A 144,179-nucleotide genomic window follows, 5' to 3' on the forward strand; every position below is an offset into this window, starting at 1 on the left:
TCTTTCATATTAAAATTGATCATCTAACTTTATATTTCATGAATAGGTTAGGCCTTCTGATTTTTATTTAATTTTGTATACTTTTAGTGTTGAGTCATTAATTACTGTATGCATATGCTATTGCTCGAAATAATTTATCCACTCATTGATGCTCCATAATGTGCTTGAGTTACCTGAATGTTTTCGTTTGAATTTTTTGTAATTGTTTTAATGGCCCTTAAGAAATAAAATCATCTTGTATTCTGATTTATGCATGATAAACTAATGCACATTTGGGTTGAATTGTTTTCAATTGACAGAGATCTTGATGAAAGGATGAGGGATGCATTTCACAGCTACATAGAAGAGCGGGGTGTGGGTGATAGTCTCTTTCCATTTCTTCGAGCATGGCTATATGTAAAAGATCATCGTAATCTTATGCGTTGGTTCAAATCTGTGGGAACATTCATAGAGCGGTTTAGAAAAAAAAAAAATGTATTAGCAGTTTCAGTGCTAGTTTGCCCTTAACACTAATTTGTCCTAAATAGCTCAAGTTTTTTGCTTCTACTGTCTGGTAAGGCAATGCAGGCACATGCTAATATATATGTTCTTCTGTTTGAGTTATAGGTATTATGCATATTTTGAAATTTTAAAACCATCTCATATTCAACTTCCCTCCATGATTATAATGGTGTGGTTTGCATTGTATACGTGGTTTCCATGCATATTTCAGTTGGGTGACAGGACCGTCCCCGGATTTCGCCCTGAAACCCGGAGAGGCCCTGTGGGAATCCAAAATCAAGGAAAATCCTACCGAAAATTCGGCAGAACCTCCCCTGAAAATGGACTAACCCAAAATTTTCAGAACCTGTTAAAAGCACTTCTAAAATCTTCAGCCACCTCTACCGCAACCAAAAAGGGTCTCAGACCCAAACATACCACAATAACATAAGGTTCCAGTATGGTTTTCAGAGCCACTACTTTTACTACGACAAATTTTACAGTTAAAGTAAAAAGGAACTTCCAAAATGAAAACGATGCCTACAAGATCTGGGTAAAGAAAATGGACGTTATTCCTCGACGTGATTGGCTCGACCTCCACCAAAGCTACGGCCTGGGGCAAACAATATAAGACAAAACAAGAAAATTGTGAGATAACTCAGTGAGTAGACAAGTTATGAAAACGAAACATAAAGTTAGATTATCTTCTAGAAGTCATACAATAAAAATCTTTAAGACCTTACACTCGCTCTTTGAAATCCCCCAGCTTTAAAACTATTTCGCAATCCATTTTCGAAAATCATCTCAAATAAACCTCAATATACGAAAAAAAAAACAATAAAACTTTCCAAGCTGAGAAATAGCAAATCTGAACTGAAATTATCCTTATAAACTGATATCTCAAAACACTTACACTTGTACCCGTACTGTAAACATTGTCCTGGCCACAATCCCGCGCACGGGCAGGCTCAAATCCTGGCCACAATCTCGCACGGAGGAGTCACTCCGCACGAGCAGGCTCGTATCCTGGCCCCAATCTCGTGCGGATGACCCTTCCGCACGAGCAGGCTCACATCCTGGCCACAATCTCGTACGGATGACCCTTCCGCACGAGCAGGCTCACATCTTGGCCACAATCTCGTACGGATGACCCTTCCGCACGAGCAAGCTCACATCCTGGCCACAATCTCGTACGGATGACCCTTCCGCACGAGCAGGCTCACATCCTGGCCACAATCTTGTACGGAGGGGTCACTCCGTACGAGCAGGCTCGTATCCTGGCCACAATCTCGTACGGAGGGTCGCTCCGCACGAGCAGGCTCACATCCTGGCCACAATCCCGTACGGAGGGGTCACTCCGCACGAGCAGGCTCGTACGATCAGTACTTGCATTTTCAATTCACAACATTTCCACTTCCAAAAATAAATTGTCATTGTACTTTCCCAAAAGAACTTTAAATCCATATGTCAACATTTATTCACCAAATCCCAAATCAGATTCAAGATATTAAGATTAATAAAATTAATAAATTTCTATACTCTTACTAGAAAACCCGAAAGTCCACTCTGATTTACTAATTCTCAATTAAAACTCGAGATAATCAAATAAGTAAATTCATAAGGTTTATAAAATGCTTTCACAAATAAACGTCCACTCACAGTGAAAAGTTAGCGTCGATCCCTCGCTGGATCACCTTGAGCCTCGAGGTGCTGCCTGGAATTGAGGGAATTGGTGTCAGAAATTGGCCGGAAATGAGGAGAGAGGTCGGCGGCCTGTGGTGGTTTTCTGAGTAGAAATTGCACTGGTGGAAGGACGGGCTGGCGCGGGAAGGTAGCTGGGAGGTTGATCGGCGCCGGGGGAGCACACCAGTGGGTCTGGGTCGGTGGAAGGTGGCCGACGGCGTGGTTTCCAGTGGTAGCTGTGTGTGTGCGCAGGGGAGGTGCGAGAGAGAGAGAGAGAGCTCGGGGGAGGGAGGGTGGTCAGCGTCTGGGGTTGCTCGCCGGAATCCAAGTCGGCGGGAGTGGCCGGCGATGGTGTCTCGGAGGGGGTGTGTGTGCACGGGGAGGAAGGCTCCAGAGAGCCCGAGAGAAGTCGGGGGGAGGGGGGAAAGAAATCTGAGGAGAGAGAGACTCCTTTTTGGGTTTTTAAAATTCATTTCTATAAATTTACAAAATTGCCCCTCGTTTCAATTGCCCGTATCTTTCAAACCGTAATTCGAAATGACGCGTGCTACGTGTCTATGAAATCGTGGAATCAAAGCCTATCTAACGGACCCGAAGTCAAAATCGAAATCCCATTTATTTTAAAAGTCAACTTTGGGTCATGCCCAAACATAAATAAAAATGAAAATTTTAAATCCAAACCCTTTTTATTTTCCAAATAAATCCTAAAATCTTTAAAATACAATTCAACATCTTTTAAAAACCTCTCAAAACCATAGTCAAGTAAAAATTTAAATTTCCAGTGAAAATTTGGGTCGGGTCGTTACATTGGGTGAGCTCTGTTTTCATTAAAGTATTTTCTTTTATGTGTCTGCTTGTCAATATACTGTAAAACTTGCCTCCCCATGTAATATTTTGCACTGTTCTATATCTTAAGGGTACATGATTCAACTTGTCCTCATGCCCTGCCCAATAATTATGAGTGAACTTATACCCTTTCTTTTCCATATGTCCAACGCACACTCTGCTGCTTATCCGATTGTTTTTACACCCATCGTATAAGTTTATTTTTAAGTTACTTTATATATCATCATATAAGAACCTTTTAATCTATACCTAATATGATAGAGTGTTTTATGAAGAGACGTGAGTTTGTTAATTGAATAATCTGGCAAGGCCATGAGCTTCTAGCATCTACTAAAAGCATCTCAACTTTAAAAAAAAAACAAAACAAAACAAAAAACATGTCAACTTTCTGATCAATAATCCGGCAAGGCCAAAATGCTCTGCTTAAATGCACTTCCTACGTGTAATTTGATTTCTATGGATGACCGAAATTTATCTGTTCAATTAATGAAATATTATTCATAATACGATACACAAAAGGAAAAGAATTAATTACAAACATAAGGGGAGATGAGGTATCAGTGTATCACAAGGGAAAAAAAGCAGCAGAGCGGCATACTGTGTTGTAAAATTTAATTGGAAAAAAACACTGAAAATCAAAATATGAAATAAAACATACGCCATGAGGCGTGGGTTCTCACCAATCTCTAATAAGTATGCAAGGGATGTGGGCTATTTTGGGCCAGTATCGTCCTTTACCAGCTTCACATTTCTTTTGTAGCAGCGGACACCTCCGGATTACAAGTTCCGTAAGTGAAGGAGGCAGGCCCTCCTCTGGAATGGATGCTAGCTTTGGACAGTTGTCGACCCAAAGATATTGAAGAGAGGTGAGGAATTGAAATCCCTTGATGGATAGACACTGAAGATTTGGGAATCCATAGATGCGCAGTTGAATGAGAGATTTGGGGAGCAGCATCTCCTTATTCTCGGGTGGCAACGACACCACATCTGGATCTTCACCTTCGATGTACAAAGATCTAAGAGAGGTGAGTCTGTGCAACCCCCACTCCAACAGCTGCTCACAACTTTTGACCCTCTGAATCTTCAGTGATGTTAGGTTGGGGGGAAAGGAAGTGAAACCTCCTTCACGGTAATCAATCTCCAATTCCTGAAGAGAGTTGAGATTATGCATGTCGGGTAACTCCTCCAATTTGTCACAATCGGTGATCTGGATCTCTTTCAGATTGGAGGCTCTTCTTGGCAACCCCTCTCTCGGGAAGGAAACAAGACTTCCACAGTCATCAATAAATAACCTTTGAAGACTGGTGAGGTGGCATAGGCCCTCCGGTAAGGATTTAAGATTGTAACAGCTGCATATTGAAATACGTTCAATACAAGTGTTTTCGTGGGAGAACCTATCGGTTATTAACTCCAGCTGCTTACAAGAACATATCTGAAGGTGCTTAAGAGCCCTGGGTAATTGGCCTCTGAATGATAAGGATGTCAGAGATGGACAACCGTATATCTCCAAGTGCTCAAGACAATGAGAAGAAGAAGACCAAGAACCATCTACCTCTGATTCCTCTTCTACTAATGATTTCAAATTGTCACACCTTTGAATCTCCATTCTTCTTAGACTTGGAGGAATCTGGTGTCTTGCAAAATACATCAGAGACTTGCAGCTCTCAATCTTTATGACTCTAAGAGAAGGTGGCAGACCAACATCTACAAAAGAAACTAAACTTGAGCATTCATATATTTCAAGCTCTTGAAGAGACATCAGCTGATGCAACCCTTCTGGTACCTTCAAAAGACTTTCACAATACTTCAAATTCAGATATTCAAGATTGGAAGCCATTCCAAATTGCACCAACTCCTCTGCTTCTCTTCCTAGCTTTTCAACAAGGGAAGAGTTGCCTTCAATATGCAAACTATGAAGAGAAGTAAGGTGCTGCAATAATCTATCCTCATTCTTCCACAAAGATGTCAAGTCCTCACAACCAGTAATCTTCAAATCTTTAACCTTTGTCAATCCTTGCAGGAAGTCATCATTTTCAAGTCTCAGCTCTGAAATATTTGAAAGACGGATGGACTCTAGTAACTCAAAGCCAACTGCTCCTGTTAGGACCACCCCTTTGCAACTGTCGATGTCCAACTTACGAAGTTGTTTATAGTTGGCAAGTGAAACTACCAACTCTGAGATTCTTGAAAGACGGATGGACTCTAGTAACTCAAAGTCAACTGCTCCTGTTTGGACCACCCCTTTGCAACTGTCGATGTCCAACTTACGAAGTTGTTTATAGTTGGCAAGTGAAACCACCAACTCCTGACAACTAACAATCATAATCTTTTCTATTAAGGAAACAGGGTTCTCGGGTAGCCCACCTTCCAATTTGGGACAATATCTTAAGGAAAGCATTTTCAGACAAGGGAAAACTGCAATTCCCTCATCTTGCGAGCAAGGAAACCACTTCTTCCATTGTTGCATATCCTTAAACTCAAGAGTCTCTAATTGTGCAAAAGGCGAGCTTCCCTCTCCATAAAATTCAGGACCAACACTTTCCACTGCAGCCATTCCTTCAATGTGGAGTTCTTTGAGAGAAGGCAATTGTCCAAGTGGTGGTAACAAACGACAACTATTACAATTCTCTAACTTGACAAGTACCATATTAGAGAATAAAGTATTTCCAATCCATGTTGAAAATGTCAGACCACAATAACCACTAATGGTGAGCTCTTTGAGGTTTCTATGAGGTTTTAAATTGTCAAGGACAATTGATGCCATTTCATTTGTCCCACTGGAATCAGACCATTTTAGTAGCAGGACATCAAGTTTCTCCTTGCAAATTAAGTTGGCCTTCATAGCTTCATCGCCATTACTCACATTCTCCAATCTTGAGAGGCACAATATCCCCTGGAGATTCAATAAGGGCCCTATCTCTCTTAGCCCTGATTTACTAGCTTTACCCACCACATAATTAGGCAACGATTGCAGATTGGTCAATCGACCTAGTTGCGCAGGCATTGCTTCCAATGAAGGGACATTTGAATTGTTGAGATGACGCAGATTAATTAGATTCCTCATGTTTGTCGGTAGTGCCTTCAATTTACAACCTTCCAATAGCAATGTTTGTAAGTTGTAAAGTTCACTGATTGATTCAGGCAAGCTTGTTATTTTTGTGTGAGAAAGATCAAGATATCGTAGATACTTCAACTTACCAATTGAATTTGGCAGCTCAGTTATTTGATAGTCATTCAAAGAAAGCACCCATAAGTACTGCAACTTTGGCAATAAATCAAAAGTAATGTTATGAGCCAGATAATTCCCACGGGACTGTGAAAGTGGCAGAAAGGTTCGCAGCCGTTTAACTTCAGAAAAAGCCTGAAATATTTTGACCCCATCAGACTCGGAAGCAGTGTAAGACGAATGGCGAGCCTTTGGAAAACATCTAAGTTGCGAGTCATCATTCCCCTTGTCTTCCAATCTAAAACATATTTCTCCTGCAGCCCATTGTGCCAACTCACCAACAAGGTCATGCATTACATATTTTGAACTGCATTTGCTGGATTTTTGAAATAATGACCTAGATCTTAGCTCTTGAAAATAATCACCACCTAACTCTTCCATTTGTTTATTGTCTTCTGGTCGCTGTTGAATCAAACCCTCTGCCATCCACAAAAAGATCAATTGCTTCTCTTCAAATTCATAATCATTTGGAAGTATCGAGCAGTAGGCAAAACACTGTTTCAAATATGAAGGGAGATAGTGATAACTCAATTTTAATACCGGTAGAATTCCTCTCTTCTCTGACTGGCTCCATACTTTGTTGTTCAATATTCCTTCCCATTCGTCCATTTTTTTACAACGTAGAAGACCGCCAAGAGTCTTTGCAGCCAAAGGCAATCCTTTGCATTTTGCAATAATTTTCTCCTTAAGTGACTCAAAATTTTGTGGTCTGTCATTGTTAAAGTCCAAAAGCGCATGTCTCTCAAAGACTTCCCAACAATGATCATTTGATATACACTCCAAGTTATGAACTCCGGTAGCTCCCACCATCTTTGCAACATCTTCATGTCTTGTTGTCAGAATTATCTTGCTTCCTGGTGCTCCAACAAGAAAGGAGGACTGCAATTGTGTCCATGAATCATAGTCACATGTTTCCCAAACATCATCTAAGACAATCAAAAACTTTTTACCTTCTAATTCCTTGCTAATACTTTGTTGAACATTATTTAGTTCCTTCAAATCACAGGGCCGGGAAGTGAGTGATTCAAGGATTGCCTGCGCTACTGTTAGAAGACTGAAGTCATCAGAAACACATACCCATACTTTTGGATAAAACTTTCCCCTTATATCACTATCATTGAATACGTGTCCTGCAAGTGTTGTCTTTCCAACTCCACCCGTACCAAAAATGGCAACTACATGATAATTGGTGGCAGAAGCCTCTTGTTTTGACAGAAATTCAACAATTTGCCTTTTCTCTTCATCCCTTCCAATCACGGGTCCATCTGGCTGACAGGTACTGGGTGGCCTTTTCCATTCGTTAGTAGACATCCGAATTTCCTTAAACCGAAACTCCGTTTTCCGTTTAGATATATCTTGTAATCGATCAGTAATCTTGTTTATTTCTGTGTTCATATCAAAGCTGAATTTAGCTTTTGAAAACGAGCCCAATACCTTAGTTCCCTGTATCTTGCGCTTCAACATTTCAGTACCAAATTTGTCCAAAATGTTTTGCACATCATAAGCCAAGTCTCTGAGTTCATCTAGCCACAATTTCACTGCCTCCTCCTCCAGTTGCCTCTCCTCTGCGTCTTTTAGCACCGCTTGAATTGAAGACAAGTTAGCACTCCATTTCTCCAGCGTTTGGTTGACACCCATTAGGCTCCAAATGTACCCACGGACCTGCGCCAACTTGTCGAGCAGCACCGGAAGGACTGCCCCAACAATAGCCTCTTCCATAGTTTTTTTTGCAGAAAGCAATCAAGATCGTATAGAAGAAGAAAGTGAAAGCTTGAGAAGAATCGATCAAGAGTAGTCAGAACTGCACAAAATGAAACTAGCAGTTAAGTAATAGGGGAAAAGCATGTGCAGGTCTCATCTTAGTCATAAGTAAATTAATATAATTTTTTTTTGTTAACTAAAAGCATTTAGAAATTCTTTCCATGTACATATTTAAATCAAACTTATTTAATGTGTTTTTATTTACACGTGAAACTTATTCCCATTCCTTTTATTTTTTAATTTGTTTTCCCAAATTTTTACTTTTAAAACTTATTTCATGCAAGTTACACAATATAAAAGCAAAACACAACAATTGTACCATTAATGTCCTGAAAACATGACATACCAAGTTGAAAACATGAATGTCTAACTAAAAGCATTTAGAAATTCAAAAGTGGCCCTGGCCCCAAAAAAAAAAAAATTCAAAAGTGGCAACGAAAAGACCATTTTACATTCACTTTAATGGTAGCAGTTCTTTTTTTTTTTTTTTTTTTTTTTCTCATTCAATTTTGCTTTTCAAATTTTGTTTTTCAAATTTTGTTAACATCATATACTTTCCAAGTCATTTTTGGTCCCATTTGTTATGTTGGACTTATCCCTACAGGGCATGACTGGATTATACTTCATTCAATTTTATTGAACTAAAATTGTACTATATGGAGACACGAATTTAATTGTACAGTAAAATACAGTCCACTTCAAGTCTTCAAGCATATCAGCGTTATATGCTTAGTATAATATAATATAACCCAGTCTAGTCCGACCCCAGTGTAACAAAGTGTTTTCTCATACTCGTTTCGAATACTTAGTATTTCTCTGAGAATCATGAAAATAAGAAAATAACATTCATTCACAATTTCCAAGCATTTATGATTGATAATGACACATGATTGAGAAATGATTTTGTGCCCTAATAGGGCATAGGAGTAAAATACCCTTATATGATGTAGCAAATCTAATTTATACACATCATTAATTATATGCCACATTAACTTATTTAGTTGACACAACTAACTCTCCCTTGCAAGAGTGAAGGATATTGTTTGATGAGGGGGAGGGGAGGGGAGGAACGGTGATGGTGGGATGAAGGGTAGAGAAATGTTAATGGTGGGGCTGGGCAGCTAGGTGATCAAAGACATATATGTTACGAAGAAAGTTATGGTGGATCTGACTGGGAGGGGGAGTAAATTTTTTATTTATTAGAATTTAAATGTCATAAGAGTTATATAAAAGGTTAAAATGGTCTTTGTAAAAAATGATGTGGCAAATCAATTAAGACATGTGTTTAATTAAATTAAATATTTAAAATGACATGAAATTCCATGTCATTAGGGCATAAAAATATGGCATAAGATTAGGGCACTCTAGCATTGCCCTTTTTATTTATAGCCTACAACTTGCTGTGAATAACAATTTTTAAAATACATGTATATGATAATCAAGTCCTCCTCTAGAGAACTAAAGCCACCATGAATAAACATAGCTCAATCGAGGAACAAAAAAAGGTATTCTTTTATTTCTCATAATTTATTTATAAATTTCATGCATATGTTATGATCTTATGTCTGGGTTATTTGGTCTTTGATTTGAGAAAAGAAAATTTTGAATTTACCCTATGTTTAATTGTTACATTTATTTTTCTTTAATCCTGTAACCCATAACTTCCAACATCAATCCCCTAAACCTCTGAAGGCATTTTGTACTTACGGGCGGTTAGTCTAGGCGATACAAATCAAAAATGGATGTTGCTGCTCCCTTATTGATTTGTAAAAGTAGGTTAGCCAGTTTTGTGAGATCGATCATCAAGTGATGTTTTCTTGAACTTCGGATCCCGTTGTGATTTTAACTTGAAAGCTTTCGATTTGTTTTCTCTGTTATTATTTTATGAAAGTTGTATGTGCATGCATTGTGGATTTCAACTGGATAATTGGATTGGTTATTGGTGTTTGTTTTTGTTTTTGTATGATAACCTTTAATTGTTTTCCATTGACCTTATATGTAGTAAATATTTGGGTTACTACTTTACTCTTTCTTTTGAGTGCAGATTTTCTTCCGGTTGATGATCTCGACTGATCAAGGAGGCATGGCAGTAGTTCTTGTTTGGCATATGGCAGCTTTTCCTTTGTAATGTTTTGTTGACTTCCATGTTGTCGTTTACTTTTGCCAAGTCTATGTAGTAGTTCTGTAAATACTCTAAACACCTACTGTATTTTGGGTTGGTCTTATTGTAAATATATCTTAAATATCATATTTCGATATGATGTTTAGTACGAGTGTCTTGTGTAAACTTAAAACCCCACAGGGTTAGCTTTAATATAAATAAAGTTTATATTTGACATTGTGGGTGTATGTGAAATTGTGAATGGTTGTGGGTGTAATAGGTTCGATATCGTGGTCACCTTGTAATGTTGGCTCTTTTGTAAGTGTTAACATGTCATAACATTATGGGCCGGTTTGGTTCACGGGATGAATTGTTTGGAAATGTTATACATTTCCTCATTCTAGGGGATGAGAATGAATTATTCTCATTACAGTGTTTGGAAATGGAGCGATAACCAAGAAATAGCTTTAATGATGGTAGCTTGGTCATAAAAAAATGTAATAAATGCTTTCCCATGAAGGGGGGATTGCATACCCAAGGGGGCTGAACCAATGCACATACCAAACAATGGAATGAGATCCCATACCCATAGCCAAGCTCCAAAACAGTGAACTAAATGACCCTATGTGTAATGGAAAGGCACGTCATTTTACGGAAATTCTGATTGTCCCTTGCAATTGAAATGGTAATTTTGATTGAGTGCTATATTGTGTTGCTGTATTTTCTTGGTATTAAGTTGATTTATGCCATTTTCATATGCATACCAATGGAATATATGTGCAATTACAAATCATGTTAAAAGGTTTTTGTCCAAACCAACAACCAAATAAATATCTCAAATTGCATAAATAATACAAAATCAACTTAATGCAAATGTTATTGTCTCATTGATAGTAACATAATTTTTGTTTTTGGTATGGTAATTAAGGGACATTTAATTAAGTAAAATGAAATGGATGTCCAGTTATAAGAAGCACTTACATGGAACTTCAGATGACGAACGATGTGATTGGGTTTATCAATAAATCCAAATTGATTGGCTCTGATTGGGTTTAGGAAGAAGCACCTACCTATCATTTTTGCCAGGAAAAAAGGACCTGTTAGGTGCAACATAATTTTTGGGCTACCAAATATAGAATTATATATCATTTTATTTCCAGAGAGATTTTGTTTGTTTGTTTTTTAAGACAGCTAGACACTAGTAAATTTCCTATATATTTCAAAATTTGTTAAGATATATTTTAGGCTCAAGTACATTTACATCTACCAACTATAGGATCAATTTCAAGTTGGTCCACGAACTATAAAACATTTCAAATTTTCTCATTAACTATAAGGTCCATTTCAAGTTCGTCCACGAACTATAAAACATTTTAAATTTCTCCATTAATTAACAAAAAACATACATAATGGTAGACAAAACCGAGTTGACGAAGAAAACCGGACCGAACCATTTATATATATTTTTATATTTTATATTATATAAAAGTTATATATATTGAATAAAAAAAGTGTAAGGTGTTATTTGCACAGGCTAGGGTTCAAACCCATGACCTCGTGAAGAGAGTTAAAGTGTGAATTCCCACTACACTACTAAGGCCCCGTTTGGAATTTCAGTGGAGGACTCAAAAGCTGTTGTGAATGACAATTCTCAATCACCTACAACAGTTTTGGTGTTTGGTAAAAAAATTAAAAACTGTTTTCCTCCACAATTCTCAATTTCCCACAGCAAAAACAGAAAGCAGGTGTCTAGGTGCTTTTGAAAGCTGCAGTGATTACAGCAACAATGAATATTTTATGTTACCCATAATACCCTTATTGATTTTTATAATTTTTATTTGTTTATTTTAAATTAAAAAATATGTTCATTGTTAGTTATATTTTATATTGTGATAATTAATTATGATATTTTATTTGTATGATTAAAATTATAATATACCTAAAAAAATAATAGGCATAATTATTTAATAATATTGTTTTTAAAAAAATTAATGCTAATAAAAATTTGTAGCCACAAATTTAAAAAACAAGTAAAAAAAATATTTTATTTTTACCAAACAAATAAGTGAAAAGCACTTTCAGCATCATGTCCATTTTAGTAATTATACACGGTCACAACACTTTTATATTAATATTTATCAAACACTTTGATACTGATTATTGTACTCACAGCACTTTTGAAAACATAGTTTACCAAACACTCAATTGCTTTACTTTACAGCTAATTTTACTTTACAGCTGTTTTACTTCACAGCTTTTTTTTCTCACAGCAATACCAAACTGGCCCTTAATCACTTGTGATATTCAAGTACATGCAATATATTTATAGGCATACTGATACTTGAAATATTATAATTTATAAAATTAAATATATTTTATATATCATTTTTTTTAAGATATAAACTTAGATCTCTATTTAGGAGGGTGTTCCCAACTCAGATTTTAAAGGATTTTAATGAATTTTAAAATCCATAGAATCCATCAAAATCCAAGGAAATTAGGTGGAATTCTCATGGAATTTGTTATGTGTAAAAAATGCATTAAAATCCATCCAAATTCATTAAAATCCTTCACTTAATGAAATCCATGACTTTTTGAGGACACAAGGATTTCATTGGAATCCATTAAAATCTGAGTTTGGAACACCTAAATTTCATTAGAATCTAAAATTTAAGTTTGGGACACCCCCCTTAATATATTATTATTGCAAAAAGTCTAAAAATGTTATTAGTTTATATTTTATATAATTTATAATTTTTATAATGTAAAAATATTACTAAAAGTCCAAAACTATAATTTATACTTTATATACTAAAATTATTAGAGTATAGGGTTAATTTTTAAGGTATAAGGTTTCAGACTTTATGATTTAGGGTATAAGGTTATAGTGTAGAATACCAATTATAATTTTATAAATTATTATATTTCAAGCATCAATATGCCAATAAATATATTGCATGTACATAAATATCATAAGAGTGGTGAGAATTCACACTTTCAGTCTCCTCAAGTGGTTATGGGTTCGAACCCAACATGTGCAAAAAGCACCTTATACATTTTTTATTCAATATATATAACTTTTATATAATATAATAATATATAATAAAATAAAAAAAATATATAAAAATAATCCGGTTTGGTCCGATTTTCTTCATCAACCTGGGTTTGGTCCAGTTTTCTTCATCAACCCGGTTTTGTCTACCATTCTTTATGTTTTTCGTTAGTTAATGGAGAAATTTGAAATGTTTTATAGTTCGTAAATCAACTTGAAATGAACTCTATAATTAATGGGAAAATTGGAAATATTTTATAATTTGTGGACCAACTTGAAACGGACCATATAGTTGGTGGATGTAATTGTACTTGAGCCTATATTTTATTTTGAAACTCAAAATTTGTTAAGATATATACTTTCCAAGTCATTTTTGAGTGTTTTCATATATTTCAATTTGGTTTTTAATTTGTTATTATGCTCAGAATCATGACAATAACGTACGTACAGTCTATAACTCTATATATAAATGAGAATATATTAATACATATATCAAAACAGATTGAGGAACTGGATGTGCGCAGAATATATTCAATCGATACTTTCTTTATATATGCAAGAATAAGCAGACAAATAAATATAATTAAAAAAAAAAAAAAACAGAGGACAGGAAAGAAATCAGAAGTACCAGCTTAAATTGTTGGGTCTCAGCAGCAGATGGGTATATGTTTCTTGATCACCAACCAAAGTGAAAGGCAGATCAAATAGAGCGGCAGCAAATGGATGTTAAACTCAAAGAGGCAAATCAGAATATGAAGAGATCGAGAGGGTGTGGTGTATGTGGAAGTAATTGGATGGATGCAATTATTAGAACGCAGAGTGTGTGGTGTTGTGGAAGTAATGACTAATGGGTACAAATATTGGAAAGTGGGTGTCAACTAACTACTACCTACCCACTGTACCCAGTACTTACTTGCAATAATGATGTGTAAATTAATAGGTAAAAAGAACAAATCAACTAATAAAATGACAAAATATCAAATTGTGAACACTACTTGCTCTACTTGTAAATTAAACCCTCTATATTTCGAAGTCAATATAAAAGGATAAAGTGTCAGTGGCCAAGACAAAAAGATGATGACCTTAATTGCGGAGGCCCTCACCAACACAAAGAAAAATAATGAAACAAGACTGAGCCACACGGCCCACACAACACAAAGAAACGACAAGAAAACAAAGTTGATCGTATCCTCCACAGATTTGACAGATGAAGAGAACCCAATAATACTAACAAGCTGTCTGTATAGAAAAATAGGACCATTTTCAAAAGTTGGAATGCACTATGCTAGCAAATTATTTAAGTTAAAAAATGAGAAAAACTATAGAAATGTGAGTTCTTTTTAAAAATATGGATATAAAACTGTTGCAGTTTCGGAAAAGCAATTTCCAAAAAAATTCATATACTTTCCGAAAATGTGGGAGGCCTGATATTCCTATTCTCTCCTAATATTTGAGTGGTATGATGCATTTTTAATGTTGGTGTATTGAATTCGTTGAAAAGTATAAAAAGCATTTTAAGTCTTATCTTTTATTCCACTTTATTCTTCGTGGGGTGGTGCCATTTAATTTATTTTTGAGTGCTGCTATTTACATATTTTTTTTTTTGCATACACTTTTCTCATTTCACACCTATTTTTCTTTTCAATTTATTAAATTTCTCATTACACACCCTTAATTTTATTAAAATACCCTCATTATCAAAAAATCAAAAATCAAAACCCAAAACCCAGCCACCCAGTCCTCCGACCACTTAGTCCTTCCGCCGCCGGTGAGTTGGCTGCCGGCCTCCCTTTCTCTCTCCCCCTCTATCCTTCATCTCTCTCCTCTGTCTCTTTCCCTTTCTCTCTGCTCGATCTCCATTTTTCTCTTCTCGGTCTTCCTCCCTCTTCTCGGTCTTCCCCCCTTTTCATTATGTTTTCTTGTTTGATGCAGGGGATCTAATAACATGTTTCAATTTTATGTAATAAACAATTCGTTTTTTTTTGTTGTGTTCTGGGTGATAAGAAATCTCACCTTTTTATTATAGATTAGAGGTGCCACAAATTTTTTGCTTCATGGACTTGCTTTTCTGCAGATTAGAGATTGCTTTTCTTGTGCAATCTCAACCATTTTAGCTTTGGGAATTGCTTTTCTGTAATCTGCTTCTTCAGATTGCTTTGCTTTTCAAATTATCTCAAAGAATTTCTGTAGGGGTTGAAGGGATTGGGATTGTTTTGATGTCTTAGATCTGTGAAGTCTTTTTTGGAGTCGGGGTGAGGACAGAGAGGGACAGAAGAGAGAGAAAGGGAGAGAGGGGAGAGAGGGAAAGAGTCAGATGAAAGGAGAGAGAGAAAGGGAGGCCAGCGGAATGGACCACCGGCGACAGTTGTGGCTGGGGGTTGGGACTTGGGGTGGCTGTGTATGTGTGGTTGTCCTTTATGACCATTTTATGTTAGGTTAAAATTGTAATTTACTAAAATAGAAGAGAAGGGTGTGCAGAAAGAAAAAAAAAAAAAAAAAGGTGTGTAAATAGCAACACTCTTATTTTTTTATTCTATCACATTTTCCTTTTCAGCTAACATGGATCATTTAATTTTAACATTGAAAATGTATAACAGAACACATAAGAAGTTGTTTATACATATATATTTATTTTTATTATTTGCAAATAAAAATCTCCTGGTTTATTTAAATTTTCGTTGTTTTTAGATAACTTAAATAGGTAAAATGAGTAATTTCGGAGGTTTGTAGCTTTTTTGATTGAGTAATTTTTTAGCATTAATGAAGTGTGTGTGACAAATGCCCACAGTAGGCTACACAGTAAACTGTGGCCCCATTTCATTTCTTTTTTTTAGTCTTTGGCCAAATCCAAGAGATTCTTCACATTAAAACGACAAACAACACTTATAATGAAAAAATAATGAAACAAGCGTAGCCACACAACACAAAGAGTTGTGAATTGTGATGTGTTGACTTACGAGTTTTATTTGCTAGGTATTATTACAATCCATTTTTTTCCTCTCTCTTTTACTTTTTCCTTAAAATTTTTCTTGTCAAATTTTTTTGACATACTTTCCAACTCAATTTACAGTGTTTCATAGAAATTTTAATAAATTACTTATAAATTCAGTTTTTAAAAGATTTTTAACTGAAAATCTAGTAAAAAAAATAATTAAATTTCAGCCCAATATGTCCGTGTACGTAAACGCGGAAAAGAAAATTTACACTACCGAGCGCTCGATAGGTCACCGAGGGCTCAGTAACCTACTAAGAGCTCGATGTACTGTGCCGAGTGCTCGGTGGTTGCAGATGCAGTGTTTTGCTTGCAAATGCAGGGTTTTACGTACTTTGACTAACATGTCAAATGTTCTCACTAAAATTCCGATTGATTGCAAGTGCCAAAAGAAAATATCTTTTAAGTCCCCTGTTTCCTGAATTTACAAAAAGAGAAATATATAGACTTCTAAAAACGCTGAAAAAAGCAATACAAAGGTAGTAGTTTACCATCTTAGGTTGATGTGCAATGGCAATACAAAGTTGTGTAAGTGAAAGAGACAGGCCTCCCTCTGGAATGAATACTAACTCAGGACAGATCTGTCAAGGTTTAACATCTACAAGTGGCATTTCAGTTTTTTATTTTTATTTTTAATAACTGTGATTCAAATAAAAAATATTAATCATAATATGACAGCCAAAAGGAGAAGCATGTAATAGTAAGAAATCTCAGCAGGAACAAGTCAAGATTTTGAAGACAATAAACCTCATCCATGTGTGGGCACGCCTTTTAGAAAAGAAGCAACCGTTGAACTAAGAAGAAATATGAAACGAGGTAAGAAAGTATGTTTGCAGTTCATTGTAAGTTTGCATAAATGATTCAAAAATTAATGATATTGGCCCACTTTAATGGTAAGTCTCAGGAAAGGAAACAGTCATTGGCCAACATCCCATTGTCAAATTTTGAAGAGAAGTGAGTTTAATTGTAAGTCTAATATGGCAAGACCATGAGCTTCTAGCATCTCCTAAAAGCATCTCAACTTTGTGGTGTATAATTCTTGACCAAAATGCTGCTAAAATGGACTTCCTTCATTTGTTTCTTAAAGATCTATGCCTGACGAAAGACAAAAATAAGAAATATTACTCAAAATTTAACACAAAAGGAGAAGCATTCAACAATAAGTAATCTCACCATTAAGAGAACAATGCATGCCTTTGAAGATGATAAATCTCATCCAAGTATCCAACTATGGCAAGCCTCCTAAAAAATAAACATCCCGAGGAAATTGTTCTGATTAAAAAAAAAAAAAAAAAACAGAATTGAGAAAATTGAAGTTTCATAAAATAAGCTTAATTGAACGGTTCAACAACAGTTTTTGTGCACAAAATTATTAGAAATGCTTTGGTGACAATTCTTGCAATTAAGAAAGGAAAGCTAGAGAAGATAAAGAAGTTGGAAGTACATGCATGCAACATGCTTACATGCACTAAGAAACAAAAGCTGAAAATAAAAATATTTTCACCTGTGGATGTGTGAGGAAAGTGATTAAAGGGGATGGCCAGTAGTGAAGGGATGAAGGCGCGTGTTCTCACCAACTTGCTCGATAAATAAAAGGATTTGGGAATCCTACTATTACAAATGTAGTGGCCTTATCAACTTGGGAAGCTGAGTACTACGTGTCTTACAATTTGCTTTGTCGACACCAGTTTCTTTTTTTTTTGTTTGTGGAAGACACCAGTTTCACATCTTATATTTGTGTCAACACCAGTGTTTTACTACAAGAGCTATGAGCCCTTGTACTTATCTGTTAGTCTAGTGAGAAATACCACATTTTAAGTACATAAAAGGAGTTCAAGATTTAACTTCGGAAACTAGACAGAGGGCTGATATATGAGAGAGATGGTTACCTCAATTATGTAACCGGCCTGTATCTATAAATTAATACCAAAAAGAAAGAAAATCAAACTACTTAAAAGTTGGCTAAGTTCTTTTTTTTTTTTTTTTTTTTTTTAAACCAAATACAAGTTACCAAAGACATGGTCCAAACGAATTGTGCGCCTTCCGGTCCATAGGGTCAAGTGGATGATTTTGCATCTGATGGTACTTAGTTGCCTTACGCAGAGCAAGAAGAAGAACACGCGTAAATGTTGTGATGATGATTCTTCTCTTCAAGTGTATTATTGATGCAAAGGACTTTCTGAAAAACAAAAACCAAATGAATTACTAGGAATCCCTTTTTTTTTTTTCGTTTCATTTTTATTGGCCTCATTACAATTATTAATTAAAAAGCAAACAAAATTAAGGTGTTAAAAAAATAAACAATATGATGAATTGAAAAAGATCTAAGTTCATTACAATATTCAGGAATTTCAATACATTAGTGAGTCTAGGTGAATTGTAAGGAAATTAGAAGGCTAGAAGACTGATCGATCCCCTTGAGGCGGATGGAAAAGGATGTGCTCAAAATAGTTTTGAGCATAAAGGACCTTTCACTACAACCCTTCTACTTTGAACAACAAAAGCAAAAATCAAGGACAATGATAGATGTTTTATTACAAGTCTTTTAATCATAATTCAGTCTTTCACTACAACTATTGTACACTTTTGATTTTCTCCAATTTCAAACCAAAGCAGAAAAATTCAGTCTTTTAATCATAAAGTCTAAGCTTCCCAAAATGTGGATTTACGAGCCTTTCCACTTTGCTCTCTGTAAGTCTCTATATTACTTTTTTTTTTTTGACAAGCCAGCATGTTACTATTAATACTGCAATTAATATTGGCACATCTCAAGAAATAATTCACTGGAAGATGTTAATAATTACTCCATGTATATTGAAATGGAGAAGCATATAAAAATTTATTGAAACTCACCACTTAAGAGTCGAATACAGGATATTAAAAGTAAGCACCATAACTGGCAATTTAAAAGTAAGAAAACTCACCAGTTAAGCGTCCAATGAAGGATTTAAAAATGATAAATCTCATGGAAATCCACCAAGCTCCTCCAAAACATGTATGCTTCAAAGCGGAAGAATTAGAAACAGCTAAAAAAAGCTCTGTACATGATCTCAACACAAGTTTACTATGGATTTGATAATTGTCATTTTTCCTTGAATTCATTACAAATATAATGACAATAATTCGTATATAAGGGGAAAGGAGGTATTGCAGAAGCAGAAAGTAATTGTGTGAATTAAATTCTGTCCAAGTTAAACATTTACAAGTATCATTACAATTTTTTTTTAATGATTTTTAAAAGTGTGTGAATCCCATTGAAATAGGAAATATTAATCATAATATGACACAAAAGTAGAAGCATTTAACAGTAAGAAATCTCACCATGTACAAGGGAAAATTTTGAAGACAATAAATCTCATCCATGTGTGGTGTACACCTTCTCTGAAAGAAGAAACCCTTGAATTAAAACAAGGTACTGTATTTGCATTCATAAGTTTACATAAATGTTTCGATTTTTTCCTCATAATCTATTAGTAGAAATGCTGTGTCGACAACTCTTACAATGAGGCAAGGAAATCTACAGAAGATAACAGAGTTTGGTGTTTTTTCTTTGCTAAAAGCTTCCCCTACATAGAACTGCAGATGTAAAGAGAAATAGAATCCTGGGGAAAATTTCAAAAGCATATATTAATTAAGAACCTTTTAATCTATACCTAATCTGATAGTGTACTTTCTGAATAGACGTGAGTTTGTTAATTTAATAATCTGGCAAGGCCATGAGCTTCTAGCATCTACTAAATGCATCTCAACTTACAAAAAAAAAAAAACAAAAACAATAAATAAATTCTCAACTCTCTGGTTCCTGCATGTATTTTCTATGGATGACCGAAATTTATCTGTTCAATTAATGAAATATTATTCACAATACCGATACACAAAAGCAGCAGAGCGGCATACTGTGTTGTAAAATTTAATTGGAAAAAAACACTGAAAATCAAAATATGAAATAAGACATACGCCATGAGGCGTGGGTTCTCATCAATCTCTAATATGTATGTAAGGGATGTGGGCTATTTTGGGCCAGTATCGTCCTTTACCAGCTTCACATTTCTTTTCTAGCAGCGGACACCTCCGGATTTCAAGTTTTGTAAGTGAAAGAGGCAGGCCCTCCTCTGGAATGGATGCTAGCTTTGGACAATTGTTGACCCGAAGAGATTGAAGAGAGGTGAGGAATTGAAATCCCTTGATGGATAGACACTGAAGATTTGGGAATCCTTGGATGTACAGTTCAATGAGAGATTTGGGGAGCAGCATCTCCTTATTCTCGGGTGGAAACGACACCACATCTGGATCTCCACCTTCGATCCACAACTCTCTAAGAGAGGTGAGTCTGTGCAACCCCCACTCCAACTCCAACTGCTGATCCCAACTTTTGACCCTCCAAATGTGAAGTGATGTTAGGTTGGGGGGAAAGGAAGTGAAACCTCCTTCACGGTAATCAATCTCCAATTTCTGAAGAGAGTTGAGATTATGCACGTCGGGTAACTCCTCCAATTTGTCACAATCGGTGATCTGGATCTCTTTCAGATTGGAGGCTCTTCTTGGCAACCCCTCTCTCGGGAAGCAAACAAGACTTCCACAGTCAACAATAATTAACCTTTGAAGACCGGTGAGGTGACATAGGCCCTCCGGTAAGGATTTAAGATTTTCACATGTCAATATTGAAATATATTCAATACAAGTGTTTTCATTGGAGAACCTATCGGTTATTAACTCCAGCTGCTTACAAAACCATATCTGAAGGTGCTTAAGAGCCCTGGGTAATTGGCCTCTGAATGATAAGGATGTCAGAGATGGACAACGCGTTATCTCCAAGTGCTCAAGAAAATGAGAAGAAGAAGACCAAGAACCATCTACCTCTGATTCCTCTTCTACTAATGATTTCAAATTGTCACACCTTTGAATCTCCATTCTTCTTAGACTTGGAGGAATCTGGTGTCTTGCAAAATACATCAGAGACTTGCAGCTCTCAATCTTTATGACTCTAAGAGAAGGTGGCAGACCAACATCTAGAAAAGAAACTAAACTTGAGCATTCATATATTTCAAGCTCTTGAAGAGACATCAGCTGATGCAACCCTTCTGGTACCTTCAAAAGACTTTCACAATACTTCAAATTCAGATATTCAAGATTGGAAGCCATTCCAAATTGCAGTAACTCCTCTGCTTCTCTTCCTAACTTTTGAACAAGGGAAGAATTGCCTTCAATATGCAAACGATGAAGAGAAGTAAGGTGCTGCAATAATCTATCCTCATTCTTCCACAAAGATGTCAAGTCCTCACAACTAGTAATTTTCAAATCTTTAACCTTTGTCAATCCTTGCAGGAATTCATCATTTTCAAGTCTTAGCTCTGAAATATTTGAAAGACAGACGGACTCTAGTAATTCATAGCCAACCGCTCTTGTATGCATCACCCCTTTGCAATTGTGGATGTCTAGCTTATGAAGTTGTTTATAGTTGGCAAGTGAAACTACCAACTCTGAGATTCTTGAAAGACGGATGGACTCTAGTAACTCAAAGTCAACTGCTCCTGTTTGGACCACCCCTTTGCAACTGTGGATGTCTAACTCAAGAAGTTGTCTATAGTTGGCAAGTGAAACCATCAACTCCTCACAATTAACAACCGTAAGCTTTTCTATTAAGGAAACAGGATTCTTGGGTAGCCCACCCTCCAATTTGGGGCATTTTTTTATGGAAAGCATTTTCAGACAAGGGAAAACTGCAATTCCCTCATCTTGCGAGCAAGAAAACCACTTCTTCCAATGTTGCATACCCTTAAACTCAAGAGTCTCTAATTGTGCAAAAGGTGAGCTTCCCTCTCCATAAAATTCAGGACCAACACTTTCCACTGCATCCATTCCTTCTATGTGGAGTTCTTTGAGAGAAGGCAATTGTCCAAGTGGTGGTAACAAATGACAATTATTACATTTCTGTAAGCTTACAAGCACCATATTAGAGAATAAAGCATTTCCAATCCATGCTGAAAATTCCAATCCAGAGTAACCTCTGATGGTGAGCTCTTTGAGCTTTATATGAGGTTCTAACATGTCAAGCACAATTGATTCAGTTTCTCTTGTGTGATCTGAATATGACCATTCTAATAGCAGTACATAAAGTCCCTCCTTTCTAATTATGTTGGCCATCATAGCATCTTTGGCATCAATCACATTCTCTAATCTTGAGAGGCACAACGTCCCTCGGAGATTCAATAGGGGTCCTATCTCTCTTACTCCTGACTCACTATCTTTACCCACCACAAAATTAGGCAACGATTGCAGATTGGTCAGTTGGCCTAGCTGCGGAGGCATTCCTTCCAATGAAGGTACATTTGAATTGTTGAGATGACGCAAACTAACTAGGTTCCTCATGTTTGTAGGTAGTGCCTTTAGATACGAACAACCTTCCAATATCAATGTTTGTAAGTTGCAAAGAGTACTTATTGATTCAGGCAAACTCTTTATTCGTGTGCGAGAAAGGTCAAGATAGTGTAGATACTTACATTTACCAATTGAATTTGGCAGCTCCGTTATTTGATAGCCATTCAAAGAGAGCACTCGTAAGTATTGCAATTTTGGCAATAAGTCAAAAGTAACCTTACGAGTTAGATAATTCCCAGAGGCATACGAAGGTGAAAGTGGTAGGAATGTCCGCAAACGTTTAACTTCAGAAAAGGCTTCAAATTTTTTAACCCCATCAAATCGACCACAAATGTACGATGAATGGCGTGCCTTTCTAAATTTCGAGTCATCATCCCGCTTATCCTCCAATCTGAAACATAACTGTCCTGCAGCCCACCTGGCCAAATCACCTACGAGGTCATGCATTACATACTTTGAATTGTTGTTGCTTGATTTTTGAAATAATGACCTAGAGAATAGCTCCCCAAAATAGTCACAACCTAAATCCTCCATCTGTTTATTGTCTTTTGGTTGCTGCAGAATCAAACCCTCTGCCATCCATAGAAGAATCAATTGTTTCTCCCCAAATTCATAGTCATTTGGAAGTATTGAGCAATAGGCAAAGCACTGTTTCAAATTTGAAGGGAGATAGTGATAGCTCAACTTTAACACCTTGGGAATATCGCTATTCTCTGATAGATCCCATAGTTTGTTGTCTAATATTTCTTCCCATTTGCTTACTTCTCTACAACGTAGAAGACCACCAAGAGTCTTTGCAGCCAAAGGAAGTCCACTGCATTTTGAAACAATTTTCTTCCGGAATAGCTCCAAATTGTGTGGTCTGCCATTGTAATTGTTCATGTTTGCATGTTGCTCAAATATTTCCCAACAATGATCATCTGATACACACTCCAAATTATGAAGTTTAGTGGCTCCCATCAGTTGTGCAACAATTTTTTCACGTGTGGTCACAATTATCTTACTTCCTAGTGCTCCAACACTAAAAGGGGATTGAAGTCTTGTCCATAGATCATATAGATCATAGTCACCTTTGTTCCAAACATCATCTAAAACAATTAGAAACTTTTTAGCTCTTAATTCTTCACGCAGAACATCCTGAATTTTACTGAACTCCTCCAAATTACAGTGTTGGGAAGTGACCGATTCAAGAATTGCCTTTGCTACCCTCATAAGGTTGAAGTCATCAGACACAGATACCCATACCTTAAGATTGAACTGTTTGATGGCATCGCTGTTGTGGTTGAATACAAATTGAGCAAGTGTTGTCTTCCCAACTCCAGGCATGCCAAGTTGCCAACAATGGCAGCTACCTGAAATTTGGCAGTACTGTGCTCATGATCACTTGATAGAAATTCAACAATCTGCACGTAATTCACCTAACATGCTTGAACTTGGTGGCCTTTCCCCTCCCTTAGTAGGTGACGCCCCAATATCATTTAAACGAAGTAGGTCTTTCCGTTGGGATATCTCTTGCAATTGCTCACTAATCTTGTTTATTTCTGAATTCATTTTTCTGTTGAATTTAACCTTTGAAAATGGTCTCAATATCTTACTTGTGGTAGCTGAATGTTGTTCATTTACCTGGCGTCGCAACATCTCCGTAGAAAACTTGTTCAATACGTCTTCCAGATTATAAGCCAAGTCCGTGAGATCATCTAGCCAATGTTTCACTGACTTTCTGTCACTCTCGCTTTGGCTCGTAAGTTGTCTCTCCTCTGCATCATTGAGCACAGCTCGAATTGCAGACAATGTGGTACTCCATTTGTTCAACTTTTGGGTGACACCCTTTAAGCTTCCAAGGTAGTTCAGGGTCTCGCGAGATGCCATTCTATCGAGCAGCACCCCAAGGAATGCCCCAAGAACAGCCTCTGCCATAGTTTCTTGAGTAATATGGATCAAGAGTAGTCAGAACTGCACATAGTGAAACTAGCAGTTAGGTGGGTGAAGAGCAGGGGCAGATCTTGTCTCATTGATACACACATATGCACATTAAATTAAATAAAATTATGAAATGGATTTCCAGTTGCAAGAAGCACTTACGTTGGATCCGAACTGATTGCCCAGGAAATCCAAATTGAAGGTATCTGAAAAATTGAATCCCACTTACCTGTATCCATAAAACATAAATTGAAACACTGAAAAAGTGAAGAAATGATTGATTGAATATTTTTATGAGGGACTGAAGCAATAAGGTATCTAGTATCTACCTTGTGCTGTAGAAACTCTCGTATACTCAAAAGTAACAGAATACGTTACAAATGCAAATTCCGACTTGTTATGTTCTTCAAACAGATTGAGGAACTGTATGTGCTTACTGTCAAAGAGTGAGCAGAGAAAATAAATACAAGAAAAGAGGAGCAAATTAAGTAACAAATAAATGAGAATTAAGTACCAGTTTAATTAAATCGTTGGATCAGCAGCAGATGGGTGTTTCTTGATCACCAACCAAAGTGATCGAGAGTGCTGGAAATGATGAGTTTCAAAACGCTATTTGTACTTTGAAAGTTTGAATACACCGACAAAGATGACTTTGGCTTTCATAAAGTTGGAATCTTCAAGATTTGGTACAGGAAAAAGGATGATTGTTTTTTGGCCACACAAAATAAAAAGGGTAGGGATCTACTGTCCCCAAATCCCCTGTCACTCCTGTCCTCTCTCACAAAACAAAAAATCCTCTGTCGCTCCTGTCCTCTCTCACAAAACAAAGAATTACGAAAAGATCCTCAAAATTTGTGAGTGAGAACAGAAAAAGACAAGGGATTTGAGACATGAGATCTCTACCCAAAAAAAAGAGACTTTTTCAAACTAAAATCACTCATGAAAAAAAAAAATTTACACTTAATCACTCATACTTTTACATAAGTGACAATCTATCACTTACCGTTTATTTTTTTCAATATTTTTGTTAACTTTAAGAGTTTTTTAGTCAATTCATTTCATAGAGCATTTAAGAATTTGAAAAAAAAAAAAATTAATTCTAGATACAAGGTACACCGTATACCCAGAATTAAGTACCAGTTTAATTAAATCGTTGGATCAGCAGCAGAAGGGTGTTTCTTGATCACCAACCAAAGTGATCGAGAGTGCTGGAAATGATGAGTCTCAAAGTGCTGTTTCTACTTTGAAAACACCGGCAAAGATAATTTGGCTTTTCATAAAGTTGGAATCTTCAAGATTTGGTACAGGAAAAAAGGATGATTGCTTTTTGGCCACACAAAATAAAAAGGGTAGGGATCTACTGTCCGCAAATCCCCTGTCACTGCTGTCCCCTCTCACAAAACATAAAATTACAAAATGATCCTCAAAATTTGTGAGTGGGAACAAAAAAAGACAATTGATTTGAGAACAGGAGATCTCTAATTCTCTATACAACAAAAAGAGACTTTTTTGCACTAATATCAACCATAAAAAAAAAATTTTACAATTAACCACTCATGCTTTCACATAAGTGACAATCTAAATCTACCATCTACCGTTTACATTTGTCAATGTTTTTGTTAACTTGAAGAGTTTTTTAGTCAATTCATTTCATAGAGCATTTAAGAATTTGAAAAAAAAAAAAATTTGATTCTAGATACACGGTACACCCACTTAATTTTGCTGAATTGACCCACTAACACTTATTTAATGAATATATACAATTTTAATTTTTAATTAAAAAATAACAAATACTCCACCCCACCTTCTCCGGTGTTGGCTCTTCTTTCCGGCCAACCACCCCACCTAGCCCCTCTCTTGCTCCTCTTTTCCCCTCCCTAGCCCCTCCCCTTCCCCCTCCTCCTCCTCCTCAGCCTATCCCCGCCCCACCCCCCAGCCCCGTCGCAGCCCCCACCCAGCTAGCTCCCTGTGTATCTCTTCTCTCTCTCTCTCTCTCTCTCTCTCTCTCTGTCTTCCTATTTCTCCTCTTTCTCTCTCTCGTCTGCCTAGATATGAGCAACCTACTTGGAGGCCGACGACTTCTGTAACCGGCGACTAGGTCGAGGAATGAGCTTTGAGGTCTGGCGCGGGTGACTGGCGGGCAGAGATGGTAGCATCGACAAAGAAAAAGAGAGGGGAAGAGAGGGAAGGAGAGGAAGAGAGAGAAAAATAGGGAGAGAGAGAGAGAGAGAGGGCGATGGAGAGAGAAATAGGAGGATGACCGGCGGCTTGTGGGCTTGAGCCGGAAAGAAGAGTCGCCGCCGGCTAGGTGGGTGAGGTGGGATTTTTGTGTGTGAGTATTTCTTTTTTTTTATAATTATATTTTAGAAATAGTTTTTAAAATAAATATTATTTTTTAATTGTTTTCATGGACAATAGGAAGTTTGAGAAAAAAATTTCAAATTTAACATAAAATGTAACAGTAAGAGGTAAATTATCACCTATGTGAAAGTATAGGGTGGTTAATCGTAAATATTTGTTTTATGGGTGGTATTTGTGCCCAACCCTTATAGTCTGGGTGGTATTAGTGCAAAAAAAAACTAATAAAAGAGTAGTTGCTTGCTTTAAGTATGAGCATCTCCAATGCTCCAAAAATCCATATATACTACTTTTTTTTTTTTTTTTAATAAATAGACACCACTAGCATTTTTGTATGATGCATTTACAATTTTAGCACCCAACAATAATCTTTGCAAAAATAACACTTTTTGAACAGAAAAAGTCCTAAATACCCCATGCATTTTCTTGTTATTACGTTTTGACATTGAGGGCCAGTTTGGTATTACTGTGAGAAAAAATAGTTGTGAAGTAAAACAGCTGTAAAGTAAAGTCAGCTGTAAAGTAAAGTTAGCTGTAAAGTAAAGCAGTTGAGTGTTTGATAAACTATGTTTTCAAAAGTGCTGTGAGTGTAAAAAACAGTATCAAAGTGTTTGGTAAATGTTAATATAAAAATGTTATAACTGTGTATAATTACTAAAATAGATATGATGCTGAAAGTGCATTTCACTTATTTGTTTGGTAAAAATAAAATGATTTTTTACTTATTTTTGAAATTTTTGACTACAAATTTTTATTAGCATTAATTTTTATAATAACAACATTATTAAATAAGTATGCCTATTATTTTTTTAGGTATATTATAATTTTAATCGTATAAATAAAATATTATAATTAATTATCACAATATAAAATATAACTAACAATGGACATATTTTTTAATTTAAAATAAACAAATAAAAATTATAGAAATCAATGAGGGTATTATGGGTAAAATAAAACATTCATTATTGCTGTGAGTCACGGCAGCTTTCAAAAGCACCTAGAAACCTGCTTTCTATTTTTGCTGTGCGGAGTTGAGAATTGTGGAGAAAAGCAGTTTTTTATTTTTTTACCAAACACCAAAACTACTGTAGATGATTGAGAATTGTCATCCACAACAGCTTTTGGGTTCTCCACCACAATCCCAAACAGGGCCTGAATCATGTTTGACCACAAAAATAATATTGAAAAAATTAAAAACAAAAAACCATCAGACCACCCTCTCCAATCTCCTCCGTCATCCCATTAAGATCAAGCAAGATCAAGCCAAGCCATTACAACAAGATCAAAATTACAGCAAGATCAAGCCAAACCCAAGATCGAAGCCAAGCCATTACAGCAAGCCAAGATCAAAACTACTATATATATATATATATATACAGAAAGGTTCCATTGTAGGATCCTACATATAATTTTATTTGTAAGATACCTCATAGGCCCAGTTTCATGAAGTTTTTTAACAATCCAAACCGTTTATTTTTTAAATTTCTATTTATAAATCATTCTTATAAAAAATTATTTGCATATTTAAATTTGATAAAACAAATAGACAATTTTATAGGATAAAAATTGTTCATCTATTTGGTTGATCAAAGTTAGATAAGTAAATAATTTTTAATTTAATTAATTTTTTGTAAAAATAACTTATAAATAATAGAGGTCTAAAAAATAAACTGTTTGGAATATAAAAAACTTTATGGGAGTTAACCATGAAATTTTTTACAAATAATTTTATTTTAAGGATGCTACAATGAAGCCTTTATATATATAGTCATAGTCATAGTCATAGAGAAGAACTTCTTTGAAACCATGTTAACTGACATGGGATCACCTCCACTCTCTCATTGGTACACGATAGCACGCCGCCGCTCAACCACCGACTTCTCCGCCGTGAACTCGGTGCTCCTCCGCTCCCTCAAAGAGCACTACCTCGAAGTCACCCGAATGACCCCTCCCCCCAAGATCAGCCCTCCGTCGCCGTTCACCGTCATCAAGGGTGCGCTCGACAGCAACGGCCCGGTGCTCAAGCGGAGCTACGGCGACGAGGAGATCAGTGTCTCCGTCATGCGAATGGCGCACTTCGTTCCCTATGGAGAAGACGGCGACGAGGACATCAATCAGTTGTTCTTACACGTTGACGTTTCAAAGTCGGGGGAGAAGGAGTCTCTGAACCTTCTTTGTGGGCTGTACCCGGACTGTGTAGGCATTCACTCCGTCTCCATGCGGCCCAAGGCTGATGGCTTGAGCTCGATTGCGCAGCTTCCTTCCGTGTATACTGGCCCTGTTTTTAAGTAAGCCCTCTTCTTCGTCTTGTGCTTGTTCTTGTTTTCGATTTATTCATTGCTAATTTTTTTTTGGTACTGTTTGTGCGTTGTTTTGTGATACTGAAAGTTTCATGCTTTAGAGTAATATATGGTAATGTGAACAAGTACAAGCCCTTGGGGTTAGCCCAAGTGGTTTGAGTGGGTGGGGTAATGGGTTAGGATGAGGATAGGTTCAGAGTCCGATTCCTTCCCCACACCACTAATTGTTTAGGGTTGCAATGTTACATTTGGTTATAAGGGAAGAGCAAATGGGGGTAAATAGTTTTAGATAACAGAGAATAGCTAATATCATGTTTTGGACCATTTTCTCTGGTTAGACAAGTGTTTGGGCTGTTAATCAGCACTATTGATCAGGTGATAAAGTGGGATTATGTCTCAATGAATGATACTGGCGATGCGGGACTGGTGGACAAGATAAGCTTACTCATCATGTTATCAGAAAGAAGTTTCGATGTTGGAATCATAAATTGATAGCAAGTCCATTTGTTTCCTTGATTAGAATTGTGGTGGTGGATTGAATTACTTGATCTTACATGTTTGCACTAGGCATAAAGTGGAAGTAGAGCCAGAATGTAAGAGCGTAACAAACTTCATTTGTAAGAGGAATATCTTAACTGCTTAGGATTTTTCTTTTTTGTTTTCTAAATAGGGTGGATGTGATTTTCTATCTAAAAAGTAAAATGCATGAAGTCGCTTATTTGTTAGCTTTTCTTATGGAAAGGATTCAATTATGTGGTGACTGTCAACTATGAAGACAAATTGGAGCAGTACATAAAAATTAAAATAAATGGAATTTGATATAAGCAAATATTTATAGTAAAGGGTTTCACTTCCCATAGAGGGTTAACTAGGATGGTACTACTTTCCAGGGAAGTTACTTTTCGTTCTTTTCTTTTTTCATTTTTTTTATATCATTAGATCTTATGTACACATGCTCAAGATTGGTTCTGTTGTTCTAAAGCAGGCATTATATATGGCATCCTCTTATGTTTGTCTAGAAAACAATGCTTCCTTTTGAAAAACAAACATGCTTCTATACTGGGCCGAATGACTTTATTATTCTATCTTTGAAGCTCTTCTCCTCTTTCCCGTTTTAATTGAGAAGCAAACGTTTGGCTTCAAAGTAGAATACTAGTATATCTATTTGTTAAAAACCTGTGTATTGATTTAAAACTTGGTATAGACAAAAACAGAGAAAAGGAAAAGGAAAAGGAAAGAGGATGGGTTAAATCATTGATCTCAGTGTTCTTCACTGACCCAAATAGTTGAATTTTTCTTATCAATACCTTGCGATTTCTGATCTTGAAAGCTTCTCTAGGTCAACAATGACTATATTTTTGTGACTGGAGAGGTCGTCACATGAGATTGTAGTTCCTGTGGAAAAGTTATACAAGCTAAAGTTTGGTTTTTCCTTCAGCATTATATGGTCTAACAGCTTCTTTCATATTAAAATTGATCATCTAACTTTATATTTCATGAATAGGTTAGGCCTTCTGATTTTTATTTAATTTTGTATACTTTTAGTGTTGAGTCATTAATTACTGTATGCATATGCTATTGCTCGAAATAATTTATCCACTCATTGATGCTCCATAATGTGCTTGAGTTACCTGAATGTTTTCGTTTGAATTTTTTGTAATTGTTTTAATGGCCCTTAGAAATAAAATCATCTTGTATTCTGATTTATGCCTGATAAACTAATGCACATTTGGGTTGAATTGTTTTCAATTGACAGAGATCTTGATGAAAGGATGAGGGATGCATTTCACAGCTACATAGAAGAGCGGGGTGTGGGTGATAGTCTCTTTCCATTTCTTCGAGCATGGCTATATGTAAAAGATCATCGTAATCTTATGCGTTGGTTCAAATCTGTGGGAACATTCATAGAGCGGTTTAGAAAAAAAAAAAAAAAATGTATTAGCAGTTTCAGTGCTAGTTTGCCCTTAACACTAATTTGTCCTAAATAGCTCAAGTTTTTTGCTTCTACTGTCTGGTAAGGCAATGCAGGCACATGCTAATATATATGTTCTTCTGTTTGAGTTATAGGTATTATGCATATTTTGAAATTTTAAAACCATCTCATATTCAACTTCCCTCCATGATTATAATGGTGTGGTTTGCATTGTATACGTGGTTTCCATGCATATTTCAGTTGGGTGAGCTCTGTTTTCATTAAAGTATTTTCTTTTATGTGTCTGCTTGTCAATATACTGTAAAACTTGCCTCCCCATGTAATATTTTGCACTGTTCTATATCTTAAGGGTACATGATTCAACTTGTCCTCATGCCCTGCCCAATAATTATGAGTGAACTTATACCCTTTCTTTTCCATATGTCCAACGCACACTCTGCTGCTTATCCGATTGTTTTTACACCCATCGTATAAGTTACTTTTAAGTTACTTTATATATCATCATATAAGAACCTTTTAATCTATACCTAATATGATAGAGTGTTTTATGAAGAGACGTGAGTTTGTTAATTGAATAATCTGGCAAGGCCATGAGCTTCTAGCATCTACTAAAAGCATCTCAACTTTTAAAAAAACAAAACAAAACAAAAAACATGTCAACTTTCTGGTCAATAATCCGGCAAGGCCAAAATGTTCTGCTTAAATGCACTTCCTACGTGTAATTTGATTTCTATGGATGACCGAAATTTATCTGTTCAATTTATGAAATATTACTCACAATATGACACACAAAAGGAAAAGAATTAATTACAAACATAAGGGGAGATGAGGTATCAGTGTATCACAAGGGAAAAAGAGCAGCAGAGCGGCATACTGTGTTGTAAAATTTAATTGAAAGCAAAAACTGAAAATCAAAATATGACATAAGACATACTCGATGAGGCGTGGGTTCTCATCAATCTCTAATATTTATGTAAGGGATGTGGGCTATTTTGGGCCAGTATCGTCCTTTACCAGCTTCACATTTCTTTTGTAGCAGCGGACACTCCCCGATCCTAAGTGTCGTAAGTGAAAGACGCAGGCCCTCCTCTGGAATGGATGCTAGCTTTGGACAATTCCAGATTGCAAGAGATTGAAGAGAGGTGAGGAATTGAAATCCCTTGATGGATAGACACTGAAGATTTGGGAATCCTTCGATGCGCAGTTCAATGAGAGATTTGGGGAGCAGCATCTCCTTATTCTCGGGTGGAAACGACACCACATCTGGATCTTCACCTCCGATGTACAACTCTCTAAGAGAGGTGAGTCTGTGCAACCCCCACTCCAACAGCTGCTCACAACTTTTGACCCTCCAAATGTCAAGTGATGTTAGGTTGGGGGGAAAGGAAGTGAAACCTCCTTCACGGTAATCAATACCCAATTCCTGAAGAGCGTTGAGATTGTGCATGTCGGGTAACTCCTCCAATTTGTCACAATTGTTGATGTGGATCTCTTTCAGATTGGAGGCTCTTCTTGGCAACCCCTCTCTCGGGAAGGAAACAAGACTTCCACAGTGACCAATAATTAACCTTTGAAGACCGGTGAGGTGGCATAGGCCCTCCGGTAAGGATTTAAGATTTTCACAACCCGTTATTGAAATATATTCAATACAAGTGTTTTCGTGGGAGAACCTATCGGTTATTAACTCCAGCTGCTTACAAGACCATATCCCAAGGTGCTTAAGAGCCCTGGGTAATTGGCCTCTGAATGATAAGGATGTCAGAGATGGACAACTGCCTATCATCAGGTGCTCAAGACAATGAGAAGAAGACCAAGAACCATCTGATTCCTCTTCTACTAATGATTTCAAATTTTCACACCTTCGAATCTCTATTCTTCTTAGACTTGGAGGAATCTGGTGCCTTGCAAAATACATCAGAGACTTGCAGATCTCAATCTTTATGACTCTAAGAGAAGGTGGCAGACCAACATCTAGAAAAGAAACTAGACTTGAGCATCCCCATATTTCAAGCTCTTGAAGAGACATCAGCTGATGCAACCCTTCTGGTACCTTCAAAAGACTTTCACAATACTTCAAATTCAGATATTCAAGATTGGAAGCCATTCCAAATTGCACCAACTCCTCTGCTTCTCTTCCTAGCTTTTCAACAAGGGAAGAATTCTCTTCAATATGCAAACGATGAAGAGAAGTAAGGTGCTGCAATAATCTATCCTCATTCTTCCACAAAGATGTCAAGTCCTCACAACCAGTAATCTTCAAATCTTTAACCTTTGTCAATCCTTGCAGGAAGTCATCATTTTCAAGTCTCAGCTCTGAAATATTTGAAAGACGGATGGACTTTAGTAACTCAAAGCCAACTGCTCCTGTTTGGACCACCCCTTTGCAACTGTCGATGTCTAACTCACGAAGTTGTCTATAGTTGGCAAGTGAAACCACCAACTCCTCACAGTTAACAATCTTAAGCTTTGCTATTAAGGAAACAGGGTTCTCGGGTAGCCCACCCTCCAATTTGGGACATTTTTTTAAGGAAAGCATTTTCAGACAAGGGAAAACTGCAATTCCCTCATCTTGCGAGCAAGGAAACCACTTCTTCCATTGTTGCATATCCACAAACTCAAGAGTCTCTAATTGTGCAAAAGGCGAGCTTCCCTCTCCATAAAATTCAGGACCAACACTTTCCACTGCAGCCATTCCTTCAATGTGGAGTTCTTTGAGAGAAGGCAATTGTCCAAGTGGTGGTAACAAACGACAACTATTACAATTCTTTAACTCTACAAGTACCATATTAGAGAAGAAAGTATGTCCAATCCATGTTGAAAATGTCAGACCACAATAACCATTAATGGTGAGCTCTTTGAGGTTTCTATGAGGTTTTAAATTGTCAAGTACCTCAAGTACCTCATTTGTCCCTCTGGAATTAGACCATTTTAGTTGCAGGACCTCAAGTCTCTCCTTGCCAATTAAGTTGGCCTTCATAGCTTCATCGCCATTACTCACATTCTCCAATCTTGAGAGGCACAATATCCCCTGGAGATTCAATAAGGGCCCTATCTCTCTTAGCCCTGATTTACTAGCTTTACCCACCACATAATTAGGCAACGATTGCAGATTCGTCAATCGACCTAGTTGCGCAGGCATTCCTTCCAATGAAGGGACACGTGAATTGTTGAGATGACGCAGATTAATTAGATTCTTCATGTTTGTCGGTAGTGCCTTCAATTTAGAACAACCTTCCAATATCAATGTCTGTAAGTTGTAAAGAGTACTTATTGATTCAGGCAAGCTTGTTATTTCTGTGTCAGAAAGATCAAGATATCGTAGATACTTCAACTTACCAATTGAATTTGGCAGCTCAGTTATTTCATAGCCATTCAAAGAGAGCACTCGTAAGTATTGCAATTTTGGCAATAAGTCAAAAGTAACCTTACGAGCTAGATAATTCCAAGAGTCATACGAAAGTGAAAGTGGTAGGAATGTCCGCAAACGTTTAACTTCAAACAAGGCTTCAAATTTTTTAACCCCATCAAATTGACCACAAATGTACGACGAATGGCGTGCCTTTCTAAATTTTGAGTCATCATCCTGCTTATCCTCCAATCTGAAACAAAATTGTCCTGCAGCCCACCTGGCCAAATCACCTACGAGGTCATGCATTACATACTTTGAATTGTTGTTGCTTGATTTTTGAAATAATGACCTAGAGAATAGCTCCCCAAAATAATCACAACCTAAATCCTCCATCTGTTTATTGTCTTTTGGTTGAATCAAACCCTCTGCCATCCACAGAAGAATCAATTGTTTCCCCCCAAATTCATAGTCATTTGGAAGTATTGAGCAATAGGCAAAGCACTGTTTCAAATTTGAAGGGAGATAGTGATAGCTCAACTTTAACACCTTGGGAATATCGCTATTCTCTGATAGATCCCATAGTTTGTTGTCTAATATTTCTTCCCATTTGCTTACTTCTCTACAACGTAGAAGACCACCAAGAGTCTTTGCAGCCAAAGGAAGTCCACTGCATTTTGAAACAATTTTCTTCCGTAATAGCTCCAAATTGTGTGGTCTGCCATTGTAATTGTTCATGTTTGCATGTTGCTCAAATATTTCCCAACAATGATCATCTGATACACACTCCAAATTATGAAGTTTAGTGGCTCCCATCAGTTGTGCAACAATTTTTTCACGTGTGGTCACAATTATCTTACTTCCTAGTGCTCCAACACTAAAAGGGGATTGAAGTCTTGTCCATAGATCATATAGATCATAGTCAACTTTGTTCCAAACATCATCTAAAACAATTAGAAACTTTTTAGCTCTTAATTCTTCACGCAGAACATCCTGAATTTTACTGAACTCCTCCAAATTACAGTGTTGGGAAGTGACCGATTCAAGAATTGCCTTTGTTACCCTCATAAGGTTGAAGTCATCAGACACAGATACCCATACCTTAAGATTGAACTGTTTAATGGCATCACTGTTGTGGTTGAATACAAATTGAGCAAGTGTTGTCTTCCCAACTCCAGGCATGCCAACAATGGCAGCTACCTGAAATTTGGCAGTACTGTGCTCATGATCACTTGATAGAAATTCAACAATCTTCACTTTATCATCTTCTCTTCCTACCACAGGTGATCCACCTAACACGCTTGAACTTGGTGGCCTTTCCCCTCCCATAGTAGGTGACGCCCGAACATCATTTAAACGAAGTTGGTCTTTCCGTTGAGATATCTCTTGCAATTGCTCACTAATCTTGTTTATTTCTGAATTCATTTTTCTGTTGAATTTAATCTTTGAAAATGGTCTCAATATCTTACTTGTGGTAGCTGAATGTTGTTCATTTACCTGGCGTCGCAACATCTCCGTAGAAAACTTGTTCAATACGTCTTCCACATTATATGCCAAGTCCGTGAGATCATCTAGCCAATGTTTCACTGACTTTCTGTCATTCTCGCTTTCGCTCGTAAGTTGTCTCTCCTCTGCATCATTGAGCACAGCTCGAATTGCAGACAATGTGGTACTCCATTTGTTCAACTTTTGGGTGACACCCTTTAAGCTTCCAAGGTAGTTCAGGGTCTCGCGAGACGCCATTCTGTCGAGCAGCACCCCAAGGAATGCCCCAAGAACAGCCTCTGCCATAGTTTCTTGAGTAATATGGATCAAGAGTAGTCAGAACTGCACAAAATGAAACTAGCAGTTAGGTGGGGGGAAGAGCAGTGGCAGATCTTGTCTCATTGATACATACATATGCACATTAAACAAAATAAAATTATGAAATGGATTTCCAGTTGCAAGAAGCACTTACGTGGAAGTTCAAATGACAGGACGTTGGATCTGAACTGATTGCCTAGTAAATCCAAATTGAAGGAATGAATGCCAAGAATTCCTTAATTTAGCACCTGAATAACATTTTTTTGCCATGATAAAAAGCACCTGTTAGGTGTCACATTTTTTTGGGTAGCATAGAGAATCATAGATCATTTTATTTTTAGAAAGATTTTGGTTATTTTTTATTATCAATTTTAGGCAGTTTTTTTATTTTTATTTTTTATAAACATTTTTTTGGCAGTTTTAAGAGAGACACTTGAGTTATGCCATGTCTAAATTAAGAGTGCTCATAAAAAATTTAAGGGCCCATTTGGATTTCAAATCCTATTGTTTGGATAAAAAATGAAATATGAGGATTTCAATTTAAGAATTTTTTATTTTTATATATATTGCAATAATGATAAATATATATATTGGCCGGAAAAGTGACCGGAAGAGGTCGCCGGAAAAATTGGATGGCGGTGGTTGCCTGAAAAGTTGGCCGGAGGGTCGCTAGAAATTTAGCTAGAGGGTCGCCGGAAAGTTGGTCGGCGGTGGTCATTGGAAAGTTGGCCGGAGGGGTTGCCGAAAAAATTGAACGAAGGGGGCGCTGGAAAAGTTAGCCGGCGGTGGTTGTTGAAAAGTCACCGAGGATGGTGGCAGGAGATGAGAGAGAGAGAGAGAGAGAGAGAGAGAGAGAGAGAGTGTGTGGGGTGATGGGATTTAAAATACATAGTTTGAGAAGGTATTTGAAATCCATGGATTTGGGCCAAATCTAAATTCATTCTTTAAATTGAAGAGTTAATTGGAAATAGGTCCAATTTTGGAGGTCATTCAGACTAAAACCATATAAGAATTTAGATTTGTACTTAAATCCAATTTTTAAGGATATGGTCCCAAAAATGGACTTTTTAAAAATTTTGACTTATATTATCTTTTAAAATTAAGATAATTAATATGAATTAATTTTAAAAATTATGAAAAATAATATCCATTACAACATTTTTAATTTTACATTTTTAATTAAAACATTCAAGATTATCTAGTTTTTATGTTTTATAATTTAAAATAATAAAAGATAATATCCGTTTAAATTATACAAATATAAAAAAAATGCATTAACCCACAAAATCGAAAATAATCAAACAAGTAAGAAAAAAAAGTATATATAAGTACATTTCAATTGTACCAATACTTAGGTTTATATATATATATATATATATATAGGTACATTTCAATTGTACCAATACATGGGTTGGTATATATATATATTGGATTAGGTGCACACCAACGAACATGCGCACCTGATTCGAATGCTCGGTTTCTGTCGCCGATCTCTCGGCCATGTTGGTTCATTTCCCGAGTTTTGAGGGTAAATCCCCATCTTTTTACCTCATCCCCTCCTAGGGTATAGAATGAGCTTGGTGGAGGCGTTATGTTAGGGTTTCGCTCGCCCAAAATCTCAGAGCTAAACCATAAAATAAACACTGACAAATCATTGATCGATTGGTACAATTGAAATGTACCCATAAAGAATTTTTTTTCCTTGTTTGATCATTTTCTATTTTGTGGGCTAATGCATTTTTATTAGATTTATATAATTTAAATCCCAAAATTAATTTTAGGATAATATGATAATATTAGGATATTATAATATTATAATATTAAGATAATATTAAACTAGGATAATATTATGATAATACAAGGATAATATTAGACATTTTTGAATATAAAAACATCTGGACAATATTTTTGGACCTTAGTACAAAATAAAAAAGCACTAAGGTATTAGTTTAAGAGAGGAGAGAAAATTGGACCGGCCTGTGAATCATTCTAAATTGAATCCAAACATGAGGATTTGGATTTGAGGATTCCAAATCCAAATCCACCCCATGAAATCCAGGTTTCCAAATGAGCCCTTGTAATATCCGAAACTAAGATATTGTTTATTTTTTATGTTTCTTTTATTTGTTGTGTTATTTAGATAAGATAGGCTAAGGGCTTGTTGTGATAAGTAGGAGGAGTTTAGGTAGGATAAAGATGTTTATTTTTCTTATAAAAAAAAAAGGAATTATAAGTGATAATATGTTTTAAAAGGAGGACAATCAGAAAACCCTAGCATTTCACGTTGGAAATCAGAGAAATAGAGAGAGAGGGTGAGAGAGAAGGAGAAGGTGGCTCAAAGTTAGGGTTTTCAAGGATATAGTGACTTTCGGATTGGTTTTCCTTTCAAGAACAAACATTAAGATTTTGCGCTACCGAGATAGGGCTTCGTCTTTGAGAAGGATAAGGACTTGGGCTAGGGCTTACTCATATTGGTTGTGTGATCTTGCTTTTGTATTCAGGTAAGTACCCTCTTGTATATGGAACCATGATGGATTTAAAATTTGTATGTATGTATATATGTAAGAAATGTTATGTGTGTCCATGATTATGAAATCTTTGGGTACTATGTGCTGGTTATTTGTGTTGGGAGTATTATAATAAGTTCATAAAATTGATAAGTTTTAAGGCCCGCTTGTGTGGGTGTCGCCGACAGGTGACTTAAGGCTCCCTTCTATGTAAGTTAAGGACTAGCACGATGGTACCTAATGGACTCTAAGTAAGTTTTCGAATGCTCTTTTGTTATGAAGTGCTTTCCATACACATGCATGAAAACCCTATATGTATATTGTTGTATTGTTTGTTTAAGTTGAGGGCTACTTACTGAGTTTATCTCATTAGTAGTTCATTATGGTTTTAGGTAGTGACGAAGATGCTGAAACTTAAAAGACTTGGCAGCCACCTTTCCAATGGTTCATGGTCCCATAGTATTTTAAATGCTATTATTTCTTTTTCTCCTAAATAAGCGGTTTTCGCATTAGGTTTTTGTTAGGATTTTCTGATTTTCGTTTGATTTAGGGATTTTTTGTTAGTTCATAATTTGGGAGGATTTCTGCTTAAACAAAATTTTACTTTTTGGTAACCATAAAAAGAATAAATTGCTTTTAATTGGGTTTACAATTAATTACCATACTTTTAAGGTTTACGTCTAAGCTAATCACTCCTTCAGCCTTACGAGTGTGGGGGTGTGACAACCCTAATAGAACGAACCCATGATTGAGAGTTTTTATTTTTTTTTATGATCGAGAGTTTGAATTACCTTCATTTGGTTGAATGACAAGTTACAAACTTAATTATAATCCAATTTGAAAATAGAAATTTTGGGTTAAATACCTAATACCAATAATTTTTTAGAAAACCAGTAAGACCATATAATTTTTAGGTTGGGCTACTAATTAATAGAATTAATTTTCAGAATAGGTCACAAACTAATAGCCTGTTCTTTTGAGCCTTATTATTGACAGATTTACCCTTTGGCCCATGTCTAATGAAAGTTGAAGTTTGTTAAAATGATTCTGACGAAATTGCCAACTCTTTTAAATTGGGTTGTATCATTTCTCAATCTCGTTCACCAACCTCGCTATGACGCTATTGAATCCCAGAGAGAGACAGAGAGAGCTCCATAGCTCCATAGCTCCGTAGCTTTGCACCAAGCTATTCACTTCACGGAGCTAAGAGAGAGAGAGAGAGAGAGAGATTTGGTGCAGATGAGTTGGCGTTGGGTTTCGTTCAGCGGCTTGGTGACGAACACGGTGGTGGTAATCGAGACGACTTTGATTGCGCTAGTGATTGGGGTTTTGGTGTTGGTGTGGAGGAGATCGTCAGATTAGGGAATTGGTGTTGGTTTGGTAATCTTGATCTTGAGTTTGATCTAAATTTTTTGTTCATATACTGCGATGTTGAATATCTTTTTGATTTATGTTGCTTATGAATTTCTTTTATTAATTTTCTTAGGGTTTGATCTTTGGATTTTTTTCTCTTTGAGTAATTTGTGTGTTTCAGTTTCAAGTTTTGTATATTGTTTAATTTTGGAGTTTAGGCTTGGCTATGTTTTTGCTTTTTCTTGTTTTGTATTTGATTTGATTTTTATTTCTCTTTATGTTTGTGATTGTTCTGTTGTTGTGGTTTCTGCATTAAAGTTTTAAATTTTTTGTGGAGTTCAGTCATAGTTTCTATTCATGATTTTAGGCATTACTAGAAATGTGATTTTAGTAACTACTTAATTACCTAATGTTAATGTTAGGTGATGATCATTATTCAAAGGGCCTAAAGGTGATCATGGTTGAATTTCTTTAATTGGTATAATTTTGGTTATGATTTAGTTTCACTTGATACAAATTCTAGGAGATTTGTATGATCCTATACAATTGTACATATTGCAGAGATGTGTGTAGGCTTGTGAATTAGGAATTGGTCTTTGTTTGTAAGTAACAAAGGAAGTATATTATGTTATATCCACAAGAGGATTGTTCTTTTGAGGTATAGAATGATGCTATAGTTCATGAATTTCGTGTCAAATATGATGCATTTCCATACACTTGTGATAGTCTACTTTAGAGTGTGAGTCGATTTCCAATTTGGCTGCTGTGTAAGTAAAAGGTAAAGGCCAAGCAAAATTTTCTGAATTATATACTTTTTTCTTGAAATTTTAAGTTTCTCTGTGATTTACTATCTTTGGGACAGCAAATGTGTGCCTGCAGTTGACCAGGCTAAACTTGTCCCCTTGGGTTTAAGTATACTAAATACTTCTGAAGTTACATAACAGAAAACTTAGTTTTCTTTCTACATATATTGTATACTTTTGCAGGGCTATTTAGTGAGTCTTAGTTTATTAAATTTGAAAATTTAATAATACTACACAAATCGAATTAACTACACAACTCTTAGTTTGGGACATAGCTTATAAGACGAATTTCATGTTGTTTCTGCTTGATAGTCACAGGTTAAATTTCCGTCTTAAAGTGTATATATTTAATGTATTTGTTAATGCAAAATCCCCGTTTATGTTAGTTTTTATGCTAAACATTAAGGTGTTTTATGTTAAGCTTATTTTTCTGAATCTTAGTCACAACTTCAAATTTTTTTAATTGGTTGTTATATGAGTTTTGGGGGTGGTTTATGTTCACTTTCTATAGTTTTTATGTTGGAGTTTAGGACATTAGCGTCTATCTTTTGGGAACCTAAACTTATCTCTTTCAATATCAGTCATACTTTAGATTTAGTTATGACTGTAAGATAGTCACAATTTCAGATGCAATTGTGACTACCATACAGTCACAACTAAATTGTGACAGTCACAGTTAATTTTTTATTATTTTTAGATGTTCTGTATTAATCCGTTTGATTAGTTTTTGTTTTTGTTTTTCTGTTTTTTCTATTTGAATCCTTTGTGTGTGAATTGGAAGCCAAATACATGACTCTTTATGCATATGTAATTGCAGATTTCTAAAAAAAACTCTCTTATTATAGTAGTCCTTCTAATGATTTTGTTTTTGTTTAATTTAGGGATATAGGGTTGGGTTATGATGTTGGCTAATGGTCCAAGCACTCGGCAGTGACTTTTTTATAACAACCGAGCACTTCTTTTGGCGCTCGGCTATAGTTCCTCCACCTATTTGAAGGGTACATAAAAAAAAAAAATTAGGCTGAAGTTGTCTCTAAGAATAGAATGTCTTTCTACCTTAAAGTAGTCTCTTAATTATGTTGTGAAACTGTCAATCACAACTAAATCTAAAGTTGTGACTGTCTCATAGTCAGAACTTAGATTTAAGATGGTATCTTCTAAATGGAAGCAAAGATAGAGATGAATTTCAAATTATTTCTGTTTAACAGTCACATGTTTAATTTCCTCCTTAATAGGGTATACGTTTAATGCAAATTTCCTTTTTATGTTAATTAAACATTTAGGTGTTTTATGTTAAACTTATTTTTTTTATGAATATCATTCACAACTTCAAATTTTGTTAATTGGTTGTTGTATGAATTTTGGGGGTGCTTTAGGTGCTTTGTCTTTAGTTTTCATGTTAGAATTTAGGGATTTTTTAGTTATGAATATCATTCACAACTAAATCAGTCACACTTTAGATTTAGTTGTGAGATAGTCACATCTTAAATCAGTCACAACTAAATCTAAAGACACACAACTAAATCTAAAGACAGTCACAACTTTAGATTTAGTTGACTAATTAGATTAATTATTTTTTTAAAAAAATATACAATAGTATAGTATAAATTAGGTTAAGGCAATACTCTTACATAGTAGTTAACTTAGTGTGGTGGTGGGAGATATTTCATTCCTCTTGAATGAGAGGGGTTTAAATCCCCTCCATGTCAAATGTTAATTTAAATTTTTGTGTAATGAGTAGAGCTTGGCCGGATGGCCAAAGGTCAGCCGAAAGATTGTAGCTTGAGGTCAGCCAGAAGATGGTGGCCGGAGGTCGGTCGGAAAACAGTGGTTGGGGGTCATTCATGTTGCTGATGAGCGAAGGGTAGATTTGTACTTTTCACAATGGCATAGCATGTAAATACAGAATTGTTGAAGGCTTTTTAATTTCATTAAGGTTTGACTCTTCAATTAATATATAATCTTAAATGGTATTTAATTTTTGTACCTAGTCTAAAAAATTATTGAAGTTTAATAGTTAAAATCAATGGACCTATTTGAAAACTTAATTCAATGTGAAATTAATTAAAACATTTGTAAATTTAAAAGTTGCAACACATCGATAATACCTTTAGTCCTTTTGGCAATCATTTTAGTGGTTGCACTTCTCCATCTTAGGGCCGGCCATTTGATAATAACATAACATATATTATATTAATCCAGTTTTCTCTTTTTGGGTTTTCTCTTAAAAATTTTCTTTTCTAATTTTGTTGAGATACTTTCCAATTCATTTTAGAGTGTTTTCATATAAATTTTGATAATACTTGGGTCAATTCTGGAGTGTACCTCTATGTCACCCAATTGATATGTGCCAATAATATACTTACACTTGTCTTTTCCTTAAAAAAAATCAAACGGAGGAAAAAAAAAACCATCTCTTCTTCTTCACCGTTCCACTCCCCCTTAGGGCACAAAAAATGGCAAAAGATTAGGACACTCTAGCTAGCATTGCCCTTTTTATAATCCAGTCCTCTGATAGAGAACTGAAGCCACCATGAATAAACATACCTCAATCGAGGAACAAAAGAAGATATTCTTTTATTTCTCTGATTTTATTTATAAATTCATGCACGCTATGATTAGGTCTTGATTATTTGGTTTTGATTCGAGAAAAGAAAATTTTGAATTTACCCTGTATTTATTTGTTACATTTATTTTTCTTTAATCACGTAGTCCATAATTTCCAACATCGATCCCCTAAACCTCTAAAGGCAATTGTACGTACGGGCAGTTAGTCTAGGTGATACAAATCAGAAATGGATGTTGTCGCTCCCTTATTGATTTGTAGAGGTAGTTTATCCATTTTTGTGGGATCGATCATCAAGTGATGTTTTCTTGAACTTTGGATTCCATTGTGATTTTAACTTGAAAGCTTCCGAACTGTTTTCATAGTTATTATTCTATGAAAGTTGTATGAGCATGCATTGTGGGTTTCAACTGGATAATTGGATTGGTTATTGGTGTTTGTTTTTGTATGATCACCTTTAATTGTTTTCCATTGACCTTATATATTTGCGTTACTACTTTACTCTTTCTTTTGAGTGCAGATTATCTTCCAGTTGACGATCTCGACTGATCAAGGAGGCGTGGCACTAGTTCTTGTTTGGCATATGGTAGGTTTTCCTTTGTAATGTTTTGTTGACTCCCATGTTGTCGTTTAATTAATTTTGTCAAGTCTATGTAGTAGTTCTGTAAATACTCTAAACATCTACTAGATATATTTTGGGTTGGTATTTTTGTAAATATATCTTAAATATCATATTTCGATATGATGTTTAACAATAATGATCACTCGCTCACTATAGAGCGGGGAATTCCCCACTCACCTAACCACTCGCTCACCTAACCATGCATGGCCACCCGCTCACCACAGAGCGCGGTAATCAATGATCGGGACCATCCCTTTTTTAGGTCCATCTTTATGAGTCATCCCTATAAACAATCAGCTAAATCGATAATTGGTTTGTCCTACAAACTTTGCGGACAAATACAGTTCATCAGATAAGGTTGAAATGATGATGACAATAATATATTGGTTAAATAGTTTCCGATTTGACTGATTTTTTGCATAGGTGATTTTTGAATGATGCCCTAAAATATGGACGGTTGATTTGGCTGATTTTTTGCATGGGTAATCTTTGAATGATGCCCTAAAATATGGACGGTTCCGATCATTGAAATTCGTTGCTAGGTGGTTAGGTGAACGGGGAATTCCCTGCTCACCATAGAGCGGGGAATTTAATGATCGGGACCGTCCATTTTTTAAGTCCATCCTTAAGGGTCGCCCCCTATAAAAAATCAACCAAATTGATAATTGTTTGGTCCTCCAAACTTTGCGGACAATTACAGTTCACCAGATAAGGTTGAAATGATGATGACAGTAATACACTGGCTAAACAGTTTCCAATTTGGCTGATTTTTTGCGAGGGCGGTTGATTTCCTAAAATATGGACGGTTCGGATCATTGAAATTCGTTGCTAGGTGGTTAGGTGAGCGGGCCAAATTCCCCACTCACCTAACCACCCGCTCACCACAAAACGACGAATTCAATGATCAGAACCATCCATTTTTAGGTTTATTTTTTAATTAGTACGAGTGTCTTGTGTAAACTTAAAACCCCACTGGGTTAGCTTTAATATAAATAAAGTTTATATTTGACATTGTGGGTATATGTGAAATGGTGAATGGTTGTGGGTGTGGGTGTACTAGGTTTGATATTGTGGTCACCTTGTAATGTTGGTTCTTTTGTAAGTGTCAACAATGCATAAGAGTTTTATGTGTAATTGTTAGCCTAAAAAATCACGGCATAAATTGTCGAGATCCTTGACAAGAATACTGCAGTCCTTAATTAAAATTGCAGGCTTGCCACTGTACAGTCATGATAGCCAGTCTACAGAACATTATGTGCTAGTTGAACTGTTGTGTTGCGCTGAGATGCCTAATTCTAATCAAACAACTGCACAGTGAGACAGGGAACAAGAATCTCACCTAAGTTCGAATTGCCTTGATCCTCAAGGACTTTAGTTATCGTTGGTTTCAATGACTCTATGCTCGAATTCGTAAGTACGAGCAATTGTATCTTGAATGACTGGGTGAACAAAAAAATAGTGAATTTTAATGAAGAAGGTGTAAATAACTTGATTATTATGGAAATGAGTAACAATTGTAGTTCTAATGACAAATCTCATGGCGCAAACATGAATCTAGGAATAAAAACCTAAACAATATCGATACTAAGGAATAAGGTAAACTCTAGCAGATCTAAACAAAGAAAAAAAAGAACTCGAGAGCTTGTGAACTTGAAGAATGCAAAGATGCTTGAAATCTGGAAATTGGTTGAAAAATTGTTGGCTGTGTTGATTGATTGTTGAATGTGTTGGAGAGAGCGAATTTTTGCTTCAAAACCTTGTTTATATAGTGGTCAATCTCCCTTAGAGTCTTGGAAACCCTTTCCTTATTGCATTTGGACTCCTCCTTACTTCACGCCCAAGACTTACGTAACTTAGAAATCTTATTCTGCCAAGGAGAACTCGACAGAGAAGACTTTCCTTTTTCTTAACTTGGGCTTCGGTCAAATGGGCTTACTTCCTGAAACCTTGCCGTGAGCCTGGGCTTCAACTTCGAATAGCAACTGGTCTTAGCATATTATAGGCTGAAATTGACTTTCCTTGGGCTTAGCCATGGAACATGGCCCACTGCCAAAATAGGGTGTAAACATATGCCCGTCATTTCCTTGAGCTTCGGCCATATTTCGCCGAGTTGGTTAAGGAAATATACATTGTACTTTAATTACTTTTCATGATAAAAACATTTGTTGGTTTCGGCAAGACACTGTGTGACCATACGCTTGGTAACATCTTCCTATCTTCCTGCTGAATGAGTACTATATTGTGTTGCTGTATTTTCTTAGTATTAAGTTGATTTATGCCATTTTCATATGCATACCAATGGAATATATGCGCAATTACACATCATGTTAAAAGGTTTTTGTCCAAACCAACAACCAAATTAATATCCCAAATTGCATAAATAATACAAAATCAACTTAATGCAAATGTTATTGTCTCATTGATAGTAAACATAATTTTTGTTTTAGAAAATTAGAATTAAATACCTAATTCTAATAATATTTTAGAAAAGCAGTAAGAACCAATAGTTTTTTAGATGAGCTACTAACTTTCATAAAACCTTTTAGATTATGTACCAAAACTACTTCTCAGCTTGACCTGTTTCTTTTGGACTTCTTTTATTTTCCTTTTTTGTCCTTGGCCCATATATGGCTTCATTTTAGCTGCTAATCATATTTGAGTGTGGAAATAAACGAATCCCTAAACCCAAATGACGCAAACAAAACGATCCTCTTGAAGATTTGCTTCAATTTCTTGGCAATTTGCATCAATTTCGTCTAGTTTCACAATTCTTTCAATTTCTAGTAATATGCTTATGTTTCTTTGAATTTCTTAGCCAATTATAGTTTATTTTCCAATTCCTGCAAATTTCTTGTTATCCAAACAACACTCCAAGACAAATCTGTATTAATCTTCTCTCTCTCTCTCTCTCTCTCTCTCTCTCTCTCTCGCACCGTTTGGAGATCCAATTGCATCAAACCTCAGTGCCACTGGAGGAGCCTAGCCTAACAACAGTGAACGACAAATAGCGTCGGCGGAGCACTTCGTGCTTAAGTTCAGTAATCCTAATCTTCGTGCTTCAAGTTTTGTATATTGTTTAATTTTGGAGTTTAGGCTCGGCTCTGTTTTTTATTTTATTATTATTATTTTTTTTTGTATTTAATTTTATTTTTATTTCTCATTATGTATGTGATTGTTCTGTTGTTGTGGTTTCTGCATTAGAGTTTTAATTATTTTGAAATTGTGGAGCTCAGTCACAGCTTCTTACCTAATATTAATTGGTTCATGCAGTTGGAAACTTTTTTTCATTTTGAGAATGTTTGGTGCAATTTTATTTACAGTGACATTTGTTTCAAGTGAGCCAATGCCTCCTGAGTTCTCACGTGCTATAACTATATCTAAAGACAATCACAACTTAATTGTGATAGTCACAATTCAAGTTTAGATTTAGTTGTGACTAATTGAATTAATTATTTTTTAAAAAAATATATGACAATATAGTATGAATTAGGCTTAAAGCAATAATTTTGACCTAGAATAGTGGTGGGAGAAGTTGCATTCCTCTTATTCAAGAGGGGTTCGAATCCCCTTTATGTCAAATGTTAATTTATCTTTCTTGTGTATTGAGAATAGCTTGGCCGGAGGTTGCCGGAAGACAGTGGCTGGAGGTCGATCGGAGGTTGATCGGAGGACAACCGGAAGACGGTGGCCGGAGGTTGGCCAGAGGTCAATCATGTTACTGATAAGGGAAGGGTAGATTTGTGCTTTTTCACAAGGGCATAGCAAGTAAATATAGAACTGTTAGGTTTGACTATTCAACTAGTATCTAATCTAAAAAACTATTTAATTTTGGTATCTAAACTAAAAAGTTTTTGAAATTTAATAGTTAAAATCAATGGACCTTTTTTGTTTTTGGTTCGGTAATTAAGGGACATTTAATTAAGTAAAATGAAATGGATGTCCAGTTATAAGAAGCACTTACATGGAAGTTCAGATGACGAACGAACTGTGATTGTGTTTTATCAATAAATCCAAATTGAAGGGCTCTGATTGGGTTTAGCAAGAAGCACCTACCTATCATTTTTGCCAGGAAAAAAGGACCTGTTAGATGCAACATAATTTTTTGGCTACCAAATAATGCAAATGTTATCGTCTCATTGATAGTAAACATAATTTTTGTTTTTGGTTTGGTAATTAAGGGACATTTTATTAAGTAAAATGAAATGGATGTTCAGTTATAAGAAGTACTTACATGGAAGTTCAGATGACGATCGATGTGATTGGGTTTATCAATAAATCCAAATTGAAGGGCTCTGATTGGGTTTAGCAAGAAGCACCTACGTACTTATCATTTTTGCCAGGAAAAAAAGACATGTTAGGTGCAACATAATTTTTTGGCTACCATATATAGAATCATATATCATTTTATTTCAAGAGAGATTTTGTTAGTTTGTTTTTAAAGACTATCAGACGCTAGTAAATTTGCTATATATTTCAAATTTTGTTAATCAATATATCAAAACAGATTGAGGAACTGGATGTGCGCAGAATATATTTAATCAATACTTTCTTTATATATGCAAGAATAACCATATAAATAAATATAATAAAAAAAAAAAAAAGACTAAGGACAGGAAAGAAATCAAAAGTACCAGCTTATATATTGTTGGGTCTCAGCAGCAGATGGGTATATGTTTCTTGATCACCAACCAAAGTGAAAGGCAGATCAAATAGAGCGGCAGCAAATGGATGTTAAACTCAAAGAGGCAAATCAGAATATGAAGAGATCGAGAAGGTGTGGTGTTGTGGAAGTAATTGGATGGATGCAATTATTAGAACGCAGAGTGTGTGGTGTTGTGGAAGTAATGACTAATGGGTACAAATACTGGAAAGTGGGTGTCAACTAACTACTACCTACCCACTGTACCCAGTACTTACTTGCAATAATGATGAGTAAATTAATAGGTAAAAAGAACAAATCAACTAATAAAATGACAAAATATCAAATTGTGAACACAACTTACTCTACTTGTAAATTAAACCCTCTATATTTCGAAGTCAATATAAAAGGATAAAGTGTCTGTGGCCAAGACAAAAAGATGATGACCTTAATTGCGGAGGCCCTCACCAACACAAAGAAAAATAATGAAACAAGACTGAGCCACACAACACAAAGAAACGACAAGAAAACAAAGTTGATCGTATCCTCCACAGATTTGACAGACGAAGAGAACCCAATAATACTAACAAGCTGTCTGTACAGAAAAAGAGGACCATTTTCAAAAGTTGGAAATATGGAATGCACTATGCTAGCAAGTTATTTAAGTTGAAAAATGAGAAAAACTATAGAAATGTCAAATGTGAGTTCTTTTTAAAAATATGGATACAAAACTGTTGCAGACTTGCAGTTACGGAAAAGCAATTTCTGAAAAAATTCATATACTTTTCGAAAATGTGGGAGGCCTGATATTCCTATTTTCTCTTTAATATTTGAGTGGTATACTGGTATGTTGCATTTTTAATGTTGGTGTATTGAATTCGTTGAAAAGTATAAGAAGCATATTAACAAGTCTTATCTTTTATTCCACTTTATTCTTCGTGGGGTGGTGCCATTTAATTTTATTTTTTAATTCTATCACATTTTCCTTTTCAGCTAACATGGATCATTTAATTTTAACATTGATTCTGGCTGATTTTATTAATAAAATGTATAACAGAACATATAAGAAGTTTTTTATACAAATATATTTATTTTTATTATTTGCAAATAAAAATCTCCTGGTTTATTTAAATTTTCGTTATTTTTAGATAGGTTAAATAGGTAAAATGAGTAATTTTGGAAGTTTGTAGCTCTTTTGATTGAGAGTAATTTTTTAGCATTAATGAACTGTGTGTGACAAATACCCACAGTAGGCTACAGAGTAAACTGTGGCCCCATCTCATTTATTTTTTTTAGTCTTTGGCCAAATCCAAGAGATTCTTCACAATATTAAAACGACAAACAACACTTACAATGAAAAAATAATGAAACAAGCCTAGCCACACAACACAAAGAGTTGTGAATTGTGATGTGTTGACTTGACTATGAGGTAAGAGTTGTATTAATTGTGTCCAAACAATATTTCAAGTGGCTATTTAACCGGGAAGAGATAAAAGAGAACTTGATCAATTATAGTTGTATAATTCGTTATTTTTTTAATTATATATATTAGAGAAAATTGAATTCTAGACATTTTCTAATTCTAACTTATTATCTCATCCACCCTCACTAATTGGATAAAGTTCCTAAGGCACAAATAAAAGAAGCCCCGTACTGTACTAGAGCTATGAGCCCTTCTAACTGTATGTTAGTCTAGTGTGACATACCACATGTTTAAGTACAAAGAAATTCAAGATATGAGATAGAGAAAGAGAGAGATGGCTACCTCTATACCTATTAATTAATACAAAAAAGAATCAAAATTAAGCTACTTACAAATTGCCTAAGCCTTTTTATTTAGGTCCATTGACTTTAGGTACCAAATTATAATGTTTTTTCATTTCAACTACTAAAACATTTATGTCATTTTACTTTAGGTACAAAATTTCAGTTTAGGTACCAACTTTAAAAAATATGGTTATATTAAACTGTGACTGTCTAATAGTCATAACTTTTTTATTGATTTATTTTTTTTTCAATATTTGCAAGGCTTAAACTTTTATTTAGTCTTTAGGTTATAGGACTTCATCCCCCAAACCTAAATCAAAAGTATGAAACCTTTAAAAATTTTGATTTTTTATAAATTTTAAATAGTCACAACTGTGACTGTTCGACAGTCACAACTGTATAACAAACTGATTTGTGACCTAATCCAAAATGTTTTACTCTAGGTTAGTACCTAAACAAAAAAATATTAGTGTCTTGCTGCTTTATTAAAAAACTATTGATATTTGGTATTTAATCCTAATTTTCTATTTTTATTTTCATAGAATACAAGTTGCCTAAGACATGAAACAAAAGAATTGGATTTTGGTACTTGCCTTGCGCTTATAATATTTTTTCTTTTACACAATCGATGTTAGAACAGTAATTTTTAAAAAATTGAACAAGGATTTTTTGGAAGTCTTAACAAATCAAGAAAGTCATTGACCGGTCAACAATTCACAACATTGATAGAGACTAGGGACGAAACTGAGTTGCGATAAATATATAATCTATATATCTTCTGGCTTGCTCATCGTTCTCATTGTTTACAAATGCCTAGAAAATCGACATGACCTGATAATGCATTACTACTTGCTTTGTAAGGCAGAAGCAGAAGAAGATTTATCAAAAACAAACTCAAAAGAATTGAAATTTTGCATTTGAAGAGTAGTAGTTGGCATGCCAAGATACAATTGATATTGCTGATGTTGGCATTTTAAGGAAAATGTTATTTTTCTCAACTCGATGTGTCATCAAAATATTGGACATGGTTTATCTTTTTTGACCTTTCTTAAAGTTTAATTATTTTTTTTAGAGTTTAATATATGAATACAAGTGAGTTGGGAAAGAAAAATTGGAAAAAAAAAAAACATTGGGATAAAAATCATAAAACGGATGAGTATTTGCAATCACTATACTTGTTTATGGTCATTGGTCAAGATAAAAAGATGAAAGGACTTTAATGCACAGGTCGGCCCACTGCACCAGGCCTTCCACCAATCACTTCATACAACACCTTCCAGCAAGTTTCCACTGGAAATCTAACCATAAAAAAAAAAAAAAAAAAGTTTCAGCCTAATATGTTTGTATACGTAGAAGCAGAAAAGAAAATTTACACTACCGAGCGCTCGATAGGTCACCGAGGGCTCGGTAGTCTACTAAGAGCTCGGTGTACTGAGCCTTCGGTAGCATGCCGAGTGCTCGGTGCTTGCAGATGCAGTGTTTTGCTTGCAAATAGGGTTTTACGTACTTTGACTAACATGTCAAATGTTCTGACTAAAATTCCGATTGATTGCAAGTGCCAAAAGAAAATATCTTTTAAGTCCCCCTGTTTTATGAATTTACAAAAAGAGAAATATAGACTTCTAAAATCGCTGAAAAAGGCAATACAAAGGTAGTAGTGTACCATCTTAGGTTGATGTGCCATGGCAATACAAAGTTGAGTAAGTGACAGAGACAGGCCTCCCTCTGGAATGAATATATACTAACTCAGGACAAATCTGTCAAGGTTTAACATCTACAAGTGGCATTTCAGTTTTTATTTTTATTTTTATTAACTGTGATTCAAATAAAAAATATTAATCATAATATGACAGCCAAAAGGAGAAGCATGTAATAGTAAGAAATCTCAGCAGGAACAAGGCAAGATTTTGAAGACAATAAACCTCATTCATGTGTGTGCACGCCTTCTAGAAAAGAAGCAACCGTTGAATTAAGAAGAAATATGAAACGAGGTAAGAAACTCTGTTTGCAGTTCATTGAAAGTTTGCATAAATGATTCGAAAATTAATGACATTGGCCCACTTTAATGGTAAGTCTCAGGAAAGGAAACAGTCATTAACAACAGATAATAATCTAGAAATAGAAATAGAAGGAGGTTTGAGTGAGGTGGATCTGTAGAAGAATAGGAGAGCTAGAGAGAAAGAAAAGAAGAAGAGTTTGAGGGGTATGGATCAGGAGAAAAAGAAGGGGAGAATGGGAGAGAGAGAGAGATTAAAAGAATAAGAAGGGTTTGATGAGGGTGGATATGCAGAAGAAGAGGGGGCAGAGAGAGATTCAATCATCTGTGTTGAGTCCATATCAACTGAGAGGCGGGCCCACAAAGAGTCACACCTATTAATGGTTGACCAACCGGTCAAATTTAACGGAAGAATTGCATTTGCCATATTGATTTAAATTGAAAACTACATGTAGTACATTGAAAAAATTGAAACCTTATGGGGAAATTGAAAATGACAGCAAACTTGGGAGGGGTACTTTGTAATTAACTCTTTCTTTTTTCTTTTCTCTCTCTTAGTCCATCTCTCATCACCTTTTTCAGTAGAATCCAAATAGTCTATTAACCTCCCTCATTCCCATCCCATCGATGATTGACGACAACCATCAATAAATTTTAGCGATTATCAACGACGGCGAGCGACACATGTGTTAAATCTTCCATATCGCCAGGATATAGTTGGGTTGTGCACTATATAAGTATTGGGAAATCCTCTCCTTACAAACCGATTTTTTAGGATGAGTTAGGCTGATGGGTTTAACGCATACACTTTATAGTTGGTCCTATGTGGGCTTTAACATGGTATCAAAGCCGATGGTTCGTATTTCTCGGCATTAATTAGGCCCAACTGATTCTTGTGACCCGATGTATCCTAGAATTGGTTGGGTTTGCTATGTGGCATTTGGACTCTCGTTTAGTGGAATTCGGTCATGTAGCAGTGGGCCCAACCCTAGCATTAAGGGGGGGGGGGTGTTAAATATCCCACATCGCCAGGATATGGTTGGGTTGTGCACTATATAAGCCTTGGGCAATCCTCTCCTTACAAGCCAGTTTTTGAGGATGAGTTAGGCCTATGGATTTAACACATGCACTTTATAGTTGGTCCCATGTGGGCTTGAACAACATGTACGGTTATCTTCTTATGTTAGAGACATAATTGCAAAACCCACGTCAAAAAAGGTCCTCACTTCTCACCCGTAGAAAACAAGCCCCATTTAAAATTGAATTCTTCTTCATCAAATCTACCATGCACTGGAGAATGGAGGGGACTTGCGCCGTACTGATTGGTTTAGGTGCAAAAGGTAGTCTTTTGCTTACACTGGATGAAGCGTCTTTTTTTTTTTTGCAAATTATCCAAAAACGCCAAATATCCATGATATTAAATCAATGGCTTATTGCATATTTACCCCATGAAATTATAATTTCGTCTCACTTTACCCTCTTAAAGTTTATTGTCTCAATTTACTCCTTGTAAGTGTCTTATGTGTCTCACATAATTCAAAATCGTCAAGTTCGTCAATCCCACCGTCACTTTAATTAGGCAACTAAAATTTTTAATTAATAGGCCCAACAACTTTCATTCACTGCAATTTTAAAAAGCAGGTGGATAGCTACTTTTCAAAATTGTTGTGAGTGCCCTAGAACAGTGAGACACTATAGTTTTTGGTTTTTTTACAAAACACCAAAACTGTTGTGAGTGACCTAGAATTGTTATCCACAACAGTTTTTAGGTGTCCGACAACATTTGGAGACACTACAGTCTTGGAAGGCAGGACCATAAAACCATGGTTTTTATTGCCACAATGAAATTCTAATCTATACTATTATTAATTAGGAGATCTCTTTATCAATTTTGTTAAAAAAATGTCAATATACCGTTATTACGTACAAAAATTTATAAGATACCGCAAAGTGAGAGTAAAACTTTTTCGGAGTCCTCAACTTCTTCTTATTTAATTTCATTCTCTATCGACAGCTAGGGCTCGTTTGGTTCAATTTTTGGAGGCTTGAGAATGAGAAATCAATTTCATTTCTACGTTTGGTAAGTGCAGTGAATGGAATTTCCTGACCCATGGGAATCTGATGCACTCAAAAGGAGGAAAATGAATTCCTCCTTCCAGCTTGAGTTTTGTTTTCCATTCTCTTGGGAAAACATTTATTGCACTTTCTTTTGGCAAATATGCCCCTGCTAATATTTGAAAATGCCAAACATGAGAATGTAAATAAAAAGTTAAGTCTTGGTTTACTTTTTCAATATTACCTAACATAGTAATGAGAATCTTACATTCTCTTTCCCTCGAAAAGAAGATAGGATTATGTGAACCAAACGAGTCCTAGTTTAACTTAATTTTAATTGTTTTTCATTTTATATAATTTATGTAAGGTTTTTGGGATTATTGAAGTGCATTAGTGTAGTTGTTGTTTAGTATATTTTAGGGGTGCTTTAAGGCATTGAATTATGATTAATTACTTTAGGGAATAGAATTGTCCTTTTAGAGCACATGGTTTAGAGTTGTTACCCTCAAAAGTATCTCGGCCACGTGTACGGCTAGGATGCAAGGAAACACGAACGTCTTTCTATGTGGTTGCGGGCATAGACCAGAAGAATATACGAATGAATGATCTCGCGCTTATCTGACTTCTTTTTCGGTTAATTGTGCGATTCTAAATGTGGCTGTATTTACAGGGGCTGCGCTAAACATTCTTGGTTGAACTGGGCTTTCATTACAATATGGGGTTGTACGCTTTCGTAATCTTGGACTCTGGGCCTACAACACATCTTGAGTTTTGGCCCAATGCTGACATGCCTCTTATCTTATGCCAAAATAGGATGCAAAGTTGCAAACAAGAGTTTAGCTCTGTTTTTTTTTTTTTTTTTTCTTTTTTTAGAGGAAACCTTCGAAATTCCATTATAAGAGTTCAAATCCTCATACAAAATATCACCAGCCAGCAAGGGTTAGAAAATACATCTAACCACAAAATGAAAGCCATGATTAGACAAAGCAAAATTTGCTAATAAGTGAGCGGCTCTATAGTAATCCCTCCGTCGAAATTGACAACAAGACTCATCAAAATTTGCCAAGGGATCTTTAATGTGTTGTACTAAAACCCCATCCTCTGCAAAAGGGAAGGAAGGATCATTTAGTCGTTTAACTACCTCTTCAACATCCATCTCTAGAACAATATTTCCCATCCCTAAGTCTCTTGCTAACTGTAGTCTCGCATTTTCTTGGTTGCAGCATAAGTCACCTGTACAATCACGAATGACCATGCCCAAGCCTGGACATAGGTGTATGAAATGCCAACCCTATTGACATTCAATTTATAAGTACCTTTCCAATACGATAAACTTAAGTTTGGAGTTTAGCTGTTAAATTTTGGGCTTTTGTTCAAAATTTGGCGTCAAGGGCCAGAAAAAAGGATAGGGTGTAAAAAATGACTAGGGTAATTAGAAAACTCTAAGACATCTAGGAGGCTATGAATTAATGGTTCTATTACTTAAAACAATTTTAATAAGAGGTTTAAAATTAAGGATGATATAGATAGTAATAACATTGCTCCACTTCAAATTTTTTATTTATTAATCACGACATGAGATATGAATTTGGAACTCTATCTTTTAACAAACGGAGACTAGGTAACATCTACAAGATCAAATAGCCATTGGCTACTCAACTTCTAACTTGCTTACTCTCGTCCAAATGTACACATCTTTCATTATATTCTTATTATAAATTTCGTTACGTCATATCTATTTAGTTTAAGCTCACATTTGAGTAATTTATCTAAATTACACACATTAAGCTCACATGTGTGTAATTCATCTAGTTTAAGAAACAAACAAGAGTAACAATCTTAACGATTTTGGTAGACCAGATCTTATCAAGATTTGAATCATCCCCAGATTCTAGGAATATCAAGAAAAACAAGGGAATTTCCAAAATTAGGGAATCAATGAATTAATAAGGCAATAGATACCAGATACGTAGAGGGAGTCGGGTAGAAATAAGCAAGTAGTTGAAGGACACCCACTGCAAATACACTTCTAATTAGAAATAGAGACGTTGGTTCTTAGGTGTGTATTTTACTGCCGGCATCTCTCTCTCTCACACACACACAAACGGCATATTCCAACTATAAAAGTCCATTTCAATCTCTCTTTTCCCTTCTCAGAGTCTTGTTATATCTATTCCTCTGCTAATCTTTGATCATATCAATCCCAAAAATCCAAAAGACCAAAACCCATTTCGATTCTCATCTCAAAACTCTATTTTTATTTCATAATTCTTCAATCTCTCTGCTAATCTTCCATACCCATCTCTTTAAATTTCAAATTCTGTCACCCCATATAGTTTTTATACCTGTCCCTTTCTATTTCATTCATGTTTCAGCCTCACCCTTAGTATTGAGTATTGACAATGGTGGTGAAGTTGATCAGGTGGCCACCACTTTCCTCCAAGAAATTTGAGGTAGTCATTATTCTGCGCAGGCTTGAAGGGTTGGATTTAACACAATTCAAGGGTGAGAAAAGAGCTTTGATTGAGATTAAATGGAAGGGTCAGAAGGGTATGGCTTTGGGGTCTTTGAGACGCTCAGTGAAGAGAAATTTCACCAAAGAAGGTGGAGTTAGTGATGATGGGGTGGTGGAATGGGATGAGGAGTTCAGGAGTGTGTGCAGTTTGTCTGGTTACAAGGAAGGTGTGTTCTATCCTTGGGAGCTTGCAATTACAGTCTTCAATGTGAGTCTCTGCCTTTTATTTTTTGAGGTTTGATTATATTTCATTCATAAATTTGGCTCCTGTTCTTTGAAATCTCTGGTTTAGGTGGATTGTTGACTATTTGTGACAGAACCAAGGTTGGTTTTCAATTTTCTTGTTGTGCAATCATTAATTTCTGATATTTGGATTTTTGTAAACAAACAAAAAAGGAAATCTAAGCTTGGTGTGGTCCCTTGATGTGATTTATTGCTCTCTGTTTCCTATGTTGTTTGGCTTTTGTGATTTTTTTTATTCCTAAGAAATTAGAGCCTGTTTAATGTTGATCAATAAATATAGTAACTGGACATTTCTTGATTTGTTTTGTTTCCTAAACACCCTGTATTTCTTAGCTGAGAATGATTTATGAGACAATATATATATATATATATATATATATTCAAGATCAAGATGAAAAAAGAAGTAAATTAACCATCCCCAAATCTTAAAAAGAATACAAGAATATTAATTTTAGTTGTCAACATGACCGGAGTTTTGCATGAAGAATAAATTTTTAAAATTTGTAGGAATTATTTTATTGTCAAATTGAGCAGAATATTCTTCTTTAAATGTTTGAAAAGAATATTCTGATCATAGATCCTTTTTATAGGCTAAGTACAACATTAATCCCAAATGTTTGAAACTCAGTTAAAAGCCGTATATATCAGCATATTCTTTTCTCCAGAACATTGGCAATATTACGATAAAGACTTGTTTTATTTGAAACATGGGAATATAATATACCAAACAATTTGTTGTTCTCATTAATACTCAAATTATCTAGTAGTGTAATGTAATCTCCAAAGAAAGCAGTTTTGCTCACCTCCTTTAACTCAGGTGTATGCTCACCTCCCATCTAAAATAATGTCACGTGTTTAAAAAACTAACCATGAGTTAACTATTGTATTTAATTATTTATGATGTTATAATGATGAGAGAAAAAAATAATTTGACAACTCTTTTCTTATTTCTTATCTTTTATTACTCAACTTTTTTTTATCACCCGTTAATTTCTCTGTTCTCTTTTATTTAATTATTTCTAATAATTTACTTTTTTTGTTTTTTTGCTCTTTTCCAGTACGCCTCTAGTATTCAAAAAATCACATCCATTTTTTTGGGTCTTCTCCTATATACACATTTATCTATTTTTTTAATTAATTAAAAAATAAAAATATTCTAACAACACATTTGCAATTCGAACAAAAACCTCATTTGCAAAGTTTAATCTAAAATGTTGGCAAAAAAAAAATCTAAAACAACTCATTTACATATATAGAAAATCTAATAAAAAAGTTACATGAGTTCAAAAAAAAAAAAATGTCGTTGCAACTATTCTTCTCTCTTCAAATGCTGCAACACCTTGGATTGACCTAAGAATTTGTTTGATCTGAAAAGGTCATGTATGAGACAAGAAAGAAGAATTCTTAGGCAAAAAAAAAATGTGTTATTGGATTATTTTTTTTAATTAATTAAAAAAGTAGATAAAAGGTGTATACATGAGAAGACCAAAAAAAATTGGATGTGGTTTTTTTGGGTATTGGAGGCATACTAGAAAAGAGCAAAAAAAAAAAAGCAAAAATTAATAAATGCATGTGGTTTTTTAGATACTAGAGGCGTATTGGAGAAGAGCAAAAAAAAAAAGAAGCAAAAATTATTAGAAATAATTAAATAAAAGAGAAAATAAAAATTAATAGGTAATAAAAAAGTGGAAAAAAGTTGAGTAATAAAAGATAAGGATAAAAGTAGAAAAGAGTTGTCAAATTATTTTTCTCTCTCATCATTATAATATCATAAATAATTAAATACAATAGATTAACTCATGATTAATTTTTTAAACACATGGCAACATTTTAGATGGGAGGTGAACATACACCTAAGTTAAAGGAGGTGAGCAAAACTGCTCTCATCTCCAAAGATGTAGCTTAGTTTCTAGCTTCTCATTGCCTTCTTTAATACATAATTTCCAATTGCAGCATTGTAATTGTTTTCTTTATGAGCTTCTTTGGTTTATAGTTTATCATTAATTTCTGTCTCATCCATCATGTGATTTCTTGATGACATCACTGATTCAGTTTTAATGAATTAGGTTGAGAACAAAGGATTGAGAAACAAAGTTGGTGTTCTTGGAACTGCATCATTGAACCTAGCGCAATATGCTTCAGCACCAGAGGAAAAGGAACTTGGGTTAATCATTCCTCTTAATGTCCCTGCTGGTGCTTCTGACTCTATCCCCTCACTTTCTGTAAGTACTACCTATATTTTAGTTGGAATTCTCGGGTGATTTACTATTTTGTTCATCTTTTTTTTTCTCATGTCTCTTTTCCAGGTTGGGTTCTTTTTCTCGTTTCTGAATATGAACATTTCTCTTAATTTGCATTCCTCGATAATGACAGATATCTCTCAGCTTATTGGAACTGAGAACTACTCAAGAACTTTCAGAGACAATGCAGGCATCACCCCATCCTTATGAAGCTAATTCCACAGAAAAAGATGAGTTTTCTGCACTTAAAGCAGGACTGAGAAGGGTGAAAATCTTTACAGATTATGTTTCATCTGGTAAATCAAAGAAGGCCTTTCGCAAGGAAGATGGCAGTGATAGCAAAAGTTCCAATAGAAGTGAGGATGCTGCATCCAATTATCTATTTGACACAGATTCGCTAGATGATGATGCTGAAGGGGAATCAGAGTCGAGTAAGGAGGATATTGGTGTAAGGCGGTCAATCAGTTATGAAACATTAGCCTATGCAAACTGTGCTGGAGCCTTATTCTACTCCAATACCGATACTAATGGCCAAGATGAGTTTTGGATCCACTACAGTAACCGGAAATTAGATGTAGGTGGTGGCTTGCATGTTGACAATTTCAGTGCACCAGTCTATGGGCCGAACTTGTTGCAGAGTTCAATGGGAAGAATCCTACCGTGGAGGAAGAGGAAATTGAGCTTTAGATCTCCTAAAGCCAAAGGAGAGTCTCTTCTGAAAAAACACTATGGAGAAGAGGGTGGAGATGATATTGATTTTGATCGTAGGCAGCTTAGCTCCTCCGATGAGTCCAGTTTTGGGGTACATATTCAACTTTTCACTGTTGTTTTCTGTTCATGCTCATGTTCACTGTTTTTATTCATTTTTTAAGACTTTGTTTTTCTTTTCATTCCAGAAGGGGCATAAAACAGAAGGTTCGGTATCTGAATTTGGGGATGAGAACTTTGCTGTAGGCATTTGGGAGAACAAGGAAGTAACAAGCCGTGATGGACAAATGAAGCTTCAAACCCAAGTCTTTTTCGCTTCAATTGATCAAAGGAGCGAACGTGCTGCTGGAGAGAGTGCTTGCACAGCCCTGGTTGCAGTCATTGCGGATTGGTTGAAATCCAACCGAGATGAGATGCCTATCAAGTCTGAATTTGACAGCCTGATCCGAGATGGATCATCTGAGTGGAGATCTCTCTGCAATAACAAGGACTACATAGAGCGCTTCCCGGACAAGCACTTTGATCTTGAGACTATCCTCCAAGCCAAAATCCGTCCTCTTTCTGTATTTCCAGAGAAGTCTTTCATAGGATTCTTCCATCCAGAAGGACTAGAAAACGGGGATTTCGATTTCCTTCATGGTGCCATGTCGTTTGATAACATATGGGATGAGATCAGCCGTTCTGCATCAGAATGTGGTTGCAATAATGAACCTTTGATCTACATCGTCAGTTGGAATGACCATTTCTTTGTTCTAAAGGTAGAGCAGGATGCTTTCTACATAATTGATACATTGGGGGAGAGGCTGCATGAAGCTTGCAACCAGGCCTATATCCTAAAATTCGATCAAGACACAACAATCCAAAGATTACCCAATGAGACTAGAGCATCAGATGAGAAACCACCTGTTCAAGTCCAACTGAAAAATTCCGAGGAGACTGAAGCCAAAGGGGCTGTTGTAGTCAGCCAGAAAGATTCGGAAAACAGTGATGGAGAAGTGGAGGTTGTATGCAGAGGCAAAGAATCATGCAAAGAGTATATTAAGAGCTTTTTGGCTGCTATTCCCATAAGGGAATTGCTAGTGGACCTTAAGAAAGGTTTGATGGCATCAACACCTCTTCACCACCGGCTACAAATTGAATTCCATTATACCAAGTTTTTTCCGTCTATGGTTGAATATTCGGTAAAACAAACAGCAGCTGATGCACCAGCAATGGAAATGGCATTGACAGTTGCATAGTGGCTTCTAAAATTTCCAGTGATTGTAATTATCCTGAGGTTTTTTCTTTTCTATTTCTTTTTTTTTTTAGGTTCAATTTTCCATCTTTGGTATAGATACAATGTAAATAGAGAACTCACAACACATTATTTCTTTGTTTGTAAACAATAAACTCCTCAGGTTTAAGAACTTTCATTTGAAGGCCTCTTAATTTTTAATCTTATACTTATTCTCCATTTCCCTTTGGCTTTTGTGTGTATATACTGTATATTATTAACTAGTAAAGGAAAGTTTTTTTTTTTTTTTTTTTCATTTTGTGTGGATCAAGAATAAAGAGAGTTCTTTTGATATGTATTTATTTCATTTCTCCAATTTTAAACTTTTGTGAAGTTGCTTCATGGTCGAAGCGATCATTTTCCTTTTTGTTTTGTTGACTTTTTTCGAATTCTGACTATATGGCATTGAAATTGGGAGTAAGCTACAAAAATAACTTTTGATTAATAGTAGAATCACAACATACTTGCTGGAACACAAATCTTCTGAACATAGAACTCTGAGGCCATAAAGAACCTAGTTTGGACAGAGGCAATGGAGAGAAATAAAAAGCTTTAAAAATTTTAATTATTCTGTTGTGTTTTTATGAGCTTTCAAACAAAAACCTTTTTCAGACAAAAAAAAAATAACCTTTAACACCCCATACTTATTTGGTGACGTAGGTGGCTAAATTGAGGGAACATCAACATGTGTGATGTGTTGTTTATGGGCCACTAAAGGTGTATGGTTGGATGCAAAACAACTTCCTTTGGTGGATGTTGTTGTGCATGAGGAGAATTCATTTATCTTTGGGCATCAGCCTCTTAATATTGGAGGATCTATTGGTAGAGATGAGGATGCTTCCATGGACACTGGTGATCCTCTTCTCTCTTTTGTCCCTGAAAGTTTAGAGGCTGGCCATGGAGCTGCAGATGCTGATGCTGAGATGCATGTTGATCACTCTTCTCTTGTGGGGAAGGGTGATACTTCTCTTAATTAAGGTTTTTCCTCTCTGTCCTTCCCCTCCCTTTATGTTTTAACGATGAATGTGTTATGCTGGAATGTGAGAGGTGCTGGAAGGTCTGGTTTTAAGAGTTCTTTTAGGGAACTTGTTATTTTACATAAATGTGATGTTGCTGCAATTGTTGAGCCTATAATCAGTGGGGGTAGGGCTTTGAAAGTTCTTAAGGGTCTTGGTTTCCCTAACTCTAAGGTAGTTGATGCTTCAAGGTTTCTCTGGAGGCATTTGGCTGCTTTGGAGTAATAATGTTGTTGGAGTTGAAGTTATCGATGTTATGGATCAGACTATTACTGTGGCTTTTATGGGTTCTGATGGTTCTCCCTGGCTTTTTACTGCTGTCTATGGCAGCCCTAATAGTAGTAAAAGAGAGCTCCTTTGGCATTACTTATCTATTGTTGCTACTCATCAGCATTTTCCCTGGCTCATTTCTGGGGATTTTAATGATGTGGTTAGCAATAGTGATAAAAAGGGTGGCTCTATGAGATTTAAACATGGTAGTTTCAGTCAGTGGATTCACAAATGGCAGTTTATTGATTTCGGCTTTGCTAGCCCTAAGTTCACTTGGAAAGGTATGGACAATCAAGGTAGGCTGGTTTGGGTTAGACTTGACCGTGCTATTTGTAACCCTGCTTGGAGACACTCCTTTCCTGAAGCTTATGTTAAGCACCTCCCCAAGACTTCTTCTGATAACTGTCCTATTCTTATCTCTTTGGATAATGCTTGGAGGACTGACACCAATAAGAAACCTTTTCGTTATGAAAGCATGTGGATGTTACATGAGGATTTTAAACCTTTTATTTCTGACTCTTGGTCTGCTGCTGATTTGGGAATTCAGGATAAGCTTGCTGCAGTTACCTTTGATCTCAAGAAATGGAATGTTGAGGTTAATTTTTGGGCACCTTTTTCATAAGAAGAAGAGAATTTTGGCTAGGCTTGATGGTATTCAAAGAGCTTTATGTGTCAATGCTTCTAATTTTTTGCTTGATCTTGAGCAAATGCTGGAACGTGAATACAATTCCATTTTAGATCAGGAGGCTTGCTTTTGGAAACAAAAATCTCGGGTCAAGTGGCTTCAAGATGGTGATAGGAATACAAGCCTTTTCCATTTATCTACCAAAATTGGTAGAAGAAGAAATAAGATTGTTTTTTTTTTTTTTTTTGGCCAAGGAAGAAATAAGATTGTTGGGCTTATGGCGGCAGATGGTTCCTGGGTTACTGATAAGGGTGGGATTCAATCTATTGCTGTTAATCATTTTAACCATTTATTTAGGGAGGAAGCTAATGAGGATTCTGTTGCTGTTCTTCCTGCTTATTTTCCTTAAGGTTTATGCTGGTGAGTTGGATTCTCTTAGCCTTGATGTTTCTATTGAGGAGATTTGAGAGAGCCTTTTTGCTATTGGTCCTATGAAGGCCCCTGGGCCTGATGGTTTCCCTGCTGGTTTCTTTCAGAAACATTGGATGACTTGTGGTCCTAACATTATTTGAATGGTTAATCATTGTTTCTCTCATGGGTCAATTCCACTGGGTCTTGGGAGCACTCTCATTGCCCTTGTTCCTAAAATTGAAGGGGCTCAATTGATTTCTCAGTATCGCCTTATTAGTCTTTGTAACACGCTTTATAAAGTGGTCACCAAAATCATTGTTTCACGACTCAGACCTCTTATGAAGAAGTGGATAAGTCCTAACCAGGTTAGCTTTATTCCTGGTAGGCACATCACTGATAACATGGTTATTGCCCAGGAGGTGTTGCATAATTTTAAGAAAACAAAGGCTCAGAAGGGTTTAATGGCTTGGAAGATTGATTTAGCAAAAGCCTTATCATAGGCTTAGTTTGGGGTTTATTAGGAATGTTCTCATTGAATTAGTTGGGATTTCTGGTAGCCTTCTTAATCTTATTATGGCTTGTGTTACGAAAGTTGACTATCAGTTCATTGTGAATGGTGAGTTGACTGAGCATTTCCCTCCTGGTAGGGGCATTAATTAGGCAAGGGGATTCATTATCCGGACCTTTTTGTTCTTTGTGTTGAAAATTAAGCCATATCATTATGGAATTAAGCTGTTAGATTAAAGAAATGGAAGCCAGTGAAGGTTAGTAGGTCTGGGCCTGCTATTTCTCATCTCATGTTTGATGATGACATTATCTTGTTCAGTGAAGATTCCATGGCCCATGCAACTGTTGTAAAGAATTACCTTGATCAGTTTTGTGCTTGTTCTGGCCAAGTTGTCAGTTTTGAGAAATCGATTGTGTTCTGTTCCCCTAACACCTCTAAGGATTTGGCTAGGAGTATTAGTTCTTTATGTGGTAGTCCTTTGAGCACTAGTTTGGGTTGTTACCTTGGAGTCCCTTTAGTACATACTTGGGTGACTAAAGGATATTGTGGATAAGGTTCAAGCTAGATTATCAGCTTGGAAGATTAACTCTCTTTCTATGGCAGGTAGGGCCACTCGATCTGATTCAGGCTGTTAGTTCAGCCATTCCTATTTATGCTATCAAGACTGCTAAACTGCCTAAGTCTATTTGTGATAGCATTGATAAGTTGAACAAAAACTTTTTTTGGGGATCTTCTCCTGGTAGTAAGTGTTAGAGTAGATGTAGAAATTTGGAGAACAACTTTGAGGTACGATTTGGATCGTTTCCTTAAAGTGTTATGTGCCCCTACTCAAACGAGTTTGCTAACAGGTTCTTGGTAAATCACTTCCAGGATACAACAAAGTCTAGAATATGTGATATAGCAAAATCAAAGAATTCTCTTAGAAATTTCAAGAAGGAAATTGTATGATATGAGGAAGAGGAGAGGAGAAAAAGCAAAGAAACCAATTGGATTTCTAATATATACAAACTGTTGGCATATGTGAGTTTATATGTAACTGAATGGGTGCTAGAGACATCCATTCACTTTGAACGTAGATGCCTTTTCAAATGGAATGTTAGTTGCATCCATTCAATTTAGATACAAGTGTTCAAATGATAAGGCACCCTTTGAATTTAAACATAGGTACGTGTCCAAACCCTCTGTTTCATACAGAGACTTATTTATTTGAATCTATTCAAAATATATATGACACTATAGATATATAATTATATATTTATATTGAAATTGTCAACAATCCTTCCCAATTTAAATATATATATAGTATATAAAATTGCCATAATCTCAATTTAAATATGCCAACGATTCCCCTTTATTTTCTAGCTAGTCATAACCATACTCATATCATCATGAATACAAGAAGGTGTCTTTCAAATTAAACCTTCAATTAGTGTAAGTAATTCAAAGTTTTAACAAAAACTTTGATGATCTTAACTTAAACCAAGTCTTCTTATATTAAAACCGGAATTACCACACACATGATTATATCATATTTCCTTAAAGAAAATTCTGAACTAGTTAAGCACTATTATGGCCTTGTGCTTTATGGCCTTGTGCTTCACCCTGGTATCATGAACATTTACAAGAGAAAACCCAACTCTTGTTAGAAGTGGCACCACTTCTTATGCTCATATAGGTGAGGTCCTTCCCATGTCTCTGCTACTATATATAGACATGAAATAAAACTAAAATTTAACCTCATTAAGAGATAATGACTCATCCTCCTAAACGTAGCAGTTTTGCACTGATCATCCTAGAATGGGCTATTATTATGAGTTTCAGTGCTTTTTACAACCACATATTAGTAACTTGTTATTATCTATTAAACTTTGAACTAGTGATGTTCTAGACAAAGTTGGGTTACCATTACTGGTGGTTTTCGATGAAGGGTTTTAGCCCCATTCCACTATATGTTTGAACTACTAAGTCTCTCGAGAGTGCTTTTGTAAACGGATCTGCTAAATTATTACTTGACTTAACATAAATAATATTAATAGTTCCATCTGTTATTAATTGTCTGACATGCTCATGTCTTAAGCTAATATGTTTAGACTTTCCATTGTATACTTTACTATATGCTCTAGACAAAGTAGCCTCACTATCACAGTATAAAGAAATTGATGGCATTGGTTGTGGCCATAACTTTATTTCCAATAATAAATTTCTAAGTCATTCTGCTTCTTTGCCTGCTGCAACCAATGCTATAAATTTAGATTCCATAGTTGAATGTGCTATACAAGTTTGTTTCTTAGAAACCCAAGAAATTGCTCCACCGGCAATTGTAAAAATCCACCCTGATGTAGACTTATTATCACTAGCACTTGTTATCCAACTTGCATCTGAATATCCCTCAAGTACTGCTAGAAATTCAAAGTAAAATAAACTCATGTGAATGGTTCTTTTAAGATAACCAAAAACTCTACTTATTGCTTTCCAATGTGCAGTACCCGGATTACTGGTGTATCTAGAAAGCTTGCAAACTGAGATTGCAATATCTGGTCTTGTACAATGCATTGCATACATTAAGCTTCCCACCACACTAGCATACTCAAGTTGTGCAATTGATCTACCAGAATAATTAAGTGAAGTATTATTAGACTCATATGGAGTAGTCTCTTCCTTTATTTGTAAATGCTTAAATTTGTTAAGCAGTTTCTCTATATAATGTGATTGACACAAAGCATAACCCTTATTATGCTTCTTCACTTTTATTCCTAAGATAGTATCCACTTCATTCAAGTCTTTCATCTTGAACTTTGAATTGAGATACTTCTTTATTTCAGATACACCTTTCATATTTGTTCCAAATATTAGTAAGTCATCAACAATATAAACATATAATAACACCATAATCATTTGTGAATTTAGAATATATGTGTAGAATTAAGGAGTGTTTAATTAATTAATTTGAGGCCAAGAGAGGAAGCAGCATTGAAGCTGAAAGGGAAGGAAAAAATGAATTCAATCTCAGTGATACACCCTTAGTGCTCACGCCACTCTTATATTCATTCATTGCAATTCTGTTACATAAAGAGGACAGCAACCATATTGCTGAGGCATGCCAAATGCGTGAGCCTATGAGCTCAGCACTACCATTCAATTGGTGTCCTATGAGACACAGCCACGTGTTCAACTTACACAAACATAATCTAACTAATTAACTACAAAACTGTAACATTAATTAGCTAATTAAGCTGCCAAATGCTTAAGCTCAGTCAACACTCCCTTCTAAGGATTTGGCAGACTTGACACCAAGCTTGCTCCTTAACCAACAGAACCTGTCTTTGGCTAATGCCTTTGTGAAAATGTCTGCGAGTTGGTCTTCTCCTTTGCAGTACACCAAATCAACCACTCCATCATGAATAGCATCTCTTATGAAATGAAATTTTCTTTTTATGTGCTTTGACCTCTGGTGAAAGACAGGATTCTTGGACATTGCTATTGCAGATGTGTTATCACACAGTAGGGTAGTTGGTTCAACCTGCTCTTCTCCAAAATCTTGTAGAACAAACCTGAGCCAAATAGCTTGAGATGTGGCCTCTGAAGCACTCATATACTCTGCCTCTGCAGTAGAGAGAGCAACACTATATTGTTTGACTGATGCCCATGAAAATGCACCACTCCCAAAAGAGAATGCATATCCTGATGTGGATCTCATATCATCCTCATCTCCAATCACTGTCACAATAGCCTATGAGAATGGCAGAATCTCCTTTCCTATACTGTATGCCATAGTCAATGGTTCCCTGCACATATCTTAACACCCTTTTAGCTGTTCCTAAGTGTTTAGCAGAGGGACAATGCATGAACCTAGCTAGCAAGCTTGTTGCAAACATAATATCAAGCCTTGTGGCAGTTAGATATAACAAGCTTCCAACCAGTTTTCTGTATAAGCCTTCATCTGCAGGCTCACTTCCATCTTCCTTCCTTAACTTATCAGTTGTTGACAATGGGATGGACACAGGTTTGCAATCTTTTAGGCCAAATTTCTCTAGCAGATTGTGAGCATACTTTCTTTGGTGGATAAAGATACTCCCTTCTAGCTGGATCACTCTCATTCCAAGGAAATGATGTAGCAGACCAAGATCAGACATTTCATATCTGTTCATCATATCCCTTTTGAATTCCACAAGTATACTGTCACTGCTTCCTGTGTAGACAATGTCATCTACATAGATTGATACAATAAGTGTGCCCTGGCCTTCCTTGCTTTTAACATACAAAGTTGCCTCACTAGGACTTTTCTCAAAACCACATTCCAACAAGTAACTGTCAATATTTCCATACCAAGCTCGTGGAGCCTGTTTTAGGCCATAGAGGGCTTTGTGCAATTTATACACTTTGTGCTCCTGATTCTTGACAACATAGCCATCTGGCTGATCTACATACACTTCCTCCTCTAGAATTCCATTGAGAAAGGCTGATTTGACATCAAGTTGGAAGAGTTTCCAGCCATTCTTAGCTGCTAGAGCAATCAGTGTTCTAATGGTGTCTAACCTTGCCACAGGAGCAAAGGTTTCATTAAAATCAATTCCTGGCTTCTGTGTATAGCCTTTAGCAACCAATCTTGCCTTGTGTTTCTGAATTGTGCCATCCATATTAAGTTTGATCTTGTAAATCCACTTTACTCCCACAATAGGCTTGTCACTTGGTCTATCTACAAGCTTCCAAGTCTGGTTTTTCTCAATCATAGCAATCTCTTCTGACATTGCTTTCTGCCATGCTTGGTCTTTGACAGCTTCAGTGTAATTCTCAGGCTCTATTATACTAAACTTGCATTGAGCAAACACCTCATTGAGGTTCTTCCACTTCTTTGGAGTATAATCATAGGTATCAGACATCCCAATTTCACTTTCAGCTGTAGAAATTGCAACATCTGTCCTTTTCATACTTGTTTCACCATTTGAGCCTTCTGTGAGTGGACTTGGACATGAGTTTTCCACACTTGCAGCCTCATTAGACACTCTTGGAGATTGCACAGGTGTTGCAGGTTCAACCTCACCTTCTGCAGCATTGCTTGTCTCCTCTCTTTCAAAAGGTACTGTTATATAAACAGTTTCCTTAGAGTTCCAATCCCACAGTGAGTTTTCATCGAAAATCACACTTCTAGAGACAACAACCTTGTTATTTTTCAGATCAAAAACTCTATAACCCTTCTCTCGAGTTCCATACCCCACAAAAATGCCTCTCTGACCAGTTTCATCAAGTTTCTGCCTATTTTGTGCAGAAACATGAGTAAAACATACAGAACCAAAGACTCTTAGATGTTTAACACCTGGCTTCCTCCCACTGTACTCCTCAAATGGAGTTTTGTTGTCTAAGGCATTTGTAGGACACCTGTTCAATAGGTAGACAGCAGTATTGACTGCTTCTTCCCAAAAACTCTGTGGCAGCTTCTTTTCATGGAGCATAGTCCTGGCCATTTCCATTATGGTCCTGTTCTTTCTTTCAGCAATACCATTTTGCTGAGGTGAGTAAGCAACAGTCAATTGCTTCTCAATTCCCACCTCCTCACAGAATTTCTCAAAGGCATGAGAGGTATACTCCCCCCCTCTATCACTTCTCAATTTCTTGAGTTTAAATCCACATTGCAATTCAACCATTGCTTTAAATTTCTTAAACACATTGAATGCATCAGACTTGAACTTCAAAAAATAGACCCAACACATTCTTGACTTGTCATCAATAAAGGTGAGAAAGTACTTGTTACCTCCAATTGTATCTGTCATGGGACCACACACATCTGTGTGTACTAACTCCAAAAGATCAGATGCTTTTCTGACTTTGTCTTTGTCAAAGGGTTGCCTATGAGCTTTTCCCATTGCACAGCTTTCACACATGTGATCACTGTCCGTCAAACTTGGTAGACCATATACCATCTCATTTTCTTGTAACCTTTTCAGACTTCCAAAGTTCAAATGTCCAAACCTTCTGTGCCACTTCCAGGTTGATCCAATAGTGGTCACTGAGTTTGCCATAAAAGGAGTAACACTGTCAAATGAAAGAGGGAAGCATCTGTTTCCTTTCATTTTTACAGTAGTGATAGGTTCCTGCAAATTCTTGTCTCCAAAAATAGAAACCATGAAATCACCAAAAACAAGCCAATATCCATGCTCAATCATCTGTCCAACACTAAGCAGATTCTCATCCAGACCAGGAACAATCATCACTTCAGGTATGTGTCTGACTCCTCTCTTTGTTTCAACCACCAGTGTGCCTTTGCCAGTAGATTCCACTAAGTCACCAGTCCCCATTTTGACCTTGCACCTCACACTTCGATCTATGTTGATAAGAAGTGACTCACAGCTTGTCATATGGTTGCTGCAGCCACTATCAAGATACCAGACCCCATGTTCCTTTTGCACAGATGCCATATGACATGCATAGAACATTGTGGCAGTGTCCTGGATCTGATTGGCATAATTCACCACTTCACCCCTCCTGTTAGGCTGATGACAATCCTTCATCATGTGGCCAAATTTGTCACATTTGTGACACTTGACCTTTCCTTTGAACCAACAGTCACCATAGTGAAGCTTGTCACAAATCTTGCATTTCTGCTTCCCAGAGTCAGCACCTCTGTCCTGTTTTCCAGCAACCTGAAACTTGGTTTTCCTTTCCATTGCTTCTGTCCCTTCCTTCCTCCATCATGAGCATATGGCCTATTCTGTGTGTTTTGGCCTTTTGGAGTGATGCTCATACTGGAAAATGCCTTCTCTGTATGTCCATCATCTTCTTCATGTCTATTCAATCGAAGCTCATAACTCTTCAAAGATCCAACAACTTCATGTACTGAAACTGAATTCAGATCACAAGTTCTTTCTAACACTACACACATTGGATCATAAACCTTGCATAAGCTGATAAGTACCTTTTGGACCATTCTCTGATGTGAGAGGATCTCACCATATTTCTCCATCTGGTTTGTTAAATCAAAGAACCTGGAAAAATAATCAGCAAGACATTCATTATCTCTCATTCTCATATACTCAAACTCTCTGCGTAGACCTTGCAATTTCACAGATCTAGCTTGTTCATCACCATGGTACTCCTCCTGCAATAGGTTCCAAGCTCCCTTTGCAGTTTCTTGATTTACAATTCGAGGAAAGATTTCTTTGGAGACTGCTCCTTGAATGATGCCTAATGCCTTTGCATCTTTCATGTGCTGTTCTTCAAGGTATGCTTCCATCTCTTCATCAACATCTACACCTTCAGCATGTTCTTCTTTCTTTGAACTTTTCTTTTTCTTTGATTCAGGGACTGTAATCCCTTTTTCTACTAGCTTCCACAATCCTTGTGACTTGAAAATAGTAATCATTCTGACTTTCCAATAATCGAATTCATTACCATCAAAGATAGGAGCTCGTAGCTCACCACCTCCAGAGCTTGCCATTGCAACCACGAATCCTTGCTCGTTTCACTCTGTTCTTCTTCACACAAATCACGCCCCAGTACCCCTTGATCCAATCCTACGCTCTGATACCATGTAGAATTAAGGAGTGTTTAATTAATTAATTTGAGGCCAAGAGAGGAAGCAGCATTGAAGCTGAAAGGGAAGGAAAAAATGAATTCAATCTCAGTGATACACCCTTAGTGCTCACGCCACTCTTATATTCATTCATTGCAATTCTGTTCCATAAAGAGGACAGCAACCATATTGCTGAGGCATGCCAAATGCGTGAGCCTATGAGCTCAGCACTACCATTCAATTGGTGTCCTATGAGACACAGCCACGTGTTCAACTTACACAAACATAATCTAACTAATTAACTACAAAACTGTAACATTAATTAGCTAATTAAGCTGCCAAATGCTTAAGCTCAGTCAACAATATGTACTTATCAGCATTATTATGTCTAAATCCATATGACAAAAGCACAAAATCAAATTTCTCATGCCATTGTTTTGGTGCTTGTTTTAATCCATATAATGACTTAACTAATTTACATACTTTCTTTTCATTTCCAGGAAGAACAAACCCTTCTGGTTGTTCCATATATACTGCTTCATCCAAATCACCATTTAAAAATGTAGTTTTCACATTCATTTGGTGCACATATCAGTGATATAAAGATGCCAAAGCAAACAGCACTCTAATAGATGTGATCCTAGCTACTGGTGCATAAGTATCGAAGATGCACTTGGTCAATTGGGGTCAGATTTGTTTGCCCAAGTTGAAGGGTGGTTTGGGGTTCGAGAAGATGCGTATTATGAACCAATCTCTTCTTGCTAAGTCAGGTTGGAGGTTGCTTCAGAGGGATGAGGGGTTGTGAGGGGTTGTGGCTTGTGGGCTAACACCTTCCGTTGCAAATATCTCAAAGGTGGCAAAGCTAACTTACTGGATGAGCTCAAGCCTGCTGGGACTTCTAGTACTTGGCAGGGAGTTATTCATCGGCATCTTCTTATAATGCACATCTTCATGGGACTTCATAATACGCATCTGCTGGGACTTCTAGGACTTGGCAGGGAGTTATTCCGTTGCAAATATCTCTTCACTAGCATGGTTTGCTTTGTAGGCTTGGTTCAGGTGATAACACTCTTTTTTGGACTGATAATTGGACTGGGATTGGTTCTCTTGTTGACTGGGCCTCTGGTCCTCTTGAGGATGACCATTTATTGCTCAAAGTGTCTGATTTTTGTGATGGGAAGTTTTGGGATGTTGCTAAGCTAAGGGCAGTGCTCCCTGATGATATTGTTAGTGTCATTGCTGCTATCCCTGTGGCTTTGGAGGATGCTGGTGATGATGCTTGGATTTGGGGTCCGACCTCCAATGGTTGTTTTTCTGTCAGATCTGCTTATAGCATTGCAATTAATGAGGATAACTCTGACGATTGGCAGTGGGCTTTCCTCTGGAAGCTCAATATATGTTCCCTCTAAGATTAAAACCTTCTTGTGGTTATTATGCTTGGATAGGTTTGTTAATAAAAGGCGATGGAAGAGAGGGTTGTGTACTAAGCCTGCCTGTCATCATTGTGGGTTTCAAGTGGAGTCTTGCAGTCATCTTTTCAGGTGGTGTAGGAGGGCCAAAATGTTGTGGACTGCGCTTCTCATGCCTTCTCACATTTTGGATTCCACAGAGCTTGCTTTTGATGATTGGATTAAGATTAATCTCTCAAGTCTAGTAGGGTTACCGCTTCTGGTGTTCCTTGGAAGGTGGTGTTCTGCTATGGTTGTTGGATGTTGTGGTTTTGGAGGAATAAGGACATCTTTGATTCTGAGTTTTCCTTTTCTACTCAACCTCAAATATATTATTATTGATGCCTTGGCTTTAGAGTGGGTCTAGGCCACCTCTTCTGCTAGTGGTTCTAAAGTGCAATCCCAAATCTTGTTGTCTCGGACTCCCCCCTCCTTTAAATTGGGTTAAACTTAAATGTTGATGGCAGTAAATCTGGTGGTTATATTGACATTAGTGCTGGTGGGCTTCTGAGGGATGCTGCTGGGCTTTGGATATGTGGTTTTTCTGTTAATCTTGGCAGAGGTGAGGTTTTGGCAGCTGAGTTGTGGGGTTTATATCATGGTCTGACTCTACCTTGGCGTAGGGGTTATAGACATGTGTTGATTGAATGGATTCCAGCTGTGCTATTTTTCTTGTTCTGCAGAATGGGAGTTTGACTCATCCCCTTGGCTCTCCCATTGCTACTTGCCAGTGCTTACTTAAGAGGAACTGGGATTGCAAATTGTCCCACATCTTCAGAGAGAAGAATTTGGTTGCTGACCACTTAGCTGGTCTTGGACATTCGTTGGATTTAGGTCTTGTTCAATTAGAGGTTCCTCCTCTTGGTTGTGTTCCTCTTTTAGCTGATGATTGTATGGGCCTTCCTAGGGCTCGTTTAGTGGCTTCTTATAGTCTGTTATTTGGGGCTTTGGCCCTTCAGTTCACCAAAAAAAAAAAAAAGGTGTATGGTCGGACTCATCAGGCCGCTTTTGCAAAACATCTATGTCTCTATACGTCTTTTCTAGGTGGATCCATTGTAGGGCTCACCAAATAGCCCAAGGCCCGAAGCCCACCCGAAGCCCGCCCGGCCCATTGGGCCCGAAGCCCGATGTGGCCCGACATTTGGGCCGGCCCGGCCCGGCCCGAAAATTTCTTGGGTTGGGCTTGGGCCATCCCCTTGAAGCCCATGGCCCGCCCAAAGCCCGGCCCGCTTAGGCCCGCCCAAAGCCCAAAGCCCGTTTAATATCTTCAATAAAAAAAAATATAGGATTTTGGCTATGTTATGAATTGAACTTAAGACCTCATAGAACAAATTTCAACTCTCAACCAACTGAGCTGACTAGTTTATTTGTCTAATTTGTGAATCATAACATATTTAATAGGTTTTTCGTTTGTTTACTCTAATAAATTATTAATATGCTTATTAAGTTATTATATAATTCTATAATATTAGTAAATAGTAATAGTGTAAAGTGTAAACTATACTATGTAATACCATAAATAATAAACTTTGAAAATTATATACAACATTACAAATTTACAATTATAATAAAACATAAATGTATATGTATATATACAACTTTTATAATACAACTATAATTAAAGTTATTAAACCATGATTGTTCATTAATTTAATAATTTGAACCGTTCATTTTATATGTTGATAGTCAAAGATCATCCTTACAAAAAATCGGCCAAATCGGAATTCATTTACCCATTCGATTATCATTAGAAAAACCATGATCATTCAGTAATTCGACCATCGTTACGTCACTTTTACATATAAATACACTTGAAGAGTTGAAGAGTATAATTCTAATAACTTTCTCGTTGAAACCTTATTGTTTTCATAATTGTGAAGACCACAACGTGATTTCAACTATCTGAGCCGTTCATTTTCTATATTCATAGTCAAAAATCATCCTTACAAAAAATCAGCAAAATCAGAACTCATCTACCCATTCGATTATCATTAGAAAAACCACGATCGTTCATAAGTTGGACCACCATTATCTAATTTCTACATTTCCAATTGAACTAATTTTTTGCAGGGATGATCTTTGAGTGAAAAACTAAAAAATGAACGGTTCGGATCATTGGAAACTTGGAAACATGATCGAGATGTGAGCTTCTACATATAAATACACTTGAAGAGTTGAAAAATATAATTCTAATAACTTTCCGGTTGAAACATTGTCGTTTCCATAATTGTGAAGACCACAACGTGATTTTAACAATCTTAGCCGTTCATTTTTTATGTTAATAGTCAAAGATCATCCTTACAAAAAATTGGCTATATCGGAATTCATCTACCCATTCGATTATCATTAGAAAAATCACAATCGTTCATTAATTCGACCACCGTTATGTCACTTTTACATCTCCGATTAAGCTAATTTTTTGCAAGAATTCTCTTTGAGTGGGGAACTAAAACTTGAACGATTCGGATTGTTGAAAACACGATCGATATGTGAACTTCTACATATAAATACACTTGAAGAGTATAATTCTAATAACTTTCCCGTTGAAACCTTGTTGTTTCCATAATTATGATGACCACAACGTGATTTCAACAATTTGACCCGTTCATTTTCTATGTTCATAGTCAAAGATCATCCGTACAAAAAATCGGCTAAATCGACATTCATCTACCCATTCGATCATCATTAGAAAAACCACGATCGTTCATTAATTCGACCACCATTATGTCACTTTTACATCTCCGATTAAGCTAATTTTTTGCACGAATTATCTTTGAGTGAGGAACTAAAATTTGAACGGTTCGGATCGTTGACAACACAATTGCATCGTTTGTTTATAAAAATATGTAATAAAATATATAATAAAACATATGTACATTTATGTTTTATTATAGTTGTAATGTTGTATATAATTTTAAAAGTTTATATGGTATTACACTATTACTAACATAATAGTATTATAGAATAACTTAATAAACATATTAATAATTTATTGAAGTAAACAAACGAAAGAGCTATTAAATATGTTATGATTCACAAACTTGACAAATAAATTGGTCAGCTCAGTTGGTTGAGAGTTGAAGTTTGTTATGTGAGGTCTCATGTTCAAATCACAACATAGCCAAAATCCTATATTTTTTTTTAACATATATATGTGTCTAAACAAGCTTTGGGCCTATTTGGGCCGCCCGTTTGGGCCTAGCCCGGCCCGGCCCTCCAAGCCCGCAAGCCAAAGCCCGATGGGCGGGCCTTGGGCTTGTGTATTAAAGCCCAAGCCAGGCCCGGCCCGGCCCGAAAGCCCTATTAGGCTTCTATCATTCAAGCCCGAGCCCGGCCCGAACCCGAAAAATTTGGGCCGGGCTAGCCCGGCCCGGCCCATTGCCGATCCCTAATCCATTGTATGTAGACACACTACGACAATTTTTAAAGCTATGGATAGTCATGGAAAATACAAATAAGACATATCTCTTCTCATTTAATTAGTTGTAGATGCATTTCGTAAAAAAATGAGTATTAGCACGTATAGAAGTTATTCGTGACTAGTTTCTCATATTCAACATGGTGTCCTTTTTTCGTGTTTATATATATATATATCTTAATTTGTATATATCTTAAGTAATAAGTACATTGATAATATGTGTTTTACAAATTTAATCATTCTTATATATTTTACAGTGTTACACTCAAACTTATATTATAACTTACTACAAGGTTGCACAAGTAGTATGTATACTACATCTTTATAGTGAGTGTCTCGATCATTTCTGGAAAGGAATGCGTGTGGTGATGATCACCTGCAGTTTGGTCTTTCTTCGAGCTGTTATTCCAAAATTCTCAGCCATGTCAAGGTCTTCGAGTATGGCACCATTTGGAATTTTCCAATCGAAGTGGTACAACATTTGAGCAAGTGCAAGTTCAATATTCAAAGTAGCAAATGATATGCCTGGGCAAATCCTCCTACCTGCACCAAATGGAAGCAATTCGAAGTTTTTCCCTTTGAAGTCAATGGAAGAACCTTCGAACCGCTCTGGTTCGAAGCGTTCATGAGAGATCCAAATTTTTGGGTCTCTCCCTATTGCATAGGCATTGATGATGACTTTAGCCCTGGCTGGTATTGTATACCCACTAATCTCACATTTTTCCCTTGCTTCTCTTTGAAGTAAGGGACCTGGAGGGTGTAGTCGAAAAGTTTCCTTTATAACTGATTTCAAGTAATCTAACTTTTGAATGTCTGCCTCTTTGATTTTGTTCTTGCCTTTGAATGCTCGTCGCACCTCTGCTTGTGCCTTCTCCATTACTGTAGGGTTTTTTAGCAGCTCGGACATTGCCCATTCCATTGTTGTTGCTGAAGTCTCACTCCCTGCAGAGTAAATGTCCTGAAAAAACATATTCATGTTGCAATGAATATTACAACTTAAATTTCTAGAATCACATATTACAAATTAACATCATATTTCTAGAATTTTCAGAGAATGATAGCATGCCACATAATCTTACTGACACACAAAAATTTCTAAAATCACATATTATATAAATTAATATCATATTTCTATATCCTAACAAATTAAAGATATATGTGGACTTTAGGTAACCAAATCAGAATATTTTTCATTTTAAATGCAAAATTTTATGTCATTTTAATTTAGATACCAAGCCAAAATGTCATCCCATCGATCAATTGATAGCTTGGGCGATGGATGGGCCAAACAATATTTTTTTTTATCTGCGAACTCAATTGTGACTGCATGACAATCACAACTTTTTGACTGAGTTAAAAGTTACATCTTATATCATTAATTTGTTGTTTTTCTAGTGTTTAGATTATGGTTGAAGGCTTAGGGTTTAGTGTTTACTCTCTAGATTGTATGGGTTCAGTCCGCAAGCCTTAGGCCCTAATTTTAATGCATGAACTTCACGTACGGGTCATTCACATGAAATCCTATATAGGTAATTCTATATGCATTTCTATACAAGAATGTGTCATCAACAAGGTTCATAGTCAGCGTCGTCTTCCCTTTACAGTAAATATATGACATACTTTCTGTATAAAAGTGCATATAGGATTCCATGCGGACAACATGTGGATGCAAGAATCCGGCATTACATAGGATTATATTATGAGAGACTTAGAGTTCAGTCCATTTTATGAGCCTTTTTTAGACTAAAACCGGTAGTGATTTAAGATTTTTAATTAAGTCTTTTTATTTTTCTTCTTTAATGTCTTTATGTTAGGTTTTAACTCTAAATTTTGGACGGACATGCAGCCTCTATAAAACTCACTCTACACCCTATGAGGGGAAATACCCTTCAAATCGGAGAATGACTTTATTATGAATTAAAATAATTTTATTATAAATTAAAATGACTTTATTATGAATTAAAATAATTTTTTTATAAATTATTATGAATTAAAAGAATTTTCTTATAAATTTTAAAACACCTCCGGTTTCCATTTAAAAACTGTTTTTCTAAAGGATCTAAGCTCAATTATCTTTTATATTATTGCTAGGGTACGATAAACGAGCCTTACCATGGTGACAGCTTTAACTTGATCAGTTGTGAGATGAAACTCATACTTATTAGCCTCCTCATAATTCAAAAGTGTGTCAAGTAGATCTTCCTCATCATCGTTATCATCACCAGCTTCTCTCTTCATCTTATGTTCCCCAACAATTTCTTCAAGAATCTTATCCATCTTCTTCTGAATTTTTAGCAGTGCAGGCTTTATCCCACTCATGGAACGCAGAAAAGTAAGTGAAGGGTACAAGTCAGCAATGTTAAAGCCTCCAGCAAGAAGTACTAGTTCCCCAAGCAATTTTGTGAACTCATGTTGATGCTTGCACTTGTTGCCGAATGCTGCTCTGGAAATTACATCGTTTGTCATGGTGAAGAGCTTGTCACTGAGATTTATGGCCTGCCCCTCAGATGAGGCAATGGACTGAATCATATTCCACACCTCCTCTTCTCGTATCGATCTGAAAGATCGAACCCGGTTAGCACTTAAGAGCTCCTGGACGGATATCTTTCGTAGTTGTCTCCAGTACTCATTGTAGGGAGAGTACACAATGCTTGAATGGTCATATGCCATGACCTCAACAGCATAGAAATCAGGCCTTTGTGCAAAGCTGATCTCATTGGTCTTCAACACCTCTTCCGCTGCTTTGGGTGATGAGATAATCACAGCGAGATGCTCACCCAGTTGAAGCTTCATGACAGGACCATGTTTCCTGCACAAGTTTGTGATAGCATGATGTGGAAGAGAACCAATCAACTGGTGCAAGTTGCCTATAATAGGCAGCTGCTTTGGCCCTGGAGGCAGACTGCCTTTGGGTTTGGATTTGATGATCTTCCAGTATTTGACAAGCACCAAGAAGCAGAGAAAAGAAGCTAAGATGACAGGAAAGGATGGCAATTGGAGCATCTGGGATATTATTGAAGTATTCATTGTGACAGATTTGTGGTTTTGAAACAACTGAAACTCTGCTGTAATGTGCACAAGTTTATTGGGAGGAGTATAGTGAACAAAGAATAATATATTGGGTAGACCAAGTTGACGGACTTCTTGGAAAAATAACTAGTGAACATTTTGTGAAGCAAATTTTGCGGCAGATTTTTTGGACTCACGACTTTCCTGCTGATTTGATGAGGCTTTGCGTTGGGGATGCTCAAGACTTGGGTTGTCCTCGCGGGTCTTCATTGCTGTATTTTCTATTGTTAGACCAAAAAAAAAAAAAAAACTTGTGAAAATGGTGTCGGTGTGTACTAGGATTAAGTTAAATCATTACTTTATGATAATAATTAGGGGTGCATGTTGAAATATTAATCCGAGTGTAATGCATATTGAAACAAGATGTAATATTATTTAGGGTTAAGTCTCATTTGGTTTACCATTCATTGGTGCCAATTGTTACATTCAGAATTCCTCTCAGCTCAAATGACATATTATCTTTCAAAAGTCAATTTCACTGTGGGCAAGAAAATTCTTGTGTTTGGTTTGCTGGAATTTAAGTCTTAAAATTTAAAAAGACACATTAGTGTCTGATAATAAGTAATTACATCATACTTGATACATATGAATGATAATAAAGAATTAAAAAAGAAGGAAACGTAAAACTGTTTCCTTTGTTATGCTTAATTATTCATATTTCAAAGTGTAACAATCATTTCAACGTGAGTTTGAAATTTAACATGCTAATTCTTTAGCAGATTCTTTTTCTTTCAGCTTGAGAGGCATGAAATTTAAGGACAAATGTTTCAGCCCAAAGGGACTGGAGATATACAGATGTTAGCTCACAATGCAGAGCTTACAACACCAAGAGACTGAAGACTATAAAAATATACTTGCTATGGGCAAAATTGACCATCAATAATTATGTATAATTATTCTATTGATGGGAAAAGATGCAAAGCCGCCTCTTGTAATTTTTTAGCTAATGGAAGGAAAAGTTCGGCAAATCTTGATATGGAAAGTAGTCAAAGAAAGCAGAGAGGAGCTGTGTATGTGTAGAATAAAAGAGTATGGCACTCAATCACCTCCAACTGGGCATAGTTGTGAGACAAGCTTTACAACTCCCCACATGGGTGCATCATTCTGCAGGAAACCATGCCATAAGTTAAAAAGAGTACAATCACCTTCTATCCTAGTATTACTCAAAATAATTGCCCATATCTTGTAACTTCGTTGAAGTGCTTATAACATCTCCTACAAGATTTTCTTTGTTTTGAAAATTTACTCTCACAAGATTTATTAAGCACGAAATCACTTCAGCTTCGACCCATATAATGAATCTTTCAGGGCATGGAAGCTGAACAGGTTAACTCGACTTTCCAAGGACAAAGATAATCGTTAACACCAACTAGACAAATTCATCTGTTTGTCCATAATATCTTCTTGCTAAATGTAGTCTAAAAAGTATCACCCCAAAGGTTATGATTGGGGTGCAGTAAATTGATACATATATCAGCATGGTTGTTCCATAGACAACCAAAAATAGTCAAAGAAAATACACAACTTTTCAAGGCATTCAACTCACCAGGTAAACAATATCGAAGGCTCTGAGGTAGCTATCAAGAGAATCCTCAACATTGTCATTCCTGAAACAGCAGTTTACATGGTTTAGCAACTAAATCAATCGACGTATCATCATAAAATGTCTAGCAAGTTTAACATTAGCAAAGAACACAAAACAAACATAGCACAGGAAAATAAAGGAAACCAAATTTTTGAAGTGCCCACGTACTCTTCCAAGTCAATATTCAAAAGGCTTTTCCCTAATGTGAATAACGAAATGCAACCAGAGGTGTCCTCTTTGTTTTTTTTCTTTATTGAGAAACATTAAATAACTTAGCTTCAAGTTATTCTTGCAAATTGTAATGAAATAACTCTGTTTTTTTTTTTTTTTTTCTTTATTAGTATGATGAAATTAAAAGAAATACAAGATGTAAAAATGACGTAGCTATCAAGTCAGAAGTAAAAGATCAAAGTAATTTTTAATTGCTACAACATGACCCATTTTGACCAATTTCTTTTGCAGATTTGAAACAGCTACCCATTTCTTGTACAATTATACAGTATGATATCATATCCATTCTGCTCTTTGTCCTCCAATTACAAAAAGGATCGAATATCACTTGAGCATCTTGTCTACACTCATCTCATCATGCTACTGGTAATAAGTTCAATCTCCTCTTCATGGTAATTTAACCATTTCCTCTTTCTGCACCAAGATTAAAATGGATAACATTCTATATCCACCTTAGCTCGGAAGATCTTGATAAGTAAATGTTGTCAAAAATCTCTTACAATCTTAATGAAGTTTGTGTACAACAGTAGTTCAATTAAATAAAATTAACTCCTTGTAAAATAAAGTGTTTTTGGGTACAAAGAAATATCAACAACTTCAGGGCCAGCCAAAGGCAAGAATCCAGAGTCTATTTACAACAGGAAAAGGAAAAGCATGAGAGCAAATCCATGCATCAGTGAGCGTGTGGCCAATATGTGCAAAAGCATTTACAACAGAATTTGCCCCTTGATAAATATGCACCAACTAGTGACATTTCAATCCAGTCATTAACATAATTGAGTAAAGACTTGACAATTTGACCATGGTTGAATACTCAGTCCAGGAAATGAAATGTAGACTTAATCAGAAATAGATAGTGTAGAGATATTGCGAGGGGGAAAAAACAAACATTTCTACCAAAGAGTTTTAAGGAGCTTCTGTCAGTATGGAAGCAATGTCCTCATCACTCCACATGGGTTTCAAGTTGTTTTCTGGACTAATTACACCCAGTTTGCTGCTCAACATCCTCATTAATTGGACTTGCCAATATCCTAGCCTTATAACATAAAAACAAAAATCTTAATTTCACTTTTTCCATTCTGTAGCTCCCTACTTATCAACATGACAGGACTGCATTATGTGTTTATCTTTCAGGATTCATTTAGATAAACCTTGACAGCTAAATATATAGTCATGTTTGAGGATTCATTTAAAAAAAATGTGAATAATCTTTCACTGCAGAACTTATTGATTTGCACCATGAACCTCCAGTCTTTCCTGCCCTATATTAATTGCATTTACAATTAACATCCATAGGAAAGCTTATGACTAGCCTAGAATAAGAGACTTCATACACAATAGGGGAGGCGTTCATCAGTTCAAAATCATTAAATTTTAGCAAACTCACTCTGATCCAAAGTTGGTCTTATATATTTTGCAGTCCAGCCCAGCCAGATCTTGGATTGTATGATTAGCTTTTTTATGGAAGCTAAAAAAAATGAAACTTAAAACATCATCAACAAATCCATCCAATCACAAATTTTTGCTTATGAGGTGTGAATCTTCATGGAATGTTTTCGTTTAGTTAGAATCTTCAGTTTTGCACACATACCAATGCACTGGCCACAGTTTTTTTGTTTTTTTAAGGTTTCCTATTTTCAAGCTATTTTGCAAAAAAGCTGTGGCCAGCATTGGTATGTGTGCAAAACTGAAACATATGATTTTTTTTTTTAATAAGACTGTTGGATCAGTTTGGTTGCAGTAGACTGTCACAAGTAAATTCATGAACAAGTCCAATCATATCTCTTTTTCAAATTGAGAATCAAATATAATCCACCATCATCCAAACTGACCAAATTGAATTGGATTGAAGTTTTGAACACCCCTAATACATGTATTGGTAAAAGAATTTAGTATCTCAAAATTCAATTCCATTAAAAATAATGACTCTTGATTAAATAATTTATTGTAAAGAAGATAGAATTCGAGGATGCCATCAATTTCTGAACAAGATATTACTCTCTTGTCAAACAGTCTAGTTTTTTATGTTATCAAATTGTCTATCAGAATTCCAAATTTAGGCAAAATTCCACCTTATTAAACGGGTTCCGATTAACAAAGGTCAGACTCTCTGTCAAGAGAGCATCACTACGGATACACGCATAACACATAACATAATAAGTTCCAACAAAAGAATGAAAGATGTAGTTCATGGAACTTGAAACACAAAATAATTTAAAGAGGATTATGCTCCTTTCAGATCACTTCCAAAAAGAAAGAACAAATAAAAGAAGTTTTACCAATCCCCATTAAAGGGACTTCAACTGCCCAACCAGTCAGATGCATATTGTAATCAACCCTAGTATGTGTAAACAGTTGTGGGCAAAGAGGCAACCACAGAACACAATCTGCAGAAGCGACCCACTTTTCAACAAATAATATCTGTACACTGAACATCACTTTGCTTACCCCATTTCTGTGTTTGCATCATTTGTCAATGTGCAATTTTCAGCATACCACTATTATCTGTTGATATGTGGGTCACGTCGGTAACTTGTTTTTGCAGTGACACCAGGGTTGATTATAAAATGCTTTAATGTCATACCTTTTTTTATTTTCCTTTTCTGATTTTCTTTTGTACTGGTGAATTACATACATTCTCAACCTTAACATCTTTTTTTTTTTTTTTTTTGGTAAAATCAACCTTAACATCTTTACTTCTACTTCACTGTTATTGAGAAATCAGATCCTCCTACTCTTTGTATTATATTATTCCTGTAACAACCGTGAGAACTAGAGAATGAGGAAAATTACCAGTTTAACAGCCCACCTCTTGTAAAGCTGAAAAATGGAGTAATCCCCAGAGGTTCACTAGGATTTGATTCACCATACCAGTTTGACTTCCTCTTCAAGCAGCCTGTTTAATGATGTTAGCATCCTCATCCCTACAACTAACCCTCTTTTATGTTCCTGATCCCGCTAAAAGTATGAAATTTTTTTTACTTCTAATCATATATTTTTTATTTTGACAATGTTTAAACTTTAGACTAAACCTGAGTGGCAACAGAAAACCTTTTTCAGGCTTTCAATTGAAAATTTAACCTAAACACAAGATTATGCAAAGTTAGGAAGAAACAAAAAAATACAATAGAGGCTTATTGTGCATGTGTGCATCAGATATGCCCTATTTATAAGCAACACGATGTAAAAAATGAATGGGTAAAGAAATTACTTTTTTTCCCCTTTTTTTAAAATAAACATGTAAAATGACTATGGTAGAGTTTAAATCTTACAAAGAAATAAATGAAACAAACAAAGAAACAGAACTGGTTCCAATATTAAACATGTCAAATCTTATAACAATATGTTCGGAAACAAAGCATCTGTGCTTGAAAATTCATAACATGAAATGAAGTGCACAAGAAGAACATAGAGCATTGACAATAGTCTCTAGCTATAGACACTTTGGAAGCGGCATGCATTCCATAAATTATCGGAGATTCAGAATTATGAGTCTAAAGTAACTGACTAAAAAGAGCTTTACTCAAATCTTTGCAGATGTAGAACAATATATTATGATATGACTAGGATAGCATCTCCCAATAGATATGCAATTTGCATTCTACTTGTGCTATTGAAGTTGCTTGAAAGATAAATTAACATGAGTACTGAAAAATGAAAGAAGTTACTCTTAGAGTCATGACTGCTATGATATATACGAAGTAGGGAGTTCAATAAAATTTTACTTACAGAAATCCCATGGAAATTCTATTCTCATAGTTCAAACCATCAGACATTCCCAGGTCACCAATGTGATCACCCAGAAGCAGCACATTTCTTCTAGTCTTGACCGAGTCATTCTCATAAGTTGGCCCATCCATATCACCTAATCGATCATGAAGGGGAGCCGCCATATCAAGAGCATGCTCATTTTTATTTAGACTATGAATCGTCTTCCCTGTAAAATAAGTTAAAGTAAAATCAGAGCATGCAACTAAACTACCTCATCATCATGAAAGGAATCCATATATTCCTCTTTTTTTTAAGAGAGAATGGCATTCATATTAAAAATATTTTGCACCAAATCAAAATAAAAGAGAAAGAAGAAGAAAATTACTATTTAATACTGAGCAAGGCAAATAGGAACCATATATTAATGAAGTACCCAGATTTCATTTAATACCAAAAGAACTCACCTGGATAAAAACTGAACTCCATAAAATAATTACTTATATTTACATACTGTACTTCTTATGTCAAAAGGTTTTTAAACCATGAAAGACAAAGAAAAGTAGATATTGTCTGTTGGTGCCTTTTGCCAATAGCATAAGCCTCCTTACAAATGGAAGTATGTGTTTAAAGTCCAGGGTTTGAGACAAGGTAAGGGTGGGGAGGGGTTTCAAGAGAGGGGATGCCTACCCACATTGTCAGCCTTGCCATTGGAGAATAATACAAAATAAAACAACATAAACTAAATGCAGAGACACACATTTTCTTCAGAAAAACTAGCTTTTGGCAGACCAAGAACCTCTTTTTCCATAACCCATAGTAGGACGTTATCTTTATAATATTTATTTAGTGTGAGAAGGATTCATCATTAATGGTACCTTTAAAAGAGACAAGGCGACCGTTATTGTCAAATACCATTCGATTTGAGACGATCTTCACATTTTTGAAACATCTGTGAACTTTCTGCCTCATAACCTAGAACAATAAGAAGAACATAGATTAATACACAAGAAGGATGCAATTAGACCAGATATTACTATGGGAGAAATATGACCATAAAACTATCTAACCTCCTCTATGATATCTGCAAGTCCCGCAGAAAATATAAGAATGGGAATGTCTCTTTCCTGCAAAGGGGGTAATGGAAAACAGTAAATGTAAGGCAGAACTTAATGAGAATAAGTTAGTCTTTAGAACATTGTGTCAGATACAGATAGCCAACATAAACTAATTCATCACCAGATAAACTCAAAAAATTACAAAGATCAAATTCTTCAATGGATTTCTTTCCTTTCTCAGGGCACATATGTAGCCAACTGCATAAGCATTACTCACATACTTATCAGAGAAAAATGAGACTTACCTCCAAAAACTCAAACAGTTCAACAACACCCTCCCTAAAAGCAATTGTTGAGTTGGCAACAGATTGCCTTATTCCATCATAGGTAAGGCCTCCCTCAATTAAAAGAGCATGAGTTTTTCTCCACCTGTATCAATGCAATCAGTGTTTCTGTGATCTGAATCCAATTATTGGACTGAGATAACATGTTGTAGCTCCCTAGAAACACTCTTTCAGGTGAATTATTTAAGCCATTTAGGTGATTATAAGAAAAAATAGAATATTTAAGGCCACCCAGAAGCGTAATTTCACACACACTCAAATAGTGTCCTTGTGATTAAATTAAATGGGGCGACTTACCATTCTTCCATAAGCTTAGTTTTCTCTTCTATTGGAAGCGTGGGGGAGAACTCTAATGGATGATAATATTCGTATAATTCCTGCCTTTTGTTATCATATTCCGGATTCTCCTGTTGCAAAAGACCATGACTGCCTACGCTTGTTATCAACAAAAATCAAAAGAAAAATCTCGCAAACAGAGAGTTCTAATCTAACAAAGAATGCATTTCAAGGACCACAGAAAACTTACTCTGTCCGCGAGAACCATTGACCCGGTACTTAGTTAGTGTGGCATCAAAATCTGCTATTACCTGACATGAAAATTACATAAATACAAGACTTAGGAATATACATAAAATATGCAAACTTGAATTCATTCGATTGAAGAAAATTCCTTTCATTATATTTGTTGTTCTTTAGGACACAGACAGACACACATACACACAAAATTTGAACATAAGTTTCCAACCAAAAAGACCCAAAACATTAAAAATTAAAAAGAAACAATTGGGTATCAAACATATGCTTTCTAAGAATTGAAAATGTCAAAAGGGAATGCAGGAAGCAACCTGGAGTTTGGCGGGACCCGCATTCCTTATAGCAGCCATTTTCTTATCCAGGAGCTCAGCATCACCCACTGCCGCCTCGCAAGAGCCTCCGCTTTCCATGTCGGTCTGGTTTCTGAATCTACCACTACAAAACCAGGCCCTGCAAAGCAAACCCAGAATCAAAAACTGTGCAATTACAAACAAACATGTATAATAAATAGGCGATGTTAGGAAAAATAGCAATGGTGATTGATAGCAATGGACGTGATAGGAGGAGAGGATGCGAGGAACCTGCAAGTGAAGTGGGGTAGGATCAAGCGGTGGGAGCGAATGGTGGTATTGAGGAAGAGGCTTTGGAGCCGATTACTCATTTCAGTGTGTGTCAGATTCTTTATTTATTTGGTTACCAACAAAAAAATCACAGATCACTGTTTCTGCTTCTGTTCTGGAGAGAGGAAGAGTAAATCAGTTTTTCCCCGAAGCGTAAATCCGCAATTAACTAAAGTTCGGTTACAGTGTTACAGACATTAATAAAAAGAGCTGTTATTTCCACACTTTTTGTTTTTTTTGCACATTTTTTTTTTAAAAAAAAATCAATGAAAAAATACTAACACACCCCTTCCTCCTTCCCTCATCCAACTTAGGCTTAATTTGAGATTGCTGTGAGAAAAAACAGTTGTGAAGTAAAGCAGTTGAGTGTTTGATAAACTATATTTTCAAAAATATTGTGAGTACAAAAAGTAGTACGAAGGTGTTTGGTAAATTGTAATGTAAAACTGCTGTGGCTATTTATAATTACTAAAATGAGGGTATTATGGGTAAAATAAAATTTTCATTGTTACTGTGATTCACTGCAGCTTTCAAAAGCACCTACAAACTTGTTTTCTATTTTTGCTGTGAGAAGTTGAGAATTATGGGGCAAAGTACTTTTTCATTTTTTTACCAAACACTAAAACTACTGTGGGTGATTGAGAATTGTCATCCACAGCAGCTTTTGAGTCCTCCACAACAATCTCAAACGAGGCCTCAGACCAACACACCCCTCCCTCTACTTCACCCCGACCACCTCCCCCCTTTCATCCAACCACCTCCCTCCCCCCCTTCACCCGACCCACATGACCCACCTCTTACTCTCAAATCTCAATCCCTCATCCACAAAATTACCAACTTTCAAAATACTAAATAAAAATAAGCAATCTTATATGGGTTTTGAAGCCCATGAAGAAAGGGAGAGAACCGTACCAAAATTGTGGCCATTGGTGGCCGAAAACGACCGGAATCGGTGAAGAAAGCTGTCTGCAGCCGAACCTTCTCGGCTTCGATCTGGATTGTACGACAGCGGGATGAAGGATTGGACCCTACAGGGAGGTCGGCGTCGCCAAGACGAAGAAATCTCGACCGGTCTCGCGTCAGGAGGTGGTCGGATGGCAAATATCCAACCGGGTTAGATGTGCGGGTCTGATTTAATGAGGTCTATTAAGAGGGAGGGGTGTGTTGGTCTTTTGCCTTTGGTTTTTCTCTTTTTTTATTAAGAAGGGTGTGCAAAAAGAAAAAAAAAATGGTGTGCAAATAGAAAAAAATGGTGTGCAAATAATAGCCTTCTTAATAAATGGCAAATTTTGTGGTATAGACCAAAAAAACAAAAAACTGCTATTTACACACCTTTTTTTTTCTTTTTGCACACCTCCATCCTTTAATTAATAAATTTACAAAATTATCTGAATGTGAAATGACCAATTCACACACCCCATCTCTCTATTTTCTTCTCATCTCTCCCTCTTTCTAGCCCGATCAGAAACTCCCACCCCGGCCAACATTGAAGCTCCCAGCCTCCCTCCCCCCTCCCCCCTCCTTTCACCCAACCCACCCATCTCATCCCCTCCCCTCCTCTCTCTCTCTCTCTCTCTCTCTCTCTCTCTCTCTCTCTCTCTCTCTCTCTCTCAAATTTAATGAATATATATTGCATTTTTTTATGGCTTAATCGAAGTAAATATTGTTAGGGGCCTCTTTCAATAGTTCATGGCAATTTTATCTGCTCTTCCAAATTTCCAGTCATTTTGTTGTCATTGCCTCATAATCAGATAAAGCTCCATCCATTTCCTCAAAATATGGCCAACTTTTTCGGCTTCTTTTTCCACTCTTGCATTCCAGTTCAAAAATAACACTTCTTTGATTAAAGTAATGGTAAACCAAAACAAACAAGCACAAAGGGACAAAGCTATGCAATGCCCAGGTCAAGGTCAGGGTCAGGGTGGAGGTAGATAAACCTCATATTTCTGAACCAGGGATGCCCACAGAGATTTGCATTGTCCCAGGCTTTGATCGATCCCACGCATTGTAATAAGCTTCTTGACCTCTTCGAGCTTCCCTTTATTGCATTTCATGAGCTTTGAAGGATTTGAAGCTTCTCTCTCTCTCAAACTTTGTGCTCCCAACCTCCCTCCCTCCCTCCCGGCGAGCAGAGACGAGTGTCGAACAGGTGTCTCGGGTCGCCATCCTTGGTTCCTACGCGAGGTGGTGGGCAGAGGCAGCGTGAGCTGCAAGCTGGTAGTCGGCATGGAGGAAGCTGGCATGACGACGTGGTCGGGCGCAAGCTGGGCAGAGGCACGGGAGAGAGAGAGAGGGGTTGGGTGGGTCGGCTGAAGGGGGGAGGGGCTGAGTGTATGTGTGTGCGTTTTTTTTTTTTTTTTTAGTTGATGGGGTGTGTCTATAGATATTATAGTAAGTGGGAGGGGTGTGTATGAGAAAATTCAATTGTGGGAAGAGTATAAGGGTGTGAAGTGAGAAAAAGTAAAAAAAAAGTGTGCAAAAAGAAAAAAAAATGTGTGCAAATAGCAGCACTACAAAAAAAAGATCACTCGGTGCTATGGCACCATGTGTTCTATTTATTTTAAAAAATGTAAATCTTACATGAAATAATAACGTGTGTCAATATATCATTGAAGGTGGCACCATACACGTGGCCAACTGTCCCATTTAAGAATCCCTCCACAGATACCGCATGTCATGTGGATATTATCATTAGATATAATCGGCTTTGCCTTGTTGATTAAGTTGTACGTGAAGGTTTCTCCTAGCAGTGTGTAATGTGAATTTGTGAGTAAAATAGAAATCAGAGTATCTTTTGTATTAGTATAAAACCTCTATTTATAAGCTCTAGTCTCTAGGATGACCAAGTTACTTAGAGATCAACTTGTTTTACATAAGAAATTATTCTAATAATTACTATATTATAAATAAACCCTAAATAAATAATTGTAAACAACCACATAAATACCAATATTTTACAACAATTATAAGTTTTCATGAGTAATTTTTTATTTTTGTTTTTTAATATAAGGGTCTCCAAAAGCTTAGTTTTTTTATATAAGCCTCACGACACTTTAAATTCTAATTTTAATCCTTTTACCATCTAAAGCTTTCAACTTTTGACTATTGTCCACATCAGTTTTTATTATTCATCATGATTTTGTTATATATTTTTGTAACCATATAACCTTTTTCAACTTTTTGGTTGTTGTTGATCGTGCAAATTTCAGATATTAATTGATAATAATTAATATCCAGAATTTAAGGAGATTTAAGGGGTTGCTCCGACCGCTTTTTAAAGGAGTGCCGATTGATCGGTCTATTTGGCCGTGCGATGCTTGCGGTGGAGTTTGGTTTGTGGTTTTTTCAGATGCAGCCACAAGGTGATTGGGGAGGAGGGAGAGTCAGATAAGTTCCCGGAGTGCCATGAAAATGGGTTGATATTATGCCCCTCGTGTTGCTGATATGAATAGAACAACCTTGTTAGCCTTGTTAGATGTTAATCTGATTGTTCTTGTACATCTTAGTATTTTGATTTTCTTATATTTTTTTATAGTTTGGAATCATATTCTTTCAATTCTTTTGTACTTGTTTTTGTAGATTAGAATCGAGCTTGTTCCACATTTACTTTGTAAAATTCAATGATGTGGGGCCCGTTTTCTATCGATCCGTCCATATTTAGTATTGGGCCAAGAAGTGGGCTACCTAGAGAATGACTTCCTGTTTTAGACCCAAATAACTGATTGAAGTCCAGGACCCAAGTTGGATAAACACATGTGCTGAATAAATTCAAGAGTTATGCAGACCACCATCAGCTGCTGAGTTGACCACCCAAACATATTTTATCCAATTTTTTTTTCCTATTTTACCCTTTATTGCAAAAACATGATGAAATAACCCAGATCCATTCAGTGGTTATCTACCGAAACATCCATTAATATTTGACAGATAAGTGTCGAATAAACACAAACATTTCGGCAGATAACTGTCGAATGTCTTTTTCAATTCCATTTGGTGGTTATCCACCGAATAATCAATCAATGTTTAGCAGATAACTGTCGAATAACCATAAATATTTCGGTAGATAACTGTCGAATGACACGACGAACAAAATTGAATTTTTTGTTTTAAGGGTAAAATTGAAATTTTGAAATAGAGTGGTCAACTCAGCAGTTTAGGGTGGTCAGAATAGCACCACTCTAAATTATACACATGTCCATTAGTTAAAAAAAACGTGTGATCATCTCCATGAACCCATGATCTCCACCCAGCTCTTCCTCTATGAACGTGCATGGCAAGTGTACGTGAATAGTGGAAGAGTAGAGATCATGGTACCTTGAGGATCAAGGTAAACTAATCTTATAAATACCACAGTATGTGACAAACAAAGGTACGAAATTCATACTTACCGACTAAGCAATTACTTGAGCTCAAACTCATTTAGGCATCAGAGTGTCTTTGCAGGGTACCCCCCCCCCCCCCCTTCCATTGATCGAGATCAAATCGTTCAAGAGGGAAATCCATTCGTTAATTACTGCCAGAGTCATATTGCTCAATTTTATTCATTGGTTGATTAATTGTCTTTATGGGAGATTTTTAGCATCAACAAATGAAAATAAATTGTGCATGCTTTGGGGAGGTTTTTGTTTTTTACTCTTGTTTTAATTAGCAAATGCAATAAGTAGTGAAAAGGGGGAGGTGGGATATCTGAATGATGCAACTTGAATCAAATTACAAATCAACGAAAATTCTCTTGCATGCATAATTTTTAGGATAAATAGTTAATTATAGCAATGATCCCGGAATTATACAGGATTCTCACTTTTGTTTACCCGTTTGTTTTTTATATTTTAGGTTCCTTTAATTATTTTTTCATGTTTCCCCTATGATAATTCTCGTTACTTCTATTATAATTTCTGTCTAATTAAAATGCTTTGCAATAGCAAGTTCCACTTCTTTATGCTTATGTGGACAAAAGAATAATAAAAAGAGTGTTTATATTCCCACCCCTTGTCCTATTTTTTCACCCATCTTATTTTTACGCCCCCCGTTAAATTTGAAAAATATTAAAACACTCTTTAGACCCCTCATTATTCCTATAAGAATAATGCTATACTTACCACGTTCTTATACCACATTCTTATACCATCTCACATGTCATTACTTTATTGGACATAATTTTTCTTTTCTTTTTTGGGTTTTTATTTTTATTTTTTAGTATCCAATGTATGAATGCCATGTAAGTTGCCACATAAGGTGGTATGAAATTATGGTATAAAAATGTGGTATATCTAGCACTACTGTTCCTATAATACCCTTTGATATACCAACTCAAATACTCATTCAATAAACACTATTCCTTTTTGTTTTTCATAAATACAGTTCCAATTATGTAAAGTGTGAATCTAGAAATGAAGAATTACCGAGATATATATTGTGAAGCATATGAGAGAAAAGTCCCACCAAGAAAGAAAATGATCAATTTCCAACAAATTCCGATAAAAACCAAGAATTCTAAACCAATCAAATTAACCAAAAATCAAAACACAAACTAAACCAAACTACCAAAACACGTAGCTACCCATTTGCTCAAAAGCTCAATTTTTTTGGGTCAATGGCCAAAAGCTCAATTAACTAATTAAAAGAAAAACATGACAACTAAGATAGTTATCCAAAGGGTACAACATGCAGCTAGATTAAGGGTCATGTGTTTGCAGCAGCTACTGCATGTATTGCACTTGTTTGAGCTGTGTTAACTTTACTGTTTACACATTAATTGTAGGGCAAGTATATATATAACACTTCCAGCACAAAACCACCACGTACACTATCAACAAAACCAATTCGTTCAGGTCCACCAGGCTAGGAGAGAATTACAATGAAGGATGTTGAAGTAGAAGTAATCTCCAAGGAGATTATCAAACCATAACTTGAGTCAATTCGAACAAAATATAGGTATACATATGATATCAGAAAAGAAGAGAAAAAGATTTTATGATTTATGGAGTTTAGGTCGTTGTAAGGAGGTGGGTGAGTAGGGAAAGGTGGATAGAGTAGATTTATTTTCTTTTTTCTTTAGTCAAGTCGTTAGAGGTCATTTTACAAAAGAATAAATTTGTCATTATATTTTTCATTAAAATATGGGTAGAGATATAAGACAGAGGGGTGAAAATATAATCACTCTAGTCTAATTTGCTACTTAGTTTAATTAGGAATCCTTTTACTTACCTTATTTTTTGTCCAAGACTAATTAAGGTAGTCGTAATAATTTTTAATATTAGTTTTCTTCTCCTTATGAAATTAGAATTGTATAATTATAAATACCTCAATAAAGTAAGCTAAATTATTTTAGCCAAAGCCTGAAGTTTGACAATAAGCATATACATAACTTATTTATCCACATCCTTATTAATACACTCCTCATTCAAAGACAATTGGTAATTTAAATATAACTAACACTTTGATATGAATTCAATAATCATCAAATTGTCCAGATGCTTCAGGAAATCAAGCGAAAAGGAAAAAAAAATAAAGATTTAGCAATATATCTCTGGTTAATCTTTGATTTGATGATTTATAGGTTAATTAAGCTCTCTGATACCATCTTCGTCTTCATCTTAACTTTCTCACGCCTCAGACATCTTCATCATTTTCTCAATGGAAATCCAATAATATCCAATAAGAAATAGAGAAGGAGATGACAGCAGGTTTGTGAACATATATACAGTCGATCTTTAATTAGGTTATTTTCATGGATGGAGTTATGGATTCTCGAAGGCGGTTTTGAAGAAACCAATGGGCTTCAATCGTTTTATTGACTTTGTTACAGGATTTGATCTGTTTGGCAAGCATGTACGTGCTTGGCTCCATCTAGATCTGTTTGGCAGGTGCTTGGACAAGAGGTCGACTGTAAGTCACACGCATAGACCACTATTGCCAACTCATCATTCTCATCAATTTTGGTTGACATTTTTTTTCTCTTCTAGTGACATGCATGGTTGCTAATCCTTGCTTTCAATGGGAAGAGACATTTTGAACGTACCTAAGTACGAACAATGGTTTCTCAGCATCCTTTACTTAGGCACATCAAGCACAATTTCTAAGGTTGGTTCATCCAACTTCGGTCTGGAACCTGCGCAGTTGACCGATCAGTCTAGTTCATGATCTAATAAAGTTTATAAATAGAAAAATAAAAAGTTCTTACAGCAATCACAATCATACATATATATATATATATATATATAAATATATGGTGCTCTATTTGATAATATTGCTAATATATAAAAGTTAATGAAAGGTGACAAGAGTGTGCCCGTAGTGAGTTTTGTGACTATGAAAGTAGTATTAATTAGTAGAATAGTTTGCAGTTTTAATTAATAAGTGTAATCGGTTGACAGATTAAACTAAAAGCTAATTGTAATCAATCAAAAGGTTAATCAAAGAAAAAAAGTAATCAATTAATCAAAGGAAAACTACATTTTAAGTTAGAGGTGTCAAACGGGCCGGCCCGGCCCGGCCCGACCCGTTTAAGTTGAGTCCATCGTGCTTTCGTGCCGTGCTCGGGCCGGCCCATATAGTTAAGATCTAAGCCCAGCACGGCCCATGGCCCGCGGGCCATTCGTGCTCGTGCCGTGCCTTAAACGGGCCGGCTCACGGACCTATTTTTATTTTTATTTTTTATGGTGATAAAACTAATCTTATGATATTTTTTCTTATTTATAATTAAATATTAACATTATTTTTCATGAAAATTGAATATTTTTGTTGAAAAGTTCTTTAAAAATAGAAAAAACAATGTTAAAATAGTCGTGCCTAATTCGGGCCCATTTCGTGCCCGTGCTCGTGCCGTGCTTGGCCCGTGTCGTGCTCGTGCCGTGCCGTGCCCGATGGGCTAAAAACTTCGGCCCAGCCCGGCCCATTTAATCGTGCCGTGCCGTGCCGTGCCTATTTTAATCGTGTCGTGCCGTGTCGTGCTCGGGCCGGCCCGACCCGTTTGACACCTCTATTTTAAGTCATCGTGAAATCACATTTAGAAAACTTTAATGTATTTGATTCCAAATCACATTTTGTTCAAGTCATTGTCGAATCACCTTTAGTTTAACGTATTGTACTCAAAATCATATTAGGTACATGTGTTTTACTCCGTTAACAATTTTAGGAAATTTTTTAATTCAGGGATTATGCTCCTCTCTCATTAGCTCTAAGCTAAATTTTCCATATACAATCAATTTCAGGACACAATATAAACTTGTAATTCAATCAATATGAAAATTGTTGAAAACTATGAACTATGATGGAAGATAGAAGTTGTCAAAGGTGGGTCGTAGCCAAAACACAATAGCACCAAACACAAATTTCTTTTTAATTTTGTCCAAATTGAAACTCAACATCTTTTCAAACTCATGGGTTTTAAATATGGATAACCACAAATCATGTATATATAGCTTTGAATTTGTTTTTAAACAACAGATTAAAGAAATCCCAAACTTGGATTTCAAACCATAAAAAATTTGTGAGGCTTGAATTCTCTATCAAATAAACACAAAAATGAAAATGAAGTGTTTAAAAAAAAACACATAAGGTGGTTTTTCAATCGCCCAACAACATTTTCCTCGAAAACAAATTAATTACTCTTCCACAAATTGAAACTCTAGCTTTTGTCAAATTAACTAAGGGAATGTCAAAATCAAACCCCGAAGACCAAATGTAGAATCTAGTTAATAACATAAGGACCAAACGTGTACTGTACCCTCAATTAATCAAACCTCAAATACACGTATTAAACAAAAGGAAATGATAAATTAAAAGCTTAAAGGCTCGATTAGGGATATGTATACCTCTGGTAAATCATTGGTCCAATGATATTGAGAATAACGAAGTTCTTTATCAACATCGTCTTCATCTTCATCTTGGTTTTCTGCAATTATACTACACATAAGGGTGAGCAAAGTTTGGTGAATCTATCTTTCAGCTAGTTTTTCGAACTGACACCAGCACGTAGATACTCTAAAACAGAAACCGGCGCCAATGTCGATGAAGCTAAGATCTATGGTTCAATATTTAGGATTGATTTTGATTAGTTCTTGGTTTCGTGCCGAGATCAAGATTTCATGCAAGAGCGATGATGTCAAACGATGGTGACATAGAGAGAGAGAGAGAGAGAGAGAGAGAGAGAGAAAGCAAATCAAAGAGATCTGAGAAAGAGAAAGAAAGATTTGAGAGAGAGGATATCAAGTTGAGAAAGAGAGAGAAAGAGAATGGATGGAAGAGATCTGAGAAAGAGAAAGAGAAAGACAGACAAATATGAGAGAGCAAGAGAGAGAGAGGTGAGCGGCGCAATTTGAAATATATGTAAGAAAATATTTTAAGTTAAAGGGTTAGTGGGTCAGTGTTATGTTTTTAAAGACAGATCTGAGAAAGAGGGAACCAAGTTGAGAGAGAGAGAGAGAGAGAGAGAGAGAGAGCAGCGCAATATGAAAAATGTGGAAGAAAATGTTTTGGGTTAGTGGGTTAGTGTTATGTATTTAAAAAAAAAACTTTATCATTAATAGTAAGATAATAAATATATATATAGAGGCGTGCTCTAAAACTAACTGGCTAGAAAGTTAATACGAAGCTAACCATGCTTTTGGGACCACCACATAACTAATCTCATAATCCGAACCGTCAATTATTTAGGTCATACTTCAAAGATCATCATTGCAAAAAATCAACTAAATTGGAAATCATTTAGTCATCTAATTGAGATCAAATAAATAGACGATCAGTGTTTTTGATAAAAGCATATAAATATATAGTTGTTGTTATAATCAAATGACTAAATGACTTTCGATTTTGGAGATTTTATACAAGGATGATCTTTAAAGTAGGGCCTAAAAAATAGACGGTTCGGATTTTGAGATTACATTGTGTGGTGAGCCCAACAAGGTGGTTAGATTTGTATTAACTTACTAACTAGTTAATTTTAGAGCATCCTATATATATATATATATATATTTATTACTATAGAGCTAACATAAGTTCCTTTGGAGTAGTATGTGTTTCGGCCTAAATTTTCATTTTCAAACAAACGGGCCAGGATTGGAAAGAGAATTGGGCCATTGTAAAACTTGCCCAATAAATGGAAGAAACCGCAACTGTGAAATGGGCCAAAGACAAGGGAAAAAACTCAAGTCAGAAGCAACACGGGCCGAGCCCAGCCACGAGGATCAGATTAAAGCAGACAAGTTCCACCAGAACAAGGAACCGAGGTATCCTCAGAAGATCAAGAGTTAGAACCCTTTGAGATTCTTGCTGGTTACAAATATTTGAAGAATCATAAGTCTTGGGAACCAAGGCACCCGTTATGGTTTTTCCACTATAAATAGAGGTCTTGAGTCACCAAGATCACAACCTTGACCCCTAGAAAAATCCCAAAGATAACAAGCATCAAGAGCCCTAATATTTCGACTTCCATAGGCTGTTACTATGTTCTTTTATTTCTTTTTTCAATTTTTAGGTTTCTTCTTGAGAAAATCTTATGATTTATCTCAAGAACTTAGGATCAAAACCCTTGTTTTCTTCAGTTTTCGTTGGAGTTAATATGAGTATGTATGATATTTTAATTCGCATATTGATAGTTTTGATTTACTTTCTTGTTTTTTAAAATTCTCCATAAGTAGGTTTATTGCTTTCCATATATATATATATTGTTTTCTTAGATTAAAGTGGTGATAGATTATGCGTTTTACCAGATAGATTATGCGTTTTACCATTCATACTCGCATTATTACAATTAATTCCGAAGATTGCTTGTGTTTTGATTTTGTTTTTACAGTTAATTGTTACTTGCTTGATTTTCATTTTGCACTCATCACTCGCACGTTCACATTCACCCATCGCATCACCATCACCCCAAATACGTACGGCTCCACTACCCTAAGTCCTTGCATCCAAGGAAATGGAACCTTTCCGACTGAGAGGTGTTCATTCCTCGATCGGTCCACGGTTGCCTGACCTAAAGTCAGTTACGTGCAACTTATTACTTGTACGCTCGACCTCTCGGTCGTGTCCTGGCACGCCCAACGCAAAATTGAAAGACGTAGTTTCCTTGATCTGCGACCTAGATGATACATGACCGTAGAGATTTTGAGACAAACAGTATGCTAGTTGCTTTGTTTGTTTTCCATGTCCTATGGATGACTCCCAGCATTGGCAATGCACTTTAGTCTAATTTTTTTTTACCAATATCAATAATAGTCTATCGGTTCGATTTTAATCATTGATATTAAAATCTCAAAATCGGTTATCTTTTTTTCAAATTAGTCCATCAAATAACAAGACTAATTTGACTAAAGTTCCAAAAAATAGCAAGCCAAAAAATAAATAAAAGAAACACATGTGTACACTTTTCAAACAATATTAAGAAGAAAATAAAAACACATGTGCACACATGCCAAATAAGAGGAAAACCTAGACTAGATAGGAATTCCAATTAAACCTAACCCTTGACATAGACCCGAAGTGGCCATTGTTCCTTCAAAACTAGTAATCTTTTGGCCTTCTATAACCCTCCACACTATCTATAAATGAGAGAGGAGCATAATCCCTAAATTAAAAAATTTCGTAAAATTAATGTTAACGGAGTGACGTAAATCTCATGTAACTAATATGATTTTGAGTAAAATACATTAAAATTTTCTAAATGTAATTTAACAATGACTTGAATAAAATGTGATTTTGAATCAAATACATTAAAGTTTACTAAATGTGATTTCAAATTGACCAAAAATGTAGCTTTCCTTTGATTGATTACTTTTTTTGTTTGATTAATCCTTTGATTGATTACAAATATTAGTTTTCTGTTGAATCTATCAACCAATTATACCGGTTAAAACTGCAAACTATTGTCTACTAATACCACTTTCATAATCACAAAAATTACCATGGGCACACTCTCGTCACCTTTCATTAACTTTTATATATTAGCATTATTATCCAATAGATCGAGCACTAGTTGCACAAATTTATATATATATGTGTGTGTGTGTGTCATTGTGATTATTGTTGTAAGAACTTTCTATTTTTCTGTTCATAAACTTTATGAAATCATGAACTAAGCCCATTGGTTTCTTCAAAACCGCCTTCTAGAATCCAACACTCCATCCATGAAAATAACCTAAAGACTGTATATGCACAAACCTATTGTCATCTCCTTAATTCTCTTTTTACTTATTGGATGTTGGATTTCCATTGAGAGAATGGTGAAGATGTCTGAGGTGTGTAAAGGTCAAGAGGAAGACCAAGATAGTATCAGAGAGCTTAATTAACCTATAAATCATCAAATCAAAGATTTACCAGAGATATATTGCTAATTAACTCTTTTATTTCCTGATGCATCTTGACAATTTGATTATTGAATCCTTATTAAAGTGTTAGTTATATTTAAATTAGGAGTGTATTAATAAGTTCTATATATGCTTATTGTCAAAATTCAAGCTTTAATTATGTAAAATAATTGGCTTACTTTATTTTTCTCCATAAGGAGGTATTTATAATAATACATTCCTAATTTCATAAGGGTTTGTCACTCTTAGTAATAGGGGAGATGTTCAATAACGCTACCAGAATTTTAAATTCAAGAATCTTTGGCCAGAATACGTAATCAAGGAATAAGTTCTTGTATGTGATCTGTTGGAATCTATGCATATATAGGGGGTAATTAAGCCTCATAATCATAATAAGGTTGACAGACTTTTATACCCGACTATTATGATTCGGAACATAAGATGATAGAGATATTGTATTATATCGCAATCAAGGTTGAAAAGTTCTTTCCACTTCTAGTTAATTCGGGTAACCATGACATGCTACAGGCATCGATTTTGGTTTGTGGGATCCAGTGGTAATATGATAATTTTACCTAGGTTAGGTTATGACTAGAAAGATGTTCTAGACTTACTAGCAGATTTAATAAGAAACTAAGAGGTAACACTCCAGTAGGTGTAAAATGGTTAGAAATGAGCATTGACATAATTAATTAAAATAGTTTTATTAATTTGGCCACAAAATAAATAATAAGGAGCAGAATGATGGGCCATGGTTAATTAATTAAGAGTTAATTTAATTGAACATTCATTTAAATGTTAAATACCAAGTCAAATGGATAAAAATTACCGATCCATTTGTTCCACACTATGGACAGCTATTATAGGTGGGCTTTAGTTAGCCCACTTAATTTATAAATAGTTAATTTATAAATAGACTCATGGACTTGTGCTATAGTTCAGAACAACACATAAGTCTCCCTAAGTTTCATTCTACATTATTTTATTTTCTTAGCCAAAACTAGAGAGATTGAGAAGCCAAAACCTAGCTTCTTCCTCCACTAAGCCCATCGGTCCATCCACATTTAGTAGGGGTGTGTTTCGGCCGGATCGGATCGGAAATAGGGTGTTCCAATTCCAATCCAAAAAATTTTGGAATGGAATTTATGTTCCAATTTCCATTTCAAAAAATCGGAATTTCAACATCTCATTCCGATTCGGAATTTTCGGATTTCTCGGAATTTTCGGAATTTTTCGGAATATAACATTTTCGGAACTTTTGGATAAACATTTGAAATTTTCGAATAAAAAATCGAAATTTTCACATTTTCATAATATTTTTTAGAACATGTTCGGATTTTTTTTTAGAATAATGATGAAATTAACAAACAAACAAAATTAAAAGACAATAGATTATGATGCATTTCAATATTTATATTAAGATATAATTAAAATATATGTCCAATTTAAAAAGAAAATTCAAAATATTAATTTAAATAACATTTAGAACCATACCATCCCATACCATTACCATAAAAAAAAAAAAATCTAGAAAAGAAGGGAAAAAAAAGAAGATGCAATCTAGCAAGGTTTTCATTGCTAGAATATGTATGTTATAAGAGAAATAAATTATGTATGATATATATATTGTGTATATTTAATGGTATATATTATCTATTATAACATACATAATATATAAGAGAAATAAATGTCACTATGAATGTATAATAGGCTTAATAGCACATATCTTAGAGGTGGGGGATTAATCTTTAAAGCTCATCCAACATTGTTAGAATAAATGTCACTAGTAGATACATGTTACTCACACACACACACACACATATATATATATATCATGTTACTCATATATATATATGTGTATATAAATACATGTTACTCAAATAATATATATCATGTTTGAAATTTTGAATATAATAAGCTTAAATATTTAGTAATTAGTAATTACAATTGGTGGGATATTCTAGTTGGAACAACTGTAGAATTGTCTCATATCTTCAATTCCTCTTCTTAATAAAAAAAAATAAGTAATTACATGTACGGAAAAATGTGGGTATTTGTGTTATCAACTTACCATTTATGTTATTATGATACACATATATTTATAATGTACATATGTTTATATTAATAGTATTAGTCATCTTTTTTAAAATATATGTTGTATGTATCATACTAAATAAATGATAAAATATATAATATGGAATAAATTGGCATAATTTCGGAAATATCGGATCGGAATGCCTTCGGAACATTTCGGAATTTTTTGGATCGGAATCGGAATTTACATAAACATTCCAATTCCAATCCAATTTTTTTTGGAATTTTCGGATTTCGGCATTTTCGGATTCGGAATAAAATTGGAAATTTTCGGATAGGAATCAGTCGGATTCGGATTTTCCAATCCAAATCACACCCCTAACATTTAGTGTGGACTAATTAGAGCTCCCCACTTGAGTGACTCAAAGAACCAATATGTGGAAGGCACGTGGATTCACACCTTAATTGGTTTTCAAGTTAAAGAACAAGATATGAATCATTCATGATTCTTTTTGTTATTTTGTACATCTATTAATCGAAGCATAATCATATGAATTTTATAATAAAAGTGACACTCACTCATGTCACGTAGGCATCTTAGACAGATATTATAATAGAAGTAGCAAGAATTATCACAGGGAAAACACGAGAAAAAAATAAATTAGAGGAACTTAGAAGTTAGAACATAAAAAATGAATTGGTAGACGAAAGTGAGAATCAGGTATAATTCCAGAATCATTGCTATAATTAACTCTTTATCCTAAAAACATGCAAGTGCATTTTCCTGGATTCGACTTTAATTCGATTCAAGTTGCATCATTCAGATCCCCCACTTTTCACTACGTACTGCATTTGCTAATTAAAACAAGAGCAAGAAACAGAAAGCTCCCCAAAGCGTGCACAATTTATTATCATTGAATTTTACATAGTGAATGTGGAACAAGCCTGATTCTAATCCACAAAAACCAGTACAAAGAATTGAAAGAATGTGATTCCAAACTAAAAAAAAAAAAAAAGAAAAAAAAGAAAATCTAAATACTAAGATGCACAAGAACTACAAAAAGAATCACAGTGATCAAAATGTAACAATGTTGTTCTGTTCATATCAGCAACACAAAGGGCATAAAATCAACCCATTTTCATTACACTCCGAGCACTTATCTGACTCTCCCTCCTCCCTAATCACCTTATGACTTCCATTGCATCTGAAACAAACCACAAACCGAACTCCACCGCAAGCATCGCACGGCCCAACAGACCGATCGATCGGCACTCCTCTAAAAAGCGGCCGGAGCTTTCCTTGCTCATGCAGAGCCAGAACCTCCTCTGCTCCGCCAATGTATCTCCCCTTTATAAAAAGCTTGGGAGGGACCGCTTTGCAATCCAAAATCTTCCGCAGCTCTTCTCTGAATTCCATGTGCATTGACACATCCCGCTCGAAAAACGCCACCCGGAAGCTCTCCAGGAGAAACCGAACGCTGTTGCAATCGTCGAAGGTCTTCCGTATCCCCCGGAGGGTCGTCGTGTAGAGAATCACTGACGACTCCGAACCCCCCGGCGGCCACTTTTCGACGAAGCCGAGTAGAGGGTCATTGTCGTATTCTTCATTTGTTTCCAGATTTTGGCTCTCGCTTCTTGCTTTTCTCTCTGCTTCACTAAATTTCATGTATTCCGTCACGGCTTGTTTAAATGCCGCGAGTAAGTTCGGGTCAAAGAGGCTGCCGGAATTCAACTCCGGTCGCCTGAAAGACAAGATGTCGATCTCCGATAATGGGGTTTGTCTACAAGTTTCGGGCCCTGGTGCTGATGCTTCAGAAGCTTCAAATCCCCTGTTTATTCCCAAATTGAGCTCTGTTTTCGTCGAATTGTCCTTTAACCCAACTATTGCTTTTGCTTTCACTGAAGGCCTAATGTTCTCCTTGTCGTCGACATCGTCCTCGGGATCCAATTCTTCATCTTCAAGGTCTCTCATAAGCTCAGTCACATCGATAACTTCAGGTTCTTGCTTTGCAGCAGTGTTCTGGTTGATCTTCTTCATCTTTTGCTCTGTTTCTCTGCAAATGAACTGGGTCTGATTCTGGTCTTGGAGACTTGAACTCTTGGGACAATTTTCCACATACCCATCTGATGCATTCACCTGAAGAACTCGATCTGTTGGTTTCAGATGCCCAATGGGTTTGATCGATTTCAACTTCTTCAGAAATTTGCCTTTCACTCCCTTCATTGCTTCCCAGCTGAGCTTCCAAAATCTGAAGCAGGCAACCAAATTCAAACACAAAAATGGACTGTGAAGCTCGAATTAGAGGTTAGAGAGAGATGAAGAGCAAAGAGGGAGTCTGTGAGTGTGAGCTGTTCCTTCTCCACCTTGACCTTCGTGGTACACAGAGAGAGAGAGAGAGCGCGCTTAGCTTTCCAACTTCAACGGCTACAAAGTTGTATTAACATTTTAAAATTCGAACACATTGTGGGACAGAATCTTATGGGGTGCGGAGCATGATAAGAACAACGTACGAGTTACAATTTTGTGCCACGTGTTTTGCAGTAAGCGTATCGAGTGAAGGCGTTGACTGGAAAGTAGTTAATGGACACGTGTCTAACGTGGAGGGTAAGCGACATTCACGTTGTGATGCTATGCGGAGGCAGCGTAAGTGTGCGGCTAACGGTCATAATTGACTATAGGGGGCTACATCTTTATTCGAGTATGCATAATTTCTCATTAGCTTTTGTCACTTAACTTTTCTTCTAAGGACAATAAATCATAATGGCTTATGTAGAGCTTATGCATAAATATATATATATATATTTTTTTTATCAAAACATGTACAAGTGTTTTATTTATTTTTAATTTTAATTAAAATATTTGATTTTATTTTTATTTATAGAAATATTAAATTTGTGTTCTAAATTTAAATCCTAAATAATGTATCAGTATTTTATTTATTGTAAATAAATAAGTTTAAAATGAGTCTTGATATAAATTAATGAGACACTGACACATGTGTTTGACATCCATACAAATTTAAAATCTAGTACTCATTTTTCAAATAAAACATATGTGTAGTAGTACAACATCATTTAGTAAAAGAAATTAGTAACTCTAATATTGTTGCCTCTAATTATTTCATATTAATTCATGGTGATCTTTAAGTGTTACAGATACCCACCCCTTCTCAACTGTTAGCATCACTTCCTCTTTACTAGTTTGTGGCCTTGGAATTCCCAGGTGCTTTATCATCCATTCAATGGTTTGTTGTCTTTGTCAAATTATGATGTCTAATAGCTCTTTCGAGATCCATCAATCTAAAGACTTTTTATCTGGAAATTATCCAATAAAATTAAAAACTCACAGTTCGAGGGCAACTTATTAGTTAGGAATTGAGTTTTTCTTAGAAGAAGTTATAGGTTCGAATCAAATAACTAGCATTTGTAATTCGTAATTTAGTGAGCAAGAAAATAAATAAATAAAACTACTGAGAAGTATAATTTAGGGACAAAAAGTGTAGCCTAGGTTTGAACGACTAACAGGCTAGAGGACAAATCTCAGAGTGAATGCTAAAACTCACCCAAGTGCATGCAACTAACTCAATTGGTTACAAGTGAATGCTAACTTTGTTGTGGATGTTGGGGATTTGTGGTTTGATAGTCATGGCTGTGTATGACGTTAATCTTACATTAATTGGAAAAGTAATACAACATTAATTCTATAGTATATAAGTGGGTGGTCCACTATATACTAATATAATTGAGACATTTTAAGATAAAATCTCATACTTGTATAGTATAGATAATAAAAGTTCATTGGGTTTGTTCTCAATCTCACACATTAAACTAACATGGTGGTAAGTCGGAGACAATATCATATCGATATTAGACTAAATTTAGTATTTGGGCTATGCAAGTCTGTATGGCGCATCTCTAGACTCTCCGAAGTTGTGAAATTACAATGGAAAATATAGAATGGGTTTTGGTTGTTTTCTAAGGAAGAGAAATCAGCGGGAGGCATGTGGTGGGATCATCAGTGAAAGGGAGGAGGGTGTGGTTGTTGGTGGAGGGGGTGAGGTCCGCGACGGTAGTAGCGGGAGGAGTTAGTAGTCTTTTCCTCTGTTTGGTTTTTTTATTTTTTATTTTTTTTTTTCAATTTCTACTTTTTATTTCTTAAAATTTTACAAATTCTTTATTGTTTAGAGCTAGGGCGTAAGTGATTGTGCAAAGAGATCGATAAACTTGTCTCTAACTTTTGAGGTGTACGTGTGCAGAGAACATTTGTGAATTGTGGGTATCCATAGAATCACTTGAAAAAAAACGTAAACTAATTATTAGGAAAAATTAATTTCTATTTCTTTAATGTTTAATAGCAGATAAGGCCCATTTAAGGTGCCTATTGTCAGTTTTCAGACCAAAAAAAGAAGTTGCCAAAGTCAGTTTGTAATATAAGTTTTTTGTAAAACTTTCTTTATTTATTTGTTTCTCAGGTAAATATTTTTCTTGTATCTCTTATATCAATATAAATCTGCAAAATGAAAATAAAAATCGAAGAAGAAGAAAGGTCCTAAATTCAATATATGTTAGAAAAGGTCCCAACATATATTGAAAGGTCCTAACATATATTTGTATCTCTAGTGATGTTCCTCTTTGCAATATATGTTAAGAAAGGTCCTAAATTCAAATTTTTTATCCACGTAATAAAAAAAGTACTTGAGAAAAAATTAAGACAAAAAAAATTGATCGATAAAATAATAATATACTGAAGTAATATAATAATTTCTTTATCAAGAAATATATTTGATAAGATCGAAAAATATTAAAAGAAAACTTATGGTTACTCATAATTTGTCAATATATCTTTCCATAAGAAAAAAAAAACTTTTATTTGTGTACATAGTTTATTCCCTATGAGTCCATATAAATTAAGAAATGTAGCAAATACTTGTGTCCGGATATATAATGAAATTAAGTAACGAAAAATGTCTGCTTTAGCGAAAATAAAAGAGAATCAATAGCTTTACAATTTTGACAGAAAAATATCGATTGAAAATGGAAAATTAGTCAAGTTCCTTGAGCATGCAATATTCGACTCATTAATTGTCTTTGATAACATGGTAATAAAAGCAAACGGCAATCTCTTATATATATAAAAGCGTTACACGTACGTCTCCTTGCATATATTGCATGTTACTCTCTTCATTGCATTTGCTACACATCTGTAACCCCAGAAAAGTCTCTCTCTCTCTCTCTCTCTCTGAGTTCTGCTGCAATGGCTGTGCAGAGGGACCTAATTTCCATTACATTAGCCGCAGTGATGCTGGCGGTGGCGGTGGTTGGTCTTCCTTCTCATGGTTGCTCATCACCTGGTGGTGGCGGTTTGCAATACCCAGTGGGAGACTCAGAGTGGACCCTCCCTCCAAGGACAGATTACTACACAAACTGGTCCTCCAGCCATTTCTTCAAGATCGGGGACTCTCTCGGTAAACCCTCAAATATAGGACTGCAAATTTCTCAATCTGCTGATAATATTTTTGGTGCTGATATAATCTTTTGATTCATGTACATTATATACATATATAAACACACAATATAACACGTTTTATTCCAAACTATGTTATATTGCCAGATTATGAACCTGGACTATATTGATTAGATTGATTATTCTATAAATTAGTGGTCCAGATTCATAGCCAGTCAACATAAAATTTTATGATGTCAAATTATTTGATAATAGATCATAACTATATATATATATATATACACACACACACATAAATGCTCATGCATGAATAAATAAAATTTCCTAAATGTTATATTACCATAATATAAATATGGATTATACATTCTACGTACCAAGAATTACTTAACCTAAATTTTCATGTCCAAATTATCATACAAGACACAAGAGTACGTATATATATTTATCAAGAAAAACATAGAATCTAAATCCTATTTAATTATTACGTACGTGCTAATTAAGGTTAAATTTTCTTTTGGTTGCAGTTTTCAATTTTGAAAAATGGCGTTACAATGTGGTTCAAGTGACAAAGCAAGACTACGAGAGCTGCACAGCTTACAAGCCCTTAAAAGTCTTCAACAGCGGACCAGTAAATATTCCATTGCGTGAAAAAGGTGTGTTTTACTTCATCTGCAACATTTCACAGTACTGCTCTGTTGGGATGAAGATTTCAATTACAGTTCACGACTGCCCCTGCATAGAACCACCAAGTAGTACTTCATCGCCATTGCCATCGCCATTTCCATCACCATCACCATCACCATCACCGCCGCCTCTGGCTTCTCCATCTTCATCTCCTCCTCCACCATCATCACCGTCTAGTTCAGCTCAGCCGCCGTCTCCGGGTAATCCGGGTGGGTCGTCTCAGCCTCCGGTGCAAGTTACAAGTCCAGCTCCGTCTCCGGTTAATGGTTCCCCTGAGGCTCCTTCCAACTCTTCAGCATTGGTTCATAAAGGGATGATTGGTGTTGGCAGTTATGGACTATTTTTTGGCTTGTTTTTCGTGGTACTTATTGTTTTTGGGTGATCTAGGAAAATTGATTTTGACTAGATTTAAGTTGATTTTTTAGGGTTTCCCACTTTGGACGATTTGAATGCGATTTATATGGTTTTTTAGATTTAATTAGGTATTGAATGTGTTGTTTGGAATACTGGTACGTACTTGAACCAAACAATGGGTAGACAAAATTAACATGGCTCTGCTATTGAGTCAATCCTTTCAATAATAGCATTGCTTTTCCATTTTTAATTCCCTCATTTTAATTTCTTTGGTGGAGTACGTTTTTTCATTGGAGATCTTTTAAGGAGAAAAGCTGGCCTGAACAAGGTCATAAAACCTAGCAAAACACTGGTCGAACGTTCTAGTCAATGGATCATATTGTGATGTAAATCTGATGTATATGAATAACTGGATTTCAATCTAGTGACTTGATTATGATCTAAATCCGACAATCGATCTGTTAGCTTAACAAATTAAAATGAACTTAAACTAATTAATTTGACCTGATATAATATTTACAATTTACTTTTATATAAAGGAAAAAGAGTAAATTCAGTTTTTATATACATCAAATTAAAATACGGTTAAATCGTGAGGGGGAGTAAAGGATTGAGATTATGGTACATCATGGTTCGGTCTGGACTCTGGAATAAGGGGCAGTAATAGAAAGCCTGTATATTCTCATGGTATTGAAATCTTTATATACTCATCAGACCTCATTTCTTGACATTTCGATCAAATGACTTTACTCTTTTGGAAGGAAAACAGAGCAAATGCTCCAACACCAATTCAAGAATTAACCTGTTTGTGGATAAATCCACATGGATTCAATGGCCAATCACAGACCAACACGTGGCACACCAAGTCCCATTTTTGCTCAGACTCTTTGATGGTCAACTTGGTCAGACCCAGCCATCTGTGTCATCATCTTAGCTCAGCAAATGCCAACAACATGTACATCTGAGATCGGCTCTTACCTCCGGGTTACCCATGTCCGATCCGAACCGACATTGAGATCCACCAGGAATTCGAGAGATTATCTTTTTCGAACACCATCAGTTCGGCTCAGATCTGGAGATCATCTTTCTCCAGTCACATCTCAACCATTGGTTCGGCTCGGCCCGGACCAATGACCGATCACGATCAGACGTGCTTCGACAATCTTGTCAGCACCTGATCATCTCAACCATTGGTTCGGCTGGGCTCGGCCCGGACCAATGACCGATCACGATCAGACGTGCTTCGACAATCTTGTCACCACCTGATCATCTCAACCATTGGTTCGGCTCGGCCCGGACCAATGACCGATCACGATCAGACGTGCTTCGACAATCTTGTCACCACCTGATCATCTCAACCATTGGTTCGGCTCGGCCCGGCCCAATGACCGATCACGATCAGACGTGCTTTGACAATCTTGTCAGCACCTGATCATCTCAACCATTGGTTCGGCTCGGCTCGGCCCGGCCCAATGACCGATCACGATCAGACGTGCTTTGACAATCTTGTCAGCACCTGATCATCTCAACCATTGGTTCGGCTCGGCTCGGCCCGGACCAATGACCGATCACGATCAGACGTGCTTCGACAATCTTGTCAGCACCTGATCATCTCAACCATTGGTTCGGCTCGGCCCGGACCAATGACCGATCACGATCAGACGTGCTTTGACAATCTTGTCAGCACCTGATCATCTCAACCATTGGTTCGGCTCGGCCCGGACCAATGACCGATCACGATCAGACGTGCTTCGACAATCTTGTCACCACCTGATCATCTCAACCATTGGTTCGGCTCGGCTCGGCCCGGACCAATGACCGATCACGATCAGACGTGCTTCGACAATCTTGTCAGCACCTGATCATCTCAACCATTGGTTCGGCTCGGCTCGGCCCGGACCAATGACCGATCACGATCAGACGTGCTTCGACAATCTTGTCAGCACCTGATCATCTCAACCATTGGTTCGGCTCGGCCCGGACCAATGACCGATCACGATCAGACGTGCTTCGACAATCTTGTCACCACCTGATCATCTCAACCATTGGTTCGGCTCGGCCCGGACCAATGACCGATCACGATCAGACGTGCTTCGACAATCTTGTCAGCACCTGATCATCTCAACCATTGGTTCGGCTCGGCCCGGACCAATGACCGATCACGATCAGACGTGCTTCGACAATCTTGTCACCACCTGATCATCTCAACCATTGGTTCGGCTCGGCCCGGACCAATGACCGATCACGATCAGACGTGCTTCGACAATCTTGTCAGCACCTGATCATCTCAACCATTGGTTCGGCTCGGCCCGGACCAATGACCGATCACGATCAGACGTGCTTCGACAATCTTGTCACCACCTGATCATCTCAACCATTGGTTCGGCTCGGCCCGGACCAATGATCGATCACGATCAGACGTGGATCTCCACATCACCACATCAACTCAGTCCATTCCATTCCCAGTTCGGATCGGCTCGGCTTTGGTGATCGTCATCTCAAAACCTAGTTGCGGCCGGATTTCACTTGAGGGGATCACTGCACTACCCACCTGATCGGCTTGGCCGACTTGTCTAAATCCGATCCGATCACACATGGGTTTCACGTCTACACGTGAGGACATATGTTCGGATCGGCTCGGCCTCCCACCGCCATCCTAAAGAAGATCACGTTGGGACGAACCGCCATACTCAAGTGCACCTGACGTGACTCTCTGACAGATAAGACATTCCAGCTCACAGCCATGACTATTGGGGCATTCCACCTGATCTTCCATCCTTGCATTCAATGCAGCATTGAATGCAAAGGAGGTGAGTAGCTTTGCATGCTATTAGTTATGACCGAACGCGTGGATCTCTCTCAGCCACTCAATCACATGCAGGTAACTTACTCTCCACACCTTCCCTTGTCTATATAAACCAACTTATATGCACAAAGCCAGAATCCCATCCACCCAGCCATCACAAAGCAAACATTTGCACAAACTTTGGCTTACCAAAAACACACTTGGACTTGCTGAGAATAAACCCAGAACATTTGCCTTGTTCTTCCCATTCTCCCAAGTTCATCACATGTTCTTCCTCACTTCCATTCAAACACCATCAAACACACATCACTGACTTCATCATCGGAGCGTGTTTGGCTGGTACCACACCGGTCCATCTCCTTTGATCTTGTGTTTGTCTACAGGAAGATCTCAATCAACATCTCACGTCATCATCCAGCAGGACTTCGGATCAGCCAGGTCACTACCCCTAAGTTGTTGTAACTTTCTTACGGAAACTTCCTTCACACAGATTGGCGCCGTCTGTGGGAAGATCGACTTCAGCCGTTGTGTTCATCACCATAGGTGCTAAGCTCTTCCTTCACACAAGTCATCATGACTACCATCTTTCGCGACAGTAGCTCTTCCTCAGGAGGATCCCAGAATGATGAACAACATCAGCCTGAGACACCTGAAAAGACGAGAAGAGCCAATCCCTCTGGAAGAGCTGGGATCAGCAATGACCCAGCCGATCTCAGAGCTACCAATAGGCTCTTGAGAAGGGTAAATCAAGAACAACTTTCTGCTGAGAACGAACTTCTTAGGCAGAACAATGAGCTTTTGACCAAACAGGCAGAACAGACCGCCGAACTGCAACGCCTCCGAGCTCAGCAAGGGATGAGTGTTCGGATCGGCAATAACACGAGAATGACCCGAGCTGATCCCGAGGTTCTTTCTCCAGCTCGTCCCCCACAAGTCACTCAGGCTGACATCGACAATCACCCTTGCCGACGGAACATCGATTGCTCATTCCCTGGCTTCGAGAGTATGCCCTTGATTGATCAGCTCGAGTTCTTAGATGCTCGGCAGATCATCCAACAAAAACGCCAGGCCTATGTCAGAGGCTCTACTTCACCTCCCGGAAGCTACCGTGATGACCCGAGCGAGGAACCGAGATCGCCGATCCGAACCAGACTGGGGACTCTACTCGGAAACCCAATACGGACCGGATCGGCCGAATAAAGAACTCCAACCAGGAGTAGACTTGGTCCGCAGCCGAACGTAATCCCGGAAGAAGAGCCCGAACTTTCCTCTTCCAGCACCCAGACCGGCAGACAACCTACACGGGATCGGCTCGGCCCAACCATGGTCACATCACGAACAACTGCTACTCTCTTCGCGACGCAATAGAGACTCTCGCCTGCGCTGGCAAGATTAATCAGTTCTTGACCGGAACCCCAAGGGTGAAGATCACTGACCCAAGGAGGACCACCAACACCGTTGAAACCAGAGATGCTCATATTGGTTGAAGGCTGAGATCTTCGACTTCGCCTCTGGTCCTTCAGATCGGGCCGGATCATCCCGGTGGATCCCCTACATCCAATCCGACCCGATCTGAGAATCTTCTAAGAATTGAGTGTTCATCTTTTCTTAGTTATCCCAGCTCGGCTCGGCTCGGCTTTGGTGATCATCATTTCAAATCCTAGTCACGGCCGGATTTCACTTGAAAGGACTACTGCATGATCCGCCTGATCGGTTCGGCCTCTTCCTGTTAGGGATTGGGAAGAAGTCCCGGTTTTTTCGAGGAGAAATCGGACCAACCTGTTCGGATCGGCTCAAGACTCAGATCAGCTCGGCTCAGTGCTCAAACGCACTTGCATACCTACGCACAAATACTGAAGTGTTCGCCTGGTTCTACAATGGTGTTCTGAACATTTCCTCTGACTTGATCAAGATCGGGGACTATCCGATCCGATCTTCTTTCGACAAATATAGATGAACACATCTAGATCCACATTGATTCTCAGATTTTGAAGCTATAAACACCTGGTCCAAGCCGGAGCGACTGGCCACAGTCCCGGCGCCCAACAGGAAAAGACTCAAAGGTCTCTAAAAACACCTGGTCCAAGCCGGAGCGACTGGCCACAGTCCCGGCGCCCAACAGGAAAAGACTCAAAGGTCTCTAAAAACACCTGGTCCAAGCCGGTGCGACTGGCCACAGTCCCGGCGCCCAACAGGAAAAGACTCAAAGGTCTCTAAAAACACCTGGTCCAAGCCGGTGCGACTGGCCACAGTCCCGGCGCCCAACAGGAAAAGACTCAAAGGTCTCTAAAAACACCTGGTCCAAGCCGGAGCGACTGGCTACAGTCCCGGCGCCCAACAGGAAAAGACTCAAAGGTCTATAAAAATCCCTGGCCGAGCCGAAGTGACTTTCTACAGTCCTAACGTTCGACAGGATATTTCCAAAAAGAAAAATATTTTCAAGCTCAAAACTTTTATCGTGCATACCGAGCCGATCTGAAAGTAAGTTTGAATATTTTTCTCAAAAACAAAATTCCTAATATCTCAATGGACACATCAAACCCATCTGAGATCATCAGGGATTTATAGTTTCTTCTTATTTTCGTCATGCTCATCAGACTGATCCGAAAATAAATTGAGAGTTATCATTGCATTTTATCATAATGGCCAAGTCAGGCCGAATGTCACTTCTTACAGGTCATCACTTTTTTCAACTTCCAATCCATCACAAGTCTGCTCGGACCGGAAGTTGGGGGACTCCTGTTTGTGGATAAATCCACATGGATTCAATGGCCAATCACAGACCAACACGTGGCACACCAAGTCCCATTTTTGCTCAGACTCTTTGATGGTCAACTTGGTCAGACCCAGCCATCTGTGTCATCATCTTAGCTCAGCAAATGCCAACAACATGTACATCTGAGATCGGCTCTTACCTCCGGGTTACCCATGTCCGATCCGAACCGACATTGAGATCCACCAGGAATTCGAGAGATTATCTTTTTCGAACACCATCAGTTCGGCTCAGATCTGGAGATCATCTTTCTCCAGTCACATCTCAACCATTGGTTCGGCTCGGCCCGGACCAATGACCGATCACGATCAGACGTGCTTCGACAATCTTGTCAGCACCTGATCATCTCAACCATTGGTTCGGCTGGGCTCGGCCCGGACCAATGACCGATCACGATCAGACGTGCTTCGACAATCTTGTCACCACCTGATCATCTCAACCATTGGTTCGGCTCGGCCCGGACCAATGACCGATCACGATCAGACGTGCTTCGACAATCTTGTCACCACCTGATCATCTCAACCATTGGTTCGGCTCGGCCCGGCCCAATGACCGATCACGATCAGACGTGCTTTGACAATCTTGTCAGCACCTGATCATCTCAACCATTGGTTCGGCTCGGCTCGGCCCGGCCCAATGACCGATCACGATCAGACGTGCTTTGACAATCTTGTCAGCACCTGATCATCTCAACCATTGGTTCGGCTCGGCTCGGCCCGGACCAATGACCGATCACGATCAGACGTGCTTCGACAATCTTGTCAGCACCTGATCATCTCAACCATTGGTTCGGCTCGGCCCGGACCAATGACCGATCACGATCAGACGTGCTTTGACAATCTTGTCAGCACCTGATCATCTCAACCATTGGTTCGGCTCGGCCCGGACCAATGACCGATCACGATCAGACGTGCTTCGACAATCTTGTCACCACCTGATCATCTCAACCATTGGTTCGGCTCGGCTCGGCCCGGACCAATGACCGATCACGATCAGACGTGCTTCGACAATCTTGTCAGCACCTGATCATCTCAACCATTGGTTCGGCTCGGCTCGGCCCGGACCAATGACCGATCACGATCAGACGTGCTTCGACAATCTTGTCAGCACCTGATCATCTCAACCATTGGTTCGGCTCGGCCCGGACCAATGACCGATCACGATCAGACGTGCTTCGACAATCTTGTCACCACCTGATCATCTCAACCATTGGTTCGGCTCGGCCCGGACCAATGACCGATCACGATCAGACGTGCTTCGACAATCTTGTCAGCACCTGATCATCTCAACCATTGGTTCGGCTCGGCCCGGACCAATGACCGATCACGATCAGACGTGCTTCGACAATCTTGTCACCACCTGATCATCTCAACCATTGGTTCGGCTCGGCCCGGACCAATGACCGATCACGATCAGACGTGCTTCGACAATCTTGTCAGCACCTGATCATCTCAACCATTGGTTCGGCTCGGCCCGGACCAATGACCGATCACGATCAGACGTGCTTCGACAATCTTGTCACCACCTGATCATCTCAACCATTGGTTCGGCTCGGCCCGGACCAATGATCGATCACGATCAGACGTGGATCTCCACATCACCACATCAACTCAGTCCATTCCATTCCCAGTTCGGATCGGCTCGGCTTTGGTGATCGTCATCTCAAAACCTAGTTGCGGCCGGATTTCACTTGAGGGGATCACTGCACTACCCACCTGATCGGCTTGGCCGACTTGTCTAAATCCGATCCGATCACACATGGGTTTCACGTCTACACGTGAGGACATATGTTCGGATCGGCTCGGCCTCCCACCGCCATCCTAAAGAAGATCACGTTGGGACGAACCGCCATACTCAAGTGCACCTGACGTGACTCTCTGACAGATAAGACATTCCAGCTCACAGCCATGACTATTGGGGCATTCCACCTGATCTTCCATCCTTGCATTCAATGCAGCATTGAATGCAAAGGAGGTGAGTAGCTTTGCATGCTATTAGTTATGACCGAACGCGTGGATCTCTCTCAGCCACTCAATCACATGCAGGTAACTTACTCTCCACACCTTCCCTTGTCTATATAAACCAACTTATATGCACAAAGCCAGAATCCCATCCACCCAGCCATCACAAAGCAAACATTTGCACAAACTTTGGCTTACCAAAAACACACTTGGACTTGCTGAGAATAAACCCAGAACATTTGCCTTGTTCTTCCCATTCTCCCAAGTTCATCACATGTTCTTCCTCACTTCCATTCAAACACCATCAAACACACATCACTGACTTCATCATCGGAGCGTGTTTGGCTGGTACCACACCGGTCCATCTCCTTTGATCTTGTGTTTGTCTACAGGAAGATCTCAATCAACATCTCACGTCATCATCCAGCAGGACTTCGGATCAGCCAGGTCACTACCCCTAAGTTGTTGTAACTTTCTTACGGAAATTTGCATCAACATAACCAAATAAAAAAAGCTTATAGAAGTGGGGGCAAATCTTATTACATAATGCAAGCTACAAATAATAATAAATAAATAAAATTGATATATGATTGATCTATGCCCCAATATTCTGTACAACGTACGTTTCATATATATATATATATATATATATATATATATATATTTCCTATCTCATTATTACTCCTGCCGAGAAGGCAAAGGTGCTATCTGAGTGATAGAAATGTTGAGATGATGATGAGTTGGAGTAGTAGTAATAGTAGAAGAGTGCTTCCGACATATTGGACATGTACCATGCAGCCGTAGCCATGGATACACACACTTGACATGGAAGAGATGACCACAATCAGGCAACACAAGAAGCGTGTCGGTTTCGTTGTAATCAGCAAGACATATAGAGCAACAAGAAGCAGTTGATGAGCTGCCGGATTGGAGCTTGAGTTCGGAATAGAGAAGCTTTGGAAAACTGATTATGGTTGCTTCATCAAGGCCTTGTTGATCATGAGTAGTACTGGTTTGGGCTGAAGTACTCCTTTGCTGCTGCTGAGATGGGTTTGTGGACAAAGGTATGCGTCTAGTGCAAAGGTATAAAGCAATAGAGAGGAAGAGGATTGGCACAACGACCCCCAGAAAGCATTGTAGGACATAAATCAGAGCATTAGTATAGTCCATGTAGGAGAATTTGAAGGATATAGTTGCAATGTAGTGAAAGGAGAGAGAGAGAGAGAGAGAGAGAGAGAGAGAGAGAGAGAGAGAGAGAGAGAGTTTTAAAAATGAAGCTTGATTTGGGGATTAGATGTCATCATATGATTGAGAAAAAAACGCCTTCTGAATATATAAATCTCTCACAGAGATATCACAATATATATGTGTCTTGCAATTGAATTTACATTTGATTATTTTATTTTACCGTAGTATTGGAACAAATTAATTATGACTTTTTATCACAAATGGTCCCTCAACTTTGACAAAAATATTAAGGCTTTTTAGCAAGATATCCATCTGAACTTTGACTCGATTTGCATGTTACCATCTAAATTAAAAATTGAAGCAAGTTATCTCATGAATTAAATTTTATTTGCAAGTTACCACCTCTATTCAAATCTTCATGGGTTTTTTGGTCTTTGAAATTGAGTGGGGAAGCTTTCGCCACTTCAGCATGCTGAGTGGCAAGGCCCAACCAATTACAAGTGGCCACATGTAAAATCATTTTTCTATTTCTATTTTCTTATTTTTACAAGCTTTGAAAATTAATTAAAAATAGCTCTGAACTCAGAAAAATATACAAAAAATTTTTACGAACTCGTCTTGACTAATACTAATTTACTATGGAGTCAAATTATCAATTTGCCCTCCAAGAGTTTCTAGAAAATTTGGGAAGTCCAAATTTCTTTTTAAAAAATTAAAATATTCTAGACTCTTTGAAAATTCATAGGATAATTTTCCGAACTCCAAAAAATACAAGGTCTGCATCATTGGTCTTCTAAAAACTAACACTACCTTTCTCGTGAACACTTGCTACCCAAAAGACCTCTCGGTCTTAGAGGAAAATAAATTCAAGAAAAATTCTAGAATTTTTGTAAAATCTCGAAAGAATTCTCTAAAACAGGTTTTTGGTAATTTCCAAAGTATTTTTTAGAATTCTTCTGAGACTTTACGGAAATTCTATAATTTTTATAGAATTTATTTTATGGCAGGAAATTTATTTTAATTTAAAAAAAAATAAATTTGGACTTCCCAAATTTTCTGAAAACTCTTAAAGGGTAAATTGATAATTTGACTCTATAGTAAATTAGTATTAGTCAAGACGAGTCCGTAAGAATTTTCTGTATATTTTTCTGAGTCTGAAGCTACGTACTTTTAATTAATTTTTAAAGTTTATAAAAATAAGAAAATATAAATAGAAAAATGGTTGTACATGTGGCCACTTGTAACTGGTTGGGCCTTGCCACTCAGCATGCTGAGGTGGCAAAACCTTCCCCATCCAAGTTCAAAGACCAAAAAACCCCTGAGGATTTGGATGGAGGTGGTAACTTGCAAACAAAATTTAATTCATGAGACAACTTGCTTCAATTTTTAATTTAGGTGGTAACATGCAAATTGAGTCAAAATTCAGGTGGGTATCTTGCTAAAAAGCCAAATATTAATTAGGTCTTTAAAGTGCATTTTCACTCAATTTTGTTCTTCATATTTACCATTACATATCAATGTTGTCATTTCTTTTATTTCCATTTGAATTGCAGTAAAAAAAAAGTCATATATGTACACTGCATGAAACCTGTTTTTTAGGAGTAAACATGTCTTAACACACCCAGAGAGGGAGTGTTAAGACTCGAGTTGGGGATGCTTTTTTTTTTTAATTATTAGAATTATTTTATTTTTAATTTTTTAGTATTTTTTTAAGGGTAAACTTGAAATTAAAGATAGAGAATCACATTAAGTGAAAATACATTTTAAGAACCAAATTGATATTTTGATAAAAATTGAGGGACCATTTGATAAAAAAATGTATTATCAAAAGATAGAAATAGTTCGAACATTCTCTCTTTATCATTGTACCTAAATATTATACTGATAAGCTAGTCAATTCACGACAAGACTGATCCATGCTCTTGTTATTTGTGCACTAGCTATTATTATTATTATTATTATTTTTTTCCTATGAGAAAAAGTGGAATAATTCATGCTTCTTTTTTTTCTTTTTCTTTTTTCTGTCAGAATAAGGATTCATGCTTAGGAGTTGTAAAAAAAACAAGATCAGTCATATTCATATATGTTGTGCTCTGCTCAGTGCAGCCGTTGCTTGTAGGCATGTTTCTTGGATTTTGATTTGGATTTTAATAAATGAATAAAAGAACACATAACTATCATCATGACGTTCACGCACGATTTGCTCCTGTTATATGTTCTGTTGCTGTGCACAAGTCTCATGTGGCCGGCTCCCCAAGGCATGGAGGCCCATGACTCTCTTAAGTTTTGGAAGGAATTAATCCACGATTTTAAAATGAACTGTGGGATAAATTTCCAAACTAATTTTTTTCTTCAAAAAAATTTCCCGAATATTTCTGCAGCCCCAACGTTTGAATCTCGTAGTACATGTTAGTGTTCTATATGAATCTCATAGTTACCTCTTCTTTGACTGTTCCTATTATAATGGCATTTGGGCAAGACTTGTGGGAAATTGTGGCATTCACTTGTTGTGGCAACCATGGCCTACTTGTTACAAATTATTTTGCCGTGGAATTATTTTGAGACGTATTGTCTTGGTGATGGGTATTTTGGTTTTGTGTGGGTTGGTTACTTCTATTGGTCCTCGATCTTAAAAGATTTCCCTCTAGCTAGGTTGAAAACTATTCCTATTGTTTGAGCTCTCCACTAAGTTTACTTTTGTCACTTCCTCTTCAACCTTATTATTTGACGGTTTTGACCTATGCTCCTCTTCAATTCTAAGAGAATTTAAAACTTGGGTCAGGGTCAAGTCTCCTTGTTTGTGCCTATGGGTTTAGCAAAGTTGGACCAAGTAGGAGGTAAACTTAAAGCCCTTAAAGCCTTTCAATTATACTTAATTTCCTCGATCAAGAGATCTTTGTATTCATGAATTTTTTCGCTCCACTACAAAAAATATGAGCAAAGCCCACTAATGATTGGCGGCTATAAAAGGGGTGGCAATTTGGAACTTTAGTGCATATTGCTCAATTGCCACCAATTTTTGTTAAAATAGAGGCACTTTAGTCCCTATTGCTAATTGCCACCCCTTTTATAGCCGCCAATCATTAGTGGGTTTTGGTCATATTTTTTGTAGTGCTCACAGGCTTATCATCAACCATCATGTTACAAAATGATTTATGCCTGCATCATCTATCCCATATTCAGCTTCTAAGTCTTCCTATAATTTTTTTCGCACTAGAAGTGTCTGGATAAACATCATAGAGATTTTCAAAAAGGGCACTAAGAATCCTATTTTGGCAATGATAATCAATTTGTTTACCTTGTTTATTTTAGGGTCCTTTAGATATACCTCTATTTTCAATACCCATTTTAGAACAATAATGCTAGTTGTCCCATATTTTTTTTTCCCATATTTGTATCTTACCTGATGTGTCATTACTTTACTGAAAGGGTATTTCTTTTTTCTTTTTTAGGTTTTATTTTTTAATTTTTAGTGTCCAATGTATGAATGTCATGTAAGACGGTATGAAATTGTGGTATAAAAATGTGGTAAGTATAGCATTACTGATTTTAGAATAGGCCAATTAGGTAAACAAATGTACGTGTGTGAGGTTTTTTTTTTTTTTTTTTTCATGTCAGATAATGGCTTAGACCTGAATTTGTGGATATTTATAGAGGATGTCATTGCTCCAATTTAAGCAATAAATTAAAAATTCATGATTTGACGCATTTATTACTCTTAATTTTAAATGTTTTTATTAATGAAATTTCATGATTCATGCATCCAATTAAAAAAAAAAGTTGTTACTAATTAGGAACATCAACATATAAACACTCAAATACAAAAAATAAAATAAAAATTAAACACCTAATATACATATAATATACTTATGATACATATTAAAAAAAATGAACACAGTAAGCCTCCACTTTGGGCAAATAAAAAAAGAAACAATCTAATAAAAATATAACAAATCCACTACAATATAAACATATTACTAAGATATATAAATACAAATACCAATACCTCAGGTATAAAACAAAAGAGGAAAAAGATCAAGGATACTTATTGCTCAGGTAATGAAAAATGAAAGAACAAAATAGAAATAAAGGATAATAATAAAATACCTTTGGTTCAGGGTTATGTGTTCCCAAATTCCATGTAAAGTATATAAACCAACAAGAAATTCATAACAACATTTCATAGCACATAACAACATTAGCTAACACAACCATCTAAAATTCATACTTAAATCCCCCCAAATCCAACCTCCTTATGAGGTATATATACCAATGGTTTCATCACCTCTTACTCAGGTAAAAATATGTGAAAGAAAAATAAGAACCACAATCATGGAGGGCTTGGTGTTGAAAAAAAAGAAGAAGATCAAAGAAAAATATGAGAAGAAGAAGAAAAACGAAGATTGATGATGATGAAGATAGAAGATGAAAAAAAATAAAAGAAGAAGATTGAAGAAACCACAAACACAACCAAAGAAAAATAAAACGTTATTTACCTATAAGTAAGGATGAATGAAAGTTTGAAAAATACCGCAAAAAACACTGTGTTGAACTTTTGAAATTGTTAACCTAAAGAATAGGCGAGGATGAAGGGAGTGTGGAGGTGAGTTGGGTGGTGGAGGTGGGTTGTGTTGTGCTGTAGGAGGTGGAGGATGGCATTTGCGAACCTTGGGTATTGGAACATATTACATACCAATCATCATTAAACTAATTTCTGTAATATATAGTGGTAAATCAACATTTGATCTTCAAGACTTTTAATATATTTTTTTTATTTTATAAACCTTCCATTAGTGGTGGGCTTTGATGCACAACGGAAATAAGGGTAGGGTGAAGGTGGCCTTGGTTAGTAAATATAACACGTGGCTTCTTTGGAAAGAAGTGGCAAATTTGCTATCTTTGACATTTGAACAAAAAAAAAAAAAGGAAAATCTTAATATTCAACTTCAGAAATTAATGGCAATTAATTACCAAAATAAGAAATAATAATACCTTGAAATAAGACATTAATTGACAACATTAAAATTTATATTTTTTCAACTCAAAAGGGTAAAAGATAAGAAATCACAAAATAAATTTTCTGCAGAAAATGAATAATCCTACATGGCAAATTAAAAAATGGGTGTATATCTAATTTTTTTTTAAAAAAGGGGTAATATATATCAAATTGGGTCTCCCAAAATGAATGTATTTCTAATTAGCTCTTTATTTTAGTTTTTTATTTAGAATATTAATTTATTTTTAGTTTAAATAAGTTAGACTCCTAGTCAAGTAGAAGTTGGGTTAGTGGGAAGTTAGGATGAGATTAGTGGAGTAAACTTCTCCTATATTTACTCTATGTTGACGTTAGAGGCTAGGTGTGTAGTTGATATGCTCCTTTATTTTCTCTTATCTTGTTGTAATTATCACATATTTAAAGCTGTCAGCTTAATGAATAAAGCAAGCAGAAAATTAAGTAAATAAAGTGTTTAACGTTAAAGGTCAAAGACTTCTCTGTTAGCTTTATTGTTTTTTATTGAGGTCATGGGTTCCTCCATAAAACCTTAAAATTTCTGAAAACCATATCATTTGGTATGAGAGCTTTCATCCTTTGGCTGTGGTGTTTACTCCCCCATCAACCTTCTCTATGATAGGACTCAAATGTAAATAGTAAACTGTTATAAACAGTTTACCATGTGGCTGCCACATGTCATATTTTTAGTGGGTCTTGGCTATATGGTCGTTGGGCCTTTCTGTTGCAACGGCTCTGTTGCTGGTATATTACCAGAGCAGCTCTTGTGTAAAGAACGGTTAATGAATAATGAAGTGATCTCGTTCTTGATTCTTAGTCAGTCATCTCTAAGGTAGAAACTAGGGTTCTATCATTGGTATCAGAGCCATTGATCCTCTAAGTGTTCCTTTAGTGTATGACCCGTGCTCGCACTCGTTCGAAGACCATGGAAGCTCGCGTTTCAAAGGTAGAAGCTTCTACCACCAAGATTGAAATGGCGGTGGATGCTATTCGCGGTTTGCTGGAGGAGAAATTTGCTCGTATCGATGCGCGATTTGAAGGCATTGATAGGCGTTTGGACTCGCCGAACAATCGTCGTGGCATTCTTGACCAGACCAATTCCGATGACGATGACGGTGACGGTTTTCGCCATCGCCGAGAGAATGAGAGGGGCGTTCCTTTCGAGCGACGTCAACCTTTCATCAAGATGGATTTCCCAAGATTCGTTGATGGGGATGATCCAATTGCGTGGATTTTTAAGGCGGAACAGTACTTTGATTACTTTGATATTCCACCAGAGCGGAAGGTCAAAATGGTTTCTTTCCATTTGGATCGTGAGGCGTTGCAGTGGTATCAATGGGAAGATTGTGCTACACATTGGCCGCGGTGGGAAGATTTTACGAAGGCTTTTTGCAGGGAATTTGGGTCTCATGAATTTGAGGATTGTGCAGAATCATTGTTCAAATTGCGTCAGACTGGTTCTGTGAAGGCTTACATACTAGAGTTTCGTCGATTGGCAACTCGAATCAAGGATTTCAGTCCAACTTTTCGTCGAAGCTGTTTCATTGGGGGTCTGAAGAACGAGCTTAAACACGATGTGAAGTTGCTGAGGCCTGCTACAGTTCAAGAAGCTATGGCTTTTGCCATGGAAATCGAGGCCAAATTGCAAGAATGCAGGTTAGTTAATTCTGTGGGATCTTTTAAGCCAAGATTACCTCTTGTGCCTGCTATGACTCATTTAGGTCCAGCTAAACATGAAAACATGCCTAAACGAGATATGCCTATTAAGAAATTAACTCCTGAGGAAATTCAATTCAAGAAGCAGAACAATCTTTGTTTTTACTGTACTGAGAAGTTTTCTAGGGGTCACAAATGTGCTGGAAGGCAAATCTTATTGTTAGATGTGGGGTATAATAGTTCTGAGGAGGAGGAGATTGTACAAGAATTACAGAAAATGGAGATTACTGCTTGTTGTATTACAGCTTGTGCCTTGTTTGGTACCCCTGCACCTGCTGCAATTAAAACTATGAAAGTATCTGCCTTGGTTAAAAACTGTCCTGTGGTGGTGCTGTTTGATTCAGGGAGTTCTCATAACTTCATCGATTTAGCATTGGTAAAGAAGCTTGCTTGGAAACTGGATCAGTCTAACACCTTTGATGTTATGATAGCAGATGGTGGACAGGTTCAGAGTAGGGGTTGTTGTCCTGCCGTACCATTAACAATAGGAAATTATACTTACACTTCTGATATGTTTGCCTTACCATTGGGTGGCTGTGATATTGTGTTAGGTATACAATGGTTGAGAACTTTAGGGCCAGTTTTATGGGATTTTGAGAAATTGACAATGGAATTTTGGTATGAAGGTGTGCAAATTAGTTTGTCTAGTTCTAAGCCTCAACCCACACAACCCATCTCTTCTCATCAAATGCAAAGATTGTTGCATTCAAATTGTTATGGGGCTGTCTTATATGCTGTGGAAAAGGAGGAATGTGTTAAGTTTGCAGATGATTTAGCTCACCCTCAACAGCAGGAGTTACAAGCTCTATTGGATTCCTTTTCGTCTGTGTTTGGAATACCTACCACACTACCTCCTATGCGTGAACATGACCATAGAATTCCACTTATTGCAGGTTGTAAGCCTCCAAGCATTAGACCCTATGCTTATGGCCCATTGCAGAAAACTGAAATTGAGAAGTGTGTTAGGGAACTGCTGGCTTCTGGTTTTATCAGAAACAGTCACAGCCCTTTTTCCTCACCTGTATTGCTGGTCAAAAAGAAGGATAACACTTGGAGAATGTGCATGGATTATAGACAATTAAATGAGCTCACTATTAAGGACAAATACCCAATTCCATTGATTGATGATTTGTTGGATGAATTACATGGGGCAATGTATTTTTCTAAATTGGATTTGAGGAGTGGTTACCATCAGATAAGAGTTCATTCTGCAGATATTGAGAAGACTGCTTTCAGGACTCATGAGGGACATTATGAATTTCTAGTAATGCCTTTTGGCTTGACCAATGCCCCTGCCACATTTCAAGGTTTAATGAATGAGATTTTCAGAGCTTGTTTGAGGCGGTTTGTTCTGGTCTTTTTTGATGATATACTAGTGTACAGCACTTCTTGGGAAGCTCACTTAAGCCATCTTAAGATTGTGTTGGGGCTGCTGCAACAACATCAACTATTTGTTAAGATGTCTAAGTGTGCATTTGGAGTCACAACTATTGAATATTTGGGCCATATTGTTTCTAGAGAAGGTGTTTCAGCTGACCCTTCCAAGTTGCAAGCAGTGGCAGATTGGCCTTTACCAGTTTCTGTGAAGAGTTTGCGCGGCTTTCTGGGTCTTACAGGGTATTATCGGAAATTTATTCCCGACTACGGACGATTGAGCTACCCTTTGACTCAATTGACCAAGAAAGATGGTTTTATTTGGACTCAAGAGGCTACTGATGCATTTCATAAGCTTAAAGCATTAATGCTATCCCCAAGGGTCTTAGCCTTACCAGATTTTACAAAAACTTTCATTATTGAAAGTGATGCTTCTGGCACTGGAATTGGTGCTGTGTTACAGCAGGATGGGAAACCTATTGCCTTCACCAGCAAAGCACTTGGTCCAAGGAATCAGGCTCTTTCCACATATGAAAGAGAAATGATGGCCATTGTTCATGCAATTAAAAAATGGCATCACTATCTGCAGGGTAGGCATTTTGTGATCAAAACAGATCACCATAGCCTCAAATATTTTTTGCACCACAAGGCTCACACTCCTTGCCAACAGAAGTGGGTCACCAAATTGCTCGGTTATGATTATGAGATCCATTATAGACAAGGTTGTGATAACAAGGCTGCGGATGCCTTATCCCGATCCCCACTTGTTACTAGTTCTTGTTCTACAATGGCTCAGGTGCGTTGCATGGATACTGGGTCATCTGATCTAGCAGATACTCAGGCTTGTTCGGAGACTCTTGCTATTTCCTACCCTTATCATAGCTGGATGGATGATTTGAGGAGGTACAATGAAGGTGACCCTTGGATTTTGGCTAAGATGCAGCAACTTTCATCAAATAGCTCTACCCCACCAGTCCATACTCAGTCCGTTTCTGCTACTAATCATCTGCAGAAGTACCATATTGATAATGGTCTCCTCAAATACAAGTCTCGGATAGTATTGAGTCCCACATCTGAATGGAAAGCCAAAGTTTTTCATGCTCACCATTCAGTACCAACAGCGGGTCATGCTGGTTTTCTCAAAACTTATCAGCGATTATCTAGAAGTTTTTATTGGCCGGGTATGAAGACTGATGTTAAGCAGTGGGTTGCCGAGTGCCACACTTGCCAGCAGCATAAGTATGAGACCTTATCCCCTGCTGGTCTACTACAGCCCTTGCCTGTGCCAGATAGAGTTTGGACTGACATTTCTATGGACTTTATTATTGGCTTACCCCCTTGCCATGGCAAATCGGTGATCTTCGTGGTAGTTGATCGATTGAGCAAATATGCTCACTTCATTGCCTTAGCTCATCCCTATACTGCAGCAACAGTTGCTCAGGTATTTGTGGATCATGTCTTTAAGCTCCATGGGATGCCTAGTTCTATAGTTTGTGACAGGGACCCAATTTTTGTCAGTGATTTTTGGAGGGAATATTTCAAATTACATGATGTAGCTTTACGGATGAGTTCTGGCTATCATCCTCAAACAGATGGTCAGACAGAGGTGGTGAATAGGTGCCTGGAAACATACTTAAGGTGTTTTGCTGCGGCTCAACCAAGGAAATGGGTTCAATGGTTATCCTGGGCAGAGTTTAGCTATAATACAGCTTTCCATACTGCTACTAGGTTGACTCCATTTGAGGTGGTGTATGGACAACCCCCTCCCACTGTTACTCCCTATGAGCAAGGTACAACTAAATTTGCTGGGGTTGACAGAACTTTGGTTGCGAGAGATAGGATGCTTTCCCTTCTCAAAACTAATTTGGGGCTGGCACAGAACCGAATGAAGATTCAAGCAGATAAACATCGACGAGAAAAGGAATTCCAGATTGGTGATCGAGTGTACTTGAAATTAATTCCTTACAGATTGCAGTCACTGTCTACTCACTCCTACCATAAGCTTTTGCCTAAATTCTATGGTCCTTATGAAATCTTGGATAAGTTGGGGTCAGTAGCTTATAAACTCAATTTACCTGAGGGTTGCAAGATTCACCCTGTTTTTCATGTCTCATGTTTGAAGAAGCAGCTAGGAAATCATGTTACTCCTACACTAGCTTTACCACAGATCACTGAAGATGGCATTGTCCAAGATGAACCCTTAGCTATTTTGGAAAGGAAGTTGGTCAAGAGGGGTAATGCAGCTGGGGTGGATGTTCTGGTTCAGTGGAGACATCACTCTCCTGAGGAGGCTACATGGGAAGATTACTACGACATGAAGGCAAGATTTCCTGAATTCATTGCTCAAGCGGAAGCTGCTGCTGTGCTGGGAAGGTGAAGATGCAATTGCACTACGGCTGCTGCTGCGCTTGGACGGTGAAGATGCAATTGCACTATGGCTGTTGCTGTGCTTGGACGTTGAAGATGCAATTGCCATTTGGACTTTCTTTTTTCTTTTTGTTGATTTTCTTGTTAATATTCGTTTACACATTCTGTAAATTTGGTTTCATAGGGGAGGGTAATGATAGGACTCAAATGTAAATAGTAAACTGTTATAAACAGTTTACCATGTGGCTGCCACATGTCATATTTTTAGTGGGTCTTGGCTATATGGTCGTTGGGCCTTTCTGTTGCAACGGCTCTGTTGCTGGTATATTACCAGAGCAGCTCTTGTGTAAAGAACGGTTAATGAATAATGAAGTGATCTCGTTCTTGATTCTTAGTCAGTCATCTCTAAGGTAGAAACTAGGGTTCTATCATTGGTATCAGAGCCATTGATCCTCTAAGTGTTCCTTTAGTGTATGACCCGTGCTCGCACTCGTTCGAAGACCATGGAAGCTCGCGTTTCAAAGGTAGAAGCTTCTACCACCAAGATTGAAATGGCGGTGGATGCTATTCGCGGTTTGCTGGAGGAGAAATTTTATCACTCTATCACTCTATCACTCTATCCTTTAGTTATTCAACGTAGGTTCCAAGAAAAAAGCCCACCTAATCTTAGTACATATCAAATTGGTATATATTAAAGCAATTGCGACGAGAAATTGAAACTTGAGCATTGTTGCAACAGACTATTTTTGTTTTCACCTTGTTGGGAGGAAGGCAATGGCGATGTGCGCATGGAACATGATGGTTGCGATTGAGACTTGCAACATGGGTCTTGGCCTTGAGGACAAGGCTGCTTGTTAAGGGGAAAGGAATGTTATGTTGTTTATTGTAGTTCTTTATTTAGAATATTTATTTTTAGTTTGAATATGTTAGACTCCTAGTCAAGTGGGAGTTGGGTTAGTGGGAAGTTAGGTTGGGATTAGTGGCGTAAACTTCTCCTATCTTTACTTCATGTTAATGTGATAGGCTAGGTGAGTAGTTGATATGCTCCTTTATATTATTGTAATTATCACCTATTTGGTGTCAGCTTAATGAAAGCAAGCAGAGAATTAAGTAAATAACGTGTTTAATATTAGAGGTCAAAGACTCCTATGTTAGTCTTATTTTTCTTGAGGTCATGAGTTCCTCCATAAACCCTTAAATTTTTGAAGACCATATCACAATATCATCCATATTCATCTTAGGAGTGGTCGAATTAAGATGATGCTTCCTTGGGTGTAGAGGTGGTTCCGCTAGGAGTTTGACTAGTAATAGTTATAGGAGTTGGACTAGTAGTATCTTCTAAGGCATAAACTAGTTTTTGCCACCTCCTAAAACTCTTCCCTTTGAATTTCTCAGGTGTAACACTATTGGCCTTGATACTATCCACATTCCAATAGCCAAAGAGATGCAACAATTTCTGTAAAATTATAGATCACAACTCTTTTAGATTTTTTAATCACAATATAAATAAACTTTATAACAAAATATTTCTAGATGCAAGAAGGAATTAAAATCACGTACATTGTGTTCAATAAGTAACCGATAGATAAAAGATGTTTAAACAAGGGATGTGCTATTCACACTCCCAAAATGTCATCCTGCACTCTTCTTTATTTTTTAATTTATTTGATATACTTTAATTAATTGAATTAGCAATATTACCCTCAATTAATTAACATATGTTTCTCCTACCACACGCCCCCAAATGCACTATGGCCACTGTTCATGATGAAGATGAACCCATTGTCACACTGTGCACCCAATTGGAAATGCACCCAATTGGAAATATAAGAGAAGAAAGCACCAGGGGAGAAGAGGGATGTTTTGGAATTTCATTCACTTAATAGGGTCTTCTACGGAGTGAGTGTGTAATAAAAAATGGGAATGGATATTGTGATTTATTTATTTATTTATGTGAACATGGGTGAGTTGCAGTGGAGGAAATTAAAACGGAGTTGATCAACCTGTATATCTTTTCCTTGCCAAATAAAATAAAGAGAAAATTCAAGCAAAAAGACGTGAAATTTATATCAATTCGTAGTTAAAGATGTGATATTGAAAATGTTCTAATTAAAGACTCCAATTTCACTTATGGTGTGTTTGGATGGAGAAAAAAAACTTGGAATTTAAATAAAATTCAGCATTTAAGAAATTACATGCTCTAATTTCCTTGTTTGGGTCCATAAATATAGAATTTCATAAATTCTATATGGAAAAAAACTTGGGATTTGAAGGCTGTAAATTCCAAGTTTAAATTCCACCTAAATTGGTGTCATTTTCAAAATTCTAATTTTTATTAAAAAAAAAAGTCGTGTCCACCCATCACCTTGTCAAATTAATTACAATACCACCACCGCCGCCACCGCCACCTCTGCCGCCACCATCACCACTGCAACCACCGACACCACCTCTGCCGCCACCACCACCACCACTGCCACCGCCACCGCCACCTCTGCCGCCACCATCACCACTGCAACCACCGACACCACCTCCGCCGCCACCACCACCACCTTTGCCACCACTACGACCACCACCGCCGCCACCTTTGCCACCACCACTACGACCACCACCGTCGCCACCGTTACCACCACCGACACTGCCACTGCCACCATCACTACCACTACCCGCTGCCACTACCACCAACACCACCACAACCGCCACTATTACCACTACCATCGCCGCCACTGTCACCACCACTGACACCGCCATCACCGACACTGATACCGCCGCCGCCGCCTCCATCACCAGTGCCATCACCATCACCATTGCCATTGCCGTCGCCACCACCTTCACCGCCAATGTCGCCGTTGCCACCACCTCCAATACCCCAATTTTTGCCATCACCATTTCTCCCCTCGCCCGTGGGCTATCACCCCTACTATCATCATCAACTTACCACAAACATCATTTTTATTGTTGCCACCATCACCATCACTCTTTTATAAAACTACTATAAATTTCGTATTTAAATTCCATTATGATTACATTTATCCAAACAAGAGAATTTACAAATTCTAGAATTTTAAATCACGTCATTTTTAATTCCGTCATTTGTGAATTCCTTAGTAGTTTCAAATTACTTCATCCAAACGCACCATTACGGTTCAATAACTTTCCGTGTCAACTATGTTATAACATCATTAAAAATTGGTCATGTGCTTAACCAATTTTTAGGGATTAAAGTATCTATTCTTCTAAAAAATAATTTTAAAAAATAAAACTAAACTAATTAAACAAATTAAACTAAACTAAAACAATTAAAAAAAAAAACTAAAATAATTACAAAAAAAAATTAAACTAAAACTAAACCTACCACCCAGCCCCTCCCCTCCCCCCCCCCCCCACCACCTAGCCACGACGGAGCTGGTAGCTTGGCCGGAATTGGGCGGCAACCACCACTAAAAAATCATAGAATCTCACCCAATTCGAAAATTGGACATGGAAATGGGCTTTGGGAGTTCCAATTGGGCAGAACAACGAACAAATCCACCCAACTCGCCGCCACAAGCGGCGACAACACCTGGAAAAAACAAATTCTCACACAATTTCAGTTTGGGTCGACCATTAGGGGTTTCTAGGAGTTAGAATCAACAAAAATCAACACCGAAACAGCCCCAAGGTCGGCGGTGGAAGGGGAACCCATAGATACACTATTCACCATAAAGTCAAACCCCGAAAAACACAGCTAAAAACAACAAGAAGCTATGGGTTTGGAAGCGCAAGATGTGGGGAGAAGAACCCACCTAAAATGGGGTCTAGAAGCCGCCGAGAATGGCCGGAATCGGCGAAAGAATCTGGTGGTATAGCTGGGCTTTCGAGTTGATTTCGGCGCACAGGGTGGCTGGTCGGCAAGCTAGAGAGTAGGGGTGGGTTGGCCGGTCTGAGAGGAACACGCCGGTGGCCTTTGGGTCGCCGGAACACTGCCCAGACAGCTGGGCTCGGTGGAGGCCGGTTGCGCGCGCATGAAGGTAGCGCGAGAGAGAGGAATGAAAATAAAGAGGGAGATGGGGGAGATGGGGGAGAGGCTGAGTGTAACACCTGAATTTTTTGCTTATGTTAATTTTATTACTTAAGCTTTTTTACTTTTGTTTAAAGGAACTAAAATTTTTCTTAACTTTGTTTTAACTAACTTAGACCTTTGGTTGTGGTTTTGAAGTTTAGTTGCTTGATAGTAAATTTTGGAAAAATTAAATTCAAGAGTTTAGTGATTATTAAGTTTATTTTTATTTTTTGAAATTAAATTATGAGATGAAGAATTTTCGTAATTTTTTTTAAAGTGATTTAACTATATTGAGGTAATAGAGAATTAGTACTCATCAATATGAGTCCGTAGAATTTTTCAGAAAATTATTTGGAGTTCCGAGCTATTTTTTGTGAATTTTCAAAGTTGAAGAAATTAGAAACAAAATAGGAAATTAAAATAAATTGAAAACGGTGCTGACTGGGATGACACGCGTCGACGTGGCGCGGCGTGATTGGCCCAAGCGGCACTGACGAGGCGCAGGCGGACGGACTCACAGAGAGCAGTGTGGGCACGTCACATCGGATCCTTCTCCTATGTTTTAATCTCAGCCCTTCCACTTCATTAAACCAAACGAATCATGGCCGTCCATTTTGATTGATGAATCGGTCAACCCAAGGAGAGCTTGCCAAGGAGGAGGACCCTTTAGGAGTGGAGTCAACCTTTAGAGGTCTACAACCGGGTAAGTCTTTTATTTATTTTTTTGCTTTATTTATTTTTCTTAGACTTTAATATTATGTTGCATGCTTAGATTAATTAAGTAGGATTTATTTATTAATTAAGCATGCCTAGGTTTATTTTGGAGATTTAATTGCTTACTTTTTTTGGTTAATTAAGTATGGTTAGTTGTGACCTTAATTTGGAGTTTTAATTAAAGGTTATTAATTTGTAGAGATTAAATTGGATTTAAGCTATTATTCAAGCTTGATTAATTAGTGAAATATTTTGGAGAAATACTAAGGTTTTTTTTTTTTTTTTTTATATTTAGTACCTAAACTTTGACCCTTGTCTTAATGTGGTACCTAAACTTTTATTTGTCCCAATTGAGTACCTAAACTTTTATTTTGTATCTAATAGGTACCAAAATGAATTTATGTTAAAATTGTCAACAAAAGTTATGGGCAATATAGTTACTTCAAAAAAATTATATTTTAATTATAATTTTTTATTTTGTTTGTTTGTTGTGTTTTTTTTTAATAATTTTAAACGTATAAAGAAAATAATTAAAATATACTTTGACTATATTGCCCCTAACTTTTTTTGACAATTTTAACAGAAATTCATTTTGGTACCTATTAGATACAAAATAAAAGTTTAGGTACTCAATTGAGACAAATAAAAGTTTAAGTACCACATTAAGACAATGGTCAAAGTTTAGGTACTAAATATGAAATAAACCCAAATACTAATTAATTAAATAATTGAATAATACTTAGGTTTGATTTATTCTAACTTAAATTAATTTGTATAATTGCTTTAAACCAAAGCAATTAGTCAAGTGGTTTGACTTTAAAATTAACTTGAGTAGAGTTTAGTCAACTTAGAACTAGAGTCTTTAGGGATATGTGACCTAAAAAGATGGGTCATAACGAGATTGTGTTGAACTTAACTTTTGACTAAGTTGTCGTATTGTCGGACACTAGAAACACCAGGTACCGAAAGATTTATTTGTGACGTGACAATAAGGCGATAAATTCGAGACGGATGAGAATGCATAGACTATGTAAGAGAATATGTGAAGAGCATTGGATTCTAGGTAGGGGGATTTATCCAACATTTCTGACTATGGATTTTATGTGTGTTTGTGTTTTTAAATTTTTATAACATGCTATATTTGTATGATTGGTCTGAGAGTTCGGATAGCGTAGTACGTGACCTTGGGTTCAAATCCCTAAACCTTCTAGAAGAATTGATCAATATATTATGGGGAGCTTAGCCAAGCCAATACGTGACTACGTGTGCTTGTACGAAGTGGGGACCCATGATTGATTAGATGACAGTAAATACGGTTTCTCAATTGCGAGTTCCTATTTCTGTTTACCATGGCACTCTCACTATGGATGCTATTTCTTTTAATAGCTGGCCATAGTCGTACCTAATATGTATTGACCATCTGGATTATTGTTATTTATGAGTTTTTATACATGTTTATCATATTGCTGTATAGCCGAGTCATAAATGTTTTGTAAAAGATTTCAAAGGAAATGTTTGAAGAACTTGTTTTGGATGATTTAAGAATCCGACGGAAAATGATTTTCATTATGTTTTTCACTGGGAATAGTTTTGTGGTTTTCATACCTAGCAGGGTCCCCTGAGGGAATTAAGTTATGATCGTATGAGATGTTTCCCCCTACATTGTTTTTGTGTTCCTTGTTTATTAGATATTTTTATAGGTACAAGCATGGTAAAGAGACGAAGTTGGACGATGGTCGAGCAGAGCAGCATCTTGAGACTTGTCAACTTCCTGGATTCAATTGGTGATGTCATTTGATTGCTTTCTCGTATCGAGTATATCTTGAATGATTTTACCTCCATTGTTTGGAGATGGTTTTGAATTATTTACTTTGATTATACATTTGCGTAGTTTTGAAACCTTTATTTTATGCTTGCTATGTATGTCGAATTTATTTAATTCTTCAAGGTTGTAATGAACTACCGTAACCTTGAGGGTTGGTTTTATAAAGAAGTCTTATTTTTACTTCACATGTTTTCCGCTATTTATTACCTCTGATCCAACCCGGTCCATTTAATTCAAAATGCTCAACCCGCCTTGGGTGTCTTGGGGGATTTATGCTTGATTAGTGATATTAATCTTTTGGGATATTCAAGGAGGGTACGTGCATCTGTTGCATACCCGGGGTTCGGGATGTGACACTGGGTGAGAGAGAGGAAAGGCATAGAGGGATGAGCTGATGAGGGAAGAGGGAGGGCCGGGGCTAGATGGTGGGGGGATGGGCGAGGCTGGGTTGGCATGGTGCAAGGGGTGGCGATTGGGTTGGGTCTCCAACCGTTTCTAAAAATAAAAAAATTAATTTAGTTTTATTTTTTTAATTATTTTATAGAGGAATAAAAACTTTTACCCTTAAAATTGGTCATGTGTTTGGCACATGATCAATTTTTAACAGAAATGCTAATGAAAGTGACAGAATATCCTTGATTGAACCGTAAGTGAAAGTGAAGTCCTTAATTGGAACACTTTGAATGTCGCATCCTCAACTGTGAATGGGTATAAATGTCACGTTCCTTTGCTCAAATTTTCCTAAAATAAAATGGGTGACTGTGATTCTGCTGTGGAGGTGAGAAGGGAGAGAGAGAGAGAGAGAGAGAGAGAGAGAGAGAGAGAGAGAGAGAGAGAGAGAGAGAGAGACTATGATGGTGTGGCTGGGAGGAAGGAGTGAATTTACTGGGCTGCATGGTAAAAAGAGGAAATGATGGTCATTTGCAGAGACAGAGTTCCTATGCTATAATGCTTAGATCTGAAAATTTCTAATGGGTTCAATTCTTTATACATGATTTTGGATATGATTGTAGATTGGAGTAACTGATTTAAATCTATGGCCTTAGGTCTTCGAAATGTAAAATCTCTAAACTTATTTAAATGGTTTTTGACCTAATTTCCTTGCAGCAAAACCACAACCCATAGGGCATTTCAGATGTTGTTATAGATGGTCTACAATATGGTTCTCAAAAGTTTATGGGTTAAGAATTTTTTAGGATAGATTATTCTCTATAAATTTTAGAGATAAATTTTGTAGAAGTTTTAAAGACAAATGGGTAGGGTGAAAGAAGAGAGGTAGGAGATGGAGGAAATGTTAAACTTAACTAAGTCTGGTTTATGTAATTTTGTACCCTAATTTTCAATTGAGGGTAATCTTGGCAATTGAATTAAAAAAATTATGTTAAATGAATAAAAAAATAAGTGGAGTGCGTAATTAAATTTGAAGAACGCGAACGTCTCTAATCGTATTCTCAAGTGTCAAGTCAAATTAGTAGATTATACATTGAATTATAACATATTTTTATTGTTCCACTAGAATATAAAAAACATTGGAGATAGTCTCTATATTATCATTTTTAGTTCTCATTTGAATATCACCATTTCCTATAACATTCAATGTAGAATTATCACAAAAAATTACAGTGGTATGAAAAGCTTCATTTAAATGGGAAAAAGATCATGACTTACTACCACACATTTGATTGCTAGCTGCAGCCCGTGTCCAAATACCATGTGTTTGATTCAGATTCCTCGACATGGTATTCCATCAAGAGTGTGTCTTCTTCATTTTTCTCTATAAAATGAGACTTTTCTCCCTTTTCTTTATCCTTGGGCAACTTAGTGTAACATTTCGAACGGTAATGACCATAATTACGACATTTGAAGCATTCAACTTTGGATTTGTCAAAATATTGATCTTATCCCATGCCTCTACTGTGAGCTAGAATTTTGGGAATGATGATCATCGAGTTTGAAATTTGGGTGATGCCTGCTTCCATCTCTTCCTTTTGAATTTGAGGATTCAACATAGATTGAAGCCTTTAAAGCTTGCTCTTCAGTGGTAGTAGGGTTGATCTTCTTCTCATAGACCAACAAGGAACTCTGCAACTCATCAATAGACGGCTCTTCAACATCATGTGACTCCTCAATTGAACTTCTAGGTCATCGTACGAAGAATTGTTTTTGACTATTGTGGTGTCGTCCATCTTGTCACCATGAAGCCTCATTTTTTTTGCAAGTGTCATCGTTCTTGAAAAATAATCATCAACGCACTCGCCTGGTTTCATGTGAAGAGTCTCAAAATCCTTACGAAGTGTATGAAGTACGTTGTTGTTGTTTCACCTTAGTTGAGCCTTGGTACTTCTTTTTCATCAAGTCCCAAATCTATTTGGAAGTTTCTTTCTGGAGAATGGTTTGCAAAATTGTATGATCAATTGCTTGGAATAAGTAGTTTTTCACCTTGAGATCCTTCAGCCTCTGTTCTTCAAGTCTCTTATGTTGTGAATGTGTCAAACCTGCTCCACTTTTTGGTTCAACAACACCGATTTCTACAAAGAGTCCAATATTCTTTGGATCTCAATAAATTCTCCATCAACATACCCCAAAGATCATAGTGACTATCAAAACGAGGTATGGTAAGCTGGACATAGTTATCGACTATCTTGTCAGACGCCATGGGTCCTTGCTACAGCAAGGAAGAAAACTGCTGCTCTATGTGGAGAGTTTTTCTCAGGCCCCAGTGGGAGGCTTTGATACCACTATGTGAGAAGAAAAAAAAAAAAAGAGTAGAAGACACAAGAGGATATGTGCTAAAACGTAAACTTAACTTGAATATTCCTTGACAGATTACAACTTAAATAGAACAAAGAAATACCAAACTCAGTTGATGCATCAAGACCGTGAAAGGGAAAACAAGCGTTAACCCTAAAAAGATAAACTGGAGTCCACCAGGAAATTGAGAGAATTCTCAATAGTTTTATTGATAAAATATTGAATAATAGAAAGCATGAATGAATAGAGAAGTAGAGGGGTCTATTTATAACGGCTAAGGAGGTGATGAGATGTACTCAATTTTCGATGTGGGATTTTGAGTTTTCCTTACGCAAAAGGAATAAAATAGGAAAATAAATAACAAAATTCAGAAATAACTTAAAATTCAGTTTTGGAGTAGCAAACAACGTTATTTGGCCTAAAATGTCCATATTCTGACTCTGGACCATCTTCCCTTTGATTTGATATATAATTCGACCATATTCTAACTCAGACCATCTTCCTCCAAAAATTAGAATTTGCCTTTCTTGGACTTGCGACGTCGAGCACTTCTGCATGCCCTAAGTTACGCCATCCCGAAATATCTAGAAAAACAAACTTCGATCTTTTAATTCCAGCAACGCATAACCTTCTTGAGCTAGAATTTCACAACTTTGGACTCTTTTTCCGAACTTTGAATCGCCTTAATTTCTTTAACCTTTTGTGCATGACTTGACCCATCTCTTGTCGTACATTATCAGCAAACGTGATTAAAAAACTACTCCATGACTAACAGTCACTACATAGACATCACCTGAAACTGGGATACATAGACATCACATGACATTTCTTGGTCATTCTAAAACTAATTGTTTTAAGTACTTGAAGGAAAGACTTTGGAGAAAATTACAGGGTTGGAAAGAAAAATGCCTTAGAAATGTAAGCAAAGAATTGTTGTTTAAAATGGTAACCCAAGCCATTCCAATTTATGTTATGAGTTTTTTTTTGCTTCGTCAAAGTTTATGTGATGAACTGCAGCATTATATGGTGCGGTTTAATTTGGTGGGGGCAATTGGGTGTTCAACGAAAGTTCATTGGATGTCTCGGCAGCTTGTGTAGCCCCAAAATTGAGGGTGGTTTGGGGTTTCATGACCTTCATGCATTTTACTTGGATCTCTTTGCTAAACAAGGATGGTGTATTGTGCAGTATCTAGTCGAGAGAAGAAGAGATCGATCAACAAGTTAAGGAACCAACAAACCCATTGTGTCACAACTGTGAGCTTGGGTCAATTGTCCTAAGCTATTTGGGACTTCTGTCCACCTTTTGAATCCAGTCCAAAATTCTAGTTGTTACATCACACATGGGCTAAGGACATTAGTCCATTTTAATTGGGTTGGGCTTGTCCGGTTCAGGCCTCCCAACGAGGCCATCAGAGCCCCCGGTTCTGGTGGGGTAGGAGAATTTGAATAAATCTAGTCTTAATTAAACTTTCCTACATTAATAGGGTCATATATGAAAATGATGTATATGGGATCTCTTCAAATTCAGTAATAAACCAATTTCAATTTATTTCATACTTAATACCTTTCTTTTTTTATATAAAGTAATTAATATCTTTCTAATGAAATAATTTATTTTACAATAATATAATTAAAGTCCAAGAATGCATAGACCACATAATATAGATAAATTCAAAACCGGCCTGATTTGAATTCTAGAACCAACCTGTTTGGTTTGCATGGCATGCATAAATAGAAAGCAATCTAGCTATATTAGGTAGATGAAGAATTAGGAAATAATCATTTACTCATTCCAGCTCAGATGAGCCTCATGTATATCCTTTTCGAAATTGAGCATATTATAAAATAGAGACATGCAAACACTTCTTGTACTTCGCACCACCTCGATTTTCAAAAGGGAAAAAAAAACTTTTCTCTACCTGCAAAAATGAGTTCGTCTTTTAGACATGTTTTTCTGCTAATGATGTTGCTGCTAATTGTTCATATAACAATGGTAGTTGAGGCGGCATTCATTCCTAAAAAAACAACAGTTCGGATCAACAATACTCTGGAAGCCAAAGTGGACCTTACAATCCACTGTAAATCCAAAGACAATGATCTTGGCGAGCACACAGTCCATCCTGGGGACCATTATGAATTTAAGTTTAAACCAACCTTTTTTGTTGACTCTACACTATTCTTTTGCAGATTTCAATGGTCAAAGGAAATTCATTACTTCGATATCTATAGACAAGACAGGGATGATTGTAGCAAATGCTTTTGGACGGTAAAACAACTTGGCCCTTGTTTGTATGGTACTCACTGCTTTCTGTGGCATAACCCCACCAAGCATTAATTAGTACTAGCTAGGTTTTGTGTTTGGTACTACGTGCTCCAAGCAGGCTTTAAAGTCAATGAGCATATATCCTATGTAATTCTTGTTCAACATGAACGATGAATAATTCTTCAATTGCTAAATAAAAATTATATTTCTGTTGTTAATTTTTTTATTACATTTGATCAGATTGAACTTATAATTTATGACAACTCTAACATTTTTTCCACTCTTCACTCACTTCCTGGACTTATCCCCATTACTTCTATAAGACAAGCAAACTTATAAACCTAGTACGTATATCTATAAAAAATAATAATAATAAAAAAAACTACAATACCATGAAACACCTTTGGTCTTGCTATAAAAAACCCTCTAGATACATGTAACTTAAGTAAACCAAAAAGAAAAATGTTCGTCAATAAAAAATCTCCATGTAACTTACCATTTCATTCGTTTCATTTATTGTACCTATGATCATTATGTGAATATAATTGCACTAATTAATCGTTATAATTGAGTGTTAAATTCTCATACATGAACTATCCACTCATATTGCTGATTATACCTACAATTTAATTTAATTTTTTTCCAAATATATATTATCATTTTTATCTTAAATAAAATTAAGAGGAAATAGCATCATTGGTCGACTAACTTATAACACACACACCCATGGCCACACCTCTTCAAAATCACCAATTAAAAGCTACCAAAAACAATTCTAACTGTACAAGCTGCTGGGCTTCTACACGTCCAGCCAGCAAAACCCTTTTTTTTTAGTATATATATATATATATATATATGAAAATAAATACAAAATGTAAATATAATTATTAAAAAACATATAAGCTGGTTTAAAAATTTAGATTAGTATAATCTAAACCTTTCAAAAGAAATTTATCCTTGAAATTTGGTACTGACCCAAACGTTAAAGAAATTGTTCGGGGTACTTTTGGCATATTTCGCCTTCTACTTCCCATGTCATTTCTTCAACATTCCTATTTCACCACAACATACAACTTGATCGACTAACGAAATTTTCTTTGTGCACAAAATTTGTTCTATATGATCCAATATCTAAACAAATATGTTTTCAAATGATAATTGTCCGTCCAATTCAAGTTCTTTCCAATCCAGAATATGAGTTGGATCCGATTCATATTTCTGTAACATTGAGACATGGACAACATTGTAAATTTCTGAAAGCAGAGGTGACAATGCTAATCTATACGCTACTTCCAATTCCCTAGAAGATTTCAAAAGGACCGATGAACCTTGGTTCTAACTTTCTTGACTTTCCAAATCTTTTGACTTCATTTCGTGGAGAGACTTTTAGCAAATGTGATCACCAACATTTAATTTCAACGGTCTTCCTTTTTAATTTGTATATATTGCTCTTTTAATTGTCTACTTTGAGTAGTAAATAGACGTTGTTTGATGAGCTTTATTTTCTCAATTGTCTCTTGTACTAACTTAATTAGGTCCAATCAATACCGCATCACCGGCTTCGTCAAAGGCTCACATATCATACCCTTAACAGAAATCTCATCCTTAAGATTTATAAGACCTTCATCATGAAGCAACAACTACTACTATCCAAATCACAAATAATAATGTAGTCACTTCCATCATCTTCAAAAAATAAAATACATAACCTCAATAGGAACAAGTTAAATTTGACTTTCACCACTTCAATCATCGAGATCAAATTGAGATTTCACACCTTATTGTCTCTTAGAACTTTTTAATTTAAATTCACAAAATAGATCACCAATGTTTTATATCCACCTTGATTTTCACACTTCATAATTCAAATATCTCCAAAAATAGACAACACCTAAATACCATAACCACTTACATTTTGTTCCCTCTACTATAATTGGCATTATTCAGCAATTGATTAGGAAAACGATAACACTCATTAGCTACAAATAACCATATTCATCTTAATCCTCAACTACAATCTCAAAGTGCAATGATTATCTCTCCCAATCATTTCTATGTTCTAAGCACATCCACATACATTATAAAACTTAAGAAATACATAGCTTTGCTTCATGTACAAGATCAGAAAATTCTCTTAAATAAAATCCCTGTGGTAATTCAATATCATGAACTTAAGGAGAAAATAATCCTCAAGATTTGTCACAAATTCAGTCACTTAAATATAAAATCCGCTCTTTACGACTAAGGGAAAATTCATCACTCTAATGCCTTGTATGCACTAGCATCAACTAAATCACCAATCTCATTTTCCTGGAGTTTAAAAGATGTATGATCTCATAAAATTTCTTTCAACTTAAACTTTCCAATATCCAAATCTCCTAGGAATTTAGTATCTCTGCCATGATCTCCTTAATACATTGTCGAATCCATCTCTTGTAATAGCCACTTGTAACGATCCGACCCAACCCAAATTTTACGAGAAATTTAAATTTTTATTCGTTAGGGCCAATTAGAGGCATAGTGGAAAGTTGAGTTGTGTGACCTATAAAAATTTTTCTAAAATTATTTGGAGGCAACAATAAGTTTTGGAATTTATATAATTTATTTAAGGTAATGAGGTGATGAATTAAATTAAGTCAATTAAGGTGTTTTTGGAGTGTATTTTTGGAGAAATTAAAAGAGAAACGTTTGACCCAGAATTTTTTAGACGGTTAAGTAGTCATCGATCTCACGAACGAGTAGGAAGAAGCGGATCGCAGTTTCGAGTTACGTAGGACCAGTTATGTACAATAAACGATTTGGGGACGAAATGCGAATTTCACAAAGTTGGATTTTTAAAATTTTTAAAACTATCTCTCCTCTTTCCAGAAATTTCTGGACTTTCTCTCTTCTCCCTTTAACTCTCTCGCACACACCCTCTCTATCTCTTCTCTCTCTCGCACCTCCCTCTGCGCATGTACACACCCAACCGGCTTTTCCGGCCACCTCCCGCCGACCTGGACCATCGGTGACTTCCCCACAAGTCGACCTGCACCTCCCTGCCACCACCCTCGCCAACCCGACCTCACACACGCAGTAACAAGCCAGAGAAAAACCCCCAGCCGCCGCCACTTTTCATCCATTCCGACCTCCTCTAGCCTCAGTTTAGCTCGATTTCATACTACCAAGGCTCGAGACAATCTGGTGGAGGATTGAAGCTAGGATTCTCACTGTGAGTAGACCTTTGTGTTCTTTAAATTTTTTATGAAGTACATGATTTAATACATATTTGTCTTGAGTTTAATTGAGAAAAGGTGTTTTGTGAGTTGGACTTTGGTTTTCGGAAGCGTTTTAGTCCATATTTATATCTTGAGTTTTACTTGAGACTTGGTTTATTTGACTTCTGAAGATTTTTTTTTAGGTGAAGGGTAAATGTTTAAATTGGAATTAATATATACATTTTGGAAGCTTTAACTTTTATTTATGAGTGTGGTTTCTTGGTTATTAAAATAAGTTTTGATTTGGGCTTTGAATTTATGATTTAAGTGTAAATTTCTCACAAGCAAGCTTTAATGATGTTTGCGTACATAGAGATGAATCTGAAATTTCAAGAGACATATATAATGTTAAATAAAGATAGTTTGTGAGTTGTTTTGGAACCTTGCGTTGGTATATTTAGTTACTAGTTAATGTTGTGTTAGAGTTTGTGCAAGAATACCTACATGCCCGTGCATCGATTCACTCTGCACTGAAAGTAGCGAGCATACATGTCTGCCCATGCATCGATTCGCTCTGCATCGAGGTCACTCTGTACGGGAAGTGGCGATCTTATCTACCTGCTCGTGCATATGCACAAGATGTGGCGAGCTTATGTTTCTAAGTATATGACTAGCAGTTTCCTGATACAAATATAGAGATGGTTAGATTACATGCATGTAAATGGAGGATTTGGTTAATTATGTTGTTATCTATTTTTGGTGTGATACAATACTTGATATTTTTTCCTTGCATGTTATATGCAAGAATTTCGGAATATTCATACTTGCTTAAATGATGAAATTTCTCACGTGGACTAGTTGTTTATTTTGGTTGGGAAGGAATGTTCAATATGGTTTTAAAACTAGGGGAATTCAAAAATCAAATTTGTTTATGAAAGAATGATTGATTTTTGGAAAATGAATTTACGAAAGGTTTTATGCTATAAAACTATTTTTTGTGTCCACTCACTGAGTTTTTCTCACATTTATTTTCTGTCTTGTTTTAATTTTTCTCCCAGGAAGTAGCGGTGGTGGAGGTCGAGCCATACACGTCAAGACATATTTTCCTTCTCCTTACCTTTGACATTGTAGGCGACATGTCCATCCCTCGTTATTTTTCAGTTATAAATTGTTGTAAAGATTAAGTGCAGTAGTGGCTAGCTCTGATTAACCATATTGGAAACTTTCTGACTAAGTTGTGTTTCATTGGGTCTGAGACCCCTTTTGGTTGTGGTAGAGGTGGTTGTTGTTTATTAGAAGTGTTTTCTTCAGGTTTTAAAAACTTGGGTTAGTCCAATTTCAGGAGAGGTTTTTCCGAATTTTCGGTAGGATTTTCCGTAGTTTTGGATCCGATAGGATCACTCCGGGTTTCAGGGTGGAATTCGGGGACGGTCTGTCACCACCATAATAACAATTATAAATAATCATTCTCTATCTAGATTCAAAATTCTCCCAATCCATTGGTAACATATAAATTCACCTCAGTATGTTAC

The 144,179-nt window shown here is 36.6% G+C and overlaps 9 protein-coding genes and 3 pseudogenes across 17 annotated transcripts in view; 4 read left to right on the forward strand and 8 right to left on the reverse strand.

Moving 5' to 3' along the window:
* LOC147291336 (uncharacterized protein At2g39795, mitochondrial-like) overlaps window positions 1-374 on the forward strand; it is a 16,904-nt gene extending 16,530 nt beyond the window's left edge. The window contains exon 3 of the mRNA XM_086236940.1: window positions 300-374. Within this exon, the coding sequence (XP_086093066.1) occupies window positions 300-301 (2 nt within the window). The 3' untranslated portion in view covers window positions 302-374. The remainder of the gene's footprint in view (window positions 1-299) is intronic.
* Window positions 375-3,479: 3,105 nt separating this feature from the next.
* Window positions 3,480-48,353, reverse strand: LOC147291338 (putative disease resistance RPP13-like protein 1). Of its 5 annotated transcripts, XM_086236928.1 has the most exons (3): window positions 13,778-14,127; window positions 11,079-11,167; window positions 3,480-8,036 (listed from the first exon to the last, which is right to left on the reverse strand). In XM_086236928.1, the coding sequence occupies exon 3, from the start codon at window positions 7,952-7,954 to the stop codon at window positions 3,686-3,688; it is 4,269 nt and encodes a 1,422-aa protein (XP_086093054.1). In that variant the 5' UTR covers window positions 7,955-8,036; window positions 11,079-11,167; window positions 13,778-14,127; the 3' UTR covers window positions 3,480-3,685. The 5 variants fall into 5 exon arrangements, with proteins under 5 accessions (XP_086093054.1, XP_086093055.1, XP_086093056.1 ...); XM_086236929.1 differs by lacking the exons at window positions 11,079-11,167; window positions 13,778-14,127 and adding an exon at window positions 48,265-48,353; XM_086236930.1 differs by lacking the exons at window positions 11,079-11,167; window positions 13,778-14,127 and adding an exon at window positions 47,995-48,063.
* Window positions 20,024-23,952, reverse strand: LOC147291339 (putative disease resistance RPP13-like protein 1). Its single transcript, XM_086236938.1, has one exon. The coding sequence runs from the start codon at window positions 23,843-23,845 to the stop codon at window positions 20,120-20,122; it is 3,726 nt and encodes a 1,241-aa protein (XP_086093064.1). The 5' UTR covers window positions 23,846-23,952; the 3' UTR covers window positions 20,024-20,119.
* Window positions 28,619-31,167, forward strand: LOC147291340 (mitochondrial acidic protein MAM33-like). The gene is made up of 3 exons (XM_086235923.1): window positions 28,619-29,088; window positions 30,857-31,012; window positions 31,089-31,167. The coding sequence occupies exons 1-3, from the start codon at window positions 28,619-28,621 to the stop codon at window positions 31,165-31,167; spliced, it is 705 nt and encodes a 234-aa protein (XP_086092049.1).
* On the reverse strand, window positions 31,758-48,313 carry LOC147291341 (putative disease resistance RPP13-like protein 1). Of its 4 annotated transcripts, none has more exons than XM_086236935.1 (5): window positions 48,265-48,303; window positions 47,995-48,086; window positions 37,643-37,806; window positions 36,337-36,430; window positions 31,758-36,206 (listed from the first exon to the last, which is right to left on the reverse strand). In XM_086236935.1, exon 5 carries the CDS (start codon window positions 36,168-36,170, stop codon window positions 31,989-31,991), a length of 4,182 nt encoding a protein of 1,393 aa, XP_086093061.1. In that variant the 5' UTR covers window positions 36,171-36,206; window positions 36,337-36,430; window positions 37,643-37,806; window positions 47,995-48,086; window positions 48,265-48,303; the 3' UTR covers window positions 31,758-31,988. The 4 variants fall into 4 exon arrangements, with proteins under 4 accessions (XP_086093061.1, XP_086093063.1, XP_086093059.1 ...); XM_086236937.1 differs by having other exon boundaries at window positions 47,995-48,082; window positions 48,265-48,297; XM_086236933.1 differs by lacking the exon at window positions 37,643-37,806 and having other exon boundaries at window positions 48,265-48,313.
* Window positions 48,354-56,547: 8,194 nt separating the features above from the next.
* On the forward strand, window positions 56,548-61,631 carry LOC147291342 (uncharacterized). Of its 2 annotated transcripts, none has more exons than XM_086237293.1 (4): window positions 56,548-57,213; window positions 59,315-59,470; window positions 59,622-60,290; window positions 60,388-61,631. In XM_086237293.1, exons 1-4 carry the CDS (start codon window positions 56,893-56,895, stop codon window positions 61,432-61,434), a joined length of 2,193 nt encoding a protein of 730 aa, XP_086093419.1. In that variant the 5' UTR covers window positions 56,548-56,892; the 3' UTR covers window positions 61,435-61,631. The 2 variants fall into 2 exon arrangements, with proteins under 2 accessions (XP_086093419.1, XP_086093418.1); XM_086237292.1 differs by having other exon boundaries at window positions 56,553-57,213; window positions 60,385-61,631.
* Window positions 61,632-66,507: 4,876 nt separating this feature from the next.
* On the reverse strand, window positions 66,508-67,134 carry LOC147291343 (secreted RxLR effector protein 161 pseudogene; annotated as a pseudogene).
* Window positions 67,135-77,012: 9,878 nt separating this feature from the next.
* On the reverse strand, window positions 77,013-79,956 carry LOC147291344 (melianol synthase CYP71BQ17-like). The gene is made up of 2 exons (XM_086238556.1): window positions 78,785-79,956; window positions 77,013-77,630 (listed from the first exon to the last, which is right to left on the reverse strand). Exons 1-2 carry the CDS (start codon window positions 79,697-79,699, stop codon window positions 77,013-77,015), a joined length of 1,533 nt encoding a protein of 510 aa, XP_086094682.1. The 5' UTR covers window positions 79,700-79,956.
* A 388-nt stretch (window positions 79,957-80,344) lies between these two features.
* On the reverse strand, window positions 80,345-87,909 carry LOC147291345 (5'-nucleotidase / magnesium ion binding protein). The gene is made up of 10 exons (XM_086238558.1): window positions 87,783-87,909; window positions 87,513-87,651; window positions 87,194-87,254; window positions 86,965-87,097; window positions 86,629-86,752; window positions 86,336-86,392; window positions 86,144-86,240; window positions 85,287-85,494; window positions 81,288-81,348; window positions 80,345-80,845 (listed from the first exon to the last, which is right to left on the reverse strand). Exons 1-10 carry the CDS (start codon window positions 87,860-87,862, stop codon window positions 80,780-80,782), a joined length of 1,026 nt encoding a protein of 341 aa, XP_086094684.1. The 5' UTR covers window positions 87,863-87,909; the 3' UTR covers window positions 80,345-80,779.
* Window positions 87,910-103,265: 15,356 nt separating this feature from the next.
* Window positions 103,266-104,531, reverse strand: LOC147291346 (uncharacterized protein At3g28850-like). The gene has a single exon (XM_086238307.1). The coding sequence runs from the start codon at window positions 104,382-104,384 to the stop codon at window positions 103,266-103,268; it is 1,119 nt and encodes a 372-aa protein (XP_086094433.1). The 5' UTR covers window positions 104,385-104,531.
* Window positions 104,532-116,880: 12,349 nt separating this feature from the next.
* LOC147291347 (RING-H2 finger protein ATL70 pseudogene) lies at window positions 116,881-117,372 on the reverse strand (annotated as a pseudogene).
* A 15,146-nt stretch (window positions 117,373-132,518) lies between these two features.
* Window positions 132,519-144,179, forward strand: part of LOC147291348 (tubulin alpha chain pseudogene) — a 15,334-nt pseudogene continuing 3,673 nt past the window's right edge.

Source organism: Dryas octopetala, chromosome 3 (genome assembly GCF_963921425.1).
Source record: "Dryas octopetala chromosome 3, drDryOcto1.1, whole genome shotgun sequence".
Classification (NCBI taxonomy): Eukaryota; Viridiplantae; Streptophyta; class Magnoliopsida; order Rosales; family Rosaceae; genus Dryas; species Dryas octopetala.

Bases quoted from the DNA above. Each gene is read 5' to 3' on its own strand.
- LOC147291338 (XM_086236929.1), bottom strand. From the start codon at position 7,954: ATGGAAGAGGCTATTGTTGGGGCAGTCCTTCCGGTGCTGCTCGACAAG.
- LOC147291346 (XM_086238307.1), bottom strand. From the start codon at position 104,384: ATGAAGGGAGTGAAAGGCAAATTTCTGAAGAAGTTGAAATCGATCAAA.
- LOC147291345 (XM_086238558.1), bottom strand. From the start codon at position 87,862: ATGAGTAATCGGCTCCAAAGCCTCTTCCTCAATACCACCATTCGCTCC. The intron at 87,255-87,512 runs GTTGCTTCCTGC...TTTTCATGTCAG, and splicing joins CGGGTCCCGCCAAACTCCAG to GTAATAGCAGATTTTGATGC. The intron at 80,846-81,287 runs GTGAGTTGAATG...GGTTTCCTGCAG, and splicing joins CCTTCGATATTGTTTACCTG to AATGATGCACCCATGTGGGG.
- LOC147291340 (XM_086235923.1), top strand. From the start codon at position 28,619: ATGGGATCACCTCCACTCTCTCATTGGTACACGATAGCACGCCGCCGC. The intron at 29,089-30,856 runs GTAAGCCCTCTT...TTCAATTGACAG, and splicing joins TATACTGGCCCTGTTTTTAA to AGATCTTGATGAAAGGATGA. The intron at 31,013-31,088 runs GTTTAGAAAAAA...TGTCCTAAATAG, and splicing joins GTGGGAACATTCATAGAGCG to CTCAAGTTTTTTGCTTCTAC.
- LOC147291342 (XM_086237292.1), top strand. From the start codon at position 56,893: ATGGTGGTGAAGTTGATCAGGTGGCCACCACTTTCCTCCAAGAAATTT. The intron at 57,214-59,314 runs GTGAGTCTCTGC...TTAATGAATTAG, and splicing joins TTGCAATTACAGTCTTCAAT to GTTGAGAACAAAGGATTGAG. The intron at 60,291-60,384 runs GTACATATTCAA...TTTTCATTCCAG, and splicing joins CCGATGAGTCCAGTTTTGGG to AAGGGGCATAAAACAGAAGG.
- LOC147291344 (XM_086238556.1), bottom strand. From the start codon at position 79,699: ATGAATACTTCAATAATATCCCAGATGCTCCAATTGCCATCCTTTCCT. The intron at 77,631-78,784 runs GTAAGGCTCGTT...ATGTTTTTTCAG, and splicing joins AAGTTAAAGCTGTCACCATG to GACATTTACTCTGCAGGGAG.
- LOC147291341 (XM_086236933.1), bottom strand. From the start codon at position 36,170: ATGGCAGAGGCTGTTCTTGGGGCATTCCTTGGGGTGCTGCTCGACAGA.
- LOC147291339 (XM_086236938.1), bottom strand. From the start codon at position 23,845: ATGCCTGGAGTTGGGAAGACAACACTTGCTCAATTTGTATTCAACCAC.